The following is a 144,179-nucleotide window of genomic DNA, read 5'->3' on the forward strand; positions in this document are numbered from 1 at the left end:
TAGCCTATGCCATGGTAGTCACTGCTAGCTAGCTACCTACCTTCAGCAGACTAAACATGTTTGTTTGTTCTATCTTCGGCTGACGTTAGCTAACTAATGTTACCAAATAAGAGTATCTACATTTGGTAGCCATTTATTCCACCCTTGTCTGGAAAACTCAGTTACTAAAAATAGAATTGTCGATATAGCTAACTCACCCTCTCTTTGTGTGTTGGTAGCAATGATGAATGTATTTAAATCCTCTATGGCCGATTAGTTGGTTCTCAGCCAGTCTCAGCTGGCTAGCAATCTTGTTGCCAATTTAGTGATGCTAGTCAGCTAATAGCAAGCTGACAATATTGAAATGTCTGTTAGGTGCTTAGCTAGTCAGTCTAATAGCAATCAATACAATTAATGTGGTTAAATTGTGTATTTTGTAGGTGGTACAGAATCTGATTCCACCAACATGCACTTCCCATCCTGAGCTCTGCACAAGGTAAAGGGAAGTTGGCCAAAATATTTACAAGTTGATGGCTGAGATGGCTCAATGTACAGTAAGCATGGTATAAACATGAATTGGGTAGTGTTTGTATGGCTTGTGTTATGTGGTTACAGACCATGTAATCAATTTTGTCTACCACTCTTCACTTTAATTTTTGTAAAACTCAGGTTATCTGGAGTCATACCACAGTGCCCTGTTTAAAAATACCCCAAAAGCACGGGCATTTTGGGTGCACAGGCATTAGAGAGTGGACACACCTTGCCATTATGGAGCACACCAAGATTATGGGACAGAAACCACCAAGGGAGACTGAAAGGTATACATTCAAGACTACAACAGTAAAGACACAACCACCTCATTCTTCTCTGCAGATTCTCAAAACACAATACATGTCTACAATTTTTTTTATTGCTATTGAGAAGAATGATCTGTCAAAGTCAATGGGCCAGGGAGGTTTACAGACTATCACGACTCAGGATATGACCCAGATGCAGACACAGGTTTGGTTCTCATATTTGTTTTAACAAAGGAGCAGGTAAAAGGGCAGGTCGAGGGCAGGCAGAGGTTCGTAATCCAAGGTAGAGTCAAACAGGGACAGAACGGCAGGCAGGCCCAGGGCAGGCAGAAAGCTGGGAACCGTGAAGACTAGAAAACACGCTGGTAAGAAGTGACAAAACAAGATGAACTGGCAGCAAACAGACAGATAACACAGGTATGGGGAAAATAGGAGACACCTAATGGAGACAAGCACAAGACAGGTTAAACAGATCAGGGTGTGACAGTACATCCCCCCCAGGGGCGCCACCTGGATTCCTACCCGGGCCCTTACCTGGTTTATCGGGATGGTGGTGGCGGAACTCAGCAATGAAGGGTAATGCGAGACAGTCTCCTGCTTCCTTGGGGCAGGGGATTCCAGTTCCTGGTTGACTGGGAGGGATATGGCCAGGAGTAGAGATCCTGGGTCCCTGCTAGGAACATCCTGGACCCAGCATTGCTGGAGGCGCTGGAGGATTGTTGGACGTGGAGTACATGCTCTTGAGCCGAACGGGAAAGGCAAGGATGTCGTCGAGGTAGAAAAACAAACCGGTTTAACATGTCAAGGAGCGCATGATTGACCAGGAACTGGAACACCACGGGAGCGTTGGTCAGTCTGACCGGCATACCCATGTACTCGTAGTGTCCGCTAGCCATGTTGAAGGCTGTCTTCCACTTGTCTCCTTCCCATATCCAAACTAGGTGGTAGGCGTTCCGAAGGTCCAACTTTGAAAATATGATTTCCCCCTGGAGAGGCTCAAATGCAGAGGAGAGGAGTGGTTAAAGGTAATGATTTTTTACCGTGATGTCATTGAGGCCTCGATCGTCGATACACGGGCACAGGGTTTGTCCTTTTTTCCACAAAGAAGAACCCTGCGCCTCGGCAGAGGAGGCAGAAGGATGAATGCTCCCTGCAGCCAGAGAGTCCTCAATGTACTCCTCCATGGCATTGGTCTCTGGACCAGACAGGGAATAAAGCTGCCTCTGAGGCGGTGTGGTGCCCGGGAGGAGATCAATGGTGCAATCGTAAGGACGATACGGCAGAAGGGATGCGGCGGGAGACCTCCCGGAGCTCCTGGTACTCCGCGGGGACAGAGGAGAGATCCGAGGCTTTTCCCAAGCTCGCAGGAGGACGTCCCGGGACAGGCTGTGCTGCCTAAAGGCAATGTGCATGGCAGAATGAGGATAGAACCAGTGGCCCAGTTGATCAGGGGGTTGTGCCTCTGGAGCCATTAAAATCCCAAAACCACAGGAACTGTAAGGACTGTGTAAGGACTGTGATTGCCAGACACTTGCAGGTTAATGGGAACCGTACTGTGAGTGACCCTGCCAATGCTCTGGCATCCATGTGAATAGAAAGGGGTTGTTTGGAGATACCCAGCTCAGATACCAGGGTAGCGTCCATGGAGCTCTCGTAAGCCCCAGAGTCAATGAGCACCTGGAGAGATTTAGACCGATCACACCACAGCAGGATAGCATGGAGAGGAGTATGAGTAATGAGTTTGGAGACCCCCAGTATGGCCCACCAGCGTACCTACTGATGAGCCTGGTATTTTACTGGACAAGTGGATATATAATGTCCTGTAGTACCACAATATAGGCAACATTGGAGCTCAGCCTGCATAAACTTTTATTAGACAATATAGCCCTGCCCAGCTGCATGGGCACTGGGGGAGTCCCCGATGATTCCCAAGGGAGCTCGGGTGACTTTGGATTCTCTCGGGAATGCAGGCGTCGGGGATTTCCAGGATTCTTTGGAAACGAGGCAGAAACCGAGAATAGACCTCCTCTCCTTCCTGCATTCATGTAGGCGGTCATCAATCCTTATGGTAAAGGCTATGGGGCTGTCAAGGTCCATGGGTAACTCCTGAGCTGTGAGCTCTTTCATTTCCTCAGATAATCTATGAAGGAAGGTGTCGACCAGGGACTCTGGGTTCCAGGCACTCTCGGCGGCCAACGTTTGAAAGTCTCCGCGTGGTCTGCCACACTACGGAAGTCTTGATGTAGTTGAAGTAGCTTCAGAGCTGCCTCTCTCCCGGACACGGGAGAATCGAACACCTTCCTCACCGCCTCTATGAAATACTCCAGACGAAGGCAAACAGCGGATTGTTGCTCTCTCACCGCCATGGCCCGGCGAGTGCCCTTCCAGACATCGGTGTTATGAGATATGCTATCTTCTAACAATCTGAAGGAAACAAAGAGGGCTGCATCTCAAAGATGATGGAGCACTGGGAGAGAAACGCCCAGCAGGTCCTAGGAACCCCAACATAGCTCTCCGGAGGTGGCAAGTGGGGTTCTTGGGAAGCCGGGGGTAGGCTGGGGAAAAGCACCGTTGGTAGAGGGGTTATTGAGCGTCCGGGAGGTTTCCGTAGTGGATTGCTGCCCTATATATAGTCCGCAGAATTTCTCCAGTAATGAGTTGAAACCCTGGTCATGCCATTCAATCAATCAATCAATCAATCAAATGTATTTATAAAGCCCTTCTTACATCAGCTGATGTCACAAAGTGCTGTACAGAAACCCAGCCTAAAACCCCAAACAGCAAACAATGCAGATGTAGAATCATGGTGGCTAGGAAAAACTCCCTAGAAAGGCCAGAACCTAGGAAGAAACCTAAAGAGGAACCAGGCTATGAGGGGTGGCCAGTGGTTGTCGAGAGTGCAGTGGTTGTCGAGAGTGCAACAGGTCTGCACCTCAGGAGTAAATGTCAGTTGGCTGTCTCTACAGAGTTGAAAACAGCAGGTCTGGGACAGGTAGCATGTCCGGTGAACAGGTCAGGGTTCCATAGCAGCAGGCAGACAGTTGAAACTGGAGCAGCAGCATTGCCAGGTGGACTGGGGACAGCAAAGAGTCATCAGGCCAGGTAGTCCTGAGTCCTAGGTCCTCCAAGAAAGAAAGAAAGAAAGAAAGAAAGAAAGAAAGAAAGAAAGAAAGAAAGAAAGAAAGAAAGAAAGAAAGAAAGAAAGAAAGAAAGAAAGAAAGAAAGAAAGAAAGAAAGAAAGAAAGAAAGAAAGAAAGAAAGAAAGAAAGAAAGAAAGAAAGAAAGAAAAAGAAAGAGCATACTTAAATTCACACCGGACACTGGATAAGACAGGAGAAATACTCCAGATATAAAATCAAATCAAATCAAATTGTATTTGTCACATACACATGGTTAGCAGATGTTAATGCGAGTGTAGCGAAATGCTTGTGCTTCTAGTTCCGACAATGCAGTAATAACCAACGAGTAATCTAGCTAACAATTCCAAAACTACAACCTTATACACACAAGTGTAAAGGGATAAAGAATATGTACATAAAGATACATGAATGAGTGATGGTACTGAGCGGCATAGGCAAGATGCAGTAGATGGTTTCGAGTACAGTATATACATATGAGATGAGTATGTAAACAAAGTGGCATAGTTCAAAGTGGCTAGTGATACATGTATTACATAAAGATGCAGTAGATGATATAGAGTACAATATATACGTATACATATGAGATAAATAATGTAGGGTATGTAAACATTATATTTAAGTAGCATTGTTTAAAAGTGGCTAGTGATATATTTGACATCAATTCCCATCAATTCCCATTATTAAAGTGGCTGGAGTTGAGTCAGTGTGTTGGCAGCAGCCACTCAATGTTAGTGGTGGCTGTTTAACAGTCTGATGGCCTTGAGATAAAAGCTGTTTTTCAGTCTCTCGGTCCCAGCTTTGATGCACCTGTACTGACCTCGCCTTCTGGATGATAGCGGGGTGAACAGGCAGTGGCTCGGGTGGTTGTTGTCCTTGATGATCTTTATGGCCTTCCTGTGACATCGGGTGGTGTAGGTGTCCTGGAGGGCAGGTAGTTTGCCCCCGGTGATGCGTTGTGCAGACCTCACTACCCTCTGGAGAGCCTTACAGTTGTGGGCGGAGCAGTTGCCGTACCAGGCGGTGTTACAGCCCGACAGGATGCTCTCGATTGTGCATCTGTAGAAGTTTGTGAGTGCTTTTGGTGACAAGCCGAATTTCTTCAGCCTCCTGAGGTTGAAGAGGCGCTGCTGCGCCTTCTTCATGATGCTGTCTGTGTGGGTGGACCAATTCAGTTTGTCTGTGATGTGTATGCCGAGGAACTTAAAACTTACTACCCTCTCCACTACTGTTCCATCGATGTGGACAGGGGGGTGTTCCCTCTGCTGTTTCCTGAAGTCCACAATCATCTCCTTAGTTTTGTTGACGTTGAGTGTGAGGTTATTTTCCTGACACCACACTCCGAGGGCCCTCACCTCCTCCCTGTAGGCCGTCTTGTCGTTGTTGGTAATCAAGCCTACCACTGTTGTGTCGTCCGCAAACTTGATGATTGAGTTGGAGGCGTGCGTGGCCACGCAGTCGTGGGTGAACAGGGAGTACAGGAGAGGGCTCAGAACGCACCCTTGTGGGGCCCCAGTGTTGAGGATCAGCGGGGTGGAGATGTTGTTACCTACCCTCACCACCTGGGGGCGGCCCGTCAGGAAGTCCAGTACCCAGTTGCACAGGGCGGGGTCGAGACCCAGGGTCTCGAGCATGATGACGAGTTTGGAGGGTACTATGGTGTTAAATGCTGAGCTGTAGTCGATGAACAGCATTCTCACATAGGTATTCCTCTTGTCCAGATGGGTTAGCGCAGTGTGCAGTGTGGTTGAGATTGCATCGTCTGTGGACCTATTTGGGCGGTAAGCAAATTGGAGTGGGTCTAGGGTGTCAGGTAGGGTGGAGGTGATATGGTCCTTGACTAGTCTCTCAAAGCACTTTATGATGACAGAGGTGAGTGCTACGGGGTGGTAGTCGTTTAGCTCAGTTACCTTAGCTTTCTTGGGAACAGGAACAATGGTGCCCCTCTTGAAGCATGTGGGAACAGCAGACTGGGATAGGGATCGATTGAATATGTCCATAAACACACCAGACAGCTGGTCTGCGCATGCTCTGAGGGCGCGGCTGGGGATGCCGTCTGGGCCTGCAGCCTTGCGAGGGTTAACACGTTTAAATGTTTTACTCACCTCGGCTGCAGTGAAGGAGAGTACGCATGTTTTGGTTGCGGGCAGTGTCAGTGGCACTGTATTGTCCTCAAACGGGCAAAAAAGTTATTTAGTCTGCCTGGGAGCAAGGCATCCTGGTCCGTGACTGGGCTGGTTTTCTTTTTGTAATCCGTGATTGACTGTAGATCCTGCCACATACCTCGTGTCTGAGGCGTTGAATTGCGATTCCACTTTGTCTTTATACTGACGCTTAGCTTGTTTGATTGCCTTGTGGAGGGAATAGCTACACTGTTTGTATTCGGTCATGTTTCTGGTCACCTTGCCCTGATTAAAAGCAGTGGTTTGCGCTTTCAGTTTCACGCGAATGCTGCCATTAATCCATGGTTTCTGGTTTGGGAATGTTTGAATCGTTGCTCTGGGAACGACATCTTCAACGCACGTTCTAATGAACTCGCTCACCGAATCAGCGTATTTGTCAATGTTGTTGTCTGACACAATACGAAACATATCCCAGTCCACGTGATGGAAGCAGTCTTGGAGCGTGGAATCAGATTGGTCGGACCAGCGTTGAACAGACCTCAGCGTGGGAGCTTCTTGTTTTAGCTTCTGTCTGTAGGCAGGAAGAAACAAAATGGAGTCGTGGTCAGCTTTTCCGAAAGGAGGGCGGGGCAGGGCCTTATATGAATTGTGGAAGTTAGAATAGCAATGATCCAAGGTTTTACCAGCCCTGGTTGTGCAATCGATATGCTGATACAATTTAGGGAGTCTTGTTTTCAGATTAGCCTTGTTAAAATCCCCAGCTACAATGAATGCAGCCTCAGGATATATGGATTCCAGTTTGCAAAGAGTCAAATAAAGTTTGTTCAGAGCCATCGATGTGTCTGCTTGGGGGGTAATATATACGGCTGTGATTATAATCTAAGAGAATTCCCTTGGTAGATAATGCGGTCGACATTTGATTGTGAGGAATTCTAAATCAGGTGAACAGAAGGACTTGAGTTCCTGTATGTTGTTGTGACCACACCACGTCTCGTTAACCATAAAGCATACGCCCCCGCCCCTCTTCTTACCAGAAAATGTTTGTTTCTGTCGGCGCGATGAGTGGAGAAACCAGCTGGCTGCACCGACTCCGATAGCGTCTCTCGAGTGAGCCATGTTTCCGTGAAGCAAAGAACGTTACAGTCCCTGATGTCCCTCTGGAATGCTACCCTTGCTCGGATTTCATCAACCTTGTTGTCAAGAGACTGGACATTGGCGAGTAGTATTCTAGGGAGTGGCGCGCGATGTGCCCGTCTCCAGAGCCTGACCAGATGACCGCTTCCTTTGCCTCTTTTACGACGTCGTTGTTTTTGTTCGCAGGCTGGGATCCATTCCGTTGTCCTGGTTGAAAGGCAGAACACAGGATCCGCTCCGGGAAAGTCATATTCTTGGTCGTACTGATGGTGAGTTGACGCTGCTCTTATATTCAGTAGTTCTTCTCGACTGTATGTAATGAAACCTAAGATGACCTGGGGTACCAATGTAAGAAATAACACGTAAAAAAAACAAAAAACTGCATAGTTTCCTAGGAACAGACTGACCCTAGCCCCCCGACACAAACTACTGCAGCATAAATACTGGAGGCTGAAACAGGAGGGGTTGGGAGACACTGTGGCCCCGTCCGTGATACCCCCGGACAGGGCCATACAGGTAGGATATAAACTAGAGGTCGACCGATTAATCGAAATGGCCGATTTCAAGTTTTCATAACAATCGGAAATCGGTATTTTTGGGCGCCGATTTGCCGATTTTGTAATTATTTTTTTATTTTTACAACTTTATTTAATCTTTATTTAACTTGGCAAGTCAGTTAAGAACACATTCTTATTTTCAATGACGGCCTAGAAACGGTGGGTTAACTGCCTCGTTCAGGGGCAGAAAGACAGATTTTCACCTTGTCAGCTCGGGGGATCCAATCTTGCAACATTACAGTTAACTAGTACAACGCAATAATGACCTGCCTCTCTCTCGTTGCACTCCACAAGGAGACTGCCTGTTACGCAAATGCAGTAAGCCAAGGTAAGTTGCTAGCTAGCATTAAACTTATAAAAAACAATCATAATCACTAGTTAATTACACATGGTTGATGATATTACTAGATATTATCTAGCGTGTCCTGTGTTGCATATAATCTGACTGAGCATACAAGCATACAAGTATCTAAGTATCTGACTGAGCGGTGGTAGGCAGACGCGTAAACATGAATTCAAACAGCACCCTCGTGCATTTTGCCAGCAGCTCTTCGTTGTGCGTCAAGCATTGCGCTGTTTATGACTTCAAGTCTATCAACTCCCAAGCCTATCAACTCCCGAGATGAGGCTGGTGTAACCGAAGTGAAATGGCTGGCTAGTTAGCACGCGCTAATAGCGTTTCAAACTTCACTCGCTCTGAGCCTTGGGGTGGTTGTTTCCCTTGTTCTGCATGGGTAACGCTGCTTCGATGTGGTGGCTGTTGTCGTTGTGTTGCTGGTTCGAGCCCAGGGAGTAGCGAGGAGAGGGACGGAAGCTATACTGTTACACTGGCAATACTAAAGTGACTATAAGAACATAAAATAGTCAACAGTTAATTAAATACAAATGGTATCGAGGGAAATAATTCCATAATTCCCATAATAACTACAACCTAAATCTTCTTACCTGGGAATATTGAAGACTCATGTTAAAAGGAACCACCTGCTTTCATATGTTCTCATGTTCTGAGCAAGGAACTGAAACGTTAGCTTTCTTACATAGCACATATTGCACTTTTTCTTTCTTCTCTGACACTTTGTTTTTGCATTATTTAAACCAAATTGAACATGTTTCATTATTTACTTTGAGGCTAAATTTATTTTATTGATATTAAGTTAAAATAAGTGTTCATTCAGTATTGTTGTAATTGTCATTATTACAAATACATAAAAAAAATTAAAAAACGGACGATTAATCGGTAGCGGATATTTTGGTCCTCCAATAATCGGTATCGGTGTTGAAAAATCATAATCGGTCAACCTCTAATATAAACCCATCCACTTTGCCAAAGCACAGCCCCCACACCACTAGAGGGAAATCTTCATCCTTACCATCCTGAGACAAGGCCAAGTATAGCCCACAAAGATCTCCGCCATGGCATAACCCAAGGGGAGGCGTCAATCCGGAAGATCATGTTAGTGACTCAACCCACTAAAGTGACACACCCCTCCTAGGGACGGCATGGAAGAGCACCAGTAAGCCAGTGACTCAGCCCCTGTAATAGGGTTAGAGGCAGAGAATCCCAGTGGAGAGAGGGGAACCGGCCAGGCAGAGACAGCAAGGGCGATTCAATGCTCCAGTGCCTTTGCGTTCACCTTCACACTCCTGGGCCAGACTACACTCAATCATAGGACCTACTGAAGAGATGAGTCTTCAATAAAGACTTAAAGGTTGAGACCAAGTCCTCGTCTCTCACATGGATAGGCAGACCATTCCATAAAGGAAGCCTAATTCTGATCTTATTTTTCACTAATTGGTCTTTTGACCAATCAGATCAGTTCTGAAAAATATCTGGTGTGATTAAAACCAATAAGTGGAAAAAAGATCAGAATTGAGGTGTCTGTGTAAACGTAGCCAACCCCAGTTGTAACTAACCTGGTTCAGTTTATCACCCAGCTAATTATTAGAATCAGCTGTGTTAGATTAGGGTTGGAGTGAAAACATACAAGAACGGTAGCTCTCTAGGAACAGGGTTGGAGAGCGCTGATGTAGAACCACATTAAAATAAATATGGATATTTTCTATCAATCTTAAAATGTGTCAGCCCTTGGATTCACAGAATATATTTATATAAACTGTACAGGGCTTTGTACCATCAAACATATGCTAGACATTCAGATATCCAAAGAAAATGTAAAATACAGGAGAGTGTACACTATTAAATGGTAACAGGAGAACTGGGTTTCAACAACAATGGTATATGGTATACCAAAACAATTGTACGAACAGTGTGTACAGTTCAGTTGTGTGTCTCTCAGGTGTAGAGACACAAAACTGCAGAGAACTGTAGTTGCAGATTGTTACACCAGATTATGTGATATACCCAAATATTTTTGCCGACATCTTGTCTATTTCAAATCTTCTCTCATTGATTGAGACAGGTGGGTGTCCACCCCAAAGTGCCATGATGACAGAGACCATGTCATGATGACGGAGACTTGTCTTGATTAAAGAGTGAGAAGACTTGAAATAGACACAATGGTGGTGCACATATTGTTGGACTACTTTGTGGAGCAAAAAAGTACAACGGTGCATTTTCTAAATTCAAACGGACCCCCTGTAACTGGACATGGACATTTTATCAGACTCCTGTTTCCCCAAATCGAGGACAAAGATGGCATCGCTCAGATCAGTCAAAAATTCTCTGTTCTACACCAAACAGTACCTATCCTGTAACTCCCAGTAATGGATACCAAATTTCTTTGGTTAGATCATATTACTGGTGTAACAATATGTAGCTAAGAGAACTGGTGATCAGCAGTCATAAAGAGTCCTAAATCCATATAAATCCAGCATAATGTCTAATCCCTTGAGAGGGATACAGGACACGGGATACAGTTCTTACACACGCAGGCAAAGGAATTATGTTTCTGTATCTAGAATCTACTTCAGGAAGAAGCCCAGGCACCTGTAAGACAAAAAAACCCATTAAACTCTATTGTACAGATTGAACAACAGTTGAACCGTGCCAGCATAAGATCAACATTAGGGTAGACGAGTTGAACATGCATACATATGCACAGGCACAGAGATTAAATTTACCACAATATTCAGCCTAATAGCAGTGGGGTAAAGTACTTAAGTAAATATACTTGAACGTACTACTTAAGTAATTTTTTGGTGTATCTGTACTTTAATTTTCTATTTAGATTTTTGAGAACTTTTACTTCAGTACATTTCTAAATGTGGTACTTTTAACTCCATACATTTTCCCTGACATCCAAAAGTACTCGTTATATTTTGAATGCTTAGCAGGACAAGAAAAATGTCTAATTTACACACTTATCAAAAGAACATCCCTGGTCATCTCACCTGCCTTTGATCTGGTGCACTCATGAAACACATGCTTTTTTTGTAAATGATGTCTGAGTATTGGAGCGTGCCCCTGGCTAAAAACAAGAAAATGGTGCCGTCTAGTATGCTTAATATAAGGAATTATAAATTATTTCTACTTTTACTTTTGAAACTTTTTTACTTTTACTGAAGTCGGATTTTACTAGGTGACTTTCACTTTTACTTGAGTAATTTTCTATAAAGGTATCTTAACTTTCTTTCATGTATGACATTTGGGTACTTTTTCCACCATTGCCTAATAGAAAGAAATATGGCATAACCCTCAATCTTTGCAGTGATCAAATGAGCCTAACTAGGTATGTAGGCAGTATCTACCTACAGCTGTGTACAGTGGGGCAAAAAAGTATTTAGTCAGCCACCAATTGTGCAAGTTCTCCCATTTAAAAAGATGAGAGAGGCCTGTAATTTTCAACTATGACAGACAAAATGAGGAAAAACAATCCAGAAAATCACATTGTAGGATTTTTAATGAATTTATTTGCAAATTATAGTGGAAAATAAGTATTTGGTCAATAACAAAAGTGTATCTCAATACTTTGTTATATACCCTTTGTTGGCAATGACAGAGGTCAAACGTTTTCTATAAGTCTTCACAAGGTTTTCACACACTGTTGCTGGTATTTTGGCCCATTCCTCCATGCAGATCTCCTCTAGAGCAGTGATGTTTTGGGGCTGTTGCTGGGCAACACGGACTTTCAACTCCCTCCAAAGATGTTCTATGGGGTTGAGATCTGGAGACTCGCTAGGCCACTCCAGGACCTTGAAATGCTTCTTATGAAGCCACTCCTTCGTTGCCTGGGCGGTGTGTTTGGGATCATTGTCATGCTGAAAGACCCAGCCACGTTTCATCTTCAATGCCCTTGCTGATGGAAGGAGGTTTTCACTCAAAATCTCACGATACATGGCCCCATTCATTCTTTCCTGTACACGTATCAGTCATCCTGGTCCCTTTGCAGAAAAACAGCCCCAAAGCATGATGTTTCCACCCCCATGCTTCACAGTAGGTATGGTGTTCTTTGGATACAACTCAGCATTCTTTGTCCTCCAAACACGACGAGTTGAGTTTTTATCAAAAAGTTATATTTTGGTTTCATCTGACCATATGACATTCTCCCAATCTTCTTTTGGATCATCCAAATGCTCTCTAGCAAACTTCAGACGGGCCTGGACATGTACTGGCTTAAGCAGGGGGACACGTCTGGCACTGCAGGATTTGAGTCCCTGGTGGCGTAGTGTGTTACTGATGGTAGGCTTTGTTACTTTGGTCCCAGCTCTCTGCAGGTCATTCACTAGGTCCCCCCGTGTGGTTCTGGGATTTTTGCTCACCGTTCTTGTGATCATTCTGACCCCACGGGGTGAGATCTTGCGTGGAGCCCCAGATCGGGGGAGATTATCAGTGGTCTTGTATGTCTTCCATTTCCTAAGAATTGCTCCCTCAGTTGATTTCTTCAAACCAAGCTGCTTACCTATTGCAGATTCAGTCTTCCCAGCCTGGTGCAGGTCTACAATTTTGTTTCTGGTGTCCTTTGACAGCTCTTTGGTCTTGGCCATAGTGGAGTTTGGAGTGTGACTGTTTGAGGTTGTGGACAGGTGTCTTTTATACTGATAACAAGTTCAAACAGTTGCCATTAATACAGGTAACGAGTGGAGGACAGAGGAGCCTCTTAAAGAAGAAGTTACAGGGCTGTGAGAGCCAGAAATCTTGCTTGTTTGTAGGTGACCAAATACTTATTTTCCACCATAATTTGCAAATAAATTCATTAAAAATCCTACAATGTGATTTTCTGGAATTTTTTTCCTAATTTTGTCTGTCATAGTTGAAGTGTACCTATGATAAAAATTACAGGCCTCTCTCATCTTTTTAAGTGGGAGAACTTGCACAATTGGTGGCTGACTAAATACTTTTTAGTTTTTTAAATTTAACCTTTATTTAGCTAGGCAATTCAGTTATGAACTAATTCTTATTTACAATGACGGCCTACCAAAAGGAAAAAGGCCCCCATGCGGAGACGGGGGACTGGGATTAAAATAAATAAATAAATACAATATAAATAAAGGACAAAACACACATCACAACAAAAGAGACAACACAAGACTACATAAAGAGAGACCTAAGACAACAACATAGCAAGGCAGCAACACATAACAACACAGCATGGTAGCAACACAACATCACAACAACATGGTAGCAACACAACATGGTAGCAGCACAAAACATGGTACAAACGTTATTGGGCACAGAAAACAGCACAAAGGGCAAGAAGGTAGAGACAACAACACATCACACAAAGCAGACACAACTGTCAGTAAGTGTCAATGAATGTCAATGAGTGTCAATGAGTCTTTGAATAAAGAGATAGAGAGATAGAGATAAAACTGTCCAGTTTGAGTGTTTGTTGCAGCTCATTCCAGTCGCTAGCTGCAGCAACCTGAAAAGAGGAGCGACCCAGGGATGTGTGTGCTTTGGGGACCTTTAACAGAATGTGACTGACAGAACATGTGTTGTATGTGGAGGACGAGGGCTGCGGTAGATATCTCAGATAGGGTGGAGTGAGGCATAAGAGATGACCAATTTACAGAGGAGTATAGAGTGCACTATAAGTGACCTATAAGGAGCATTGGTGGCAAATCTGATGGCCGAATGGTAAAGAACATCTAGCCGCTCGAGAGCACCCTTACCTGCCGATCTATAAATTATGTCTCTCGTAATCTAGCATGTCATCTGAATCAGGGTTAGCTTGACAGCTGGGGTGAAAGAGGAGAGATTACAATAGAGGAAAGCAAGTCTAGATTTAACTTTAGCCTGCAGCTTTGATATGTGCTGAGAGAAGGACAGTGCACCGTCTAGCCATACTCCCAAGTACTTGTATGAGGTGACTACCTCAAGCTCGAAACCCTCAGAGGTAGTAATAACACCTGTGGGAAGAGGGGCATTCTTCTTACCAAACCACATGGTCTTTGTTTTGGAGGTGTTCAGAACAAGGTTAAGGGTAGAGAAAGCTTGTTGGACACAAAGAAAGCTTTGTTGTAGAGCATTTAACACAAGATCTGGTGAGGGGCCAGCTGAGTATAAGACTGTATCATCTGCATATAAATGGATGAGAGAGCATCCTACTGCCTGAGCAATGTTGTTGATGTAAATTGAGAAGAGCGTGGGACCTAGGATTGAGCATTGGGATACTCCCTTGGTGACAGGCAGTGGCTAAGACAGCAGATTTTCTGACTTTACACACTGCACTCTTTGAGAGAGGTAGTTAGCAAACCAGGCCAAAGACCCCTCCGAGACACCAATACTCCTTAGCCAACCCACAAGAATGGAATGGTCTACCGTATCAAAAGCTTTGTCCAAGTCAATAAAAATAGCAGCACAATATTGCTTAGAATCAAGGGCAATGGTGACATCATTGAGGATATTTAAGGTTGCAGTGACAAATGCATAACCAGATTGCATACCCAAGAGAATATTATAGACATCAAGAAAGACAGTCAGGTTTTTCCAACACCTTTGATAAAATGGCAAAATAGAAATAGGCCTATAACAGTTATGATCAGCTTGATCTCCCCCTTTAAATAAAGGATGAACCGTGGCTGCCTTCCAAGCAATGGGAAACTCCCCAGAAAGGAAAGACATGTTAAAAATGGTGGAGAGGCTTGGCAATTATAGGGGCAGCAACCTTAAAGAAGAAAGGGTCTAAACCATCTGACCCAGATGTTTTTGGGGGTCAAGTTTAAAGAGCTCCTTTAGCACCTCGGACTCAGTGACTGCCTGCAGGGAGAAACTTTGTAGCGGGGAAGGGGAAAAAGAGGGAGAAGCATCCGTGCTAGTCACATTAGAAGGGGTGGGAGATGAGGAAATGTTGGATGGACAAGGAGGCATGGCTGAGTCAAATAGGAATCCTGACTTATTGAAGTGGTGATTAAAGGTCATCAACATTAACATGGGCAGCTGTGAGGAGGAGGGTTTATTCTCCAGGTCTTTCATCGTTTTCCAGAACTTCTTGGGGTTAGGCCCACAGAGAGAGAACTGCTCCTTAAAGTAACTAACTTTGGCCTTCTGGATTGCTTGAGTACACTTATTTCTCATTTGCCTGAACGATAGCCAGTCAGCCTGAGTATGTGCGTGCCGAGCCTTTCGCCCAATGCAATTCTTGAAGTGGAGTAACTCTGCAAGATCACTGTCGAACCAGGGGCTGAACCTGTTATTTATTAATTCTAATTTTCTTTATGGGGGCGTGTTTGTTTAACAATACCACTGAAATATCAAAAACGAAGGTCCAAACATCTTCGACAGAGGTGATTCTATACCATTTTACAAATATGTCTATATTTAACTTTATTGTCAAATAATTATGGAATCATCATGGGATTGTCATGATCAGTCTTACCCCAGTTCATTACCTCCTGCGATCACTGGACTCTATTGATTTTTTTTACATGTACATTTTGTATTTGTGCTCTTTTTTTCTGACTTCTAGTCTATTTAATCTGATACATTTTTTTGTGTCATTTGGTAGAAATGAAAAGTCAGTGTGTCATTTTAGTTTTGATAAGAAAAGTTCTGTAGATGTGGATCATATGATGACGCAGGCTGGAAAGTGACTTCATAAAGGAAGGCTTGCTCATTAAAGTTTTTCAGCAAGCGTCTATGACAAATAAGGACAGGTCGTTTCACTGAACTGCCATTACAAACACAGGCTGTAGTGATCACTAAGGTGAGGTCATTACAGAAGTTCATTACAGAAAACACCAGACTGATACCTATCAGGATTATTTGGGAGGATAACATTGAGGAGGGTAGGCTTTTCTGGGCGTTTGGAGTCATACCTTGTGGAAATGGTAATAATCTGAAAAAGATTTAGGGAGTCCCATTTATTTAGGACTTGGTCAGGTGGTTTAAGCATGTCCCAGTTTAGGTCACCTAGCAGGACAAATTCAGACTTAGTGTAAGGTGCAGGAGAGAGCTTAGGGCAGGTAGGCTACAGGCCGGTGCTGATGGAGGACGATAGCACCCAGCAACAGTCAACAAAGAGCTATTTGAAAGTTTAATGCTTAAAACCAGCAAATCAAATTGTTTGGGGACAGACTTGGTGGAGACAATCGAGCACTGAAGGTGATCCTTGGTAAAGATTGCCACTCCCCCACATTCGGAAGATCTGTCTTGCCGAAAAAGATTATAACCAGAAAGGTTAACATCAGTATTCAAAACACTCTTCCTTAATTAACCTCGTCTCAGTAATGACCAACACATCTGGATTGGAGCTGTGAACCCACACTTTGAATTTATCAATTTTGGGTAATAAGCTTCTAGTGTTAACGTGCAATAAACCCAGGCTTTTACGAGAGCAGAAATCAGTGAAGCAGATATCAGCGCACAAGTCAGAATTGGGGCAAGCAACAGTAGATGGGCCAGGGTGTAGATGCACATTTCCAGATATCATCAACAGTAATGCAATCAAGGCACGGCAGAGGACAGGGAGAGCTCTGCAGTGCTGATTTATGACGTCTGGATATGCATCAGATGGCAACAAGATCATATTGTACAGCAATTTCATCAGGTAACATGAATACAAGGCCAGCGAGAGGTGGTTAGAATAGGATGGGAGGCCAATAGAGAGTCAGAGTCCCGAGTGTGGGGACAAACAGTCTGTCCAGCGGTTGGGTAAAGCAAGTTTGTAGTCAACAAAGTATGCAGGAGTCATGAGGCAAATAGCAAAATAGCAAAATGCACAATAATAAAAAAATATATATAACAACTTGGGGCTAGCCATTGTAAGTTCAGAGTCACTCACCCCAACAGTGCCTGTGTGCTGGAGGCAAGCGAAAGCTCAGGAGAGAGGGGTGAGTGTGGTGGAGGTACCTGTAGCAGACAGGGGGAGACAGACCAGGCCAGACGGTGAACAGATCGGCAGGTGGAATCCAAGCAGCAGTTCAGCAGGCAACTGGAGTAGGTGTCACAACCACTTGGGAGAAGCTCTTATTTCTGGAGGCAGATTTCTTGTAGAAAATGCCAGTGAAGAAGACTCCTGCCACTTGTTGGGCCCAAATGTACTGTATTTTTATTTTTTCTTTATAGTAAAATGTTGTATTATTGTTTCTCCTCACTGTTTGCTAGTAAACGTAGCAAGCTAGTTTGCTAGATATGTAAATACGTATTATTTACATCTATCTTGTGTCTTGCCTATAATTGTGTGAGATTGAAATGAATCCAAGGTCATAATCATAACCAATGTCAACGCTTGTCAATTATGTTACATAGCTAGTTCATAAAATGATTTACAGTTGCTGATGTTACACACCATTGCTCCCAAGTTACAAATACGAGGCATAGATGTGTTTACTGGTAGTTTTTAGCTAGCTACCTAGTTAGCTAGCTACCTAAGTAGCTAAGTTAGCAAACAGGAAATTAACATGATTTTCCCCCACTGTAACACAGTAGTATGTTTGCCATACACAATATGGGTTTCAGTAGATAAACTAAAGTTAGCTAACTAGCTAAGTAGCTTGCAGAAAAAATGACTTGCTTAGCTAGGCACCGTATTTTGTCATCTGCCCTCTTGGTGCCGGCATCGGCTGTAGCTGAGCTTCTAACTTTAGCTAAATCCAACTCTTTGTTTTGAATCCTGTTCGCTATATTCCCGGTTTAAACATGTATTGTTGAATGTCATCATGTAGCTAATAGATGCTCCATTGTCGAATTCTTGTTGATGAGACGAATCATTGGTCAGTTCTTTCAGTTTTGCCCAAAGGATTGTTGTGTCTGCATCCTTTAATAAAAAGCGGGGGGCCAGAGCACGACGCACCGCCCTACGCAAGATGTATTCTCTCAGAGACTGGAAAAAATGTGTCTGATTGTATATTTAGCAATGAATCCGCCGATAGGATCATCACTAAAAGACGTCCATGGCTCTATCGAACAAGGACAATCATATCTTCACCCACAGAAACATATGGTGCGGTCAGGATAACATAGAGCCTTCGCGAAAGGCCTCAAAGCAGGACCACATGTATTTTTAGGTCTTTCCCCCCCATCAATACACCGGAAGCCATCATAGAGTGTATCATTCGGACTGCAACAGAAGGCTTAAGGCCACCTGCTCTTTCCATGACATAGACTGACCAGGTGAATCCAGGTGAAAGCCTTGATCTTTTATTGATGTCACTTGTTAAATTCACCTTCAGTCAGCATATGAAGGGGAGGAGACAGCTTAAAGAAGGATTTTTTTAACGTCTTGAGACAATTGAGACATGGGTTGTGTAAGTGTGCCATTCAGAGTGTGAATGGACAAGACAAATATTTAAGTGCCTTTGAATGGGTTACCGTAGTAGGTGCCAGGCCCACCAGTTTGAGTGTTCCAAGATCTGCAATGCTGATGGATTTTTTCTCACGGCACGTGTATCAAGAATGGTCCACCATCCAAAGGACATCCAACTAGACACAACCGTGGGAAGCATTGGAGTCGACATGGGCCAGCATCCATGTGGAACGATTTCGACACCTTGTGGAGTCCATGCCCTGATGAGGCTGTTCTGAGGGCAAAACGGGGGGGGGCAACTCAATATTGTGAAGGTGTCCTTAAAGTTTTGTACTCTCGGTATGTGTTCTCCCTGTCAAATAGAATTTCTTGACAGGTGTGTATTATACTGTAATCCTACTTTATTTAAAGGTGCTGAGGGACAGAACTGACAGAAGTCATTATTACTTAGCTGAGATGATGGACTGTCACTTAGCTGATTCCTCACAGTCATCACAATTCATTACTGTCTCTTTCAACATGCTGCTACTACAGGACAGTTTGTTTCAAGGACAGAGTCTCTGATATAGGGTTTTGCAGATTGACCGACCAACCTATACACTAAGATGTAGTCAGGATAGATGTCAAGAACGTGGCGTGTAGAGAAAAATGAAATCACATTATATTCAAATCTAATTTTATTGGTTGCATACACATTTTTAGCAGATGTTATTGTGGGTGTAGCGAAATGTTTGTGCTTGGTAAAGTCTCTGGGATAAGTGGAATTGCCTTGGGGGGTACGAACAAAGGGTCAGATTCATGAAAGTCGTATTTCTGGTCGAAATGCTGGTGAGTTACCGTTGCTCTAATATCCCAAAGTTATTTCCGGCTGTATATTTAATTTTTAAATTTTAACCTTTATTTAACTAGGCAAGTCAGTTAAGAACAAATTCTTATTTTCAATGACGGCCTAGGAACAGTGGGTTAACTGCCTGTTCAGGGGCAGAACGACAGATTTGTACCTTGTCAGCTCGGGATTTGAACTTGCAACCTTTCGGTTACTAGTCCAACACTCTAACCACTAGGCTACCCTGCCACCCCCTATATAATAGGCAGAGGAGCTAATAATGTGAGAAATAACACAACAATAAAAAACAAAAACACTGCAAAGTTGCTTAAGAGCCATGAACAGGTTTTCTATCCTCTATTCTAAGAGTCAGCCTGGATTCAAAATAACAAAAAGAACAACAGCTCTCGAAGAGATTCTTTTAAGGGTATTGGATCAGAGTAGCCTGGCTCTCAGATTCATGTAACAACTATCCTATCCAATCTATTTTTCCCTTTTTTCCCACAAATATTTGTATAGACTCTGAGAGGCAGGCAATTGGTGCATCTACAAGGCGCTACCTACAACTTGAAGCACGAATTCCTTTAAAATATTGATTCCTTACTTCATATTAATCTTTTTTTTGTTCTGGTTCATAAGCCTACAACTCAGACCGCATGGAATATGCTATCAGAGACAAACCGACCATGCCACACAAGGTAAAGAAATCAACACCTTGTTGTTGCACCACACTGCACTCACTAACGTCCTGTCCAGAGAGTGTACTTGTGAGGAATCTTGATGTACGCTACAGAAACAAGAGATAGGCTGCTGGCCTATGGGCCTTTCTGGCATTGGCAAGGCTATTTCCTTACTATACTGCACTTGCCACTTGCTCTCCATCTCTTCAGCGTCAGTCTTAGGCTGACCATCCCACAAACACCTGAAATCAAGGGGTGCATTTGTTTTACCTCATCTGGTGCACCACAGTTTGCACTTTAGGACCATGAAATATGATTGAGGGTTAAGTAGGGCTCATTTATAATACATTGAGGTGAGGGAAGGTGATTCAGGAAGTTACACGCAGGTTAAATATGATGAACTGTAAGCATACCACACATATTCAAACCATATGGCCATATGCATTCAAGTCAGAACAGGCTTGCACAGCATGGATATCAACCCAAAGCAGAATGTAAAGAAGAGCTCTCTATTGTGAAAGTATTTATGCTGTATGAATACAAAGCAGACAAATGCTAAGAGACTCTTGAGTAATTTACACCCAAGGCAGGACCTTTGATATCCATGTGAGCAAAAGATAAGCAGCATTCTCTACGACACAACTTCAATTCACGGTTAACCCCAAATTATTCTCTACTACACAATTGCTATCACGGGCATTTGGGAATATTGAATGAAAAACCAGCTCCCATGTATTTACATATTCCATTATGTTGATTTTGCCGAAATTCGTACTTAATTCTTATCCTTATTTGAGTTTGGTTGTGTACCTTTGAGTCATAACAAGATGGCGTTGAGAAGTATCCATTCGGTATTCAGCTCAAATGAGACATGTCCTTCTGGTGCTTCATTATAGCTTTGAACATGTTAGTTTATCCTTGGGCTTTCTGTGCAGAAGCAAAAGGACACAGTATAATTTGTATTTGTATTTGCATTCATGTGACTGGAGAGAGTAATGGGTTTAGTGCCTGCCAAGCGGAGATAAAAAACAAAACAAATGCTCTATGACTCCTACACTCAATACGAAATTAATTCCGAACAAGAAAACACTTTGTCTTTCATCAAGCCAGTATTCAGGAACAATTTGTAAGGAAGTGTGTTTTTTCCTCCAATCATTTCAGAACGGAAAAGGTCTATAGAATCACATGATCTGTCTCCATGGACTGGACACACACACATAGGCATGCAACCACAGACAGACAGAGACACACACACACACACACAAACACACAAAGAGATAGACATAATCAGCTGGGTTCTGATAAGCTTTCATTTGTTTGGGGGAATAAAACGCTTTGACTGTTTAAATCAATGATCAAATAACAGACATTTGGGTGTTTGCATCCGAAGCCAAGATATTTTAAGATGAATTGGATTATGGCCTCTGTTGAAGTGCAATAATTTGAGTTTAGTCTATCCCATCTATCATTTAGGCAGGCTATCGAAATACACAATATCAAACCAAGAAGAATCTCCAACAAAAAAACTACTGCACTGTTGGGTTGGCTGCTTTGCTCCATAGGGGACTTTGAAGTAATCTTCGAATTCAAAGGCATAGGCAGGTTGTGTTGATAGTGGTGGATGCAACTTCCATGCACCAAAATGTTATCTTAGCTTGTCCTGTATCTTGCCCTAAGCCAAGGCAAAAAAGGTCAGCTTTTGGCACTGGTATTGTTTCTGGATTCTGAAAGCAATAGTGGCCAGTAGTTCAATGTGTTCATTAGCAGGCTTTCCATATGATCACTTAAAACTAAGGAAAATGGTCTTATATGTCTTTGCCAGATAAGCTTGAGGTGAAGAAGAAATCTGAGATACAGTGGCTTGCGAAATTATTCACCCCCCTTGGCATTGTTGCCTTACAACCTGTAATTAAAATTGATTTTTGGGAGGTTTGTGTCATTTTATTTACACATGTCTGCACTTTGAAGATGCAAAATATTTTTTATTTTGTGAAACAAACAAGAAATAAGACCAAAAAAACAGAACTTGAGCGTGCAGAACTATTCACCCCCCCAAAAGTCAATACTTTGTAGAGCCACCTTTTACAGCAATTACAGCTGCAAGTCTCTTGGGGTATGTCTCTATAAGCCTGGCACATCTAGCCACTGGGATTTTTGCCAATTCTTCAGGGAAAACTGCTCCAGCACCTTCAAGTTGGATGGTTTCCGCTGGTGTACAGCAATCTTTAAGTCATACCACAGATTCTCATTCGATTTAGGTCTGGGCTAGGCCATTCCAAGACATTTAAATGTTTCCCCTTAACCCCTTAAACCACTCGAGTGTTGCTTTAGCAGTATGCTTAGTGTCATTGTCCAGCTGGAAGGTGAACCTCTGTCCCAGTCTCATATCTCTAGAAGACTGAAACAGGTTTCCTTCAAGAATTTCCCTGTATTTAGCACCATCCATCATTCCTTCAATTCTGACCAGTTTCCCAGTCCCTGCCAATGAAAAACATTCACACAGCATGATGCTGCCACCACCATGCTTCACTGTGGGGATGGTGTTCTCGGGGTGATGAGAGGTGTTGGGTTTGTGCCAGACATCGCGTTTTCCTTGATGGGATGTTTAAAATTTCTGATATATTTTTTGAACCCAACCCTGATCTGTACTTCTCCACAACTTTGTCCCTGACCTGTTTTTTTCAACATGATGAGAATAATGTTAATAATAATTACATTAAGATAATGACCACAATTTTAGTCTTCCACTTTACCTCAAGCAGGTCCTTGTTTATGTTAAGTACATTGTTAAGTGATTGCTTAAACAGTGTTAAAACATAATTGTTCAAACCTTAAGGGACTAATTAGTTTGGGAAATACATCAAGCTAAACTACAGCCTCTACTAGTCTAGTGCTGCATGGGCAGTCCTTCTACATGTTTGCATTATTCAAATATTTTCACAGCTGTACAGTACCTTGCAAAAGTATTCATCCCCCTTGACGTGTTTCCTATTTTGTTGCATTTCAACCTGTAATTTAAATGGATTTTTATTTGGATTTCATGTAATGGACATACTGTACACAAAATAGTCCAAATTGGTGAAGTGAAATATAAAAAATACTTGTTTCAAAAAATTCAAAAAGATTGAAAACGCGAAAGTGGTGATTGCATATGTATTCACCCCCTTTGCTATGAAGCCCCTAAATAAGATCTGGTGCAACCAATTACCTTCAGAAGACACATAATTAGCTAAATAAAGTCCACCTGTGTGCAATCTAAGTGTCACATGATCTGTAATATGATCTCAGTATATACACCTGTTCTGAAAGGCCCCAGAGTCTGCAACACCACTAAGCAAGGGGCACCACCAAGCAAGTGGCACCATGAAGACCAAGGAGCTCTCCAAACAGGAAAAGACAGATGATCCTTGGGTTTTGATTAATAGAATGTTGATATTCAGTGGTGTGAACTGGGGATAGGCCTACGGGCAGTGTGTCTTTAATGTTGAAGCATTACTTGTTATTTATCGTCATGGGCCCTAAGTAAATTCTGGATTTATGATTTTTTAAAGTTATATTCAAGAGGAAACAGTTAAGCAACTTTTTGAAATGTGGTTACCGAAGGTAAAATCACATCATTGATTGTGTCTGATTGCGTCTAGCCTCATTTTGGGCAACTGTCCCCACGACTGCTTTATGCAAAAGTGTAATGAATGAAAGCCTCTAAACTTTGTATTAGGTCTCATAGCCTATACATTAATGCATGTCTCATTAATATTTAATGTATATGCACAACATTATGTATCTTACTATTATTTAATTACTGTATATGTCTGGAAAGAATGATTTGGGCAATTTCATTCATTGCATATTTTAAGTAATTGGTTCATGACAAATTAACATTTTATCTATATACATTCTCTCAAAAACAAATAGTCAGAAGGCCTACAGGAAAGCACCAGCAGATTGAGCACAGTTTACAGTTAGTGTAATTCAAGAATGTGGTATCCAGGTGGGGCTAAACATATCCCAGTGATTTAGCAAGTCGCTAACAGCCAGGTGTTCATTTCACTAACAATGGAGCTACGACGTCACTCAGAGCCGACGCCAGCTCGGTTCTCTAATCACGCATGATAAAGCAGCCCCAGCCATTGATTCACTGTGGATTCTGACTTGTTAATGCTCTTTTTATTTAAGGCATCCCTTTGTGCGCATAATCAAAGATGTCTTGTGTTTGAAGTGCAGGTGAATCAAATGGTGGAGAGGGAGAGGGAGAGGGGGCTAGTGGAAAGTAAATATGGGTGGACAGCCTTTTGGTTAATTCATATCTCCAAATTGATTGAGATGATTGAACGTCGGCATAGTACGGTGGCCCTAAGAGGCAAAGCAGAGTTTTAAATGACAGGAAGATATCCATCCCTCTTTTGATTATATCTTGTTGGAATGAATCAGTCAAAATATCAGAATGGAGTAAATGTTTCAACTTTCAACTTTCATTTCATGCTCAATCTTGTTCTTTGAAAGAGGAATCGTTTTATCTCCTGTCTTCGCTAAAACGGCTTCATTATTTTCCAATGCAGCCTTTTTTATCTCAATATCAATTCATTTCTGGGTAACAATTAAGTACCTTACTATTAAAAAAAAAGCTTCTTAGCAAAGAGCAATTCTCAAGCAATTATTTTGCTAGGACTGAGTGGTCTGAGAGGGGAGGGAAACCTGAAAACTAGCTGTTATCGGGGAAAGGGGAAAGGGGGGGGAAGGGTACAACTGAATGCATTCAACTGAAATGTGTCTCCCGATTTTAACCCAACCCCTCTGAATCAGAGAGGTGCGGGGGGCTGCCTTAATCGACATCCACGTCTTCGGCACCCGGGGAACTGTGGGTTAATATTGGTCTATTAAATAACTGGTGATGTCACAAGACAGGCCAATACTCCATCAAACCAAATCAGTATTTTCAAACAGCTCTTACACTAAAAGGATATTATCATCATTTTCATCATTTCACAGTATTTTTCCAATCTCAGTGTGGAAATATATACAAACCACGTTTTTGACTGCACTGGTCCTTTACAAGTAAAAAAATGGATTTCGGCACTTAGTCTTCATTTGCGTTTTTGCTCATTTTTACGAATTGTCCCTCACGTTTGCTTATACAGTACTTGTAGAGTATATTACATTGTGGCTTTGACTCATAATAAATTCATAATGCATCCTGGATATTCAAAAGGTGTCCCAGACCTAATTTATATACTTCATACCTGTCATAACCATGGACGCCCTCACACTCAGAACTGCTTAAGACGCCCTTGTGACTTATTAGTCAGTCCGTGGCAATGACAAGTTTGATCAAATTACGGCAATGTCAAGTTTGATCAAATTAACTTAAGACCTCACATGACTCACCTCTGAAAATGCAATCATTTGCATTCTTTCAAATCAGATTAACTTTGTGTGGATTTGAGAAGAGCTTCTGCGGGTGCTCTGTTGACTACTTAAGCATAATTTAGTGTTGCGCTGCAGACAGTACTTACTTGAACATGCTGCCATTTTGCCTGTGGGTTTCTTTTCTCACGCTGACACTATGAAGATGTCCAGGTCAGGGGAGATGTGACGAGGAAGAACATCAACGTGTCTGTTGTTTATTTTATGGAGTACTGGCAGTCTGGGAGAGTCAAGGAGATTCATGAAAACATTTTCAATTTGAAAGCTTTCCTAGTTGAAAGCCCACATGATTTCTTACTTACTGAAGCAAGATGTAAAAGAGACTTAAAACCTAATGTCACCATGACATGCAAATTCTCAATAGGCTAAAATGTCCATTTGCTTTCATATTTTACAAAAGTTTCGTCCCGACATCAGGTAATAGTTCATTCACTTTTAGCATTCTGCTGCGCAATGGGTAAAATGTCAATCAATTACTGCTGATCTCTTGCACTCAGATGTAATTCTAGTTCTCACTAGGCTTGACATTCCCTTCACATACAGTACCAGTGAAAAGTTTGGACACGCCCACTCATTCAAGGGTTTTTCTAAATTTTTTTACTATTTTCTACATTGTAGAATAATGGTGAAGACATTAAACTATGAAATAACACATGAAATGATGTAGTAACCAAAAAAATCTTTAACAAATCAACACATATTTTATATTTGAGATTCTTCAAATTAGCCACCCTTTGCCTTGATGACAGTTTTGCACACTCTTGGCATTCTCTCAACCAGCTTCATGAGGTAGTCACCCTGGAATGCATTTCAATTAACAGGTGTGCCTTGTTAAAAGTTCATTTGTGGAATTTATTTCCTTCTTAATGCGTTTGAGCCAATCAGTCAATCCAGAAAATTTCTAGGACTTTGAAAGTTTCTTCAAGTACAGTCGCAAAAACCATCAAGCACTATGATGAAACTGGCTCTCATGAGGACTGCCACAGGAAAGAATGACCCAGAGATACCTCTGCTGCAGAGGATAAGTTAATTAGAGTTAACTGCACTTCAGTAATTGCAGCCCAAATAAATGCTTCACAACCGAAAGGTTGCCAGATTGAATCCCTGAGCTAACAAGGTAAAAATCTGTCATTCTCCTCCGGAACAAGGCTGTTAACCCGCTGTTTGAAGGCTGTCATTGAAAATAAGAATTTGTTCTTAACTGACTTGCCTAGTTAAAGAAAGGAAAAAAAAAAAAAATCTGTGTGGATCAGGCCTTCATGGTCAAATTGCTGCAAAGAAACCACTACCGAAGGACATTAATAATAATAAGAGACTTGCGTAGGCCAAAAAACACTAGCAATCGGCATTAGACTGATGGAAATCTGTCTGATGAGTCCAAATTTTTTGATTTATGGTTCCAACCACCATGTCTCTGTGAGTTGCAGAGTAGTTGAATGGATGATCTCTGCATGTGTGGTTCCCACTGTGAAGCATGGAGGAGGAGGTGTGATGGTGTGGGGTAGAGGTCGACCGATTATGATTTTTCATCTCCGATACCGATTAATCGGCCAAATTTTGGGGGGTTGTAATAATGACAATTACAACAATACTGAATGAACACTTATTTTAACTTAATATAATACATCAATAAAATCAATTTAGCCTCAAATAAATAATGAAACATGTTCAATTTGGTTTAAATAATGCAAAAACAAAGTGTTGGAGAAGAAAGTAAAAGTGCAATATATGCCATGTAAGAAAGCTAATGTTTCAGTTCCTTGATCAGAACATGAGAACATACAAAGCTGGTGGTTCCTTTTAAAATGAGTCTTCAATATTCCCAGGTAAGAAGTTTTAGGTTGTAGTTATTATAGGAATTATAGGACTATTTCTCTCTATACCATTTGTATATCATTAACCTTTGACTATTGGATGTTCTTATAGTCACTTTAGTATTGCCAGTATAACAGTATAGATTCCGTCCCTCTCCTTGCTCCTCCCTGGGCTCGAACCAGGAACACAACAACAACAGCCACCCTCGAAGCAGCTTTACCCATGCAGAGCAAGGGAAACAACTACTCCAAGTCTCAGAGCGAGTGACGTTTGAAACGCTATTAGTGCGCACTCTGGCTAGCCATTTCACATCGGTTACACAAGCCTAATCTCGGGAGTTGATAGGCTTGAAGTCGTAAACAGCTGCTGTCATAAACAGCAACGCACGAAAGTGCTGTTTGAATGAATGCTTACGAGCCTGCTGCTGCCTACCACCACTCAGTCAGACTGCTCTATCAAATCATAGACTTAGTTATAACATGATAACACACAGAAATGCGAGCCTTAGGTCATTAATATGGCCGAATCTGGAAACTATGATCTAGAAAACCAGACGTTTATTCTTTCAGTGAAATACGGAACCGTTCCGTATTTTTTCTAACGGGTGGCATCCATAAATCTAAATATTCCTGTTACATTGCACAACCTTCAATGTTATGTCATAATTACGTAAAATTCGGGCAAATTAGGCGGCTTTGTTGCATATACACTGACTCTGCATGCAATGAACGCAAGAGAAGTGACACAATTTCATCTGGTTAATATTGCCTGCTAACCTGGATTTCTTTTAGCTAAATATGCAGGTTTAAAAATATATACTTCTGTGTATTGATTTTAAGAAAGGCATTGATGTTTATGGTTAGGTACACATTGGAGCAACAGTACGCACCGCATCGATTATACGCAACGCAGGACATGCTAGATAAACTAGTAATATCATCAACCATGTGTAGTTAACTGTGATTATGATTGATTGATTGATTGTTTTTTATAAGATAAGGTTAATGCTAGCTAGCAACTTACCTTGGCTTACTGCATTCACTTAACAGGCAGTCTCCTCGTGGAGTCGTGGAGTGCAATGTAATCAGGTGGTTAGAGCGTTGGACTAGTTAACTGTAAGGTTGCAAGATTGAATCCCCCGAGCTGACAAGGTAAAAATCTGTCGTTCTGCCCCTGAACGAGGCAGTTAACCCACCGTTCCTAGGCTGTCATTGAAAATAAGAATGTGTTCTTAACTGACTTATCTAGTTAAATAAAGATTAAATAAAGGAGTAAAAAAATAAAATACAAAAAAATCGTCCAAATCGGTGTCCAAAATACCGATTTCCGATTGTTATGAAAACTTGAAACCGGCCCTAATTAATCGGCCATTCCGATTAATCGGTCGACCTCTAGTGTGGAGGTGCTTTGCTAATGACCCTGTCAGTGATTTATTTAGAATTCAAAGCACACTTAACCATTAACCAAATCTATTTTGATTTGTTTAACACTTTTTTTTGGTTACTACATGATTCCATATGTGTTATTTCATAGTTTTGATGTCTTCACTATTATTCTACAATGTAGAAAATAGTCAAAATAAAGAAAAACCCTTAGAGTCCAGGCTCTGTCTTCGAGTCCAGGCTCTGTCGCAGCCGGCCGCGACCGGAAGACCCATTGTAAGGCGCACAATTGGCCCAGCGTCATCCGGGTTAGGGAAGGGTTTGGCCGGCAGGGATGTCCTTGTCCCATCATGCACTAGCGACTCCTGTGGCGGGCCGGGCGCAGTGTACGCTGACACGGTGGCCAGGTGCATGGTGTTTCCTTTGACACACTGGTGCGGCTTGCTTCCGGGTTAAGTGGCCATTGTGTCAAGGAAGCAGTGCGGCTTGGTTTGGTTGTGTTTCGGAAGACGCACAGCTCTCGACCTTTGCCTCTCCCGAGTCCGTACGGGAGTTGCAGCGATGGGACAAGAATGTAACTACCAATTGGATACCACGAAATTGGGGAGAAAATGGGGTAAAAAAATGATGTATATATAAAGAAAATAAAGAAAAACCCTTCAATGAGTTGGTGTGGACACCAAACCTTTGACCGGTACTGTATATTTCCAAAAGGTAGATTTCTATCAAACCTTTAAGCAGAGTATCATTGTTTAGTCATTATCACACTTTGGCTTAGATAGAGGTACAGTGTGTGGGTTGTATATGAACACACACACACACACACACAAACACTGGGTGGGGTGTGTACTCCAATCAATAACATCAAATTAGCAAACACGATAAAGAGATAACTGGTTTAAACCTTACTCGACCGTATTATCTTCTCTCACCCTGGCACCCATACAAAATCACAGCTCCTGCATTAAACAGGTACACTGCCCTCTTATGGCCCTAGAACCATATTGCACTGTCGCATCCAATAACTAACGTCAACTCAGACAGAACTAATGCACTCAAATATTATACACCTGAATGGAGGGGCAAAATATATTATTCTGTCTTCCGGGTTTTGGTCGATGATCCATCAATACTTTTTTTCTCCAAAAGGGATCTTTCAGAGCCATGGAGGTGCTTTTGAATATAGATCAATAATTGCATTTTGGGGGAGAGGGAAACAGCGATTGTCCCTACAGTCTCTGATCTGGGTCAGATGTTAGCAGTTTTGTGAGGTTTGGCTCATTTAAGGGACTTATCAACTAAATAAATAAATAGTTTTATTAAAGTAGGCCACTACAACAGTGATAAGACGAACTACAACAAAAGCTCTACTTACCCTGTTTAATTTTTTTGATTGTCCATAAATTGTATTTTATAAGGCTCCCCAACTACATATCAGGTTGAATAACTTGGTGTTTTATTACATATATATTTGTATTACACTAGAGGGAGACAAAGAGCCTTTGCAGATGTTATAATTGACATGACCTCATCTTGTTTTCTTAGTCATGTCCCATTCTGTAACAAAATTCAGAGTAAAGTGATAGTAAATTGAGAGTAAAAGTGATAGGAAGTATGATGACGTATTTGTTAAGTTCTTTTGTTGTTGTTATCAAATAAAATGTGGTATTTTGTATCTATTAGGATCCCCATACGCTGCTGCAAAAGCATCAACTACTCTTCCTGGGGTCCACATGAAACATGACATAATGCAAACTGTTTTGGTCACTTACACATATTTGGCTAACATTATTGTGGTTGTAGCGAAATACTTATGATTCTAGCTCCAACAGTACAGTAATACCTAACAATATAAAACAATACACGCAAATCCCAAAACATTCAAATAAAGGAATTAAGAAATGTAAAAATATTAGAACGATATATATAGAACGAGCAATGTCAGAGGCCGGAATATAAATATATGTTTATGATGGTGTGTATAGACATTATGGACAGTATATGAATAGAAAAGGTGTGTACACCAGTACTTATATAGGATGAGCCCCGACTGGAATACAGTATATACATATAAAGTGGGTAAAACAGTATGAAACATTATTAAAGTGACCAGTGTTCAATGACTATGTACAGTACATAGGGCAGCGGTCTCTAAAGTTCAGGGCAGGGTATTAGGCCGATTAGTGGTGACTATTTGACAATCTGATGGCCTGGAGATAGAAGCTGTTCAGTGTCTCGGTCCCTTTGATATACCTGTACTTTCTCCACCTTCAAATCCCCCCCCAAAACTTTGGGGCAGGTGCAGTGGTCTAAGGCAGCGGTCTAAGGCACTGCATCGCAGTGCTAGCTGTGCCACTAGAGATTCTGGTTTGAGTCTAGGCTCTGTCGCCGTGCGCTAGCAGAGAGAACAGTCTATGCCTAGGGTGGCTGGAGTCTTTGACAATTTTTAGGGCCTTCCTCTGACACCGCCTGGTATGGAGAACTTTTTGAGGATCTAACGGCCCATGACAAACCTTTTCCACCTCAAAAAAAGGCATTGTTCGTGCCCTCTTCACGACTGTGTTGGTGTGTTTGGACCATGATAGGTCCTTAGTGATGTGGACACCGAGGAACTTGAAGCTCTCGATCCGCTCGACTACAGGCCCGTCGATGTGAATGGGGCATGCTCGGCCATCCGTTTCCTGTCGTTCACAATCAGCTCCTTTTTTCACCTTTATTTGACCAGGTAGGCCAGTTGAGAACAAGTTCTCATTTACAACTGCGACCTGGCCAAGATAAAGCAAAGGAGTGCGACAAAAACACAACACAGAGTTACACATGGGATAAACAAACGTACAGTCAATAACACAATAGAAACATCTGTATACAGTGTGTGCAAATTAAGTAAGGAGGTATGGCAATAAATAGGCCATAGTGGCGAAGTAATTACAATTTAGTAATTAACACTGGAGTGATAGATGTGCAGATGAGGATGTGCCAGTAGAAATACTGGTGTGCAAAAGAGCAGAAAAAAAATATGGGGATGAGGCAGGTAGTTATTTGGATGGGCTATTTACAGTTGGGCTGTGTACAGCTGCAGCGATCGGTAAGCTGCTCTGACAGCTGATGTCTTGATCACATTGAGGGAGAGGTTGTTGTCCTGGCACCACACTTCCAGGTCTCTCATCTCCTTCCTATAGGCTGTCTCATCATTGTCGGTAATCAGGCCTACCACCGTCATGTTGTCAGCAAACTTAATAAAGGTGTTGGAGTTGTGCGAGATAGTGGGTGAACAGGAAGTACAGGAGGGGACTAAGCATGCACCCCTGGCACTATGGTGTTGAACACTGAGCTGTAGTCATTAAACAGCATTCTCACGTAAGTGTTCCTTTTGTCCAGGTGGGAAAGAGCGGTATGCAAATTATAGTGGGTCTTGGGTGCCGGGTAATGTGGAGATGTTATGATCCTTTAACTAGCCTCTCAAAATACTTTATGATGACAGAAGTGAGTGCCACGGGGCAATAGTCATTTTGTTCAGATATCTTCACTTTCTTGGGCAATAGGAACAATGGCGGACATCTTGAAGCAAGTGGGGACAACATACTGGGATAGGGAGAGATTGAATATGTTGTTGTTGTGTAAAATGTTAATGAATTGCTGTGAGGGATTGGCGATATTCCAGCTCCAATAGAACATCAAGCATTGTTGAATTAATTTCTGTGATAAATGAACTTATTTCAGAGCAGTAACAGCCTGGTTTAATTATAAAGTACTGAATGTGGGTCACAATAGTGGGTTGTACCCTTTGGGAGATAGGACAATGCACCGTACTCCGTAGATACGCTGGTAATACAGAAGAGCAGGAAAATGCATTACTGACTGAATCAGTAGCAGCACACAGATAATGAAATGTTTAACTTTCATGTCAATGTTGTAGGCCTATGCTTTAGGGTGCATTACTAGCTAGGGTTGTGGTAACCCTTATGCCCTGTACTGTGTAGTCATTATCTTCACATCTCGCTAGTGCATGACCCGCACAAATGTTGCATCATGGCATGGTTACGTCGAAGCCAACCAATCTGCTCCCTGCTCGGGGCTTGCATGGGTTGCTATAACGACAGATGCTATATCTGTCACCCGGCAGCCACAGAACAAGAACATGGAGGCGGTGAGATTGTTCTCCGAGGACTGCCCCCCATCCGAAGGTGATTTACACCAGCTGTGCACTGTGGAGGTGGATGGATGGATGGTACAGATGGATGGATGGTACAGATGGATGGATGGTACAGATGGATGGCTAAACCTACCTAGACTTGGCCTAATTCATTCACACTCTACCTCCTCAGTCTCAATCAGCTTGGTGCAACCACCCCCAGACTGCCACCACCCCCAGGCCCCAGTCAAGACATGTCATCAAAACCTTGTGGGTGGAGTAGTCACAATGCATTTATTGCAAATGGGATGATGCTCAATTTCCCTGTGGTATTCACTATTCAGGCAATAACAAAAACAGTTATCTGTTATCTTTTTTTTAGATATTTAAAAACCGCTGCAAATGCCTTCCTCTGTTATTTGTCAGACAATCAGTGAGGAGGCTGACAAACAGCTTTGCACAAATCTTATCGAGTGTTGATTTATTTTGAGCATTTCAATGAAAAGCGATCTGCTTGTCTCGTCTCTGCGTTAAACTGTGTAATTATATTGATTTTCAAGATCAATGTAGAAAGACTTTACAAATGAGATAAGTATAGAGAAGGGTTAGGATACATTTGGAATGCATTGTCCTTTAATAGCTCAAAACAGAGATACAGTGTATAAGATATACAGCGACATATATACTATGATAGTACACAATACAGTGTATACACTAATTGTAACTATAGAAGTAGGCACACATTTGAGTCTCAACAGCAGTGCTACTGTAGATGAAAAAAACAACCTCAACAACCACAGCATATGGTTTAGCGTGATCAAGTTTTTGGCTATTGGGGGCGTACAGTAGTTGCATTCTGCAGCATCATTGTTTTGAACGTCTTAAGATGCCATTGAGTAAACTTTATAGCTTTACAAAAAGCTGAGTAAATAAAATGTAATATTGATGGGGTGAGTAAAAGATGGAGGGAAACTCTGGGACCAAAGTCATACTGTGCATTAAATATTTTCTGTGAAGTAAACTTGAAAAGCTATGCACTCCAATTTCTGTAAAAAGATAACAACGAGACACCGGTCGTATAAGAGAAAAACCTTGACCCATAATCTCGTCATATTCTATCAGTAGAGTAAAAATGAAGTAAAAAGAATGTACCAGAAGTTTTTATGGGCACCCAATTATATGCAGTGCAGCATAATTATTAGCAATTGAACAGCATTTCACGCATTTAAAAGTGTGAGTAATTTACTTTGAAATAATTCCTTGGTCCTCCGCAACAGTAGGTTCTGTTTTCTTTCTCTGGGTGACATTCAAATAGCATAAACAACGTATTACTCATCAAATCACTGCTGTCTGGCACAGAGTGGTACAGAGTGAAATAAGAAAGGAGAGTGTACTTGAGCATTTGAGCTAGCTCACACCGCAAGACCAAGACAAAGTTGCTGAGAGGTGTTGTGACATCTTCACTGAATGTTCCCTTCGAGAACGTCAGTCTGTATCGTCAGGTGACCATGAACTGCTTGGTGCACAGTTGGTCAGTACCTGAAACAGAGGACAGACCAAGTTGCTTGATTGTGTTTTAAAAAATGCACACATTTCCAGCTATACCGATTAGGTGCAACAACAAAACCTATTCTAAAACGCAGATTCAGAAATGTAAAACAATGACTTGCGACAAACTTCCTTCCATTTAAAAAACAGAGAGTAGCACTCTAAAGACACGTACTGAGCCTCACACAGCCCCATAGCAATACTAAGAAAAAGTGTCTTTGTCCACTTTTCTGAGAACTCAGCAGGTGGTGTGTGTTCCTCATGTTCCTCAAGGCCTCATTTCTTTGGCTGTTGCGATCGGGCCACTCTCCCTTTGAAAACGACACTTAAATCAAGTGCCACAGAATCCCATGTGGCGTGTAGATTTCGTATATAAAACTATTGCTTTCACCTCGTTCATTTCACTAATATATTCACATGTATAATATTAGTAGTAGTACTATGAGTGAGAAAGAGCTGATGGCAAATTAAGACAAAGCAGAGAGAGATGAGTGGTTGATGAAGGGAACGTTATTACTATGAGGTGAGTGAGTCATGTCTTGCGGAAGAAAATGGCAGACGCAGGTGCAGCAGAAAGAGACGACTCGGGTTAGTTACATACAACGAGTTGAAGGGGAGAGTGATTTTCTGATCTGAGATCAGATTGAAAGGCACATTCAAAATACCGTACTGGTGTTGAGACAATCACTTTTATTCTGTAACTGGAACACCCAGGTTGTCTTTATTTCCGGAAGGAATGGCTAGGTAGTTTGTCCTGGAGATGGGTGGAAAGAGAGGCAAATCTGAGACCCTGTGGTGCATCCATGGAGCACCATACTGTGTACATTTCATTGGGCCTTTCTTATTGAACTCTGTCAATGCATGACAATTGGGATACATTAGCGCAGGGAATGTTCCAGTTTATTCATGACAATGTGCCAACAGCAATATCGAACGTAAGCCTGGATACTGACTTAGAAACTATGACGGCGATTTCTTTCAACTTTAGGATTCCCACAAGCCATGAGTTAGCCTACTTCTTAGCCATTATTCCATACGAAAAATGTATCCAAGTAAGAGGACCATGTCAAATGAAAGTGGGAAAACAGTAGGAAATCCTGTCTCCTAGCCAACAGTCCATGATTGATGTGATTTAGGTTCACTAATGTATACTACAGATCCTTTTGAATGGCTGCATTATCCTGTACTGATGAACAGCCAGTCACATATTATGGCCGGCTGCCATCAGCGTGCCTCTAATGTAGTTTAGCTGCTCAAACAGCTCAATACCAATGGCTGCGTCCCAAATGGCACCCTATCCCCTTCCCTATATAGTGCACTATTTTTTGACCAGAGCCCTATCAGCCCTAAGTCCTGTTGGCACTAGAACGGATGGAGGTCACACCTCGCAACACACCACTGGTGGTTAAACTTAATGTGATATTCCTGGGCATTGGGGTCATTAGGCGTTGCCTCTAGACTGAGTGCAAAGTGCAGAGTGTTGTCTATTTGTGAAACAACTGTCACGACCCATGTAATATAGCAGCGTACAGTATACTCTTCATCTGTTCAGAAGTACATTATTTTAACCCATTTCTCAATCGATTCCTTCGGGCATTCTCTCAATTTCCCAAGTTCTGTGTACATTTATCTTGCACTATTGGTACTTTTAGTGTAAGGTACAGGAGATAGTGTAATTGGATTCAAACATGCACTGTATATTACCCAATATCGTATTGTAAGGTCGAAATGTGATGGCCACAATCCACTGTATCGACTTCCATCTACCGCCCAGCACCGTCACCAATCATTGGGAGCTGACACCACAGGAATATATTTAAGCCTTGGCCACAGAACAAGTCAATTTCAGATCCGGCTGCAAATCCTCAGAGCACTAAATTGTCTGTTTGAAAAGGGCAGAACAGGAGTCAGCAGAGCGCTCCAAACTATCCAGGGACCTCAGCAGAAAGACGACTTACAGTATTGAAACAGCTGACCGACTACTATTGACCGACTACTGACCGCAGGAGCCCTCAGACCGTTACACCTCCATTACACTCTTTCACAGACTGCACAACCTATACATTGGATACTGCAAGGCCTTAAGAGTAAATGTAAACTACTCACTAACCCCAATTTATTCAAGGGCTCGTGAAATCAGCAGGGGTAATGTTACGCCACATTGTCAGTAATGCTTACAGTGGGTAAGGCCCAAACTCCACATATAGTACTTAGCATCGTATCCAAACTGTATGTGCTGATGCCAACTCTAGTCGTCTATCATTGCCCTTCACCAAACATCTAGATACATGGTTCAAAGCAACGATAGAAGACTAGAGTTGGCCTTAGTACATACAGTATGGACACGAGGCTACGATATACGAGGCTACGAGACACAAGGCTACAAGATACGGGGCTACGAGTTACAACGCTACGAGTTACAACGCTACGAGTTACAAGACCCGATTACAAGATACGAGGCGATGAGATCTAATGCTAAGAGATACAACGCTACAAGGTACAAGACAAGCCTACGCGATAAAAAGCTAGAAATACACATGGCTAAGAGCTACTCACGCGGTGTCTTGGGCCTGCTCGTCTGACTTGGAGATCTTCCTGTAGCAGTAAACCATCTCCACCAGGAGCCAGCAGGTGAGGAAGACCAGCAGGACGTACATCATGATCTCTGAGTACAGGGCAGTGGTGTCGTCACTGGCTGCCAGACAGACACACACAACCCATAGAGATGGATATAGGGCACACCTGCTACAAAGTCCGCATTAGCATTGGCAGCGCCATCAAAGGCTTTCACCGTTTTAAAGTGGTCAGCTGGGTGGGACTAACTATGGGTTAAGGAAGGATAACAGAATTCCATCCAAGTCAGCAGAAGGGATCAGCCAAATACTCCTGAGAAAAGATTCAAGCACCACAGGTGGCAGTTAAATCATAAACTTTAGCTTTATGCCCGTTGAGACTATACACACTCTAACACAGTAGGTGGAAGTATATACCTTTTAAGTTTGATTACAAACCACCAATAAACTCATAGAAGTAGAAGAAGGAGACACTGACTACTTTGAAATTGATATAGCCCTCAATGGTTCTGCCCATGCTGTCACAGAAGTGATGATTCGCAAAGATAGGTATGCTCTCTTTCCATCTCTATGACACAACCCACACCGCATCTGATTGGATAGAACACTGCAAGACAACAAAAATAGACAATGTATTTCAACTGCATTGGTTTGATAGGGACTTACTGTCAATCTTGCACAGACTGTTCTACAAGTATGTAATTTGTGAATTAAGGCATAGAGTAGTAAAGATAACTATTTGTTAATAATATAACTTCGTAGGCCAATTTGTTTGAATGGAGCAGTGAACAGACCCAGCATATCAGCCATAATAAATAACTGCCTTGTCGCCACTAGCAATGAAATGACAATTCTAATTGAAATGACTCCAGTATGTAGCAATCTATTTCTGATTCATCCATTCACTCATAATCAAAACTACAAAACAGTCCTATATGTGGGCATTACAGCTTGCTCTGTTAGCCAGGTGAAGTCAATCTCATCCCGTATAGGAGGCAGTTAAGCATGCTTTGTCTGTACATGTGAGAGTTTTTTTTGGTACATATTGAGAATACAAATTTCATTAGATAATGGTCCAATGATAAAAAGGATACGATCCAATTATTTCTAGTATAATCAAATGTGTAAAGTATACAGCATAGTGTTTCACCTAACCTTATTGGGAATAACCAACAAGTCCTCTCATGATGCTTTAGTGTTTTCCTGCATGCAAGTACATTCTCCACCACTCTTGTCCGGGCAATTTATTGCCAGCTGACGAGATAGTTAGTGTAGCTCTATGCAAAACCCGTTAGACATTGTATGTAGCACATATTGATTGGTCAAGTTCCCCCACAGTTAAAAACACTGTCTTGCAACACTGCCAACCCACTACAAACCCAACGATCATGCTATCTCTTCCCCTTGTTTTCTTACATACACACGGTCTTGAATTAACTATGCATGCAATTGGCCCATTGTCATCCCAGTACTGCCACCAGCATTAAACTGGAGCGTTTAGGCTTCACATTTGTAACATCAAAGTGTAAACCGTCAAACCTTCTTGCTACAATACACAGAGGAATAAATCATCCAAAACATGAATGATAATCGCAGTTCTCAATGTTCTTTTTGTGTCTTTGTCAGTGTTAGATGTTGTTGCTGAAGAAAAAGAAAATGACTGTGCCAACAATATACGTATATACGTTTTTTTTTTAAACAGTTTATAAGCGGAAAGATGTTCCTTATATTTAAATAAGGCATTCTTCCTCTCTTACATGTGAGAGTTGGATCTGTTGAGAACCACTGTGTCAATGAATTGGTGCCAAACTCCAAGAAGCTTGAGGCACAGCACTTCCTGTGTGAAACTTCCAAATCACTGCAGAAAGATCTAGTTATCTTAATCCCTTCTTGTATTGGAATGATAAATTGCTCGCTGATCCACAGCTTTTTTTCAAATGGACACCACTATGGTATGAGATGCAAAAGAAAAGTTGTGTGTTTGATGTAATGTACACAAGGGAAAACTAAAATATAGTTGGTAATGACTATTACCAAATGTAGATGTATGCAGATATGAACCAGCCACTTAAGACGCAACTAAGTCTGTCTGTATGAACCCCAGCAGTTCACAATAAGTAGGCAGAGAGAGGTATTGTAAAGTGAATGTAGGAATAATTATATACAACTATATCTATTAAATAGTATATTTGAGTAAGGTGAACATCCAGGAAGCATCCGGTAAATAGAAACCAAATGATGTACACTACCCCTTATAATAGATAGTAAAATAGTTGGTTAGAAACAACCCTCGCTTACTATAAGAGGGCTTCAATTGAGCTTTGATAATAATAAAAACAGAACAAAAACACACAATTACTCAATACAATAAAATGATGAATGTTGTTTTATGCAAATTTTAAATACAATTAACATACCTAATAGCACCTAAGAAAAATAATACATTTTACTTTTAAGTTTTGTCAAAACACATGGCAACAACCAAGGAGAAGCACATGTAAATACGCAAAGCACACATCGCCAACCACAGATAGTTAAGCCTCCAGCAAGGAGCTTGAAAGCACAGGAAGTACAATTACAAAATAGGAAGAAACAGGAAGCACTCTTACCTTCCTCTCGGACCACCAGGTTGATTACCAGGGTTTTGGTAACCGAGTGCGAGTACGAGTCAAACTCAAACTGTCGGAACACCACACAATTGTAGGTGCCTGTGTCGTTCATTGTGACGTTGAGGATACTGATGGAGAGTTCCTGCAGGTCTTTACTTCCATTCCACACCAGGCGACCCTGCCAAGGTCCCTCCAGCTCCCTGGGGTGCCCATCAAACAGGTAGATCTGAGGGCAACATAGCAGGCATGCAGGCACACACACACACACACACACACACACACACACACACACACACACACACACACACACACACACACACACACACACACACACACACACACACACACACACACACACACACACAGTAATCGTTGATAGCTAACTTTGCCTCATAGTTCAAAGTACTTGTAGACCATACAGCCTGACCAGGAAAAACCTCCATGCCCTAGTTATGGGCAATCATTCCCAGTCAGGTCACATGGTCAGGAAAAATGTCTGGTCCTATCATCAGGTGAAATAATTGTAATGAAATTGAAGAAGTTGGTGTTTGTGCGAATGGATGTTAGATGGAGGAGACCTACAGGGATGGGTTCTTCGTCAGGTGAGATGTAGTACCAGTCCACGCGTGTCTCTGCACTGACCTCCTCTCTCTTCATACAGGAGATGCAGGTCAGTTTCATTGGGTTCCCAACGACTGCCTCTGTTTCCGAGGGCACATCCACACATACTGGCCTGCTCACCTGCACTGGAGATCGTAACACACAGAGCGGCATCACACGAGCACCACACGGTAGCATGTACAGTACACATCACCCAGAGATACATAATCGTGTGTGTGTGTGTTTTTGTGTGAGAGAGGCAGGTTAGTGTTTTGTGTCATGAATATTGTTCTGGGGGCATCTCTGCAGAGTGGTCACTAGTTGGCACAGCCACAAAGTCATACAATCCGATTTTTAAACCCAACCCTAACCTTAACACTGACCTTAACAACACTGCTAAACTTAACGCTTAACCCTAACCTTAAAGTAAGCAAAACATTTTTTATGATTTTTTACAACATAGCCCCTTTTGGCTTTGCAGCTGGCCTAAGGGGAAATCGTTCGGTTCTACCTCCAAGACAAGACTCAAATGTCAACCTACGTGTGAGCGCTGGCGGGAATAAAAGACAACAAAAGCACAAAAGGATTATTCAATTAAATCACACCCTCCACCCATCCCCCCATAGTCTGTTGTCTGAACGTGGTGTTCTATCTGATAACCCTGTGAACTCATTTTGTTCCAGCCTTGGATGATCTCCCTGTTGTGCCAGTCAGACTGGCATAATGCAGTACCATAAATACCACTGTTCTCAAATCTCAACTCACTCACCACATAATACACCCTCACACCCCGGACCAAAATAAATGTCACACTAGACTGACAACTGTGGACACGTGCAGTGAGCGTAACATCATCCACCCCACTACACAAGGGCTGAATCCCAAACAGCACCATATTTCATATATAGTGCACTACTTTTGACCAGGGCCCAGGTCAAAAGTAGTGCACTATATAGGGAATAGGGTGCCATTTGGGACACATGCAAACCCAGTCAAACCCAGCCAGGCTGCTATATTGATTGAGGGATGAAAATATGTGGTTTTCTGCATGGAGTCTTTGTGTGACTGACTGATGAAACACAGGGTTAGTATTATGTAACCCAGAGCCCCAGGCTTTCTGTCAACATCGATCACATCTCCAGCTCATTTTGAAGGGTCATACATGCAGGCACATGGAAACCGGGACAGTCACAGTTGTGAAAGTGACACAGAAACGTACTGGGAAAGAGGTCCAAGTAGAAACCTACTCTAAATGATACAAAATGTGTCTATAGCCTAATGTTATGTATGAATTCATTTATTTCTTATTTCTGAAGGGCAGCACAGACAGACATCATCTGAGGCTTTAACTCACTGAGAAGTGAGAAGAGGATCTACTGTATGATCTCTATTTATGTCCCTCTATTAGTTTGTTCATGTTTCTAAATGTTGGAATAATACACTACTGTATATATACAAAAGTGGAACACTTAGTGGATTTGGCTATTCAGCCATACACGTTGCTGACAGGTGTATAAAATCGAGCACACCGCCATGCAATCTCCATAGACAAACATTGACACTAGAATGGCCTTATTTACATAGAATGCCACCTTTCCAACAAGTCAGTTTGTCAAATTTCTGCCCTGCTAGAGTTGCCCCGGTCAACTGTAAGTGCCGTTAATGTGAAATGGAAACATCTAGGAGCAACAACGGCTCAGCCGCAAAGTGGTAGACAACACAAGCTCACAGAACGGGACCGCAGAGTGCTGAAGCACATAAAACTTGTCTTTCCTTGGTTGCAACACTCATTACCGAGTTTCAAACTGCCTCTGAAAGCAACGTCAGCACACGAACTGTTCATCGGAAGCTTTTCTGGGTTTAGCAGATGCCAGGAGAACGCTACCTGCCCCAATGCATAGTGCCAACTGTAAAGTTTGGTGGAGGAGGAATAATGGTCTGGGGCTGTTTTTCATGGTTTGGCATCTTAGTTCCACTGAAGGAAAATCTTAAACCTACAGCATACATTGACATTCTAGACGATTCTATGCTTCCAACTTTGTAGTAACAGTTTGAGGATGGCCCTTTCCTGTTTCAGCATGATAATGCTCCCGTCCACAAAGTGAAGTCCATACATCAATGTTTTGTTGAGATCAGTGTGGAAAAACTTGACTGGCCTACACAGAGCCTTGACCTCAACCTCCTCAAACACCTATGGAATTAATTGGAACGCCGACTGCGAGCCAGGCCTAATCGCCCAACATCAGTGCCCAACCTCACTAATGCTCTTGTGGCTGAATGGAGGCAAGTCCCCGCAGAAATGTTCCCACGTAGTGGAAAGTCTTCCCAGAAGAGTGGAGGCTGTTATTGCAGCAAAGGGGGGACCAACTCCATATTAATGCCCATAATTGTGGAATGAGATGTTCGACAAGCAGGTGTCCACATACTTTGGTCATGTAATGTATTTAGAATATTTTATATAAAAATGGTGCTAAATTGTTTGTTTTTTTAACTTCAGAGAGTGATTACCAAAATCATGTCTTGTCTGTAGGATTCTACATGTGACGATAATATGTTTACACCTTCATTTTACTATAGGCTTCGTATGTCACTTGACCCGGTCAAATCATGCCACACTAGCCTTTGTCAGACCTTTCTGACCCCCCCCCCAAAAAAAGTAACGTAAATGATGACAGAACATAAATGCTTAGCTAAGTGTTTGGTCGTGATGTGCCAATTTATGTTAATAACCGTTGCATCGCATCAAGTATAAGATAAGTGTGATTTTAGAAACAAATACATAATGTAAGTGCAAACACTTACCTACTAAAACCAAAAGTAATAGAGAATACAATATAACCCTGATTCGAGTTCTCATATTCGGTGTTCTCTGGGATAGCTGTCTTGGGCACTCTCTCCCTGTTCACATTCAAAGAAAGAAAACACACTTTAAACTTCGAATAATCTCATATTTCATCTACAGTATTTCTATGGCGTGGTGGCAGATTGCCCTAGTTTGATTAGGCTATTTGAGGAGCGTAATTTCAGGACAATGGACAGCGCACTGCTACCCAGGAGATCAGTCGTCGATAATTATAACATATTCTTTGTAGAGATTTCACATAGTGTGAGAAAAATATCGCTTTATATGCTGGTCTATCAATTATACGTAAAGTTGTAATGTCGAACAGGTTACACAAAAGGCAACGGTTGGTTATTTGCCAGTGTCTGAAGACAACATTAATTAAATAGTATAAGTAACTGGCATGTTGCCTAAGATTCATAATTTATCTTTTTGTAAACTACTCCCACATTATTCCAGTAGTAGTAACTTTGTGGTGAGAAAATAAAATAACTCACACACTCAGTCATTCACTCGATATTCCTCGCAGTTCCGGCATGAATAAAACCTCAGAAGAGACCTGTAGATTCCACACTCCGGTTAGGCCACTTTCTATTGTGGGATCTGGGTGAGCGTCTAGAAATCCTCAATCATACAATGACAATGGATTGTAAAAAGTTTAATATGAAAAGCGAATAATAAATTGGTTTGATGAAAAAAAAGCCTACTCCTTTGTCAGAATCTTCATAAAAGGAGGAGCAATCCGAAAATGACGTTTCTTCTTCCGCTGCCCACTGCCTTTGTTTTTCACAATAAGCGACCACTTAGCGCTCCGATAATATTTTCTTTGATGCGCATGCGTAAAAGTCACTCCCCATTTACAGTAGGCTCTTCTTGCACATTGACAACAAGTAGAATCGAAAAAAAAAATACAAAAGGACTAGTGCTCCAATTCCTTTTTACCGTAAATTAGTCCTTTTGGAAGTTTTTCATGGTATGCCATTCTCGTGATTTTATTTCATGGTTGTTGAGCACCCCTCCTTTCCTTTGCTTGCTGAAGTGCAAAGGCCTGCCTGAACTCCTATCATCCTACCATGCTTTCCTATTTTTAACCATTTGACCTTTCACTCTAAATAAATAACACATTTCAAAATGGCTATTTATGTGAAACATTAGTACCCTTAAACTGTGCATTCCAATCAAGTATACTTGCTGGCTATTACAATTATATTCAAATGTATATACAGTAACAGTCAAAAGTGTGGACACCTACTTATTGAAGGGTTTTTCTTTATTTTTTAGTATGTTCTACATTGTAGAATAAAACTATGAAATAACACATATGAAATCATTTAGTAAGCAAAAACGTGTTAAACAAACAAACAAAAAATATTCTTCAAAGTAGCCACCCTTTGCCTTGATGACAGCTTTGCACATTCTTGGCATTCTCTCAACCAGCTTCCAAAATTCTTGAAGGAGTTTCCACATATGCTGAGCACTTGTTGCCTGCTTTTTATTCACTATGTGGTTCAACTCATCCCAAACCATCTCAATTGGGTTGAGGTTGGGTGATTGTGGAGGCCAAGTCATCGAATGCAGAACTCCATCATTCTCCTTGGTCAAATAGCCCTTACACAGCCTGGAGGTATGTTTTGGGTGATTGTCTTTCTGATTAACAGATGATAGTCCCACTATGCACAAACCAGATGGGATGGTGTATAGCTGCAGAATGCTGTGGTAGCCATGATGGTTAAGTATGCCTTCAATTCTAAATAAATCACTGACAGTGTCACCAGCAAAGCACCCCCACACCATCACACCTCATGCTTTACGGTGGGAACCACACATGCGGAGATCATCTATTCATTCACCTACTCTGTGTCTCACAAAGACCAAACATCTCAAATTTGGACTCATAAGACAAAGGACAGATTTCCGCCATTCTAATGTCCATTGTTTCTTGGCCCAAGCAAGTCTCTTCTTTTTATTTTTATTAGTGTCCTTTAGTAGTGGTTCCTTTGCAGCAATTCAACCATGAAGGCTTGATTCACACAGTCTCTTCTGAACAGTTCATGTTGAAATGTGTCTGTTACTTGAACTCTATGAAGCATGTATTTGGGCTGCAATCTGAGGCTGGTAACTATAATGAACCTATCCTCTGCAGCAGAGGTAACTTCTTTCCTGTGGTGGTCCTCATGAGAGCCAGTTTCATCATAGCGCTTGATGGTTTTGTGACTGCACGTGAAGAAACTTTCAAAGTTCTTTCCGCATTGACTGAACTTAATGTCTTAAAGTAAAGATGGACTTTCGTTTCTCTTTGCTTATTTGAGCTGTTCTTGCCATAATATGGACTTGGTCTTTTACCAAATAGGGCTATTTTCTGTATACAACCCCTACCTTGTCACAACACAATTGATTGGCTCAAACATATTAAGAAGGAAAGAAATTCCACAAATTCACTTTTAACAAAGCACACCTGTTAATTGAAATGCATCCCAGGTGACTACCTCATGAAACTGGTTGAGAGAATACCACGAGTACACAAAGCTGTCATCAAGGCAAAGTGTGGCTACTTTGAAAAATCTAAAATATATTTTGATTTCTTTAACACTTTTTTGGTTACTACATGATTCCATATGTGTTATTTCTACAATGTAGTAAATAGTAAAAACAAAGAAAAACTCTGGAATGAGTAGCTGTGTCCGAACTTTTGACTGGTACTGTAATGTTTTTATATTTTAAAGTATTCCAACAAGTAATCCAATACCTTGTTAGCCTTAGTAATGGAATTTGAATGAATACAATACTAATATCACTGCTCTTTAGTTCACACAGAACTGGGCTACAAAAAAAGACAACCCATCTAACAAAGACGGAGGACTGTTTTTCATGTAATACAAAGACATTTTCAGTGCAGATTGTTCCTCAATCTTCTTACATTTCTTTAAAGTTTGTTTTAGTTATATTTATTCGCACAAAGGAAGACAAGTGAAAAGCAAAACAGTGCAGATAAAAACAATGTAAAAAAAGTGTGCAGATTAGTTTTTAAACCCAAGAGGGTTTATATGAAAACTACATTAAAAGAAAAATGATATACAGTATGTGTGTGTGTGTGTGTGTGTGTATGGATGGATGTACGTGTGTGTGTGTACAATACAGTTTGTTCAATCAATTATGCAAAGTATACTAATAACAACTGAACATGATAGATTCAGTGTGCAAAAAAACGTGTTTGTTTGTGTGTGTGTGTGTGTGTGTGTGTGTGTGTGTGTGTGTGCATGAAAGTGTGAGAGTTAGGCTACATGGAGGAGACTACTGTGCATCTCACAAAAAAGTGATTCATTTCCCATGAAAAAAAGGTTCACTATAGGTCTTACTTCCAACACTGAATTGAGATGGGAGAGCTGTAGAAGTCTTTTTCTTGCTCAACAGATGATTGATGATTGTTGACTTTATATTGTTTGAAGATTCTTGTGCTAGTCAAGTATACTTTTTGGGATATCCGAAGTAGATGGGTAAATGTGTTTTCATACTATACTGAACAAAAATAAAAAGTGGCTGGTCTTAGACAATCCCGCAGGTGAAGAAGCCGGATGTGGAGGTCCTGGGCTTGCATGGTTACACCTGGTCTGCGGTTGTGAGACCGGTTGGACGTACTGCCCAATTATCTAAAAAAGCTTTGGAGGCGGCTTATGGTAGAAACATTTACATTCAATTATCTGGCAACAGCTCTGGTGGACATTCCTGCAGTCAGCATGCCAATTGCACGCTCCCTCAAAACTTGAGACATCTGTGGCATTGTGTTGTGTATCAAAACTGCACATTTTAGAGTGGCCTTTTATTGTCCCCAGGACAAGGTGTACCTGTGTAATGATCATCCTGCTTAATAAGCTTCTTGACATGCCACACCTGTCAGATGTATGGATTATCTTAGCAAAGGAGATATGCTGTAATTGTAATTGTCAGATATGTAATTGTCAGAATTCAAGGGGGGAGTGGTTTTTGAGAGAAAAAATGTACTGAGGATTTTTAGAGACCAGCTGTTAACCATGGTTTCCGTAGCCATTTTCTGCTCTCTTTAAGAGGTCTTAACAAGGGAAAGCAGTGGTGAAATACAGAATTGAAAGATGTGAGAAAGGTCTGGTAAGCAGACTTCACATCGGCATGGTTATAAATATTTGTGCTCGGTATTACTGTTGTTAAATATTCTACATGTATTGCTACTTTCAATTCCCACCTGTTCTTTTCCAGCTGACAAAGAAAAGTGGAATATGTTCATAAATGCCAGTATAAAGTGTACCTGTTTTTGACCCATTATTCAATTGAATCAGTAAAAAATATGAATAATAAGGATGATTGATGAACTGGTCACTTTTGTGGGCTTGTCGATGTGGGGATATACAGTAGATAGCTTGAGTATAAAGTATTCAAAAGTCAGATGTCAGTAAGTGGTTCTCACTTTTAAATAAATTCATGTTGTAGTCACCCAATAGAAAATACATTTTAGCTGAATTATTAATCAAATCTACGGTTGATGCAATGACATCATCAAAACGACCAATGTCAGTATCGTGTGGCTTATAAACACATCCAATTATTTTTTTCAATTACCACCAGAAAAAAATACCATGATGGGAATTTCTATAAAGAGCGATTCAATGTCAATGATATGAGATGCAAGTGCATTACAAAGAATGTAAGACATTTGTGAACAAAAATGGACAGGGTCATTGACAACAGACGTCCAATGTACCACCACAACCACACACATGTTATGTAAGGCTGTTTAGCATCTGCAAGGAGAGCGCTTACTCATAGCCACTCATTTAATACAGATCAGTGAAGCCCATATTTGTTTCTTCAACCCCTCAGGGTTGGGTATTGTGTGTAGATAGATGAGGAAGGCTGTCATGTAGCAAAATGTGGAAAAAGTAATGGAGTCTGAATACTTTCCGAATGCACTGCATACTCTGCCCTCGTTGTGTACAGTATGTGTTGAGGGTACTGTGTGGGGCATTAAACTAGGGCATGTGCAGGGCATTGAAAAACACGTCATTCTGAGCACAACAAGAAAAGCCATAAGCCCACAGAGCTTCTAATGCAACCTTCAAATCCCCACGACTCTCTCTAATATTTGGTGCTTATAGCAGTTTGACGCAAATGATCTTTCATCTACATAACACATCATCTGCATCTGACACAAAGCCATAAAGTGCTCGATGCCATTTAATTCCATTGTGTTTCACGGCTTTCTCTCTGATATTACCTCCGAGAGCAGTCATTATCCACCCCATCAACCACTCACCAGTGTGAAAGAAGCCCTGGCTGCGTCACAAATGTCACCCTATAGAGGCACCTTTTCTGACGCAGACCTAAAGTACTGATCAAGGATTGGCGCGATATCAAATATACCCATTATGAGTCACATTGAGTATGAATTATGTGAGCTAGTACATGTATTCAGGAAAGACCAAGCTGTTTAATGAATTGTGAGGCATTGCCATGTGGAATATGATCAGATTTCTATAATGATGACTGATTACTGTAATGGATGGTACGGTGTGTGTTCCATACATTGCAGAAATACAGTACATATTAAACCAGCATCTAAAGTAAAAGATATTGTGACATTGAAACGCATTCCAAAATATTCTTACTTGTATTTCTCTGTGGTACTTCAACCTCAAAATCTCGAGAATGTTCTTCAATGTTCCTAATCTGGAAATAATCCAAAGTTTTATCCAGTGAAGGTGTCGTAAAGCTCCATTCAGCTTCATAAAGCAGATACAGTGTACATGTAGTGCTCCGATTTGGAGATTCAGTGTAATCTAACAAGGGAGATCACTGTGTTTAGTCTAGTGGCCAATGTACAGTATCTGTATGGAGGAATAAGAAAGGCTTACCTCAAAGTACACTGTAGGTTGAAGGATTTAGGCTTCGTACCATGGATTGCAAATTTAAATTAGGAGTATGTTGTCATTTCATATATATGGATGTTGTATGTGACACATTTTTCAATGTTTATATATCGGAGCACATGGCGGATTAACCCAAATCATTATATCCATGCCATCAAGCAAGTAGGCAGCAATCATAATTTGAGTGACTAATTCCACAGCATATTATTTCTCATGAAAACACATGAAATAACAATGAAAATGGCAGTGGAACAGAAGCAGTGTGATGTTGCCAGCAAGCTGGGTGAGTCTCAGACAGACTGAATATGGCAGGCCTGGTGGCTGCCACCGCCACATCCCACAGATAAGGGAACCATGGTAACAGTGATGCAGAAGTACCGGATGATGGGAACAACACAGGAGGATCTCAGCTCCGAGAAAGAGAAACCAAACGGGTTTGTTTATCATGCTCATCTCCAAGAACAAAACAAATAGATGTGTTCCTACCCACTGCGCACAAAACTGGTTGAATCAATGTTGAGTCCACGTCATTTCAATGAAATTACATTAAACTAACGTGGAATAGACAGTGAACTGACGCCTGTGCCCAGTGGGTACTGTGTAGGGTGAAAGTCAAGTAATCCATTTCCTAATAAAGGTACACACAGCGCTAATCTTTGAGGGTGGTGGTAATGCACTCCAAGCAAATCACTGGTGGCCTATTTACAGTAAAGTAGACTGATTAGATATAGACACCCAACCGGTAAATGGATGCACCGGTAAGCTGACACTTAGGCTCAGCACAAAGATGAGATTGTGAACCTGAATTGGGATGACCGAAAATGGAAAACTAGCGAGTGGTGTTCGGTAAGGAGAAAATGTTTTTTGAAACAGAGTGAGACAGGAACAGTACTGTACTGTAGGAAATTGTCCAATAAGAAACACTGTCAAAAAAAAAAAATTCTGTTACAAATGTTTAAAAATACAAATGTTTTGCCTCAAATGTTAAATTAACAAAAAAAAAAAAGATTTAGTCAAACATTTAAAAAAAACATTAAAACGCTTTGTTCAAACGTTTTAAAAAATGTAACTATTGGCCTGTGTTTACTACTGCATGGCGTCCGGGACAACAGATTCCCAGGGATTTGGAGGGATTTCAAGATTACAACATGATTACAGCATGTGGACACTGATGGGAAATGTTGGAACTTAACCGTGAAATCTGTCCAGAAACTATAGAAACGTTTTAATTAATGAAACTCAGTGCTGAATTAATGAAAAGTAGACAATATATTTATCCCCAGTAGTGTAGTGCAGATGTTCAATACAAACATGCTTATGGGGGTTACACAATCCTATTTGAGGCTAGATTTTGAGGGGTCAGATCTATGTTATGGAGCATTTTTTTTTTTTGGTGGCATTACTGATATACACTCATCAATTTCAATATTGATGTACCACAATTAGAGATTTTAGAACTGCAACAAATCTAACCTTTTTAATTGTATGTAACACAGCATTATCCCCCGCCCCCCAAATAAATCAAATAGCAACACTCACATTGAGTCTGTATCCATGGGATCCTGAAAACAATCTTCCATATCAAACATGTTTCCTCCAAAAATGTGTGCTGCTCCAAACAAAACACTTAATGACCAAAAGTATTTTGTGTTTGCATCATGCACTATGTATTGCAGATATCCATGTGTTACCGACAGACAGTGATGGGACAGGAACAGTTGTGGGCTCCACTAGCAGCTGGCAAAAGGTGACATTACATGTATGTCAACCCGAGGACAAAAACATACACGGGGCTTTCCTTTCTATAAATAACATTGTAGTCGTTGTTTAAGCAACTGGAGCAGAAATACTATTGAAACATTGCAAGTCCTTACACGAGAAAGACGTATGCTGGTTTACACGATTAGAGGACAAGGTGCTACCTACAACCATATAAAGCCTTCTTCGGTTTACCCCTCCACAAAGAACCCTTTGGCACCCCTTTATCTACGAGCACAGTGCCATTGCCAGCTGAGAGAGGTATGACAAGTAGTCAGATAGTGGGTGGTGTGAGATGTGATATTCAGTGAGACATTGTTTCTAATCTCCGCGATAGGGGCTGTCAGGCAATGGAACTTTCTATGGGGAATCACCACACTTTAAACCCGGGACTTGGCACCAAGTCGTGGGAACTGATACTGACAGCCTTTGACGATTGGTCCAGCTGACCTCCTCAGTCTGCTCACAGTCTAAACCCAACCCCCTGTAGGAATACTCCCTTTCTATTAGCAGAGTGCCCTGTGGATGAACTATCATGCAGCACTTATATTCTCTAGATTACTCAGCTCGGAACGGGTCCAGGGGTTGGAGTGATGATGATACATTTACCGCTGCTCGGAGAGAGAGGGGGAAATTACCACAAATGGAAGAAAGAATATTGTGTCATAAAATATTCATAAATACTCCCGAAAGGTTCTGGGTCACTTCGTACAAAGATGTTGGGTTGAAACAAAGAGAAGCAGGCACCAGAGCCGACTGGTCATCCAATGAAACAGTGATGTTTTGATTTGACAATGGTGGCTGAAGCCTGAAAGACATGGAGCGTGATGACCTGGAAAGTGTTTCTACCTGGTGACATTGTGATAAAAGCGATGCACAAGCATAATTCATATCTTTAATAAATATCACTCCAACGAAAATGATCAGTTTGATTAAATCACATGTGATGAACCTATTATACATCTATTATTCACACCATACACTAGACTGTACACGTAATCTACAAAATCATGAGACAAATCACACCAAAACCACACACTTCAGTAGTATCCCATTTTCACAATGCTTCTAACTGGCTTATTCCCATACATCTAGTTCTCCGAAGCTTGTTTTACCCATGCTTGTCATCTGACTGCTTGGTCCCTGGCTTTCTACTTCCTGATTGTACGGGCTCTGGTTATTTTCTAGTTTATGGTTCTTTGGTACCCTGCTGTCTAGGTCCTCCTGGTCTGGAGAATGATCGTGTTCCTCCTGACCGTCTGATCTATAGTTGTCTGGCTCTGGGTGTGGGTGATCTCGGGTCTGCTCCTCTTCCTCTGGGCTGTGGCCGTCTAGCTGGCGCCGGCTCATCCCATTTAATATGATTTGCAGCTCGTCGAGCCTCTGGGATACATACCGTCTCTTCAGCTCTAACATCATTGTTCCATTACGACTCAGGGCCTTCTCGGTTGTTGCGCCCTGGAAGGGACGGAGGGAGAGATAGAGAGAGAGAGAGAGAGTCACCACAGCATTAGAATTTCAAATGTTCAATTAAATAAAGGCCTATGATGCAAACCAGAAACATTTGAAGGTTTGGTCAAAGCTCTGCTGTCTCTGCTTCAGCCACGTCTTCACCTGGGTTCTCTTCTGGAGTTGAACGCTGAGCTGCAGGAAAACCTCATTCAGATGGTCCATCTCCTTCTCCAAACAGTGAGCCTTCAACAGAGAGAAGGGTCAAACAACCATCAACTCAATAATCCTCCTGAGGGGATTGTGAAGTAAGTTAAGTAATATGTACAGTACAATGGCTCAATGTGGAAATTCACTGCAGGAAAAGATGGTGGAACTGTCAGCAAAACTTACTTGGACGGGTGTTCTTAAACACTGTTGTGAAGGTCCTGAAAAATAGATTGAGGACAATATACAATACGTACCTAAATATATTTTTGTAATACATATTTCAATACAGTTCAATACAGAACAACACATTCTTACTGTTTTCACAGTACATGCATATGATATAGACCTAATATTATCAAAACAGGTTACCCTTTTCAGTGTCCTCTGCTGGAAACTGTTTAAGATCCCGCATGATTTGCTCCACATTGAAATACTTATATCGTTGGAGTCTAAAATAAAATGGTAAAGGATTTGAAACATTTTGTAAATGTTTTTATGAAAGTCATTGTCAAAAGTGCAACACAAACCTGTCTGACAAGAGGTGCTCTGTGAACTGGCTATCAGTGGGGACACGGACATTGAGAAAGTCCTCTACTAACTTCCCAGGAGACTGGTCTGAGGTCAGTGAGGTGTCCCTCTTTGCCTGTAAAAGTAAGGCACAAGTCTGCTTGCTGCACTCAACAGTGCAGTATATTTACCTGTGAATCAATGGGTTCCAGAAACTTCAAGGCCTCTTACCTTGTTTGCATCATATCTGAAAGAGGCGTTGAACAACTGAAGGCTCAAAGCAGAGATGGCATGATGGAGGACTTGCATGAAGCTTTCAGGCTTGGAACCTAATACAGGGCATTGATCGGACATGATAAACCTACTGTGGGAGAACATCAACAACAAAATAGTACAACAAAAATCCGAAGTAACATAAAAAATTCATACCGCTTAAAATGTGACCATACTTCACAACATTATTATCTATTTACCTGAAGCAATATAGGCCATAGACTGTAGGAGAGTGGCAATAAACTGTCCCACACTCTCAAGCTTTGCCTCACAGAGATACAGAATCTGGTTGGTTGTGTCAAAATAAAAGTCCCCACTGCAGTGTGACACCAGGCCCTCGTAAGCTGAGACAGGAACCGTTTTGGACAGAAGCAGCATGACAGGGGGGAAGATTTGAGTGTTGCAAAGCAGTTTCACAACATGACAGCCGAACAGGAAGATGGCAAAGTGCTGTGGGGAGAGGTTGTCCAGGGCAACGGGAATCAGGTGCACTGTTGGGTCCTCTGTGGTTTTGTCAGTCCTGGCTGGAATACAAACTGTAACGTCAGAGGACATCATTAGTGTACTGCACTAGTCAGCTAAGCAGATATACAGTACCAGTTTGCATTGTGGTTGAAACCATAAATCACAATTTTGACAATTTTGACTCATCAGACCAAAGGATAGATTTCCACCTCTCTAATATCAATTGCTCGTGTTTTTTGGCCCAAGCAAGTCTCTTCTTATTATTGTTGTCCTTTAGTAGTGGCTTCTTTGCAGCAATTCAACGATTAAAGCCTGATTCACACAGTCTCCTCTGAACAGTTCATGTTGAGATGTGTCTGTTACTTGTACTCTGTGAAGCATTTATTTGGGCTGCAATTTCCGAGGCTGGTAACTCTAATGAACTTATCCTTATCCTGCAGCAGAGGTAACTCTGGGTCTTCCTTTCCTGTGGCGGACCTCATGAGAGTCAGTTTCATCATAGCGCTTGATGGCTTTTGCAACTGCACTTGAAGAAACTTTCAAAGTTCTTTAAGTTTTCCAGATTGACTGACCTTCATGTCTTAAAGTGATGGACTGTCGTTTCTCTTTGCTTATTTGAGCTGTTCATGCCATAATATGGTCTTGGTCTTTTACCAAATAAGGCTATGTTCTGTATACCAACCCTACCTTGTCACAACACAACTGATTGGACCAAAGACATTCACAAATTAACTTTTAACAAAGCATACCTGTTAATTGAAATGCATTCCAGGTGACTACCTCATGAAGCTGGTTGAGAGAGTGTGCAAAGCTGGCATCAAGGCAAAAGGTGGCTACTATGAAGAATCTTGATTTGTTTAACACTTTTTTGGTTACTACATGATTCCATACGTGTTACTTCATTGTTTTGATGTTTTCACTGATATTCTACAATATAGAAAATAGAAAAAAAATAAGAAAAACTCTTGAATGAGTAGGTGTGTCCAAACCTTTGACTTGTACTGTATACTGTGAATAAAAGCAACATGCGGCATTTATTGATCTACACTACAATTGACCATAGCCCATGATGGGCACTCTAGTCAATTTTGCCTTGGACTCTAATCCGTCTCGAGTCCCAGTTGTTATCTCCAACATTTCAATCAACAGTTACAGAGGATTATCTCTTCTCTCGGGAGAAGAGAAACATGGAGCATTAGAGAGGTTCAAGCTGTTCCTAACCTCTGTCTACACCAGATAGGTTCTGGAGGGACTCCTGTATCTCCTGCAGGGTCCTGGACAGAGGGGTCATGGCCACTAGTTTGGACAGGTCCTGCTCACTCAGACAGGGGGCTGTGCTCTGTAGGTGTACTAGTACAGAAGAGCAGAAGATAAGTTGGAAGTTAATACACAACACTGAAAAGTCCTGTATGTGTGGGAGTAGTCGCACGTCCCACTTCATCACTGCAAGTTGACCGAGTTTAAAAAAATACTGTGTTGAAAAGCATTAAAGTCATTCAGGTTGAATAAACAAAACCACTGTTCCTAGATGTGACCCGACTACGGTGCCCGTGTCTCCTCACTTCATAACTTAACACTATCTACTGAATTTACAGTGGACTGAGGTAACTTATTCTCGCAATATGCCTGGCTCTTCTAATCATTCATGTAAGAAGTTGTGTGGAAATATACTCACAGCTGGTGAATAAGACGACAGGTGTACATGAGGGGAACGATTTGAACCGTGTCTATATCCTACCTAGATCATGAGGTGGTGGTCCTGTCTCATGGCCTGATGCAGGTTTGGTCATGTTGGCTGAGGAAAACTAAAAACCAAAATAATATGATGAGTTATTAGTCGAAGAGTTAGAAATAATCTAGGTCTAGTATTCACAATATCCATATCCCATATTCCTTTAGATTGTCAAAGACAACCTTTGGATGTAAATACAGGTATGCTGGTGAATGGTGGTGGTCCTTTGTAGCTCAGTTGGTAAAGCATGGCGCCTGCGTTGACAGGATACGTGGGTTGATTCCCTGAACCCCCCATACGCTAAAAACACATCCACGCTTTGGATAAAAGTGTCTGCTAAATGGCATTTATCATTATTACATTACAATGGGGTGCTTGTCTGATACTAAGCCTTAGAAGCTACACTCAGTGGCCAGTTTATTAGGTACCCCCAATTAGTACTGGGTCGGACCCCTTTTGCCTCCATAACACCCTGAATTCTTTGGGCATGTAAACATTGCTCAACTGGTGTCAAGGGACCTTACGTGTGCCAGGAAAACATTCCCCACAACATTACACCACCGCCGTTGACACCAGGCAGGATGGGGCCATGGACTCATGCTACTTACGCCAAATCCTGACTCCGCCGTCAGCATGATGCAATGTTTTTCCACTCCTCAATTGTCCAGTGTTGGTGATCGTGTGCCCACTGGAGACGCTTCTTCTTGTTTTTAGCTGATAGGAGTGGAACCCGGTGTGGTCTTCTGCTGCAATAACCCATCCGTGACAAGGACCCACGAGTTATGCGTTCCGAGATGCCGTTCTTCACACCACTGTTGTACCGTTATTTGCCTGTTTGTTTCCCGCCTGTTAGCTTGCACGATTCCTGCCATTCTCATTCGACCTCTCATCAACAAACTGTTTTAGCCCACAGGACTGACGCTGACTGAATGTTTTTTGTTTGTCGCACCATTCTCTGTAAACCCTAGACACTCATGGGTGAAAAACCCAGGAGGCCGGCCGTTTCTGAGATACTGGGACCGGCGCACCTGGCACCGACGATCATACCACACTCAAAGTTGCTTAGGTCACTCGTTTTGACCATTCTAATGTTCAATCGAACAGTAACTGAATGTCTGAATGCCTGCCTACCTACTTTATATAGGAAGCCATGGCCACATGAACTGGGTGGTGTACCTAATAAACTGGCGACCGAGTGTGTGTGTGTATATATATATATATATATATATATATATATATATATATATATATATATATATATATATATAACCTTTGGATGTGATAGCCATTTACCTGTATGTAGCCTGTGTGCAGTTCACACTCCCTGCTGTCTGTGTGGCAGTGTGCTGCGGTCATGTCATGCTGCTGCCAGCTCTCTCCACTAAGTCTGTACAGGACTGCCTCCAAAGCTCTGACCACAGCTCCCATCAGCACCACTGACGGATCTGATGACAGGTCAAAGGTTGGGATTCAGATAAAGGCAGAAAAAAGACCTGTGCACTGCAGTTGCCTTGAGCCGACATCCACAAAGTTTACAGTAGAAAGTGATTTCTGCAAACGTCAAGGGAAATTTGCCTTTAAAGGCCTATCGCTGTGAGCTGATCTCAAATCTGTGTTGGATCAAATGCTGGTCATAGTATAGCAAAGCAATACGTTACATTATCTCTGAGACGTTATCTCTGTAGGCAGATGATTTTACAGTAGAGCAATTAATAAATGTGTTATTGGCCACTGATTGACACCATTAAGCCTTACCTTTTGCTGATTGGATATGTCCATCCCCGTCTGCATCCGTGTTGGTGTATGATTCATTCTGCAAGGCATCGCGTTCCAATAGCTCTTTCAACAGACTCAACTTTTTGGGTTCCATGTTCTCCAGAACATCCTAGTACAACATAAAACCACTAGTCAAGCCGTTCAAAGGACCGATAGGTCTAATGTATGTTTATGTTCCGTCACTTCACAGATTCTCGGGGGACTATTTCTAGACCTGGGTTGAAATACTACTTGAAATGATTTCAAACACTTCATCTGTGTTTAATTGACCATGGCTGTTGCAATGGACCCAATAGAGAAGTCCCAAAAGTGCTAACCTTGCCCAACCTGGCCCTTCAGGCAGGCTAGAGTATTTGAAAGATTTCAAATAGTGGTTGAACGCAGGTCTGCTACGTTCCCCTGTCCTATTGTGCCATATTTTTCCTACCCTCAGGGTATCTGTTTGTTGACAGATATTCCGGTAGAACTCCTGGGTGTCCTTGCGGTGCCTGGCCAGCTGGGACGCCAAATGCAGGTTCTGATCCTCCAGCTTGTCGTAGAGAGTTTTCACGTTGAATTGCTCCAGATCAAACTTCCCAGTCATGTATCCTTGGGTAGCATTTGTGGAGAATAATAATAACTTGAAATTCCAACGCGAGACTACTGAACATTTCATTGATCTAGAGGGAAATAGCCTCACTAGTACATTATCGTGGTTTAGCACTGTTGTCCTCCTTGAGTTGGATTTTGGGTATAAAATGGGTAATCGATCCAAAATGGAAATGGCAGAGCAAAATACTCCTGAAACCATTCAGAAAAGGGGGATACCTAGTCAGTCGTACAACTCAAAAGTGTCTTTCTGCATTTAACCCAACACCTCTGAATCAGAGAGGTGCGGGGGGGCTGCCTTAATCGACATCCACGCCTTTGGCACCCGGGGAACAGCGGGTTAATTGCCTTGCTCAGGGGCAGAACGACAGATTTCTACCTTGTCAGCTCAGGGATTTGATCCAGCAACCCAATGCTCTAACCACTAGGTTCTCTCCCACCCCTTTACCCAATGGTATTTCAGTGACTATGAGTACAATCAAAAACTTCAACTATTCATCTAGTGGGGGTAAATAACCTTGTACGTGACCGTATATGTACCATGGGTGGTTTTGAAATTGCGGCGCAGATGGGCATTAACCCATCATGACTATGAACCTATCATCATTAATGCAGTGAGTAATCTGAGTTAGTCACCTCCTCCACGGCAGACTGCAGGCTCCTCAGCTTCAGCCCCCTCTCCGACTCCCCTGCAGCCCAGCACCCCCTGGCCATTCAGGCTGAGACACAAACAAAAGAGAGAAGTCAATCATTATAGTTGTTTTTTCGGAAGGAGGTTTTCAGAGCAGAGTTTCACTTGCACAGCAAGGTGTCCCCGGTCGGATGGATGGAGTTGACCTGATTTGTAAAAACAACAGTCCTGTTGCATGACGCACCTAAAGACTTCTCAGCCATGCTCACCATCAGAATTGAATGGGTCATGCCACAGGACTGCTGATTTGTAAGGGGCATGCTGCAGTGCAAATCAAATACACCTCTGAAAATATAATTCAGAGAACCTATTATCTGCCATGATTGAATTCTGACCAGAGAGCTGTTAGTAGAGCCATTCCCTGCTATCTACCAACTCTCAATCATAACTGTGGTAAGATCAGATATCAGATAAATGGCTGGCCCACTCCCTGAACGCTATTAGCCAAGCTAATAAAAGCTAATAGAATAAACCAGTATTGATCGTTTGGTTGCGTCTGGCTGACCTTTCTCCACTGTAGACGTATTCCACTGGGGGGATGGGCTCTCCCAGGCTCCGCCACTTAGGCCTCAGTTTGCCCTGGCACACCAGCTTGGCCCGACTGGACTTCAGAACCAGAGCTGTGGTGGTGAGCACCAGGATCAGCACAAGCAGGAGACTCAGGACACCTACAGTGAGGAGATTCATGAGTCATTCATTCCACGTCAATTCAGCAAGCCATGACACCCACTATATCAGGTTGTTCTAAAGGTTTCTGTAGTTTAAAAAAAAAGACAATATAAACATTCCTGCAACACTTTTTTTGTTGAAATATAATTTGATCTCAGAAATTAAGCTACTTGATTGCACCCAAATTGGAACAATCTGAGATGGTCGGCAACGGAATTCTCTTTCTTGTGCATGTTTGAGGTAAAAAGACCCTAAATTCATATTCAATTCAATTAACTGTATTTTCCTGTGGAGGAACTGACATACACATGGCTACAATGTGTAGTGTAAAGTGTGTCATGCCATATGACAGAGAATGGTAACCAGTTGTGCTCTATAGCAGTGTTTCCCAAACTCGGTCCCCCCCTCATGGGTGCACGTTTTGTTTTGTGACCCACCACTACACATACACAGCTGATTCAGATAATTAACGATTGCTGATGAGTTGGTTATTTGAATCAGCTGTGTAGTTCTGGGGGGCAAAAACCAAAACGTGCACCCAAGAGGGGCCCCCGGGACCGAGTTTGGGAAACCCTGCTCTATAGTACTTTTTTTGTTACTGTCGTTCAGGTTTACTGGTTTGAAGAGACAAGGCTCCAATTAACTTGTTCTTTAAGTTTATTCAGACCCTTTCAACCATTGACCATCTTTTTGATACCGTTGGTATTTTTCCACAGAATCAAAGCAGCCTGTACTCCCTCTCTTTTTTTCTGCTCAGCAGTACCTACACTAGCTCTCTCTTGCTGCATGACAAACTGCGTATGAACTGGTTATCAATGGCATGGAGAAGCGGAACACAGAATTTAAACACAGTGGGGAAAATAAATTGTTAACCAATCAATTCAAAGAAAAACAGGAGGGTGATAATGCACGTTAAAAATCGATTCCCACCAAGGAATCAGTCTATGATTCTCTACTATGGGGCTGTGCCTTGATTTCTCTTCTCTCTTTATGTGTTGCTATTGATTACATATCACTTCAGATGTGAACGGTCAGTGGCTGAATCCCAAATGGCACCCTATACCCTATTGAGCGCACTACTTTTGACCAGAGCCCTGTGGGCCCTGGTCAAAAGCAGTGCACTAATGGTGTTTTTCCATAGATGTCACTCCAGCCTTTTGGGTTTTAAGCACTAGTGATATTTTGAGAATTGTGTTTTTTATCAAGTAGGGTGACTATTGGGACTTGAAAAGAGACGTGTCTACAACCTCTGAATAATCAAAACAGTTGCTTTGTGAGAAGATGTTTAACATGGAGGAAATGCACCATAAATAGGGAATAGAGTGCCATTTGAAATGCACACAGAGTGTACCTCACCTACGATGGCGCCCCAGTCAGGCAGCAGGTTGAGCCGGTGTTGTTTGATGACCCCGTGCTTGACCAGTTGGGCGGGGGTCATGGGCTGGAAAACAGCTGCAGTGGGGTCACACTCTGTCCCTCTCTCACTGACCACCACCACTAGACTCCACTCTGGAATGGCGTTGTCCAGGAACACATACTTCCCCGTCTCCGAGAACACGTGTGCAAATCTAATGGGAAAAGAGGAGACAAATCTGAAAAGCACGCCATTGAAGAACCCATTTTGGTTCCAGGTAGAACCCTCTGTGGAAAGGGTTCTACATTGAACCCAAAATTGTTCTACCTGGAACCAAAATGGGTTCTTCCAATGGCTCTCCTATGAGGACAGCCGAAGAACATTTCAAGGTTCTAGATAGCACTTTTTTTTCTAAGATTGTATATAGTGCACTACTTTTGTATATAGTGCACTACCTGTCTCAGAGAACATGTGGGCATACATATGGTAAAATAAGAGTCATTAAGAAAATCTGATTCCCTATGTATTCCCTATACAGTGCACTACTTTGGGCTATATAGGGAATAGGGTGCCATTTCGGGTACAGCCACAATCAGAGAACAAATGCTTTACATTGCTAATGTGAATCTAATATGACCTAACTGAAGACTGAAGGCCATAAGGTACCTTCATACCTGGTAGAGTTGAACTGAGTCTGCTTCATGAGTCGCTCTAGCCGCCGGAAGGCCCCAAAGTCCCAGCTAGGGTTGCTATTGAAGAGATGGTCTTTCTGATACACTGGGAAGTGGCTGATGTGACGGTCTGATTTGAAAATGAATTGTAATAAAATAGGAATGTCGCAAAACAGAATAGTTAAAGGGATAGTTAATTTTATGAAGTTTACCTCAAGATGATACAATCCGTATCCACTAGCATTCTTACATGCTACAAAAATGCTAGCCAGGACTTCGCTAAACACCCAGCAAACAAACTCAAAAACAGATTAGACTACTAAAGAAATAAGCAAGAACTTCAAACAAGTGAACTACCCCTTTAAGTTAGAGCCCAAGGGAATGTTTGAAATACAGGTTGAAAGAATGACATACCATTGTAGTTGATGGTGAGCTGGAAGATGAGCATGTCATTGGAGGAGAGGCATGCTATGGGGTTGGGGATACGAGGGAGGACATAGGAGTGTAGAAGTTCTGCCTTGGATTCTAGATCCCTCCTCTTCCTTGATCGCATGTCAATAAATTCGATTGGCTCTGCTGCAGGCAAATAATGAACTATTGAAAATATACAGCTTTCCTTTAAGAAATGGCTTAGATACATATAACAGAAACTGACGTCATTCAACCAAACCCAATTACCTGTCAGGGTCATTTCAATAACATTTCGGTCCATCAGAATCCAACCAAATACACCTTCAGAATCAAATTGAACAAAGTGGATGTTTCCAATGTTCTTCACATGGACGTCTGGTCCCAAAACATCCATCATTTTCTACAGGAAAGAAAGGATACATGTCATTAAGGATCTAATGATAATTGGAATAAATGGATAATAATAAATGATTGTATTTGTCTGCTATATTACCGTGTAAATAATACATATAAATCCATACCAGCATTGTGGTCAATTCCATGTCAATGTAGTACTAGAACTGAAAATTCAATTTCCCATTCCAATTTTTCCCAAATGCTCTCCTATGAGGAAACATTAGGAATTGGAATTTCAGTCTACTTCCTGAAGTGACTGAATTGAAAAGGAATTGACCCCAACTCTGATCCATACTATGTTTCTTCACCACAAGGCTATCCCATGGATACAACAGCTTTAAGAGTCAAGTCGTCAAACACAGGGTTGGGTAGGTTACTTTCTAAATGTAATCCGTTACTAGTTACCTGACCAAAATTGTAATCAGTAATGTAACTTTTTGGGATTACCCAAACTCAGTAACGTAATCTGATTACATTCAGTTACTTTAAGATGATTTACCCCTTAAGAGGCATTATAAGATTACAAAAATGTATGTTACCAATTGAACAATACCTATTGCAGGATAAATCAATGTTAAAGTTTGCATTGCTGGCCATATATGGATGTTACATTTTACTTTATGGGTTGGTTATGTAGGCTTCTTCTAACCCATTGTTTTCTACTACATATAATAATACGATTAAATTACATCTTTACATTAAAAAAAATGTATTCTATCAGAATTCCAGTCATTCCAATAAATGTTATACCAAACAGTCAATCTGAAAAATGTAAAAAACTTTGAAGTGCAGTCGCAAAAACCACCAAGCGCTATGATGAAACTAACTCTCATGAGGACCGCCACAGGAAAGGAAGACCCAGAGTTACCTCTGCTGCAGAGGATACGTTTATTAGAGTTACCAGCCTCAGAAATTGCAGCCCAAATAAATGCTTCAAAGTTAAAGTAACAGACACATCTCAACATTAACTGTTCAGAAGACACTGTGTGAATCAGGTCTTCATGGTTGAATTGCTGTAAAGAAACCACTACTAAAGGACAGCAATAAGAAGAAGAGACTTCCTTGGGCCAAGAAACACGAGCAATGGACATCAGACCGGTGGAATCTGTCCTTTGGTCTGATGAGTCCAAATTTGAGATTGTTGGTTCTAGTAACCAGAAGGTTGCAAGTTCAAATCCCCAAGCTGACAAGGTACAGATCTGTCGTTCTGCCCCTGAACAGGCAGTTAACCCACTGTTCCTAGGCAGTCGTTGAAAATAAGAATTTGTTCTTAACTGACTTGCCTAGTTAAATAAAGGTAAAAAATATATATATATATACACACACGTGTGTGTGTATATATATATATAATTCAGTCCAACAATGGATGTAGCAACTACAGCTTGCCCCTTTAAGTCTAAAGCGTGTGAGTTTGAGCATGTATCCATTAGGCCTATGGATTTTTATTTTTATTGGCATGAATTAGATTGAGCAATTAAAGCCCCACTTTTATTCCATAGGCCGGGATCCACACTACACAGCTGTTGTGAGAGCCCATTTTTCAGTGGCTGTCGATTGGTTTCAAAAACAACGATTGATAGGCAGCTTAAACTTCTTGAACTCAACCAATATTGGGTTCAAATACACATTTGGATATGTGAACAGCCGTCCACAACAACCACAGTCCGTAAGGAACAAACAGATAAATGAGAGAGCAGCAGTGTGATTCACATCAATGCGCTATGTAGATATCAATAGTAAGTGATTTCCGTATCGCCGTAGACTACACCACTGCTGTCATCCTTACCACCAAGCGTTTATTCAAGTTGGATAATCTTTGGATGCCGACAGCAGTCGCACCATTGGAAGACATAGCTTGGACTGTAGCCTACAAAAGCCTATTCCTGCTCCTTTCCTGTGATCCATCAAGCACATTTGGTGTGTCATCATTGTGGTCTCTGACAAACTTAAACTCGCGCCTTTTTTCAGTGCTGATTTGAATGTCATTGAGAAAACAGAGAAGTGTCAAAAGTAATCCTCAAAGTAATCATGTCGTTTTTCTAAAGTATCTGTAATCTGATTCCAATATGTTTGTTGATGTAAAGGATTACAGTTACCGTTTTTTTGTCATCCCTTACATGTAACAGATTACATGTAATCCGTTACTCCCCAACCCTGATCACACTGCAGCTATCTCTGTGTCCATACTGTATGTGCTGAAGCTAACTCTAGTTTTCAAACATTACCATGTGTCATACATGTCATGCCATCACAACGACACCAGAGTTGGCTATAGCACATACAGCATGGTTTTGAGGCTACTGAAGTAATCTTGGGCACAGTCATGTGATGGAGGTCAGGTCCCGAGAGTGTGTGACCTCTCAGAAAGTTCCAAATGGATAGGGCCATAAGGCTGGACAGTAAGCATGGTGGTGGCTGGTGGTGGTGCTCACTCTGCTCCACACTCGGCTTTCATCTGGCTCTTTGATCCCCAGCAGCAGCTGTCCATCTGGGGAGAGCCTGGCAGAGACGTGGGGCAGTCTGGACAGACACGATGTGTTGCACAGCTCCTCTGCTGATACGTAGCGCTCACAGTGGCAGCTGATGAGGAGAGAGAGACTTTAAGCTACTGAGTTGGAAGTAGGAGGGATTTACAGTATATGGGCTACCATACATCATGGAATATATTAATATAAAATAGATCTGCTTATAAACAAATACGACTGAACAGACACTTTTATCTAAAGCGACTTACAGTACCGTTCTAAAGTTTGGGGTCACTTAGGTAATGTCCTTGTTTTTGAAAGAAAAGCACATTTTTGGTCCATTAAAATAACTTCAAATTGATCAGAAAGTGTAGACATTGTTAAGGATGTAAATGACTATTGTAGCTGGCAACGGCTGATTTTTAATGGAATATGTACATAGGCCCATTACCAGCAACCATCACTCCTGTGTTCCAATGGCACGTTGTGTTAGCTAAACCAAGTTAATCATTTTAAAAGGCTAATTAGTCATTAGAAAACCCTTTTGCAATTATGTTAGCATAGCTGAAAACTGTTGTCCTGATTAAAGAAGCAATAAAACTGTCCGTCTTCAGACTAGTTGAGTATTTGGAGCATCAGCATTTGTGGGTTTGATTACAGGCTCAAAATGGCCAGAAACAAAGAACTTTCTTCTGAAACTCATCAGTCTATTCTTGTTCTGAGAAATGAAGGTTTCTCCATGCGAAAAATTGCCAAGAAACGGAAGATCTTCACAGAACAGCGCAAACTGGCTCTAACCAGACTAGAAAGGGGAGAAGGAAGCCCCGGTGCACAACTGAGCAAGAGGACAAGTACATTAGAGTGTCTAGTTTGAGAAACAGATGCCTCACAAGTCCTCAACTGGCAGCTTCATTAAATAGTACCTTCAAAACACCCGTCTCAACGTCAACAGTGAAGAGGCGACTCCAGGATGCTGGCGTTTTAGGCAGAGTTCCTCTGTCCAGTGTCTGTGTTCTTTTGCCCATCTTAATATTTTATTTTTATTGGCCAGTCTGAGATATAGCTTTTTCTTTGCAACTCTGCCTAGAAGGCCAGCATCCCAGAAGTCGCCTCTTCACCGTTGACGTTGAGACTGGTGTTTTGCAGTTGCCTCTGTACGCCTATGTACAGTCGTGGCCAAAAGTTTTGAGAATGACACAGATTAATTTTCACAACGTCTGGTGCCTCAGTTTGTATGATGGCAATTTGCATAAACTCCAGAATGTTATGAGGAGTGATCAGATGAATTTCAATTAATTGCAAAGTCCCTCTTTGCCATGCAAATAAACTGAATCCCCCAAAAACATTTCCACTGCATTTCAGCCCTGTCACAAAAAGACCAGCTGACATCATGTCAGTGATTCTCTCGTTAACACAGGTGTGAGTGTTGACGAGGACAAGGCTGGAGATCACTCTGTCATGCTGATTGAGTTCGAACAACAGACTGGAAGCTTCAAAAGGAGGGTGGTGCTTGGAATCATTGTTCTTCCTCTGTCAACCATGGTTACCTGCAAGGAAACACGTGCCGTCATCATTGCTTCGTACAAAAAGGGCTTCACAGGCAAGGATATTGCTGCCAGTAAGATTGCACCTAAATCAACCATTTATCGGATCATCAAGACCTTCAAGGAGAGCGGTTCAATTGTTGTGAAGAAGGCTTCAGGGCGCCCAAGAAAGTCTAGCAAGCGACAGGACCGTCTCCTAAAGTTGATTCAGCTGCGGGATCGGGGCACCACCAGTACAGAGCTTGCTTAGGAATGGCAGCAGGCAAGTGTGAGCGCATCTGCACACACAGTGAGGCAAAGACTTTTGGAGGATGGCCTGGTTTCAAGAAAGGCAGCAAAGAAGCCACTTCTCTCCAGGAAAAACATCAGAGACCGACTGTTATTCTGCAAAAGGTAAAGGGATTGGACTGCTGAGGACTGGGGTAAAGTCATTTTCTCTGATGAATCCCCTTTCCGATCGATTGGGGCATCCGAAAAAAAGCTTGTCCGGAGCAGACAAGGTGGGCGCTACCATCAGTCCTGTGTCATGCCAACAGTAAAGCATCCTGAGACCACTCATGTGTGGGGTAGCTTCTCAGTCAAGGGAGTGGGCTCTCTCACAATTTTGCCTAAGAACACAGCCATGAATAAAGAATGGTACCAACACATCCTCTGAGAGCAACTTCTCCCAACCATCCAGGAACAGTTTGGTGACGAACAATGACTTTTCCAGCATGATGGAGCACCTTGCCATAAGGCAAAACTGATAACTAAGTGGCTTGGTGAACAAAACATTGATATGTGTGAATCTAAGTGTGCGTTCTCTAATTCTCTCATTCTCTCTCTCGGAGGACCTGAGCCCTAGGACCATGCCCCAGGATTATCTGACATGATGACTCCTTGCTGTCCCCAGTCCACCTGGCCGTGCTGCTGCTCCAGTTTCAACTGTTCTGCCTTCTTATTATTCGAACATGCTGATCATTTATGAACATTTGAACATCTTGGCCTTGTTCTGTTATAATCTCCACCCGGCACAGCCAGAAGAGGACTGGCCACCCCACATATGCTCTCTCTAATTCTCTCTTTTTTTCTCTCTCTCGGAGGACCTGAGCCCTAGGACCATGCCCCAGGACTACCTGACATGATGACTCCTTGCTGTCCCCAGTCCATCTGACCGTGCTGCTGCTCCAGTTTCAACTGTTCTGCCTTATTATTATTCGACCATGCTGGTCATTTATGAACATTTGAACATCTTGGCCATGTTCTGTTATAATCTCCACCTGGCACAGCCAGAAGAGGACTGGCCACCCCACATAGCCTGGTTCCTCTCTAGGTTTCTTCCTAGGTTTTGGCCTTTCTAGGGAGTTTTTCCTAGCCACCGTGCTTCTACACCTGCATTGCTTGCTGTTTGGGGTTTTAGGCTGGGTTTCTGTACAGCACTTTGAGATATCAGCTGATGTACGAAGGGCTATATAAATACATTTGATTTGATTTGATTTGATTTGATATTTTGGGTCTATGGCCAGGAAACTCCCCAGACCTTAATCCCATTGAGAACTTGTGGTCAAGCCTCAATAGGCGGATGGACAAACAAAACCCCATAAATTCTGACAAATTCCAAGCATTGATTTTGCAAGAATGGGCTGCCATCAGTCAGGATGTGGCCCAGAAGTTAATTGACAGCATGCCAGGGTGGATTGCAGAGGTCTTGAAAAAGAAGGGTCGACTTTTTGCATCAACTTCATGTAATTGTCAATAAAAGCTTTTGACACTTATGAAATGCTTGTAATTATACTCAGTATTCCTTATTCCACAGTAACATCTAACAAAAATATCTAAAGACACAGAAGCAGCAAACTTTGTGGAAATTCATATTTGTGTCATTATCAAAACTTTTGGCCACGACTGTAGATATTCCATTAAAAAATTAGCCGTTTCCAGCTTCAATAGTCTTTTACAACATTAACAATGTCTACACTGTATTTCTGATCAATTCAATGTTATTTTAATGGACAAAAAATGTGATTTTCTTTCAAAAACAAGGACATTTCTAAGTGACCCCAAACTTCTGAACAGTAGTGTACATAGTATTTGTGATCCTTGCGGGGACTGAACCAACCACCTTGTGTTGTGAGCGCCACACTCGTACAAACTGAGCCACACAGGACAGTTGATAAAAGGACACTGGACAACTGTAACATTAAACAATATTACAGTTAATTCAATAGACCAGAGATAGTTTTGAATAAGCAAACAGTAAAATACAAATATTGGACATGATACAAATTGGACATGTGGTCTTCTGGACCACCCATGTATTCATGCATGACTGTAAGTTACTTTGGATAAAAGTGTCTACTCAACAGCACATATTACATTGACTGTTGTGTTGACAGAGTACTCACATGCCCATCTCCACATCCAGACTCCCTCCCTGAGGTCCACAGGTGATGTTACAGGAGTGGTGAGAGGGTGAGACACACTCTCTGGATGCAGCCAGGCGCACCTGTCCTGCACTGCAGCGCTTGTTCACCTACAGCACAGAGAGGGTTCCTGCTCTTATTGCCTCCATTAGCACAGCAGGATACAAACATGGACTCATAAGGAACCGTTTTAAAACATGACAAGTGTCATGTGTGGTTACATCTGTATCCGAGCAGCCAAACAGAGATAAATCCGAATACGCTGATTGCTGAATCTGACCTCAGGCTGGCAGTCCAGTTCACTGTCAGAGCTGGAGATCTTGAAATCCAGATTGTTGTAGAAAATAAAGCCGGTTCGACACAGACAGGAGCCGTCTGAGTGCTGGAAAGCACGGTTCTTCCCAAGGCAGGTGCAGGAAGAGGCCCCTGTGGTATATTTAAGTCAAGATGTGATACTTAGGCTGCATTTATACAGGCACCCAAAGTCTGTTGTTTTGCCCAATTATTGGTAATTGTTTGGTGAAAAGGCCAGTTAGTGGTTAGAAAGATCAAAATTGGTCTGTCTGGTTAAATGCAGCCTTATTGAAGCACACTTTCAAACTGATATGAGGCAACATCAAATGTAAGTCATATATTATATTTATGGCCCTGTGTTTTGGACAATCATGTCACATGACCTTTACATAATTCTTTATTTAAAGCTTCATCAAACTGTCCCCTTTTCTTTTCATGTCAGATGGTCCAGCAATATCCCCAGACAATTGCTTACATTTTTTGTTGTTGTAATTTTGTATTCCTGGAAAAGGCTCAAAAAAAGGTTACGACATATCTCCTTAGGTGAAAATGTTGATTTGGTGTGGGAGCAAACAGAACTTTTTAAAAGAGACGGGATTCACCTTTAACGCAGGGGTTCCAGGATTAATTCCAGCAACATTGCAAACTGTTTTAGAGACTGATGGCCTGGGTCTAGTTGTGTTCCAGTCCTCCCTTTCATAATTAGTAACAGAGGACATGAAAGCATAATTACACTATACAGTACATACAAAAGTATGTGGTCACGCCTTCAAATGAGTGGATTCAGCTATTTCAGCCACACCAGTTGATGACAGGTATATAAAATCAAATACACACAGCCATGCAATCTCCATGGACAAACACTGATAGTAGAATGGCCTTATAGGATGCCACCTTTCCAACAAGTCAGTTCATCAAATTTCTGCCCTGCTACAGCTGCCATGGTCAACTGTAAGTGCTGTTGTTGTGAAGTGGAAACGTCTAGGAGCAACCACGGCTCAGCCTCGAAGTCTTAGGCCACACAAGTTCACAGAACGGGAACGCCGTGTGCTGAAGCGCGTAGCCTGTAAAAGCCGTCTTTCTTCGGTTGCAACACTCACTACAGAGTTACAAACTGCCTCTGGAAGCAACGTCAGCACAAGAACTGTTTGTCGGGAGCCAAATGAAATGGGTTTCTATGGCCGAGCAGCCGCACACAAGCCTAAGATCACCATGCGCAATGCCAAGCGTCAGCTAGAGTGGTGTAAAGCTCACCGCCATTGGACTCTGGAGCAGTGGAAAGGCATTCTCTGGAGTGATGAATCACACTACACCATCTGGCAGTCCGACAGACAAATCTAGGTTTGGTGGATGCCTGGAGAACGCTACCTGCCCGAATGCATAGTGCCAACTGTAAAGTTTGGTGGAGGAGGATTAATGGTCTGGGGGCTGTTTTTCGTGTTTCGGGCTAGGCCCCTTAGTTCCAGTGAAGGAAAATCTTAACGCTACAGCATTCAATGACATTCTAGAAGATTCTGTGCTTCCAACTTTGTGGCAACAGTTTGGGGAAGGCCCTTTCCTGTTTCAGCATGACAATGCCCCTATGAACAAAGCAAGGTCAATACAGAAATGGTTTGTCGAGATTGGTGTGAAAGAAGTTGACTGGCCAGCACAGAGCCCTGACCTCAACTCCATCGAACACATTTGGAATGAATTGGAACACCAACTCCGAGCCAGGCCTAATCGCCCAACATCAGTGCCCGACCTCACTAATGCGCTTGTGGCTGCACAAGTCCCTGCAATGAACTCAATGGACGAAGAGGGGCACACTCCTCATATACAGTGCATTCGGAAAGTATTCAGACCCCTTGACTTTTTCCACATTTTGTTACATTACAGCCTTATTCTAAAATGGATTAAATAGCTTTTTTCCAACATCAATCTACACACAATACCCCATAATAACAAAATGAAAACAGATTTTAATTTTTTTTGCTAATTTATTCAAATTAAAAAAACAAAAATACCTTATTTACATAAGTATTCAGACCCTTTGCCTTAAGACTCAAAATTGACCTCAGGTGCATCCTTTTTCCACTTCAGAAGTTTCTACAACTTGACTGGAGTCCACCTGTTGTCAATTCAATTGATTGGACGATGATGATGATAAGGAAAGGAAGGCCCCTGTCTATATAAGGACGCACAGTTGAAAGTGCATGTCAGAGCAAAGACCAAGCCATGAGGTCGAGGGTTAATTGTCTGTAGAGCTCCGAGACAGTGCAAGAAAGGTATTAGGTGAACAATAGGTAAGTAAACAAATAAAACAACAGCAAAAAGACAGGCTATATACAGTAGCGAGGCTATAAAAGTAGCGAGGCTACATACAGACACCGGTAATTCAGGCTGATTGAGGTAGTAAGTACATGTAGATATTGTTAAAGTGACTATGCATATATGCTGAACAGAGAGTAGCAGTAGCGTAAAAGAGGAGTTGGCGGGTGGTGGGTGGCGGGACACAATGCAGATAGCCCGGTTAGCCAATATGGGGGAGCACTGGTTGGTCGGCCCAATTGAGGTAGTATGTACATGAATGTATAGTTAAGTGACTATGCATATATGATAAACAGAGAGCAGCAGCAGCGTAAAAAGAGGGGTTGGGGAGGAGGGTTGGGAGGGGCACACAATGCAAATAGTACGGGTAGCCATTTGACTACCTGTTCAGGAGTCTTATCGCTTGGGGGTAAAAACTGTTGAGAAGCCTTTTTGTCCTAGACTTGGCACTCCGGTACCACTTGCCATGCGGCAGTAGAGAGAACAGTCTATGACTGGGGTGGCTGGGGTCTTTGACCATTTTTAGGGCCTTCCTCTGACACCGCCTGGTGTAGAGGTCCTGGATGGCAGGCAGCTTAGCCCCAGTGATGTACTGGGCCGTACGCACTACCCTCTGTAGTGCCTTGCGGTCAGATGCTGAGAAATTGCCATACCAGGCAGCGATGCAACCAGTCATGCTCTCGATGTTGCAGCTGTAGAACCTTTTGAGGATCTCAGGACCCATGCCAAATCTTTTTAGTTTCCTGAGGGGGAATAGGCATTGTCGTGCCCCCTTCACGACTGTCTTGGTGTGTAAATGGAAGGAGTTTGGAACCACCAAGACTCTTCTTAGAGCTGGCTACCTGGTCAAACTGAGCAATTGGGGTAGAAGGGCCTGAGTCAGGGGAGGTGACCAAGAACCCGATGGTTACTCTGACAGACCTCCTGAGTTCCTCTGTGGAGATGAGAGAACCATCCAAAAGGTCAACCATCTATGCAGCACTCCACCAATCAGGCCTTTGTGATAGAGTGGTGAGACAGAAGCTACTCCTCAGTAAAGGACACATGACAGCCCACTTGGAGTTTGCCAAAAGGCACCTAAAGGACTCTCAGACAAGGAAAAACAATATTCTCTGATCTGATGATACTGAGATTGAACTCTTTGGCCTGAATGCCAAGCGCCAAGTCTGGAGGAAACCTGGCACCATCCCTATGGTGAAGTATGGTGGTGGCAGCATCATGTTATGGGGATTTTTTTCAGCGGAAGGGACTGAGAGACTAGTCAGGACCAAGGGAAAGGTGAACGGAGCAAAGATCATCGTTGAAAACCTGCTCCGGAGCGCTCAGGACCTCAGACTGGGGCGAAGGTTCACCTTCCAACAGGACAACAACCCTAAACAAACGCCCAAGCCAATGCAGGAGTGGCTTCGGGACAAGTCTCTGAATGTCCTTGAGTGGCCCAGCTAGAACCCGGACTTGAACCCAATCAAACATCTCTGGAGAGAACCTGAAAATAGCTGTGCGGCGACATTCCCCATCCAACCTGACAGAGCTTGAGAGGATCTGCAGAGAAGAATGGGAGAAAGTCCCTAAATACAGGTGGGCCAAGCTTGTAGTGTCATACCCAAGAAGATGTAATGCTGTAATCGCTGCCAAAGGTGCTTCACCAAAGTACTGAGTAAAGGGTCTGAATACTTATGTAAATGTGATATTTCCAATTTCTTTTTTTTAAATATATATATAAATTTGAAAAACATTTTTTTGGTTACTAAATGATTCAATATGTGTTATTTCATATTATTCTACATTGTAGAAAATAGTACAAATTTTTAAAAAACCTTGAATGAGTAGGTGTGTCCAAACTTTTGACTGGCACTGTATATACAGTAAGAAACCATTTATTATGTCATCAAACTACACAAATCCTCAGTTTCAGGCAAATGTTATATGCTTTTGCCCAAGGGTATGGGGAGGTGTGTCCCTTTGCAATTCACAATATAATATTTTACAGCCCACATTCATATATATGGAAGTACATATATATATATATATATATATATGGAACTTTAGTTGTTTACATCATTCTGTATTTAAAAATATGCTCACACTTCAGAATAGGAAAAACTTTTTGAGGTACTTTGCCCTTATTAGTCCCACATTGAGACAGCTTACTAAGAATCAGTTTCCTGTTTAACTCGCTCTTTATTAAGTATAAATATACCTTTATTACAGCTCAAAATTTGGGTATTACGGATTGGCCAGTATTACATGACTTATAATGTTTGAGTAACAAATCACTTAATCAAGGCATAATATATTGGTAATAAGACCTAATAAGGCCTTATAAGCTACTTATATACATACCTATGAACTACAAATTAGTGGTTCACATGCATACCTTAAAATAAAGTGGTACCATTATTATTATTATTATAATTATAATGAGAACCTGTTCTCAACTAGCTTACCTGGTTAAATAATAAAGGTTAAACAAAAAAAATATTATTATAAAACATCAAGGTAATGTGACACGATAGTCCAAAACACATGGCCCTCATTATGTTACCTGAAAATGCGCTCGTACACACAAACACAAACACACAAATGGTCAGGAGTTGTTTCTGGTCGGGTCATGTGATCAGGAAAAACACCCGGGCCTTATGGTGTAGTACACCTGTTTGATCGGACCTTGGGGTGCAGTAGAGGAACTTCCGCAGGGGAAACAGGCTCTCTGGGCAGCCAGATGGTTGAAGGTATCAGTTGGACATGGGTAGCAGTCCTCCACATGTTCAGCGTTGGAGAGATTACCAAAAGAACCAGGGGGGCAAGGGACAGGACTGGATGAGCCCAGCGGACACACATAGCCCAGGGGACAGGGGTTGCTGTGGTAGTGCTCTGTCCCTGATGGACAGAAAATAAAATCAGCTTTACGGTTAAGGAAACATTTGAAATCAAGAAAGATGAAAAGTGTGTTGGATGGAATGACGGATAAATGGATGAAGAAAGAAGAATAGATAGATGACTAAATGTTGGAAAAAGGAAGGCTTGAAGAATGGATAGGTGTGTGGATGGGAAGGAAGACGACGGTATGATGGATGGAGGATGGTTCGTTGGATTAATTTAAGTAGGCAAGAAGGTATTAGTCTCGTACGAACCACCCTCGTCTCACAAGCAAGCTTACATTCTGTTTCCCTACATGGTAGCTGGGGATGGTTCGTACGAGGCTTAGAAGGTATAGGTAGATAGATACAACTTTGAAAGATGGGTGAATCAGTGGAAACTGGAAGGATGAACGAATGGATAAAAGACGGTTGGAAAGACGGATAGATTGTGGAAAGGATAGCAAAATCTTGCTGAAGCAATCACACCAAACCAAAAGTAGCACAAACAGGTCACCTGGAGGGCAGTGGTACCCTGGTGGGCAGGTGAGGCACTGAGGTTGGGGGGACAGCCGAGGTCGGTAGGTCCCTGCCTCACACAGCCCACAGCTGCTGTCCTGGGAGGCTCTGGGGCCACTGGTGTTGAGGGGCACGGAGCCCCCCTCACAGGACAGCATGGCAGAGCTGTTGGCAGGACAGTAGTAGGGAAACGCGCAACTGTGGAAGGACCAATGATCAGATGTTCAATGTTATCTTCAAAGTAAATCATGGCATAAATGTTAAGGACCATAATGAATGTGCCTAGGAACTGGAGTAAGCATTACATCAGGTTTTGAGTTAGGCCTACTCACACTTGGTTTGGTGTGTTGTAGGTGTGAGATCCCTCTGGACAGAGGTAGCCTTCAGGACAGATTTCAGGCTCTGCAGTCTGGGGCCCACAGTAAGAGCCAGCCTTGCACAGCCTCTCTGAGACCGCACCTAACCAACATACATGCATGCACACACACGCGCACACACACAACTACTAGATCAGGAAAAACTCTGAGCCCTCATACTTACTAGGGCCTGGGGTTTCCCTTTGTACGGTTGTTTGGTCAGCAAAAACAAATACTTAACTAGGGCCTGGAGTTTTCCCAAGTCAAGTCGCACATGGTCAGAAAAAACTCCTGGCCCTAAGACATAAATCATCACCTACCAGGGGGACACTGGAACGAGGCTCTACAGGAGATTCCAGCAATGTTGGGCTGCCCTGTGGACATGGGGTCTGGGCAGTAGGTGCCCCCCGCACACGGCTCACACTGACTGGCAGCTGCCGCCCCTGGAAGGGGCCTCATGGTACCCGCAGGGCATAGTATAGGTAGACCAGTGCCACTGCACCAGTAGCCCGGGGGACAGGGGTAGCCAGAGTAATCTGTAAAACCTGAAAAAAAGTCTGCTGGTGATTTGAGCCTAATGATTACACTACAGCTGTATTCAAATGTAAATCAATGGGGTTGGAAGATAATTGTAGTTCTAATGGTATGCGGTTTGTCAAGGAAAGTAAATTAACTTTAGTTATGTGTAAATCCACAGGGTACTCATTTGTGTCGCCCCAGGAAAATGTGTTTTAAATTCCCCTTATTATGGCTCATTACCCACCACTGCTCTCCTATTTCAAGACTTAAAGGAATGTTGTCTTTCCCGGGGGAACTTTAGAATCAATGAAAAAAAAGAGTGTATTATTGTGTCTAACAGAAACTTGCCTTCTGCTTTACTCCAACCCCTCCAAAAGACACATACACATGCAGAAGTCGGAGAGGTTGGAGCAGGGCAGGCACGCTATGGAGCCCGTTGAGCAGCTTAGGGTTTCAGTGGCTTGCTCAAGGGCAAAATGGTAGGAGATGGCATGTAGGACCAGATTTTATCACCTGTCAGACATTTTCCCTGGCACATTTTTTCCCCTGACAGAAATGTTTTCCCTGTCAGACATTGTTTCCCTGTCCACCCGGCAACCCTCGGTTGCTAGCCCGCTTTTCTAACCTCTAGGCTTCCTGTCGCCCCAATGCTACAGTAATGGTATTGTAAGATTTTGCAGTCTAAGGTGTTTCAGTCTGACCTGTAGAGTTACAGTAGAATCCAGGGGGACAGGGGTGGCAGTCCCCCTTGCTGGCTGCCCCGGGTGTGGATCTGTAGGTAAATAACGGACATTCCCTGGGTTCAGTCCCTCCCTCGTAGTCACTACCAACCACCCCATCACAGTAGTGACCAGCAGGACACAGGTGCAGGACAGGGTCACCTGTAGAAGAGTTCAATGGAATTCTAAAAATGTCTGGTTCGTGGATAAAACACTAAGGGTGCCTCGCAGACGTGGGTTCAAATGCTATTTGAAGTCATTTAAAATTATTTAACTGTGCTAGATTGAGCTGTCTGTTGGAATGGAACCAATATAAATGTCCCAAAAGTAGTTGATAGATCTGGTCTGGTGTCTCATAGTACAACATGTCTTTGAACTCCAATGTTTTGATTAAAATGGGAAGAAAGAGTAAGCATCATAAGGCATCATTATTATTAGGCGTTATAATGACCTTTTTTGCACCAGTGCTGTGGTGGACAAGACAGACAATCATGGATATTGGCTGCTCCAGGTAAAACTCTGATAGTGTTATCAGGGCAGACTTCAGGCTTCTCTGAACCTTCTGGGCAGTAGAATCCTGAGACAACAAAGACTCCCAATCATTACACATGAAAATCGATACTCAGACCTGTATGACCAAGTACTGTAATAACAAAACATCAAACACATGAACTCCAAAATCGAAAGCCAAAATCTCTCATATCCAATAGACGGCCAATAAATGACCCCCTTGTAATCTTGGACTTTGAAATAAACATTGTATATGGTCCTGTTTTTGAACAACTCATAAGTGACCCACCTGCTGGACAGGGGCCGGCACACTGCATCCCCCATTCACACTGGCTCCAGTTGGAGTGAGGCCCCTGTGGCGTGAACTCAGAGCTGCCAGACATACACAGATACCCTGCTGCACAATGGCCCTTGATCTTACCAGCCCTACAGTTAGAATAGTTACAGTACATTATTAATGACCAGGGCCCGTATCCACAAAACATCTCAGAGTAGGAATTCTGATCTAGGATCTGTCCATATAATCGTATTCATTCATGATCTAAAATGCAAAACTGATCCTAGATCAGCACTCCTACTCTGAGACGCTTTGTGGATACAGGCACAGAGGATCTTACCACAACCTTACCTATGACTTTGAAAGAAGTGCATTTAAAAAAAAAAGTTTTAACTAGGCAGTCAGTGAAGAATCAATTCTTATTTACAATGACGGTCTACACCAGCCAAACCCGGACAACGCTGAGCCAATTGTGCGCCGCCCTATGGGACTCCCAATGAGAGCCGGTTGTGATACAGCCTGGATTTGAACCAGGGTGTCTGTAGTGACGCCTCTAGCACTGAGACACAGTGCCTTAGACCGCTGCGCCACTCGGGAGCCCAATTGCATCCCCCCGGGTAAAATTTGCTTCGCGTCTGCCGTCAAACATGCAGTTCATTACTTGTAAATGAAGGTCCCCTTTCACAGACACAGTCAAATAACTTAAAATTCAGCTCTATGTGAAAATATTATATATATATATTATATTTCCAAGAGCAACCGCGCTGTCCATGCATTCAGCACGTAAGCATTCGTGGCAACATTGCTCAGGCTACTAAGCAAAGACTAGTAACATAATACAACTTAAAATATGCTATTCAGTTCTTTTTAAATACATTTTCTTATTTCCATAATGTTTCTTGAGACCTTCCAAAACAAAATGATAATGGATTTCTTTGTGATTGATTTAACTCTTGAACTGTGGTGATCGTTTTGTGGTTTTTTTACATATAGCCTACATAACCTAGTGAAAATGCTGTTTTTTATATAATAGTAAAAGACCTTTATAAACACCACAAAAGGAGTATTCTACTGATAGCCAGTGGTGTAAAGTAATAAATAAAACATACATTTTGTAGTGTTTTGCAGTATCTGTACTTTACTTTTTTATATTCATGACAACTTTTACTCCAATACATACCTCAAGAAAATCTGTACGTTTTACTCCCATACATTTTCCCTGACACCCAAAATACTCATTATGTTCAGGCAGGACAGCAATATGGTCCAAGTCACGCACCTATCAATATAACGTGTTATCATACCTACTGCCTCTGATATGGCGGAATTACAAAACAAAAATACTGCATTTGTAAATGATGTCTGAATGTGCCCCTGGCTGTCTAGCACAGTTAATTGCAATGGCTACATTCACACAGTACCCAATATAAGCAATTTCAAAGATGTTAATAATTGGCCCTCTCTTAAACCATAATCACCGAACTGCACATGCTTGAGGTCCTTTCTTATTTGGTACGTAGCTGAGAGTTTAGTGAGTAACTGTAGAGTGTTAATGAGAAGAAAGTGTTCTGTTATCGTACCTGCAGAACCTCCCTGGGAGGCAGGGCAGACACTCCCGCTCTTCCTGTAACCCCCCCTGGTCAGAAGGGGTGAACGTACCGTTGGGGCACGGCTGGGGAACCATGGTGGCTGGTAAAGACAAAGGTCAAAACAGTATGACAGTATGATAAGGTTGCATTTTTTGCAGTTGATGTTGAGGTTCTGTGTAGGCCTACACACCTAGATCAATTCCTAGTAACGCTTGTTGCATGGTAATCACGTTTTTGTATTTGGATTCTCGTAGATATGGGCCAGGTGAGTCTATATTAACTTAATATCGGTGTGTATAACTAATGCTTCGATTCTCTCCTGATCCTGTGACCTGACCAGGAAAAACTGAACCATTGTAATAATGAACCCTTGACAAAGTCAATTAAGAGTCCTTGGGTTCATATCTAGGTCCCAGAGTGTTTCCTGGTACGGTCATATAGTCAGGAAAAACACCTGGCCCAACATTTAACCAATGTATGTGTACCTGCAGGGCAGAAGGAGTGAGGGGGGCAAGGCCAGGGCTCTCCAACAATGGCCTCCTCACAGTAGAAGCCTGGGCGGCATGGGATGCAGGAGTCAGAGCCTGGGTTGGGCTGGTACTCTCCTGTAGGACAGGGCAGGGCCAGGGGAGAGCCCTCTGGACAGTAGTGACCCTGGGTAGGGAGACATTTCAGTAGTCTCAGAGCTAGTCTCTTGGCCCTAACCCTTTAGTGTTTGCAGATCTGAAGTGTCTGGAAAGGTATGGTCTCACGTAGTCATAACTTCAAATCACGTTGTTGTCATGCTGCTCCTCTTGCGAATTATTGAAATTGAAAGTCACCACAAAAAACGGCATACATCAACATATACTGAGTGTATAAAACATTAGGGACACTGGCTCTTTCCATGACATAGACTGACCAGGTGAATCCAGGTGAAAGCTATGATTCCTTATTGATGTCACTTGTTAAATCCAGTGAAATTAGCGTAGATGAAGGGGAGGAGGACAGGTTAAAGAAGGATTTTTAAACCTTGTGATAATTGAGACATGGATTGTGAATGTGTGCCATTCAGAGGGTGAATGGGCAAGGCACAAGATTTAAGTTCCGTTGAATGGGGTATGGTAGTAGGTGCCAGGCACACCGGTATGAGTGTGTCAAGAACTGCAATGCTGCTGGGTTTTTCCGCGTTCATCGGTTTCTTGTGTGTGTCAAGAATGGTCCACCACCCAAAGGACATCCAGCCAACTTGACACAACTGTGGGAAGCATTGGAGTCAACATTGGCCAGCATCCCTGTGCAGTGCTTTCGAAAAACTTGTAGAGTCCATGCCCTGACAAATTGAGGCTGTTCTAAGGGCAAAAGGGGGAAGTTCCCAATGTTTTGCACACTCGGTTTATTTTGATTGGGTTTTAATCAGCGAATCATCATATTGTTCCTTACAGATTCATAAACATTGAACGGTTAGGCCAAATGGAGAATTAGGGAGCAATTTGGGACTCTCTCTGCTGTTTTTTTTTATACATGGATAAGCTGAGTTTGTCGAAGTGATTTGGTGCAGAGGATGTGGTTTGATCCCTGCGTACATCACTTTTACTGTCTCCTCCTCATCTATCTACCCCTGTTTCTAGAACTGTCAAAAAAGTTACAAATTATAATAATAATAATAATAATAATAGTGATTTGATCCCTTTGAAAAGTAATAAAGAAGTACTCAATTACCATTATTATTCATTACTACAGGACCTCAGAGATACGAACACGTCGGGAATGGTGGTCATTCAGAACACTGCAATGTCAAAAATCACATCAAACCACAATAGAAAACATTTAATACATGTCCCGGGTTTGATATTGACCATTCCTTTGACCAGTCAGTCCGCACATTGTGAGGTTCAAATCTTTGAGGTTCTACTGTAGTCCAGATGGACAGGAGTGAGGCAAGCAGGACAAGGCTCACCTTAGGGCAGAGGAAAGCATAGGGCGTGGTGGAGGAGAAGTCAAACGGGCAGTAGAAGCCAGCAGCACACAGGCCACTGGGGGAGGCCAGGCCCTCAATGGAACAGTAGTGTCCATGGGGGCAAGGGGAGCAGCTGTCTAAGGATAACCCACCTGTTGGATAACAGTAACAAAGGACATTCAGACTCTTACATTCGGTTTAGCATTATTCAGATCACATCTTTGAATCAAGGCAATGTGCCGCCATGAGCCAGTAAGTATTCAGATCACTGTTGACTCCTGATAAATGCATGCCATTTAGCAGTAAAGCGCAACATGCCAATATCAGCAACAAAAAAAAGTGTATCTGGTTTTAAACGGCACTTTGTAGTTTACACTGAACCAATATGCAGTTATCAGGAGTCGACTGTACAAAATACACACAAAAAACAGCACTAAGTAAGGCCAGGATTCAAATCAACGCAAATGAACAACCTGCTCACTGTGATAGACCTTTAAAGGCAATTCCCAGATGTTCTCTGAGATTTGGTCACCGTGGATGTCAGCTCAAGCATAGATCACCTTTAAAAGTCCATCGCAGTCGACAGGTCGTTAATCTGTGTTGGCTTGAATCCTAGCAAGAATCCTTATCACGCTGATGTATCTCTAAGTACCGGTGTGGTTTCGGATGCTGCCTGCAGGACACGGCAGTGGGGAGAGGGTCCCAGAAAGGCAATAGTGGCCCACAGGACAGGGCCCGTTCCTGGGAAAGATGGCTGAGCTCTGGGGAGCTGGACTATGTGCTCCACGCTGGCAGAAGTAGCCCTGCTGGCACTGGCCTGGTAACAACAACCAAACACAGAATCACACCAGCCTGTTTGCTTCTATACTCTATCCAATCTGCTTCTCCTGCTTGGTTCCTTGCATAACATCTAGTCAATGGTCATCAGTGCAAGAAATTCATATTTAATATAAAACAAGGCAACAGTAAACATGTCACACACCCCCCCTCGGCTGGAGTGATAAAGTTTGGTGGGGGAGGAATAATGGTCTGTGGCTGTTTTTCATGATTCGGGGTAGGCACCTTCGTTCCAGGGAAATCTTAACGCTACAGTATACATTGCCATTCTAGATGATTCTGAGCTTTCAACTTTGTGGCAAAAGTTTGGGGAAGGCCCTTTCCTGTTTCAGCATGACAATGCCTCCTTGCACAAAGTGAGGTCCATACAGAAATGGTTTGTTGAGATCGGTGTGGAAGAACTTGACTGGCCTGCACAGAGCTCTAACCTCAACCCCATCGAACACCTTTGGGATGAATTGGAATGCAGACTGCGAGCCAGACCTAATCACCCAAAATCAGTGCCTGAATTCACTAATGCTCTTGTTGCTGAATGGAAGCAAGTCTCCGAAGCAATGTCACAACATCTAGTGGAAAACCTTCCCAGAAGAGTGGAGGCTGTTATAGCAGCAAAGGGGGACAAACTCCATATTAAAGCTTGTGATATTGGATGTTCGACGAGCAGGTGTCCACATACTTTTGGTCATGTAGTGACCCCAATTATTCAACAACAAAAAAACATTACCAACATTATTAATTGTCAACTGTATCTGTATGGAATTACAGTGCCAAAAGGTTCACCAACTCTGCGCAGTATATACACGCTTACAAAAAAGGGTTCCAAAATGGTTCTTCAGCTGTCCCCATAGAGAACCCTTTTTGGTTCCAGTAGAATCCTTTTTGGTTACAGCCAGAACCCTTTCGGGTTCCATGTAGAACACTATGTGGAAAGGGTTCTATCTTCAACAAAAAATAGTTATTCAAAGGGTTCTCCTGTGGAGAAAGCCGAAGAACCCTTTTAGGTTCTAGATAGCATCTTTTTTTCTAAGAGTGTAGTACTGTTACTACAGATCTATTCTTTGCTTTTCTATTCTCTGACTAGACCTTGTGGTAGTGAGGAGCCGGGCAAGCTACAGTAGAGCCCAGAGGGGCAGGGCCTGCATGCAGAGGGCGAGGGGGCTCCTGTCTGTTCACTGAGGGTCCCAACAGGACAAGGCAGCGGTAACACACACCGGGCAGGACAGAAGTGACCTGGGTGGGAAAAGGAGAGAAGCGGAAAACGTCTGCTGTGAATAACTTACAGCATACTAGTGAATAACTGGCAATGAAGCGTGTTGTATATGATGTGAATTCTATTCAAATGTGTTGAAATGCATTACTTCACATTAAGATGCAATTTCTACATTTAATTTGAGAAGTAATAGTGATATTACATTCTATAATATTATGATTTTATTTGTTATAATCACCAGCAGGGCAGAGAGAGGGCTCTTGGGTGGCAGAGGAGGGACACATGGTGCCATTAGGGCAGGTGAGGCAGTGGGCGGCACCAGGGGCAGGACTGTAGGTGCCAGGCTCACAGGGTACCGCTGAAGCTGTGCCAACAGGACAGCGATGCCCTGTGGGGCACAGGTAACCATGGTGACCATCAGAGGGGTGGGCACTGGAGCTACCCCCTAGACACACATACCTAGATAAGGAGAGAAAGAGTCAACCACAAACTGTAGAGTGTAGATATATACAATAGATGGCCAGGAAATGCTTATCTCAATCTGTATCTCTTGATTGGCTGATTTGAGTCTGTTTTATTCATTTCTCTAACAGCAATGAGCACAAGAAGAACATACATTCAGTGAGCATAACAACTGCATTTTCTGAGTCATTTCCTTTCCTCTGTTTCCAGGTCAGTTGAGATAGAGAGATAAACTGCCAGATTAACTACATAAATTGTATCAGTTTTAGTTGCATTATGCTCAGGCATTAGCTGAGGGCTCCTCATTAGGAGACGAGCAGCATGATTTTCTGTTACCCAGCGCTACACGGGGCGCCATCCGCGGTCAGCGCAGGCTTGTCACAGAAGTGCCCAGGGGGGCAAGGCTGGCACTCCTCTACGCCCCTCAGTCCCAGGGAGCTGGAGAGAGAGCCCGGTGGGCACGGAAGAGGGTAGCCAGTGCCAGCTGGACAGTAGTGGCCACGGGGGCACAGATTATTACTGGTAGAATTCTGCTGGAAAACAACACAACGAAGAAACATGAATTCCTTGTATACCGTTTGTTTGGATCAACTCCCCATCACAGTGTGGTAAAATGTCCCTTGTAGGGTACTTGGGTATGGCACGCACAGAAAGAGTCAACATATCAAAACAGGACCACTGTTGTTTGTGCCTCCTCATTCAATATTACTACAACGGTACCTCGTATTCAGTAGCATTGGGTGTGATGGCACCTGGGGGACAGTGGTATCCTGCCTGGCAAGGCCCCGTTGTCTGGGAAAGCCCAGGTAGGGCACAGAACATCCCTGTGGACATACGAGAGTACGTCTCAAATGACACCCTATTCCCCCATACAGCGCACTACTTTGGCTCTGGTCAAAAAGGAGTGCACTGGATAGGGAAAAGGATAATGTCATTTGAAACGTGAAAGATATGTTTTACCCGGAATGTTGAAACCCTAGTCGGTGGTAATGTATAGATCTGTGTAAGGTTCACCTGCAGGGCATGGTAGACAGTGGTCCAGGCTGGAGGCTCCAGGCTTGCTCTGCACTGTGCCAGGGGGACAGGGGAACTTCACACCCACGGCCAACCCAGGAGGGCAGTAGTGACCAAGAGGACAGACCACTGGATAGACCACCCCTTCTCCTGACCCACACATGACATGAGAAACATTACACGGAATCCTGCTAACGTATGAAGTGGAAAGGGTTGGTGAATTCGACCACAGAGTTGGCGTCAATTTGAACCAAAATTCTATGTCCAACGCAAGATATAGGAATTCAACTGGAATTACATGACCTCAAACCTGGTGGAAATACCACAATTGATAGGAATTAGGGAATATATTTATTGTCAAAATAATTTCACGAACATGAAATAAATCATCAGATATAATTAAATGTTAAACTAATGACTGATCATAAGGTTTTAAAATGACACTGATAATCCTGTTTGAAGTTGAAACCCAACCATCTCACCCACCCTGACAGTAGTAGCCATCAGGACATGTTGTACAGTTGTTCTGGTGGCTGTTGCCTGTCACTGAGCTGTGTGTCCCTGCAGGACAGGCCAGGGGGGTCCTAGTTCCTCCTGGACAGAAGTAGCCTGCTGGACAGAGGGCCTCCTCAGGACTACTGGAGCCCCAGTCACAGAAGAACCCAGGGGCACAAGCACCTACAAGGGTTTCCCACCATTAACACGAGGTTGAACATTGTTTAAGCAATACAGACATGACTCGTTTTAATTTTTTTTATTTGGTAAAATTATAATTGCGCAATGATAACCTATGAGTTACTAGTTTGATTCGTTGGTATTCATTCAAACAAACAGACTTAATTTTAAATCGTAGAAAAATTAGAACCTCTGCTCGCCAACTAACACTACCTGCAGCGCCTTAACCACTGCGCCACCTCGGAGGCTGTGTAGACGTTGTAAATGACTATTGTTGCTGGAAACGGCAGATGTTTTATGGAATATCTACATAGGCGTACAGAGGCCCATTATCAGCAACCATCACTCATGTGTTCCAATGGCACGTTGTGTTAGCTAATCCAAGTTTATAAAAGGCTAATTGATCATTAGAAAACCCTTTTGCAATTATGTTTGCACAGCTGAAAACTGTTGTCCTGATTAAAGAAGCAATAAAACGGGCCTTCTTTAGACTAGTTGAGTATCTGGAGCATCAGCATTTGTGGGTTCGATTACAGGCTCATGGCAAGAAACAAACAACTTTCTTCTGAAACTCGTCAGTCTATTCTTGTTCTGAGAAATGAAGGCTATTCCATGCGAGAAATGCCAAGAAGCTGAAGATCTCGTACAACGCTATGTACTACTCTCTTCACAGAACAGCGCAAATTGGCTCTAACCAGAATAGAAAGAGAAGTGGGAGACCCTGGTGCACAACTGAGCAAGAGGACAAGTACATTGGAGTGTCTAGTTTGAGAAACAGATGCCTCACAAGTCCTCAACTGGCAGCTTCATTAAACAGTACCTGCAAAACACCAGTCTTAACGTCAACAGGGAAGAGGCGACTCTGGGATGCTGGCCTTCTAGGCAGAGTTGCAAAGAAAAAGCCATATCTCTGTCCAGTGTCTGTGTTCTTTTGCCCATCTTAATCGTTTATTTTTATTGGCCAGTCTGAGATATGGCTTTTTTTTTGCAACTGCCTAGAAGGCCAGCATCCTAGCATCCCGGAGTTGCCTCTTCACTGTTGACGTTGAGACTGGTGTTTTGCGGGTACTATTTAAAGAACATGCCAGTTGAGGCCTACGTAGATATTCCATTAAAATATCTGCCGTTTCCAGCTACAATAGTCATTTACAACATTAACAATGTCTACACTGTATTTGTGATCAATTTAATGTTATTTTAATGGACAAAAAATTGCTTTTCTTTCAAAAACAAGTACATTTCTATGTGACTCCAAACTTTTGAACGGTAGTGTACATATAAAAAATGTACACATAGCAGGTAACCATTTGTTCTTGTCATAATAACAACAACAAACATCTTAAGACAAATGCCCTATGGGTTCTACTCAGTTCTACTCAGTTCTACTCAGACTTGAGATAAGTTGACTTTACCATGGACTTAGGTCCAATTTTTGTTGACTTACTGTAAGTCCATGTTTTATTGACTGAAGTCCATTTGAGGTCTACTTACCTCAAGTCTGAGTATGGGCCCTCAGAGTGTAGAGACAATTCCTCTGTACTGTACCTGCTCTGAATCCTAGTTGGCAGTATGATCCGGGGGGGCAGGTTGACCCTGTCCTGTTGTCGGTGGGGTTGGGCACTGTGGCCCTGGTAACACAGAGGAATCCAGGAGCACAGGGTCCAGTGGGCTCAACCAGACCCTCTGATCCACAGAACTGGCCCGCCGGACAAACCAAGCACTCCCCTGTAACCGCAGTGGAACAAACGTGTGCATTAGCTCTGACACAACAAAATGCAATTTTATTTGTAAAAAAAAATAAAAATAAAATTCAAAACATCATTAATACAAAGGGTTATGGCTGATTACCATTTCAAATAAGGTAGATAAAACATGTACGGCCAGGAGTTTTGTCCTGGCTGCTGCATTACCTGACCAAGAAAACCTCTGGGCCCTTTGGGCGCTTGTTAGAGATAAAGCTAGGGCTAAGAGTCTTTCCTGGCCAGCTGTTGGCTGTGATTAAAAACTCCTGGCCATACATAAACCATCTACCTTGTTTGGTCTGGAAAAACTCCTGTCCCTAACTATAGTATATTATTTCTCACCAAGGGATGTGAGACCCAGAGTAGGGCTGTAGGTGCCTTTGGGGCAGGGGTAGGGTTGGCTGAAGGAGCTCTCTCTGGGGCAGACATAGCCAGCTGGGCAGGGCAGAGGGGTGATGGGGCCACTGGTGCTGCCAGTTGTGTTGGTGGTCAGGCAGTGAGAGCCAGGGGGACAGGGCTTACACTCCCTCTGGCCCTCCAAGTCCTGGAACCAACCTACAATGTCACAAACAACATCAAATACTGTATGCAGTTTGGTTTTTGAGAGATGAGAACAGATGAGATACAATGTATGGTCGTTTCACAGAGAAATCTTTACATCCGAATGTCATTATTTGCTGATCAAAAAGGACAAGTTCAGTATTTTACAACTGAATGTTAGATGGTTCCTTATCCTGAAAGTAGTCTATGAGCCAGGAGATACAGATTTCTTAAACAGCCAAGACAAACTAATCGTAGTAGTAGAGTGATGGGGCATCCGTACAATTTTAAAAATGTCATCAGCTCACATCTCTCTGAAGATCATTAAGTTACCATCAGGACATGGCTTGCAGTCATCACTCTTCTTCCCTCCGGTGTTATTGTGATGGGTGCCAGCAGGGCAGGATGCAGGCACACTGGTCCCACTCTCACAGTAGTGGCCTGGGTTGCAAACACCTCCAAATACACCTGACATCGGGGCAGCACTCTGGGACCCTTCCAAACAGTAGAAACCTACAAATATATAGTAACACTTCAATTGAAAACTTCATAACACATGCAGAAAACCATAGTCCCTGTGCCCAAGAGCACTAAGGAAACCTGCATAAATGACTACAGACCCGTCGCACTCACGTCCGTAGCCATGAAGTGCTTTGAAGGCTGGTAATAGCTCACATTAACACCCTTATCCCAGAAACCCTAGACCCACTAAAATTTGCATACCGCTCAAACAGATCCACAGATGATGCCATCTCTTATTGCACTCCACACTGCCCTTTCCTACCTGGACAAAAGCAACATCTACGTGAGAATGCTATTCATTGACTACAGCTCAGCGTTCAACACCATAGTGCCCTCAAAGCTCATCACTAAGCTAAGGATCCTGGGACTAAACACCTCCCTCTGCAACTGGATCCTGGACTTCCTGACGGGCCGCCTCCAGGTGGTAAGGATAGGTAGCAACACATATACCACGCTGATCCTCAACACTGGAGCCCCTCAGGGGTGCGTGCTCAGTTCCCTCCTGTACTCATTGTTCACCCACTACTGCACGGCCAGGCATGACTCCAACAAAATCATTACGTTTGCAGACGACAACAGTGGTAGGCCTGATCACCGACAACGACGAGACAGCCTATAGGGAGGAGGTCAGAGACCTGGCCGGGTGGTGCCAGAATAACAACTTATCCCTCAACGTAGCCAAGACTAAGGAGATGATTGTGGACTACAGGAAAAGGAAGACCAGGAACACCCCCATTCTCATAGAGGAGCAGGTTGAGAGCTTCAAGTTCCTTGGTGTCCACATCACCAACAAACTAGAATGGTCCAAACACACCAAGACAGTCGTGAAGAGGGCAGGACAAAACCTATTCCCCTCAGGAGACTGAAAATATTTGGAATGGGTCCTCAGATCCTCTAAAGGTTCTACAGCTGCAACATTGAGAGCATCCTGACTGGTTGCATCACTGCCTGGTACGGCAACTGCTCGGCCTCCAACCGCAAGGCACTACAGAGGGTAATGCATACGGCCCAGTACATCACTGGGGCTAAGCTGCCTGCCATCCAGGACCTCTACACCAGGCGGTGTCAGAGGAAGGCCATAAAAATTGTCAAAGATCCCAGCCTCACCAATTATAGACTGTTCTCTCTGCAACCGCATGGCATGCGGTACTGGAGCGCTGGGACCTGTGCCCCCACACATTGACTCTGGATCGGTACCATCTGTATATAGCCTCGCTACTGTTATTTTCACTGTCATTATTTCTTTCTTTACATATCTATTGTTTACCTAATACCTATTTTTTACTTAAAAATGGCACTGTTGGTTAGGGCTTGTAAGTAAGCATTTCACTGTAAGGTCTACTACACCTGTTGTATTTGGCATATGTGACAAATAAACTTTGATTTGATTCCACATGCATAATGCATTCATACATACATATTGCATTCATAAGCACTACATAAGCAGTTGACAGTGTTATGAGGTCCGGCCTTATGTAGGTGCCTTTCACACAGAACATGTCCTATCAAACTTTATCTGTCACAGGCGACGCATACAACAAATGTAGACCTTACCGTGAAATGCTTACTTACTTACAAGCCCTTAACCAACAGTGCAGTTCAAATAAACTAAAGTCGAAAAATTATAAAAAAGTAACACAAGTAACACAATAAGTAACACAATAAAATAACATAATAAAATAACGGTTGCAATATCAAGCATTGGATACAGTCAGCAACACTATGAAGTCCTTCAAGTGGAATAATAGATTGAAAATGGAAAAATAATAGTGTAGCGACTATAACCCATCACATAGCGGTCTCGTCAATGGGTTCGGACGTCTTGGTGTGATGGTTAAGGTGATGGCTTGACAGTTGCTGGACCCAGGTTCGTGTCCTGGCCGGTACAACCCTTCAAAAACGCTACTTTGGTGTCAGAAGTGGTAATGGTGAACATGAGGCCATCAGAGAGGCATGTACCTGTGAGGGACTTGGAAAAGAGAAGTGTGGGAACACGCTCTTCTGAATGAAGGGGGTAATGTAGCGACCTTAACCCAACACCTAGTGAACTCGTCAATAGGTTTGGACCTCTTAGCGTAACGGTTACATGGTTTGAGTCCCAGGCGGGGCTTCCCCCCCAATTCAATACAATACTAATACTTAAATGCTAAATAAGTGTTAATCTCTCACCTGGCAGACAGGCTCCAGTGACTGCTTTAAGGCCTGGCTCTGCACAGTAGAACCCTGGAACACATCTACGACACTGGGAGGGCTCCGTTAGTCCACTTTGCTCACTGCAAGAAAATATACGCCCTGAACATTAACAAGGCTACAGACCTGTCAAGTTTTACCATCATGGCACTAACTACATTGGCAGGTGGGTACACATTGTTACGGAATACTTATAACTGTTATACACTATATGTATATTATAAAACATGTTTTAGTGACAATAATATTGGAAAGGATATGAAAATATGAAATCTATCAAAATGTCCCACACACACTGTACTGCATGGACAGCTGTGCCACCAGAGACTCTGGGTTCGCACCCAGGCTCTGTCGCAACCGGCCGCGACCGGGAGGTCCGTGGGGCGACGTACAATTGGCCTAGCGTCGTCCGGGTTAGGGAGGGCTTGGCCGGTAGGGATATCCTTGACTCCTGTGGCAGGCCGGGCGCAGTGCACGCTAACCAAGGTTGCCAGGTGCACGGTGTTTCCTCCGACACATTGGTGTGGCTGGCTTCCGGGTTGGATGCGCGCTGTGTTAAGAAGCAGTGCGGCTTGGTTGGGTTGTGTATCGGAGGACGCATGACTTTCAACCTTCGTCTCTCCCGCGTTGTAGCGATGAGACAAGATAGTAGCTACTAAACAATTGGATACCACGAAATTGGGGAGAAAAAATTAAAATTAAAATTTAAAAAATTTAAAATGTCCCACACAAAATGTAAATATGAAACATACTCTGACAATATCTTAACAGCTGCCTTTATTTTGTATAGATATCACACGCAGTGGGTACCTGAATGTGCCTTTAGGGCAGGGCATTGGTACGGAGCTTCCAACAGGACAGTGGAATCCAGGAGGACATGGAGCGCCTGTGATGTTGTCTGAGGGGGAGGGTTGAGAGGCGGCCCCAAAACACACAAACCCTGCACTGCATGGACCACTGGGGTAATTTCTCCCTTCAAAAAAAGATATTCAGAAAAACAATGTAAAATAACATGATTATGAACTCAAATGAACTGTTAGTGTTATACTGTATATACTGTATCTAGCATCATCCCTGCATGTGCTCTAGCCTAACTCCTATGATATTGTATGGCATGACAACGGACGATAGAAGAGTTGGCTAGAGCACATACAGTTTGGGTACCAAATGATAGCCTGCTATACCCTGCACTAATGGAACCCTATTCCCTATGGGCCCTGGTCAAACGTAGTGCACTACATTGGGTATAGGGTGCCATTTGGGATGCAGACTAGGGACGCAGTATGGGATGAGGCTAATATATACCTGTTCCTTTACAGTACATCCCCGGTTCACACAAAGAGCATTCCGATTCGTCAGCCAATCCTGATAAGTTTCCATAGGTCCCGGATGGACAAGGATGCTGATTGGCTGTTCCACGTGGACAATAGAATCCTCTTCCGCATGGAACCAAGTGTGTCCTTCCTGGATTCAGGGTGGATGAAATCAATCAATGAATCAAATAAATTTTATAAAGCTCTTTTTTCAAAGAGCAAGTTGAACATTTATTCAACGTTTATTCACCACGTACAGAGTACATGTTCTTCTTAGAAAGTAGATTGTCAGATCTAGTTTTCCATTTACTTTGAAACTTTGAACTCCCCCCAGAGCACCCCTGAGGCTGTTCTGCCCTCAGAACAACCTCAACATGTCAGGACATGGACTCTAAACAGTGTAAACATGCAAACAGTGTAAACAGTCTAAACATGTTGACTCCAATGCCTCCCACAGTTATGTCAAGTTGGTTGGATGTCCTTTGGGTGGTGGACCATTCTTGATACACACCAGAACTGTTAAGTGTAAACCCAGCAGCAGTTTTTGAACCAGTGCACCTGGCACCTGCTAATCTAAAGGTGAAAGAAACGCACACCTATTTAAGCGAGGTGCTGGCTAGCGGAGTAGAACACTGTAGGAGCTCAGAGCTCAGATGCAAAAATGTAATGTTCAACGTTTTGACAGACAAGCTGTCTTCATCAGGGTATAATCACCTGGCACCTACTACCACACTCCATTAAAAAGGCACTTAAATATTTTGTCTTGCCTATTCACTGTTTAAAGTGGCACACATACAGTGGCTTGCGAAAGTATTGGCATTGTCCCCTTGGCATTGTTCTTATTTTGTTGCCTTACAACCTGGAATTAAAATAGAATTTTTGTATCATTTGATTTAAACAACATGCCTACCACTTTTAAGATGCAAAATAAAACATTTAAATGTTTCCCTTAAACCACTCGATTGTTGCTTTAGCAGTATGCGTAGGGTCAATGTCCTGCTGGAAGGTGAACCTCCGTCCAAGTCTCAAATCTCTGGAAGACTGAAACAGGTTTCCCTCAAGAATTTCCCTGAATTTAGTGCCATCCATCCTTCCTTCAATTCTGATCAGTTTCCCTGCCAATGAAAAACATCCCCACAGCATGATGCTGCCACCACCATGTTTCAATGTGGGGATGGTAATCTCGGGGTGATGGGGTGTTGGGTTTGCGCCAGCCATAGGGTTTTCCTTGATAGTCAAAAATCCCCATTTTAGTTTCATCTGACCAGAGAACCTTCTTCCATATCTTTTGGGAGTCTCCCACATGCCTTTTGGCAAACACCAAACATGGTTGCTTATTTTTTTATTTAAAACAATTGCTTTTGTCTGGTCACTCTTCTCTAAAGCCCAGCTCTGTGGAGTGTACGGTTTAAAGTGGTCCTATGGACAGATACTCCAATCTCCGCTGTGGAGCTTCGCAGCTCCTTCAGGTTTATCTTTGGTCTCTTTATTGCCGCTCTGATGAATGCCCTTCTTGACTGGTCCGTGAGTTTTGCTGGGCAGCCCTTTCTTGGCAGGTTTGTTGTGGTGCCATATTCTTTCCATGTTTAATAATGGATTTAATGGTGCTCCGTTGGATGTTCAAAGTTTCTGATATTTTTTTTATCACCCAACCCTGATCTGTACTTCTCCACAACTTTGTCCCTGGCCTGTTTGGAGACCACCTTGGTCTTCATGGTGCCGCTTGCTTGGTGGTGCTCCTTGCTTGGGAGTTTGCAGACTCTGGGGCCTTTCAGAACATGTATATATATACACTGAGATCATGTTACAGATCACGTGACACTTAGATTGCACACAGGTGGACTTTATTTAACTAATTATGTGACTTCTGAAGGTAATTGGTTGCATCAGATCTTATTTAGGGGCTTCATAGCAAAGGGGGTGAATACATATGCACGCACCACTTTTCCGTAAACTTTTTTTTTTTTAACAAGTCATTTTTTTATATTTCCACTCTTCATACCCCTGATACCTCCTTTGTCCCACCTCCCACACATGCGGTGACCTCACCCATTACAACCAGCATGTCCAGTGATACAACCTCTCTCATCATCACCCAGTGCCTGGGCTTACCTCCGCTGTACCCGCACCCCACCATACCCCTGTCTGCGCATTATGCCCTGAATATATTCTACCATGCCCAGAAATCTGCTCCTTTTATTCTCTGTCCCCAACACTCTCGGCGACCAGTTTTGATAGCCTTTAGCCGCACCCTCATTCTACTCCTCCTCTGTTCCGCGGGTGATGTGGAGGTAAACCCAGGCCCTGCATGTCCCCAGGCACCCTCATTTGTTGACTTCTGTGATCGAAAAAGCCTTGGTTTCATGCATGTCAACATCAGAAGCCTCCTCCCTAAGTTTGTTTTACTCACTGCTTTAGCACACTCTGCTAACCCTGATGTCCTTGCCGTGTCTGAATCCTGGCTCAGGAAGGCCACCAAAAATTCTGAGATTTCCATACCCAACTATAACATTTTCCGTCAAGATAGAACTGCCAAAGGGGGAGGAGTTGCAGTTTACTGCAGAGATAGCCTGCAAAGTAATGTCATACTTTCCAGGTCCATACCCAAACAGTTCGAACTACTAATTTTGAAAATTACTCTCTCCAGAAATAAGTCTCTCACTGTTGCCGCCTGCTACCGACCCCCTCAGCTCCCAGCTGTGCCCTGGACACATTTGTGAATTGATCGCCCCCCATCTAGCTTCAGAGTTTGTTCTGTTAGGTGACCTAAACTGGGATATGCTTAACACACCGGCAGTCCTACAATCTAAGCTAGATGCCCTCAATCTCACACAAATCATCAAGGAACCCACCAGGTACAACCCTAAATCTGTAAACAAGGGCACCCTCATAGACGTCATCCTGACCAACTGGCCCTCCAAATACACCTCCGCTGTCTTCAACCAGGATCTCAGCGATCACTGCCTCATTGCCTGTATCTGCTACGGAGCCGCAGTCAAACGACCACCCCTCATCACTGTCAAACGCTCCCTAAAACACTTCTGTGAGCAGGCCTTTCTAATCGACCTGGCCTGGGTATCCTGGAAGGACATTGACCTCATCCCGTCAGTTGAGGATGCCTGGTCATTCTTTAAAAGTAACTTCCTCACCATTTTAGATAAGCATGCTCCGTTCAAAAAATGCAGAACTAAGAACAGATACAGCCCTTGGTTCACTCCAGACCTGACTGCCCTCGACCAGCACAAAAATATCCTGTGGCGGACTGCAATAGCATCGAATAGTCCCCGCGATATGCAACTGTTCAGGGAAGTCAGGAACCAATACACGCAGTCAGTCAGGAAAGTTTGCATCCTGTAGCTCCAACTCCAAAAAGTTCTGGGACACTGTGAAGTCCATGGAGAACAAGAGCACCTCCTCCCAGCTGCCCACTGCACTGAGGCTAGGTAACACGGTCACCACCGATAAATCCATGATTATCGAAACTTCAACAAGCATTTCTCAACAGCTGGCCATGCCTTCCGCCTGGCTACTCCAACCTCAGCCAACAGCTCCGCCCCCCCGCAGCTACTCGCCCAAGCCTCTCCAGGTTCTCCTTTACCCAAATCCAGATAGCAGATGTTCTGAAAGAGCTGCAAAACCTGGACCCGTACAAATCAGCTGGGCTTGACAATCTGGACCCTCTATTTCTGAAACTATCCGCCGCCATTGTCGCAACCCCTATTACCAGCCTGTTCAACCTCTCATATCGTCTGAGATCCCCAAGGATTGAAAGCTGCCGCAGTCATCCCCCTCTTCAAAGGGGGAGACACCCTGGACCCAAACTGTTACAGACCTATATCCATCCTGCCCTGCCTATCTAAGGCCTTCGAAAGCCAAGTCAACAAACAGGTCACTGACCATCTCGAATCCCACCGTACCTTCTCCGCTGTGCAATCTGGTTTCCGAGCCGGTCACGGGTGCACCTCAGCCACGCTCAAGGTACTAAACGATATCATAACCGCCATCGATAAAAGACAGTACTGTGCAGCCGTCTTCATCGACCTTGCCAAGGCTTTCGACTCTGTCAATCACCATATTCTTATCGGCAGACTCAGTAGCCTCGGTTTTTCGGATGACTGCCTTGCCTGGTTCACCAACTACTTTGCAGACAGAGTTCAGTGTGTCAAATCGGTCCTCTGGCAGTCTCTATGGGGGTGCCACAGGGTTCAATCCTCGGGCCGACTCTTTTCTCTGTATATATCAATGATGTTGCTCTTGCTGCGGGCGATTCCCTGATCCACCTCTACGCAGACGACACCATTCTATATACTTCCGGCCCGTCCTTGGACACTGTGCTATCTAACCTCCAAACGAGCTTCAATGCCATACAACACTCCTTCCGTGGCCTCCAACTGCTCTTAAACGCTAGTAAAACCAAATGCATGCTTTTCAACCGTTCGCTGCCTGCACCCGCACGCCTGACCAGCATCACCAGCCTGGATGGTTCCGACCTTGAATATGTGGACTATAAGTACCTAGGTGTCTGGCTAGACTGTAAACTCTCCTTCCAGACTCATATCAAACATCTCCAATCGAAAATCAAATCAAGAGTCGGCTTTCTATTCCGCAACAAAGCCTCCTTCACTCACGCCGCCAAACTTACCCTAGTAAAACTGACTATCCTACCGATCCTCGACTTCGGCGATGCCATCTACAAAATTGCTTCCAACACTCTACTCAGCAAACTGGATGCAGTTTATCACAGTGCCATCCGTTTTGTCACTAAAGCACCTTATACCACCCACCACTGCGACTTGTATGCTCTAGTCGGCTGGCCCTCGCTACATATTCATCGCCAGACCCACTGGCTCCAGGTCATCTACAAGTCCATGCTAGGTAAAGCGCCGCCTTATTTCAGTTCACTGGTCACGATGGCAACACCCATCCGTAGCACGCGCTCCAGCAGGTGTATCTCACTGATCATCCCTAAAGCCAACACCTCATTTGGCCGCCTTTCGTTCCAGTTCTCTGCTGCCTGTGCCTGGAACGAATTCCAAAAATCGCTGAAGTTGGAGACTTTTATCTCCCTCACCAACTTTAAACATCTGCTATCTGAGCAGCTAACCGATCGCTGCAGCTGTACATAGTCTATCGGTAAATAGCCCACCCATTTTTACCTACCTCATCCCCATACTGTTTTTATTTATTTACTTTTCTGCTCTTTTGCACACCAATATCTCTACATGACCATCTGACCATGTATCACTCCAGTGTTAATCTGCAAAATTGTAATTATTCGCCTACCTCCTCATGCCTTTTGCACACAATGTATATAGACTCCCCTTTTTTTCTACTGTGTTATTGACTTGTTAATTGTTTACTCCATGTGTAACTCTGTGTTGTTGTCTGTTCACACTGCTATGCTTTATCTTGGCCAGGTCGCAGTTGTAAATGAGAACTTGTTCTCAACTAGCCTACCTGGTTAAATAAAGGTGAAATAAATAAATAAATAAAAAATATTTCACTTCACCAATTTGGACTATTTTGTGTATGTCCATTGCATGAAATCCAAATAAAAATCCATTTAAATTACAGGTTGTAATGTAAAGAAAAATAGGAAAAATGGAAAGGGGGATGAATACTTTTGCAAGGCACTGTACACAATCCATCTATCATTTGTCTCAAGGCTAAAAAATATTTCATCTACACGGATTGAAGTTGATCTAGAGTTGATTTAGCAAGTGACATCAATACAGGATCATAGCTTTCACCTGGTTGTACTTCCGGCGCCGACAGAGATGGCCGCCTCGCTCATCGTTCCTAGGAAACCTAGGAAACCTAGGAAACCTAGGAAACTTCCTAGGAAACTATGCAGTTTTTTGTTTTTTACGTGTTATTACAGCCGACAAGAACTACTGAATATAAGATCAGCGTCAACTCACCATCAGTACGACCAAGAATATGTTTTTTGCGATGCGGATCCTGAGTTCTGCCTTACAACCAGTGTAACCGAGTGGATCACATGCAGCGACCAAAAAAAAAAAAAACGACTCAGAAAAAGAGGGAAACGAAGCGGTCTTCTGGTCAGACTCCGGAGACGGGCACATCGTGCACCACTCCCCAGCATTCTTCTTGCCAATGTCCAGTCTCTTGACAACAAGGTTGATGAAATCCGAGCAAGGGTAGCATTCCAGAGGGACATCAGAGACTGTAACGTTCTCTGCTTCACGGAAACATGGCTCACTGGAGAGACGCAATCCGAAGCGGTGCAGCCAGCGGGTTTCTCCACGCATCGCGCCGACAGAAACAAACATCTCTCTGGTAAGAAGACGGGCGGGGGCGTATGCCTTATGGCCAACGTGACATGGTGTGATGAAGGAAACATACAGGAACTCAAATCCTTCTGTTCACCTGATTTAGAATTCCTCACAATCAAATGTAGACCGCATTATCTACCAAGAGAATTCTCTTCGATTATAATCACAGCTGTATATATCCCCCCCCAAGCAGACACATCGATGGCTCTGAACGAACTTTATTTAACTCTCTGCAAACTGGAAACGATTTATCCGGAGGCTGCATTCATTGTAGCTGGGGATTTTAACAAGGCTAATCTGAAAACAAGACTCCCTAAATTTTATCAGCATATTGATTGCGCAACCAGGGGTGGAAAGACCCTGGATCATTGTTACTCTAACTTCCGCGACGCATATAAGGCCCTGCCCCGCCCCCTTTCGGAAAAGCTGACCACGACTCCATTTTGTTGATCCCTGCCTACAGACAGAAACTAAAACAAGAAGCTCCCACGCTGAGGTCTGTCCAACGCTGGTCCGACCAAGCTGACTCCACACTCCAAGACTGCTTCCATCACGTGACTGGGAGATGTTTCGATTGCGCCAGACAACAACATTGACGAATACGCTGATACGGTGTGCGAGTTCATTAGAACGTGCGTTGAAGATGTCGTTCCCATAGCAACGATTAAAACATTCCCTAACCAGAAACCATGGATTGATGGCAGCATTCGTGTGAAACTGAAGGCACGAACCACTGCTTTTAATCAGGGCAAGGTGTCTGGTAACATGACTGAATACAAACAGTGCAGCTATTCCCTCCGCAAGGCTATCAAACAAGCTAAGCGCCAGTACAGAGACAAAGTAGAATCTCAATTCAACGGCTCAGACACAAGAGGTATGTGGCAGGGTCTACAGTCAATCACGGACTACAGGAAGAAACCCAGCCCAGTCACGGACCAGGATGTCTTGCTCCCAGGCAGACTAAATAACTTTTTGCCCGCTTTGAGGACAATACAGTGCCACTGACACGGCCTGCAACGGAATCATGCGGTCTCTCCTTCACTGCAGCCGAAGTGAGTAAGACATTTAAACGTGTTAACCCTCGCAAGGCTGCAGGCCCAGACGGCATCCCCAGCCGCGCCCTCAGAGCATGCGCAGACCAGCTGGCCGGTGTGTTTACGGACATATTCAACCAATCCCTATACCAGTCTGCTGTTCCCACATGCTTCAAGAGGGCCACCATTGTTCCTGTTCCCAAGAAAGCTAAGGTAACTGAGCTAAACGACTACCGCCCGTAGCACTCACATCCGTCATCATGAAGTGCTTTGAGAGACTAGTCAAGGACCATATCACCTCCACCCTACCTGACACCCTTGACCCACTCCAATTTGCTTACCGCCCAAATAGGTCCACAGACGATGCAATCTCAACCACACTGCACACTGCCCTAACCCATCTGGACAAGAGGAATACCTATGTGAGAATGCTGTTCATCGACTACAGCTCGGCATTCAACACCATAGTACCCTCCAAGCTCGTCATCAAGCTCGAGACCCTGGGTCTCGACCCCGCCCTGTGCAACTGGGTACTGGACTTCCTGACGGGCCGCCCCCAGGTGGTGAGGGTAGGCAACAACATCTCCTCCCCGCTGATCCTCAACACTGGGGCCCCACAAGGGTGCGTTCTGAGCCCCCTCCTGTACTCCCTGTTCACCCACGACTGCGTGGCCATGCACGCCTCCAACTCAATCATCAAGTTTGCGGACGACACAACAGTGGTAGGCTTGATCACCAACAACGACGAGACGGCCTACAGGGAGGAGGTGAGGGCCCTCGGAGTGTGGTGTCAGGAAAATAACCTCACACTCAACGTCAACAAAACTAAGGAGATGATTGTGGACTTCAGGAAACAGCAGAGGGAACACCCCCATCCACATCGATGGAACAGTAGTGGAGAGGGTAGCAAGTTTTAAGTTCCTCGGCATACACATCACAGACAAACTGAATTGGTCCACTCACACAGACAGCATCGTGAGGAAGGCGCAGCAGCGCCTCTTCAACCTCAGGAGGCTGAAGAAATTCGGCTTGTCACCAAAAGCACTCACAAACTTCTACAGATGCACAATCGAGAGCATCCTGGCGGGCTGTATCACCGCCTGGTATGGCAACTGCACCGCCCTCAACCGTAAGGCTCTCCAGAGGGTAGTGAGGTCTGCACAACGCATCACCGGGGCAAACTACCTGCCCTCCAGGACACCTACACCACCCGATGCTACAGGAAGGCCATAAAGATCATCAAGGACATCAACCACCCGAGCCACTGCCTGTTCACCCCGCTGTCATCCAGAAGGCGAGGTCAGTACAGGTGCATCAAAGCTGGGACCGAGAGACTGGAAAACAGCTTCTATCTCAAGGCCATCAGACTGTTAAACAGCCACCACTAACATTGAGTGGCTACTGCCATCACACTGTCAATGACACTGACTCTACTCCAGCCACTTTAATCATGGGAATTGATGGGAAATTATGTAAATATATCACTAGCCACTTTAAACAATGCTACCTTATATAATGTTACTTACCCTACATTGTTCATCTCATATGCATACGTTGATACTGTACTCTATATCATCGACTGTATCCTTATGTAATACATGTATCACTAGCCACTTTAACTATGCCACTTGGTTTACATACTTATCTCATATGTATATACTGTACTGATATCATCTACTGTATCTTGCCTATGCTGCTCTGTACCATCACTCATTCATATATCCTTATGTACATATTCTTTATCCCCTTACACTGTGTATAAGACAGTAGTTTTTTTTTTGGAATTGTTAGTTAGATTACTTGCTCGTTATTACTGCATTGTCGGAACTAGAAGCACAAGCATTTCGCTACACTCGCATTAACATCTGCTAACCATGTGTATGTGACAAATAAAATTTGATTTGATTTGATTTTGATTTGATTTGGATTCACCTGATCAGTCCATGTCATATAAAGAGCAGGTGTGCATAAATGTTTGTACACTCAGTGTATATTACCAATATAAAAAAATGATTCATGACTTATTTTACATTTAGGTCAGTTAGCACTCTCTTATGCCGAGAGACTTACAGTTAGTGCATTCACTTTACGGTAGCTAGAGACAACCACATATCACAGTCATATTAAGTCAACATTTTTCCTCAATAAAGCAACTATCATCAAAGTCAACGCTAGTGAGAACAGACAAGTGCAATAAAAAAGGTTCTCAGATGTTTCAGGAAAATGGGCAGAGACTCAGCTGTCCTGACATGGTCTTGAAATATATGTGAGTTTCAACTAGGTGCCAGATTGCAGGCTGATGTGGGAGAACATGGGAAAGTGAAACACGAGGCAGGCTGAGGCATTCTGGAAGAGTTTCAGGGGTTTGATGGCACAAGCAGTGAGCCAGCAGAGAGTTGCAGCAGTCCAAACGGGAGATGACAAGTGCATGGAATAAAACCGGAGGAAAATGTTTCTCAATCGTCGATAAAATGACTAAAACCAAATCGAAACTGTGTAGAAATGATGATGGACCTACATTTATAGTCTTGATGGATTATGTTAAAATGTAACATGTTTCAAGTTAAACTGTAGTTTGTTTGTATCCTGTGTAGTGAATGATTACTGTTTAGTATTCATAGAGTTTAGGTCATGAAATTGTGTGTATGCTAATTTAGAAACCATGACCTAATCAGAGAAGAAGAAATTGCCAGTATCAGACAGCAGGGACAGGCCCAGAACGGAAGATGGATGAGGTGGGATTCTGGCTAAACAAAGAGGATAATGGACATTCCACAGGGGAGCCAGAGGGAAATTCATTGGGATCATAAAATGTATAGCTGGGGAGGTGACGCCTACAGTGGTGACCAAATGTTTTGAGAATGACACAAATATTAATTTTCACAAAGTCTGCTGCCTCAGTTTGTATGATGGCAATTTGCATATACTCCAGAATGTTATGAAGAGTGATCAGATGAATTGCAATTAATTGCAAAGTCCCTCTTTGCCATGCAAATGAACTGAATCCCCCCAAAAAATTTCCACTGCATTTCAGCCCTGCCACAAAAGGACCAGCTGACATCATATCAGTGATTCTCTCGTTAACACAGGTGTGAGTGTTGACAAGGACAAGGCTGGAGATCACTCTGTCATGCTGATTGAGTTTGAATAACAAACTGAAAGCTTCAAAAGGAGGGTGGTGCTTAGAATCATTGTTCTTCCTCTGTCAACCATGGTTAACACGTGCCGTCATCATTGCTTTGCACAAAAAGGGCTTCACAGGCAAGGATATTGCTGCCAGTAAGATTGCACCTAAATCAACCATTTATTGGATCATCAAGAACTTCAAGGAGAGCGGATCAATTGTTGTGAAGAAGGCTTCAGGGGGCCCAAAAAAGTCCAGCAAGCGCCAGGACCATCTCCTAAAGTTAATTCAGCTGCGGGATCTTGGCACCACCAGTACAGAGCTTGCTCAGGAATAGCAGCAGGCAGGTGTGAGTGCATCTGCACGCACAGTGAGGCAAAGATTTTTGGAGGATGGCCTCGTGTCAAGAAGGACAGCAAAGAAGCCACTTCTCTCCAGGAAAAACATCAGGGACAGACTGATATTCTGCAAAAGGTAAAGGGATTGGACTGCTGACGACTGGGGTAAAGTCATTTTCTCTGATGAATCCCCTTTCCGATTGTTTGGGGCGTCCGGAAAAAAGCTTGTCCGGAGAAGACAAGTTGAGTGCTACCATCAGTCCTGTGTCATGCCAACAGTAAGGCACCCTGAGACCATTCATGTGTGGGGTTGCTTCTCAGCCAAGGGAGTGGGCTCACTCACAATTTTGCCTAAGAACACAGCCATGAATAAAGAATGGTACCAACACATCCTCTGAGAGCAACTTCTCCCAACCATCCAGGAACAGTTTGGTGACGAACAATGCCTTTTCCAGCATGATGGAGCACCTTGCCATAAGGCAAAAGTGAAAACTAACTGGATCGGGGAACAAAACATTGATATTTTGGTTCCATGGCCAGGAAACTCCCCAGGCCTTAATCCCATTGAGAACTTGTGGTCAAACCTCAAGAGGTTTACCACTCTGCATACAACTTCCTGTCACTCAGCACATAAAAATAACTGATGAAGCTTGAAAACGGATGTATTGTCTGTAACACACTGATCTGTTTCACCTGTCTTTGTGCTTGTCTCCACCCCCCTCCAGGTGTCGCCCATATTCCTCATTATCCCCAGTATCCCACCTGTGTTTTCGTCTACCTCGATGACGTCCTCTTTTTCTCCCACTCAGCCAAAGAACACGTGCTCCACTTCCGACAGGTCCTCCAGCGCGTCCTGGAGAACCAGCTTTTTGTGAAAGCGGAGAAATGTGAATTCCATCGCTCCACTATCTCCTTCCTTGGTTATATCATCGCTGCTGGGAATGTACAGATGGATCCCGGGAAAGTGAGAGCCGTGGTGGATTGGCCCCACACCTACGCCCAGAATGCAGCTGCAATGTTTCTTGGGATTTGCCAACTTCTATCGCCGCTTTATCTAGGGTTACAGCACCCTGGCTTCCCCCCTGTCTGCACTCACCTCTCCCAAGGTTCCATTCACATGGTCTCCAGCTGCTGATCGGGCATCCCGGGACCTCAAGCACTGCTTCACCACTGCTCCCCTATTGGTTCATCCTGACCCGTCCCGTCAGTTTGTGGTGGGGGCCAATGCTTCGGATGTCAGATTGGGGGATGTCCTGTCCCAGCGTTCTGCCCTGGACCTCAAGTTACATCCCTGCCCCTTCATCTCCCATTGCTTCAATGCCACGGAGAAGAACTGGGGAATCGTGAGCTTCTCGCAGTGAAGATGGCATTGGAGGAGTGGAGACACTGGTTGGAGGGGGCGGAACATCCCTTCATTTTGTGGACGGACCACAAGAACCTGGAATATCTCCGCTCCGCCAAGCGTCTCAATTCCAAGCATGCTAGGTGGGCCCTGATTTTCACCCAGTTTAACTTCTCCCTCTCCTTCCGACCAGAATCCAGGAACATCAAGCCAGAAGAGCTGTCACACTGCTATAGCCCTGCGGCTACACACTCGCACCCCGAGACCAGCCCTCCCACCTCGTGTCTGGCAACGGCACTCAGCAAGTCCATGAGGCGCAACGTTCCCAGTTGAACCCCAGGGATGGGCCCAGATAACTGAATGTTTGTGCCGGACTCTGTCCGCTTGTCTGTCCTGGAGTGGGCCCACTCCTCCAGGCTTGCCTGTCACTCAGGCTCCTGTCGGACCCTGGCCTTTGTGCGACAACGCTTTTGGTAGCCTACAATGGTCCCAGACGTCTCCGCGTTTGTTGCCACCTGCACGGTCTTCTTCAACCACTGCCTGTCCCTCACCGTCCCTGGTCTCACATATCCCTGGACTTCGTCACGGGTCTTCCCCCGTCTGATGGCAACACCACCATCCTGACAGTAGTGGACCGGTTTTCCAAAGCCACCCATTCCTCTTCCCAAGTTACCCTCTGCTAAAGAGACGGCCCAGCTCATGGTGCATCTTCCAGATCCATGGACTCCCAGTGGACATGGTCTCAGACTGGGGCCCTCAGCTCTCGTCCCAGTTCTGGAAGGCATTCTGCACGCTCAGTGGGTCGTCGGCCAGCCTGTCCTCCGGGTTCCACCCTCAGTCCAACAGCCAGTCGGAGCGAGCCAATCAAGACCTGGAGATGACTCTTCGCTGCCTTCTCTCTTCCAACCCTACCACCTGGAGCCAGCAACTCAATGTGGGTTGAATATACCCGCAACACCGTCCCTTGCTCTGCCACTGGGCTCTCGCCTTTCGAGTGTTCCCTGGGATATCAGCCCCCGCTCTTCCCAGAGCAAGAGGAAGAGGTCGGCCTACCCTCGGCCCAGATGCTTGTCCGCCGCTGTCGCCGTACCTGGAAGAGAGCCCAGTCGGCTCTTCTCAAGACCACCTCCAGGTATCAGCGACAAGCGGACTGCCACCGGACCTCGGCTCCCCTGGATCGTCTGCCCCCTCCGGGTGAGGTCCCGCAAACTTACCCCCCACTTTATTGATCTCCAAGATCATTAGCCCCTCTGCCTACCTGGAAGAGACCCCGAGCCTACCTGCTGTTCTGTACCTTATTGACTCTGCCCTGGATTACGGACCTCTGTCTGCCTTTGACCTGTCTTTGGCCTGCCCCCTGTTTGGGTCAATAAACATCTGTGACTCTAGCTGTCTGAATCTGGGTCTTATCCTAAGTTCTGATATTGTCATCTCTTTGTTTATTGTGAGGAGTCTCTTCTGATTAACTCTAAAGCAAGATAACAAGGTCTACACCAATCATCTTCAACCCTATTCCTGGAGAGCTACCGTCCTGTAGGTTTTAGCTCTAACCCTAATCTAGCACACCTGAATCTAATAATTAGCTGATTGATTTGCTAAATCAGGTTGGTTCCAACTGGGGTTGGAGCGAAAAACCTACAGGAGGGTAGTTCTCCAGGAACAGGGTTGGAGAGCCCTGGTCTACACACATTAATATATGGCTTGTGCTAGCGGTCCCCCAGCCCCTGCTCCAGCCCATTCTAGACCTGGATGTGTTTCTGTTAGTGTTTGGAAGATGATTGTGGTCCTGGTGATTGGTTTGAGGCAGGGATGGGCAACTTTGATGGGAGTGGGTGCCACAGAAAAATCGGAAGTCATCATGTTTTAGCCGTATGGGTTTAACAGTAAATTGCTCATTCATTTCATTTGATCATTAATCATAAATGTTTACTTGTCACTTATTGTGTGTGTGTGTGATTATCTATGATGTGATGGGTCTGTCTTGTTATTTTATCAAGGCATCAATAAAAAACGTATTGAAAGAAAAATGAATAAGATATACTTGCTTACCTTCTTCAAGACAGTAGAAGCCAGAAGGACACACCTCACATCGGTGCTGACCCTCACTAGGCTGGTAGCTGCCTGGGGCACAGGCTCTCTCTCTCACGCTACCCTGAAAGACCAGCAACATATAATATAATACATAGTATGATATTATATTAGCAATGAATTGGACATGCATTCTAGGTGGTATGCTAGGACAGTATGGATATAGTAAATTAGCCATACTGTATACTGCACAAGCCCCGAGGACATTTGCACATTTGCACTAACCTCCTTGCAGAAATGACCAACTCCACACACATGTTGTGACGGTCTATCAGTGCTCTGTCCCCCAGGACAGTAGTAGCCAGCAGCACACTGACCGCTGGGCCCGGCCAAGCCTATCTGATCGCAGTAATGACCAGGGGGGCAAGGCTGGCAATCGTCCACTGTGGACCCGCCTGATCGACCTAACAACACACAGCGGCACAGATCTGTGAGTCAGCATCAGAAAATCACATCAGACTGACATAACATTTTCTGAGCGTTATAGAACATTGATTATATAGGACTTTAATTGCCCCATTCCAAAACACAGATTAAATTGTGACCAACCTCTCATAGTAGCCATGGGGAGAATGGTTTTAAATTAACTACGTTTTCATATTCCACAGCACCAGTAAATAGCTAGCATGGTGACAGCCCTAGGTCGGGGTCACGTTCAGTAGGCACGAAAGGAAAGAAAATGGTTCCGAAATGGGGAAGTTCAATCTGAATTTGTACAATAAGAAACGCTCGATAGCAGGGTATGTGAGGACATTAGCATCGACAGCAACAACAAGGTGATGTGACTCTTCAACAATACTTCCTGATAGCGTTTGCAACTTGTTTTTTTTTAAACGGTGGCCTATCCTCTAATCTTTCACAGTATCCTGACCTATAGGATCCTTGCAGGATATTCAAAAATCTCAAAATATCCTGCAATGATCGTCATAGTCAACATTTTAACCAGGGATTCATTAACAGTGAAGCAACAGTGTTGTTGTAGCCTAGTCCCAGATCTGCTGTTTCCAACTCCTAAGGTCGTTGTTGGCTATACAGCACAAACAGATCTCGGACCAGGCTAGTGTTTTTGTTTCTTACCCTTCAGGGTTCCAGGAGGGCAAGGTAGAGGGAGAGGTGTGCCCTGGGGGCAGTAGTGTCCAGGGGGGCAGAGTGAGGCGTGAGGGGTCGTGGAACCCCTGGAGCAGAAATAGCCTGGGGTACAGAGGCCACTGGGGGCTTCCAGGCCAGTCTGACCACAGTAGAAGCCAGTGTCACAGGGCTGAGGGTAAGCCGATCCTACAGGACAGTAGAAACCTATAGGAAAGTCATACACATATTGTGGTTGATGCTATACATTGGTAGTGGATGAGGTGAGTTTAAACCCATTCAATGTAAAGCACTTTGAAAACCAGGAAAAAGAATAGATGAATCCAGTCCATTATTAGTATGATCTACAAGAAAACACACTTTAATACAACACGGTTAAAAAAGAAAAAGCCTGACTATCTACTAAATACGTTTTTAAGTGTATTGGCATAAATAGAAGCAACCGTTCGAGTACAAGAGTTCAGATAGCGGGCAATGCGTACCTTTGGGACATATATCGCCTTTGAAGTTAGCACATTTATAAAGTGGACTCCTGAGATGAGGTGTAGAGTCGGCCAAGGCCTGACCTGACCATGGCCTAGCTACGACATCCATCCAGCTCCCATCTCCATCTAAAAACAGACATGAGGCAATAAACATATGTTTAGGCTATAACCTCCAACTGTAACTCATTTGCATTCACCTCCAAGCTCTACAGTCCATCATCAATCTTGTGTGCGTGCTGGCCAGCTATTCGACAGTCTGTTAGTAGAGACTATAGAGTCCATGACCTGTCGGAAGTGGATAGTCGACCAGCAAAAGAAAAACTTAATTTAGGCATAGCGGTCAAAATTAATTAATGGTGAAGGTTAGGTTTGTGAATGAGGGTTAGGTTAAATAGTTTGTAACTCAAACCGTATGATCTTTCCAGATGTTTTTGTGAGAGAAACAGCTCAGAAGATCCTCACTCATCTCACAAAAAAAGACCGCTCCCGAGTCTCTAGCTTAAACACACAGACTTTTATTGATAAAAAGTATCACAGTAAGGTACTTAATTGTTACCCAGAAACGATTTGATATTGACATAAAAACGCCTGCACTGGGCCTTTAATATTGGGTTAGCGCAGTGGCCGTCTGCCACCATTTATTTTCTGATGGTCAAATATACATTGCCTTACCTGTATCTATACTGTTAGGTGAGCAGGAAGTGTTGTGTAACCAGGAACAAAGATCTTGGTTAGTAGGATGGACCTTTATCATGCCACAAAGGCAGCTGAGCTGGGAGGAGTTAGCCTGGGGTATAGCACTGTCTGCACCGCCACTACAGTAGAAACCAGGGGAGCAAGGACCTACAGTATAGAGGAGTGTGGCATTGACGTGAACATGAAACAAGGTACAAACGTTATATAAAACATGAAATTACAAATGCGCAAAATGAGCCTAATTGTATGATATGTAGCCACAGATTTCTCTTCCTGGTCACATGACGAAATGCCGGAGGCCCTGGTTTGACGAAAACCATTTACCATTTAAGAACGAAACGGAAGCAAACAGAGCAAACGGAACAGGGAGGGACATAGATCAATTTGTCCAATAGAAACTTTTGTTTGCTCATTCAGTTTGGAGTAAACGGTTTCTGTTGTAAAACATTTTGCAACAGAATCTGCGTCATGATTACACCCCCTGGTGACCTGACCAGGAAAAACTCCAGGCACTAGTTTCATTTAGTCATTAGTTGATATGAGAGAGGCAATGTTGAGAGTTTTTCCACACCTGTGAATTGTGAGGAGCCTGGGTTGAGGCAGTATCTTCCTGGGGGACAAGGGTAGCAGCGGGAGGGGGATGGAGCACCCCTCTCTGGAAGGTAGCTACCCACAGAACAGGGTGTGGGCGACCCACTACCCTCTGGGCAGTAGTGTCCTAGAGGGCAGACATCCCCAAAGGTCTGGGAGACTGGATCAGGAACAGTAGCTCCACGGGAACAGAAGTGGCCTTTCAGACATACAGGAGGAAAGACAATGAACAGCTTGTCAATAAAAACAGACACCAAGATTGCCATCACCTAAGGCAGTGGTATTCAAAGTCAGGGTCACAAGGGTCACAATCAATTCTGCCGGAAGAAATGGGAGTCCCCCAAGCACATGGGCAATGCCTGAAACAATATCTTATTAAAATGTTAGTCATACGTTATTACTGTATAGTGTGTCTAACCTGGAGAGCATGGGCAGTCTGAAATTGTATGATATTAAAAGGTTATTAAAACATTATCCTGTGTTGACCTGGAGAGCAGGGTCCTGAGGGAGAGGTGAGAGCACTGCTGTTGCAGTAGAGCCCAGGAGGGCATGGAGAACACTCCCTCTGAGATGCTCTCCCCTCAGCCTGACTCACACTGCCAGCTGGGCATGGTGTTGGGACAGAGGTTCCCTCCACACAATAAAAACCTGGAACATAAAAATAAAGAGTGAGGCTGTCTGGAAAATAATGTTCTTTATTATCAATAAGTTTTTTTTTTTTACCAAAGACATATAAACTATACTAAATGGTGGACAAATTTCATGTAGTGTGGAGTCCTAGCCTGGTCCAGATGAGTGACCCTAAGACATCACAAACAGATCTGAGACCAAGCTATCTGAACGGGCTAGCTGGGCTAGCTGAAAAGGGTGGATTTCCTGGTCAGGATTTAGGCCGAATAGCATTGAAAATATGCTAGAAAAGTGTCCTTGAATCATACAGGCATTCATGGTAGTCACCTGGTGGGCAGGTCTTGCATGTAGACTGACCAGTCAAAGACTGATAGGTGCCAGGGGCACAGATGACAGGCTTGGCACTTCCATACGGGCACGAATGACCAGACGGGCACTGACATTCTAAACGCAGTGCAACAAAACAGGAAACAGAAGCAAATGTTATAAATATTCAATTAGGTGTCATGGCAACGCTATTGGATTATTTAGCCCCTGCTGGGAGACCCTGTGGACTGCCAGGGAGAAGTGGGTGTAATGACTGTGGCAGCACGGAGGAGTTGCATCCTACTATTTATGGAGGCTATTTATGAACCTTGCTGATGAGGAAATGAATCCATTGAAATCGAGAGTGTTTATGCACATTCAACTTGACACAGAAAATAGACAAATGAAGAAGAAAGTCGCACACATCTGTTCTTGAGCGTGCAACTTTCTTTTTCATTTGTATAGTTTATTTTCCGTTCATCAGCACCTCACCAAAGGAGGGGAAAAAAACAACACTTTTGGCTAGCACAGCACCATTCTGTATTCTGTATGTGTAGCAGCCAACTTTTCTTTTGTTAATTGTCATGCCATACAAACAATGAGTGGACATTATCCCCATTTATCTACAGTAATTCACCCCTCCCTGGCTTTCTCCTTCTCTCCCTGGCTGATGAGTACTCTGAGAAGAATGAGACCGCACATAATAACCAGCAGTATGGAGCAGACAATCAAGTTTGTTTTATAAAGCCCTTTTTACATGAGCAGATGACACAAAGTGCTTTACAATTACCCTGCTCAGACCCCAAAGAGCAGGCAAAGCAAAAGCACAGTGGCCAGTATAAACCAAAAAAAAGGAAGGAACCTAAGGAGGAACCAGGCCATTCTCTTCCCGTCTGTACCCGGTTTACCTGGTTGATGCCCTGATACAGCGCCTACTGGACAGAACCAACCCTGGGGACAGTGGAGGTCTGTGGTGGTCTGCCCCCACACAGGGCAGTAGAATCCAGACGGACAAGCCTCACAGTCTGCCTCTGATTGACCACCATATCCACCCAGAAAGGTGCCTGGAATAGAGGAAATAGAAGGGTAATCTCGGTTAACTTGGAAGTCAAATATTGCGTAATCTGTCCACGAGAGTTTAGGGGGGGGGGAATGCTCTAGTATATCTAGTAATTGTATCTAGTTTGATTATCGTTCCACAGAAAGACCATCCTTTTACCAACGAGGGACATTATGTAGCCTGCCAAGAGACTGTCTTGTATCTGACAACTTGGAGCACTAAATTAACAGTTTATTCAATCTAGAGACAGTCGTAGAGACTTCACATAAATCATGCTGCCAAACAAAGGGAAGATCTATTTTTGGTCTAGCATGGTCTAATCTTGTTAAAGGACCACATCACGTGTTATCGAAGGTGGCACAAACCACGCACACACACACACACACTAAATAGAAATAGCATAACATTGCCACATCGATCACGAGTGACAGTGCCAGATTACATGTTCTAATGAGCTGCCTTAATGACAGCTTTATTGTTACACCTATTAGGTTCTATTGCCCTTGGAACTTGTCTGATTATAATATAGTGTACCTGGGGGGCAGGGTATTGGCTGAGCTGTCCCAATCGGACAGTAGTGGCCTCCTGGACACAGGTCTCCATTGATCTGTTCCAAGACCTCTCCATCACGAGGAGGATATACAGAAGTTGCATTTCCTGTAACAGGGACAACATATGTTATGTCATTATCATTAGTGGGGCCTGGAGTTTTACCTGACCCCATGACCTGTCAAAGAAATAGCCAGGGTGCTAGATCTAGTCTATTACTTTAGACCAGAGTTTTTCCTGGTTAGGTCCCACATAGTCAGGAAAAACTCCTGTCTCTACTCATTTTGGATGAATCTGCTGTTTTCAAACCTCTCCTCGGGGACCCACAGACATTTCACAATTTTGTTGGAGCCCTGAACTAGAACACCTGATTAAAGTACTTGTTGCAATTATTACTTGGTTCATTATTACTTGTTGCATTATGATTTGGCATGGGGGTTCTGGATCCTATTGGGCAGTAGAACCCAGCGCTGCAGGGACCAGATGGGGAGGCAAGGCCAAAGTCTGCACAGTACTGCCCAGGCACACAGGGCTGGCACGCAGCCACAGATACTGCCCCTGCACAGCAAACACACCAGAAAACATGGAGTTCATTTCCATAGAATTATTATACATTACATTTATTAATGGTCATCATTTTCATATAATTCATATAATTCAGGGCTTCCATTCAGTCATATGTAATCAATATGAATGTGTTCATTTTATATGAAAGATAATGACAAACTATAATTTATAAGGGCCATACACAGCAACCACGCTTACATAAATGTGACACATACAGTAGAGGATATATATATATTTTTTAAGATCTTCATATTGAAATGTCCCCAGTTTAAATGTCACCTTCTAAAGAGCTGAAAGTACCAGGCGGGCATAGAAGCATGTGACTGGTACCCAGTGGGCAGTAGGACCCAGCGATGCATTTTCCACCTGTAGGATCTCCAGCTGGCTGAGAAGTAACAGAGCCTCGGATACAAAGGTACCTAGAGGAGGGAAGGAGGGAGAGAGGTAGAGGGAAAGAGAGAGAGCAAATATAAAGAGAGAAAGAACGAGATAGAAAAAACAAGAAAGAAAGGTGGAGAGAGTGAATATAGAGGAAGAAACGGGAACACAATTATAGAGACAGCGCAACATAAATCTCAAGGACCATACATGCTGAACCAAAGACACGATTCAAGATGGTGCTTTTTTTATAACGCTGCCACCCACCCAGGAGAGCATTGCCCAGTAGGCGCTGCCAACCCTGCAGAGCTGCAGTACTTCCCTGGAGGGCAGGGCACACACCCACTCTTATTAGATGTGCTGGTCTGCCCACTAAACGTGCCAGCTGGGCATGGGTACTCCACACCAGACCGTGTGCCTAGAGAACAAAAAGAATCACACACAGATGCCATATAGTCTAGTGTCATTCTCAGCAATGTCTTCGACCACTATGGTATGCGTGGCACATATTACAATACAGACATATAGTACAGTGCCCTATATGCACTACCTGGGGGGCAGTAGTGTCCCTTCAGACAAGGGGTTGGCATGTGTGTTCCCACCCCCTGTTCTGTGTTAGGATGTACTGAGCCTGCACAGTAAAACCCTGCTGGACAGGTAAAACACTCTGCCTGTGAAAGGGATGATATAGAATATATTAGTTAACACGCAGCATTCAGTGAATGTAGAGTCTTTTTTTCCTGGTTAGATTACATGGTCAAGAAAAACTCCCGGCCCTACAAACTGTTCAGCTTTACTAGACCGGTGGTCAAGATGATACTGCTAGGAATGTCCTCCACCCTACCTGCCCAGATTGATCCTGGTAAGTCCCTGGCACACAGGGAACCTGGATGGCACTGCCAAGTGGGCACATATGCCCAGCTGAGCAGGTGATAGAGCCAGGGAGGCTGGAGTTGTGTCTGTAAGGGCAGTAGGAGCCAGCCTGGCAGAGATGAGAAGGGATGGAGAGCCCTCTGCTGGCACAAATGAACCCTGCATTTGAGAGAGAAGTCTTCACTGTTGCGCAAATAAAAAAGGAGCCCAACAAAAGTCATTTTTATGCCAGTCAAATATAAATCGCTATTCAAATTAAATTTTTATAACTTGTCCTCCCTGAAGAAACTGCATGTGCAGTATATCAGTCAAACATCCATCAGAAAATGTTTCTTCATGAGATAAAGAATAGTGATTTGTACTTAAACTAAAATGTGTTTGATCGGCACCAACCTGCAGGGCAGGGCAGGCAGTCAGAGAGTTGTGTGTTCCTGGTGGTGTTGCTATAATATCCTAGAGGACAGGGACGTGGCGCTGCAGCCAAGCCCTCTGGACAGTAATGACCTTGGGGACACCGCTCACCGGTCACACCGTCTTCTGGTTTCGGGGATACTGCTCCAGAGTGGCAAAGATAGCCAGCGATGCATTGGCCCGATACGGCACTCAGTCCAGGAAAGGCACAGAAAAACCCTGAGAAAAGGAGGTAGGACCAATCAGACCAGGGCCTGTTTTCATCTGATCTTGGATCAGGTTCTCCCATTCCATGTAAGCTTATTCATTATATCTAGGCAAACTGATCCTAGACCAGCACTCAATCAGACCAGGATCACTAGATAGATCACCTTTTAAAATAGCTATAAAATGGGGCAATGGGTGAATGTGGCATCCACTTGCACCTCAAAAATGTTAAATGTTAAAAAATGTTTAAATAAAAGGCCTGTGTAGTTCTATCAGTTACTATATGTATACCTGTACAGATGAAGTACCGTTGGGTTAATTTATACAGTCCAGCAAAAATAACCTACGTTTCAAAATGGAGGTCACTGCACTGCCAGGGGCCTATTTAAGAAAGTATTTCATTATAATGGTTATTGTACAATGTTGTTAGATGATGGATAATGAACTTGAGGCTTGGCTTCATCCTGGGTGATAGGGTGATATTAATGATGTGCATTACCGCAGCACAGGCATCTTGAAAAGTAACTTTTTGACATCTAGAACTGTTTGATCTATTAAAAGAATTAGAAATAAGATGAAATAGACAATAACAACCAGATAGATATGTGTACAACCTGGGGGGCATGGCAGGCAGTCCTGTGGACTGCCCATCCTAGTGTGTGGGTTGCTGGTCCCAGCAGGGCATGGGTACTGGTACTGAGAGGAGGTGCCATTTGGGCAGTAATGACCCACAGGGCACTCATTGGTTTCATGGAGGGAGCTGTTGCCAGGACAGTAATAACTGGAGAAAAGGGAATAAATACTGTGTGTAAGAAGCTGGGATTTGATTGATCATAATACGCACCAAAGGGAGAACTCGCACAAACGCATGCACACACACACACCACACACACACACACACACACACACACACACACACACACACACACACACACACACACACACACACACACACACACACACACACACACTCTCTCTCTCTCTCTCTCCGGGAATCAAAAATGTGGGCAATACAATTTGTCAGATTTCATTATGTACCCCATAAAAGCAGATCTTAGAAAGAGGAACAGGCTCGGAGCTGTAGATGTTACATATCACATAATAGATCTCTAACCTTTATTTAACTAGGCAAGTCAAACAAATTCTTATTTACAATGACGGCTACTTGTAAATCCCCCCCCAGGCAAACCCTCCCCTAACTTGGACGACACTGGGCCAAATGAGCACCGCCCTATGGGACTCCGTATCACAGCCGCTTGGGATACAGCCCGGGATCGAAACTGGGTCTGTCGTGACACCTCTAGCACTGCCTTAGACCGCTGCGCCACTCGGGAGTCAAAGATAAAACAACATGATTCAATAATATTATCTTCACAGCTTTAATCCCATGGAGCCTATGGGCATGTGTGTGCACACTGAGTGTATGCCTTTGTTAGAGCAGTATTAGAGAGAAGTTGCTCTGAGGGAGCAGTGTGTGTGTGTGTGTTTAACCGTACCCCTGGGGACAGGGGCTACAGCTGGATCGACCCTCTTCTAAACTGACGGCTCCCTGGGGACACTCTCGCGGAGCTGACGAACCCTTAGAGCAAAAATAACCTGTGTGTGAGAAATAGGAAACAATGAGTGGAGAGAGAAAAACCGAGAGAGAGGTAGAGAAAGACACAGAGATAAAGACAGAGACAATAGGGGCGACAGAGACAGCACTTTGGGGAGAAAGAAGATGGAGGAAAACGGAGAGAGAGAGAGAGAGAGAAAGAGAGAAAAGAGATAGAGACAGTATTCTGGGGAGTCCTTTATATTTGCGAACCCAGGGGAGGAGGTGTGGATTGGTGAGTTACCTCGTGGACACGGCCCTCCTCGGCTGTCTCTGATAGGGCTGTTGGGGAAAACTGCTCCACGGCGACAATAAAAACCTTCCCAGCATTCCCCTGTAGGCGCTGTTAGCCCAGACGCGTCACAGTAATAACCTGGGGAGCAGTGCCGGCAGCCGTTCTATGGGAGAAGGTAGAGCATAACAACAACGGCTCAGGCTGCAGTCACTGTGCTGTGGTATTGGGAGGAAATGTCAGGAATATTGAGCGTATTGAGCCTTGAGAAACGAATATACCTGGGAGACTAGTTTGGTCAGGTTGCTGAATGTGCCAATGGGGCAAGGTTGAGGATCGATGGTGCCTCTAGGGCAGTAGTGACCTGCAGGGCATGGTCCTCCACCTGAAGCAAAGACAGTACAGTGTCTCATCAAACAGATCCAATGTGCATGTGAGTTGTAATAGAAGGAGCCACAGTCCCACTTTAAACGAGCTGTAACTTTAAAACCATTCATAAGCTAAATGTCATTATACTGGATGACAAAAGGGTTATGCCACATTTGGCATATCAGCAAATGTGAAGACCTTTGCTCATAAAATATGTACGAAGCATATATATAGTTCTCATGAAGACATTATGAACATTCTATGAATTCTTTATAAATTGTAGTTCATTTAAAGTGCGACCAGAACCATTATTAGATAGAGACTGTCCAACATGAATGGTGCATGTGCATCACCTGCAGAGTGAGAGGAAGGCTGTGGAGAGGTGTTTCCGTAGGAGCAGTAATACCCCTCCAGGCACTGTCCTGTGACTGAGGTGCCATTCCTAAGTGGACAGTAATGGCCACCGTCACACTGCCTGCACTGGCTGATGGATGTCAAGCCCAGCTCAGTGCTGTATGTGCCCTCCGGACAAGCTCTCAAGTCATATCCCGTTCCCTCGGGACAGTAAAAACCTACAGGGCAAAGAAAAAAAAAGATTGGACTTTTCTTGGTGCAAGAGTACGAACCAAACGTGCCACTCAATCAAAAGTTCCACCTTTTTCGAAATGTGGGGTGCTGTGGTTACACAGTGCAGATAGTTGCGGATTTTCATATCCTTATCAATGTAGTCTCGTAATGAGCAGTGGTGGAAAAAGTACCCAATTGTCATACTTGAGTAAAAGTAAAGATGCCTTAAATGACTTAAGTGAAAGATATCAAGTAAAATACTACTAGAGTTCAAGTCTAAAAGTATTTGGTGTTAAATATACTTAAGTATCAAAAGTAAACGTAAAAGTATAAATCATTTCAAATTCCTTATAATAAAAGCTGCAATATGTAACTTTTTTGGCCAAGCTGACCAAATTCACATAGAAATGTGTGTTATAGATCTGTCGTTCCCATCAAAAGCAAGTCCAAGAAGAGGTAGGGCTGTTCTATGTCTGCTATTTCTATGCTTCCCGTTCTTAAGTTACATTTTTGCTTCTTTTACATTCGGATTTGTACACCAGCTTCAAAAAGGTGAAAATACAATAGTTTTGGTTATGGAAAACATATTTCACAGTGGTTTAGATGGCACAATGATTCTCTACATTATATTTGCTTGTTTTGTAACATAAACTAAAATTAGGCAAACTATTTTAGCAACCAGGAAATGGCAGAGCAATTTCTGCACAGTGAATCTTTAAGCAAACCAGATTACACAATGTTCTTGTTTTTGCAAATTACAGATAGCCAGGGGCACACTCCAACACTCAGCCTCTGATCTTGAGTCCGCAAGATCAGAGGCTGTAGGGATGACCAGGGATGTTCTCTTGATAAGTGCGTGAAATGGACAGTTTTCATGTCCTGCTAAGCAGTTCAAAATGAGTACTTTTGGGTGTCAGGGAAAGTGTATGGAATAAAAAAGTTAATGAAAGTACAGATACCCTAAAAAGGTTACTTAAGTAATGAAGGACACCCTATTGTTGTTTGAGAGACCTAGAATAGCTGGTGTCGAGGGTATTTCTCAATGATATCTTACATTAGTTTTCAACTTATGTTTGAAAATATAATAATTGCTTTACTTACCTGCAGGACACAGTTGCAGGGTGCCTGTCACACAGTACCAGCCAGGGGAACAGGGCTCACATTGAGTTGCATGTGTTACAATCATATACGTCCCTGGATCACAGGACAATGGCTGAGTGGTTCCTATGGGACAATAGTGACCCTCTAGACAGGGTCCGCCTGTAGGGCCATCAGCGGGAGTGGGTGTCACTGCTCTCTCAAGACAATAATATCTGCACAGAAAAGGAAGAACACATGTTAACTGAACTACTGAATAAAACAAACAAATTCTGTATCTTTTGTCAGATTATCTACTCTTTTTCCCTGAGTGTGCCCGTGTTTACTCCCCATGGAACGACGGCGTAAGAAATACGACTCCCCTTCGTACATCAATCAAACGCTTGGTGTAGTTATATAGTATAAAGTAGAACTATGTTTTAGGTGAACTCTCCTTTTGAATCCACGAGGGGGAGTAAGAAAACTCCCACTTCAGGGGAAAGGGGTAGGGAGTTGGAACTCAGCCTGTGTATGAGTGAGACAGTGTTTGGTGTATACCCTCCAGTGCAAGACCCAGTAGGAGTGGTGAGGCTGATAGAGTCACAGTAGAGTCCTCCAGGGCAGGGTCGGCACTCTTCCTGGTTCGCCAGGCCAGTACTGTTAGACCAGGTACCCAAAGGACAGGGCACCGGGGCAGGGGTACCTGCAGAGCAGATCCAGAGAAATCTCAATGCCTACAATGTCGTAGCAATTGGTGTGTTGTAAAATCCCATCATAAACTGTATACACAAATCTATTGATGGATCCAGCAGTATACACTACGCAGCGAGATTACTGGTCCGAAACCTCCAGTCAGTTTATAACAGTACTGTAATGATCAAACTGGTCAGATGCAGTATTAATACTGAGTGATATTTTACATCATCTCTAGGCTAGTCAAAGTAAAAAAAACAAGTATTTGAGAGCTACGCAGTAGGAGTAGGAACAGAGAGCTACCTGAGGGGCAGTATTGTCCAGCAGGACACGGAAAGCCTGAGAGGCCGTCCACAGGACTGGGAGAGAACGCCCCCTCCCTGCACCAGAAGCCAGCGTTGCAGTAACCTACATACAAATCATCAATGTTTGCTTCTTCCTGCTGTTCAGTACCTGTCACACTGCATTGCATTAACAAGCATAGGAGCCAAGCTCTGGTTATGTCACGATGAGTTAACTCAACTTCCAATATATATATATATATATATATATATATATATATTTATATATAGCTCCCATAAAATAATATATATTCTGTATTTATAGCTCCCATAAAATAATATATATACGTATATGTTTTATTATATTTTTAGCATACAATATAGCTCAGTATTTTTATTAGTTATTTTATATAGTATTTTTTGCTAATCATTATCGAGGGTGACAATAATTATGGACCTGACTGTATAGTTTACGTGAAACTGGGTGAGGAAAAAGAGAAGTGTCACAAAAACAGGTCATTCATCAATAACCTATATCCCAATTATCTCTCCTCCCTCCCAAAATGTGCACATGTCCACTTCCCTTTACTGATTATACCAGGAAATGACTGGTAAAAGAAATGTAGTGAAACCTCCCACTAGCCCATGGCTCCACCAATCCAATGCTTTTAGATTTGTGGGAAGTAGTGAACGAGTGCACGCTTCAGGAGAAAGCAGATCTATCTCACCAGCAGGTTCAGCGAGTCCCATGGCAGGACAGAACCGTCCTGGAGGACAGAGCATGCAGCCTGTCAAGCGGTCTATTCGCTCTCTGGGGTTGAATGAGCCTGGGGGGCATGGGTTCTGGGTGGCCAAGGCGGTGCCTGGGGGACAGTAATGTCCTTTAGGGCAGGGCCGAAGCACCGAAGCATTCACCAGGCCCAACCTTAGGTCACAGTAATAACCTAGAAGGAAAAATACAGTTTGTTGTTTATGTATTTTAGTACACAACTTTGATCAATAATTAGCTTGCCAATATCTGTCCTGCGTCATTTCTGACCATGTGACCTGACTGTGGGTCCTTGTAATTGGCTACAACTAGGGCCCAGAGTTGTATAGGTTATAACTATGGTCCAGAGTTTTTCCTGGTCAGGTCACATAGTAAGGAAAAACTCTGGGCCCTAAGTATGTGGAATGATCCAGAACACAGAACAGTGTACTGTTAACAGAGAGAGAGAGCTCATACAATTACAGTACCTACCCGCTTCACAGATATGGCAGGTGGCCTGTTTCTCTCTGTCCTGTAAGGTTCCAGAGGGGCAGGGCTCAGGAACTGCACTTCCCTGGGGACAGTAGTGGGCTGCAGGGCAAGCCAGAGCTGTGGCCACCCTCTGACCTGGAGGGCACCAGTAACCTGGAACACCGTGATAGAGACAGAGCTACAATACCGACAGTCTCTCGTTCCTCTGGTTACAGTGATCGCCTTTGCATTGTGACACTACCTCTTGGCTAGAGATACTGTAACCATCTCAATGAACTCACATGGATAAATAAGTAAGCAACAAGGCATGAGAATAAGCTGGTATAAAAGATCAATGAAATATAACGTAACAAGAGGAAGTAGAGTGAAAGCATTTCTAACATTGATGGGAGACCTGAAGGCACGTCTAGCTAGGAGGACAGAGTTAACCCACAAGTACAGCTTATGGCCCAATTCCAAATGTACCCCTAGACCACATGCACTTGTGGCGATCCGAGAGGATTTGATTTGTAAGCAATATGACGAAACTTCCACCTGGCCTATCAGTGAGCAATTGGAGCGATTTACGATTAAGCCAAAATGAACTCACCCTCGCTACATAGCCCAGTAGCATCCCTCAGGCCTGCAGCAGCGCAGTAAAACCCTGCAGTGCAAGCCTGACACTGAGACACATTGGAGAGGCCTGAGGCTGGGGAGAAAGTACCAGCGGGACACAGCTCTGGTTCCCCAGAACCTTCACCTGAGAGGAAAAGACAACTTTACTCCACTGCTAGCAAAGACGTATAATAGCTATCAGCGCGATTCACAGTTGTCATCAAGACGGAGACAGTGGGAGTGGACTGAGGCAATGAAAAAAGGATAATAGATTTGATTTGTAAAAGGACTTTTCCAGGTGTTCGAAGCCCTTTGCAGTGGTAGGGAGAGAGACAAATTCCTTCCATTGCCATCAGGTAGCAGATATTTTGTGCCAGAAAGCTCACCGCACATCAAGCTCACCACACTTCAGTAGTTGGAAAATGTGAAATGTGGGGTTACTACCTTAAAGTGTCCAGTAAGAACACAGATTTGTTTTTGACTAATTAAGAAGCAGGATGAGTGCTGCTGTATCAAGTACCACAGAAAGTTCCAGGAGGGCAGATGTTGCCAGTCTCTCCGTCAGTGGGTTTGGCCTGAGTGGCTCCCTCTGTGCAGTAGAAGCCAGGGGAGCAGGGTCCCATGGGCAGGGCCAGACCTATTGGACAACATGTTGAGAAATGAGGATATAATTAACTGTATGAGTGTGTATGCAATTGAAAGCTCTGCTTCCTCAGATTAAAATCATCAATATTTACTGAAGAATCGAATACTGAGTTATTGTTTCAGCTCCAAATTGACTCCCCAGGGTTTTTAGTCTGCTACAGTACGGTATTTTAAATTCTACGCCAGCGGTGTCAAACTATTTGTTATATTTCCTGCTGTCAAAATTAGCAAAAATGCTTGCTTGCTGACTCTCCAGCATTCGTTTTGATGACTGTTACCAAGCTGTACAGAGTGAAGGGACTATAAATGTAGGACCATTATCATTTCTACACAGTTTCAATTTGGTTTTAGTCATGTCAATGTCGACTGAGATCTTTTCTCTCAGAATAAAATGTACTCAAACCACCCGCAGGGGGTGTCAAACATACGGCCCGTGGGTGGTGTTCCACGCTAATGAGTAACAAGCTGAAAAAGGAGTCTTGATTGGGGTGACACAATAGGGTGTGACACACAGTACCAGATAGGTTGCAGAAGGCCCCGGGAGGGCAGGGCAGAGGCTCAGGGCTTCCTTGGGGGCAGTAGAAGCCCTCTTGACAGCGCCCCCCGGTGGAGGTGGCAGGACACAGACAGTTGGCGTTAGTGTAGTTGTCCAGGTCAAAGGGCTGGGAGTTCCAGGCAGCAGACACACAGAACCAACCTGGGAGAGATGGAGAAAGGGGCAGGAGAGAGAGCGAGAGAGATAGAGAGGGGTGCAGGAGAGAGAGAGAAAGAAAGGGGCAGGAGAGTGAGAGAGAGAGAGAGAGCGAGAGAGAGAGATAGAGCGCGAGACAATGCTCCTTATGACCATACAACACACAGTATCCTGAATCGCTCATATGAAGGGAATAAGGCCAGCAGGTTTAGCCCTAGTTATATTTACAAACACAGCTCTGAGTTATTCCTGGTCAGATCACATGGTATGGGAGAACTCATGGCCCTAGAGAGAGTATTTCAGATAATAGAGGCCTATCAACTGACCGGCTTTGCATTTCCCTGAGACAGCGGTCAGTCTCTCCTTCTCACAGTAGTGTCCAGGGGGACAGGGCAGACAGCTGTCCAGGCTCTGGGTCATGGGTTCGGGGTTGTAGTAGCCACGGGGACAGGGGAACTGGGTGGCATGCCGCGTGCCTGGAAAACACACAACATACTGTAACACACAACACCACTGATAATGACCATCCTGTGTGGAATAGACAGATTTTGCAGTTATTTCATGAAATCCCCCAAATAAGCACCACAACCTTAATCCTGACATAATGCACACTACCGTTCAAAAGTTTGGGGCCACTTAGAAATGTCCTTGTTTTCCATGAAAACATACATGAAATGAGTTCCAAAATGAATAGGAAATATAGTCAAGACATTGAAAAGGTTATAATTAATGATTTTTAATTGAAATAAGAATTGTGCCCTTCAGACTTCGCTTTCGTCAAAGAATCCTCCATTTGCAGCAATTATAGCCTTGCAGACCTTTGGCATTCTAGTTTTCAATTTGTTGAGGTAATCTGAAGAGATTTCATCCCCATGCTTCCGGAAGCACCTCCCACAAGTTGGATTGGCTTGATGGGCACTTCTTACGTATTATATGGTCAAGCTGCTCCCACAACAGCTCAATAGGGTTGAGATGTTACTGTGCTGGCCACTCCATTATAGACAGAATACCAGAATACTGCTTCTTCCCCAAATATATCTTGCATAGTTTGGAGCTGTGCTTTGGGTCATTGTCCTGTTGTAGGATTTAGGGGGCGCTATTTAAATTTTGGAATGAAAAACGTTCCCGTTTTAAACAAGATATTTTGTCACGAAAATATGCTCGACTATGCATATAATTGACAGCTTTGGAAAGAAGACACTCTGACGTTTCCAAAACTGCAAAGATATTGTCTGTGAGTGCCACAGAACTGATGTTACAGGCGAAACCCAGATAAAAATCCAACCAGTAAGTGCCGCATTTTTTGAAAACGCCTCATGCCAATGACTCCTTATATGGCTGTGAATGAGCTACGAATGAGCTTACATTTTCCACGTTTTCCCCACGGTGTCTACAGCATTGTGACGTCTTTTTAGGCATTTCCCTTAAAGAATGGCTGTAAGGGACCATATATGGCATGTGGTCACATGGTGTCTCCCGCAGAAAACCTTGCATAAAATACTGAGGTAGCCATTTTTCCAATCGCTTCTTATGAGAAACCAACTGCCTCGACGGATATATTATCGAATATATTTGTTAAAAACACCTTGAGGATGGATCCTAAACAACATTTGCCGTGTTTCTGTCGATATTATGTAGCTAATTTTGAAAAAAGTTTGGCGTTATAGTTGTAGCATTTTTCGGTCGATTTCTCAGCCAAGTATGGTGAAGAAACGGGAGCTTTTTCGACCTACAAAAATAATATTTTTGGAAAAAAGGAACATTTGCTATCTAACTGGGAGTCTCCTGAGTGAAAGCATCCGAAGTTCTTCAAAGGTAAATGATTTAATTTGGTTGCTTTTCTTATTTTTGTGAAAATGTTGCCTGCTGCCAGCAGAGCCTAGCATAGCATTATGCCATGATAAACTTACACAAATGCTTGTCTAGCGTTGGCTGTAATGCATATTTTGAAAATCTGAGATGACAGTGTTGTTAACAAAAGGCTATGCTTGTGTTTGAATATATTTATTTCATTTCATTTGCAATTTTCATGAATAGGAAAAGTTTCTAGGGGTATTTATGTCCGTTGCGTTATGCTAATGCGTTTGAGGCTATGATTACGCTCAAGGGATATTGGTTTGCTCGTCGCAACTGGTTAAGCACCGTCCACAGGCATTGCAAAATGGAGTGATAGCCTTCCTTCTTCAAGATCCCTTTTACCCTGTACAAATCTCCCACTTTACCACCACCAAAGCACCCCCAGACCATCACATTGCCACCACCATCCTTGACAGATGGCGTCAAGTACTCCTGCAGCATCTTTTAATTGTTTCTGCGTCTCACGAATGTTCTTCTTTGTGATCCGAACACCTCAAACTTAGATTTGTCTGTCCATAAAACTTTTTCCCAATCTTCCTCTGTCCAGCGTCTGTGTTCCTTTGCCCATCTTAAATCTTTTATTTTTATTGGCCAGTCTGAGATATGGCCTAGAAGGCCAGCATCCCAGAGTCGCCTCTTCACTGTTGACGTTAAGACTGGTGTTTTGCGGGAGCTTCAGTTTCTTGGCAATTTCTCGCATGGAATAGCCTTCATTTCTAAGAACAAAAATAGACTGACGAGTTTCAGTTCTTTGTTTCTGCCCAATTTTATCAGCCACACCCATTGCTGAGAGTTGTATAAAATCAAGCACACAGCCATGCAATCTCCATAGACAATCATTGGCAGTAGAATGGCCTTAAGAGCTCAGTGACTTTCAACATGGCACTGTCATTGGACTCTGGAGCAGTGAAACATATTCTCTGGAGTGATGAATCACGCTTCACCATCTATCAGTCCAACGGGCGAATCTGGGTTTGGCGGATGCCAGGAGAACGCTACCTGCCCCAATGCATAGTACCAACTGTAACGTTTAGTGGAGGAGGAATAATGGTCTGGGGTTGTTTTTAATGGTTCGGACTAGGCCCCTTAGTTCCAGTGAAGGGAAATCTTAATGCTACAGCATACAATGACATTCTAAACAATTCTGTGCTTCCAACTTGTGGCAACAGTTTGGGGAAGGCCCTTTCCTGTTTCAGCATGACAATGCTCTCATGTACAAAGTGAGGCCCACACAGAAATGGTTTGTCGAGATTGGTGTGGAAGAATACCTCAACCCCATCGAACACCTTTGGGATGAATTGGAACGCCGACTGCCAGCCAGGCCTAATCGCCCAAAATCAATCCCCGACCTCACTAATGCTCTTGTGGCTGAATGGAAGCAAATCCCCGTAGCAATGTTCCAACATCTAGTGGAAAGCCTTCCCAGAAGAGTGGAGGCCGTTATAGTAGTAAAGGGGGGGCCAATTCCATATTAACGCCCATTTTGGAATGAGATGTTCGACGAGCAGGTGTCCACATACTTTTGGTCATGTAGTATAGCTTGTCAGTCCCTCATACAAAAAGAAAGTACTGTACTGTTACTGGGTCGGTAATCACTTCAAACAACATGGACTCACCCACTGGTCAGATTGCTTAGGACCCAAACCTTTTCAACCAACCATGTGCTGGAAAACCTTAATAAGACAGGAGGATGGTTTCCTACCATCAGGACAGTAGAAGCCAGGGGGACAGGGGAACTGCGTGTAGTTACTGGTCCTCTCAGGGCAGTAGTAACCAGCGTGGCAGCGGGGGCACTGTGTCTGGCCTGTCAGGCTGGCATACGTGCCAGCTGGGCAGGGCACTGGGATGGCACTGCCAGGGGAGCAGTAATGGGCTGGGGGGCAGAGCCCTCCCCATCTTCCTCCTCCCTCCCTTCCTCCTCTTCCCTCAAACCCTGCACAGGCGATATCGATTAGAAACAGTGATTAGAGCTTCTAATACTGATCAAATGAATGTGTAATTGCGATATATTCATTGGCTATCATCTAAAACCCTAACTGGTCTGACTAGGTCATTGACTGTAGTCTCGCTTTGCCAAACTCTCGGGTCTAGCTACAGAGTCTGCGGGAAGAGACTAGAGTGAATTCTTAACACTATGATAATGAACGTGATAATGAGGGTAAGTAAGTAAGCCTTGGACAAGTCAGCCTTGTCTGAACCAGAAAGACTCCTGCCCCGTGGGCCAATCTCTTGATTCTGTAGCGTGAGGCAGCTTGATGCCTACGTACACCTCCTGGACAGGACGCTAGTGTATCGCATGGCCTGTGATAATGAATGTGCTCTGATTATAACGTACCCGTGGCCAAGCGGTCCCCCCCTGGACAGTAGAATCCCTCCTGGCAGGCTCCAGATGGACGGGTTAGCCCCTCAGAGCCACAGAACTGTCCAGGAGGACACGGGCTGCAGCCTGAGACCTCTGTCACATGGAGACTAAACACAGACACATGGACTACTTACCGAGGAATTCTAAATCTCCTCTATTGAGCAACGCTTATCAACTGTAGTCAGCTGGAATTACTGTGTACGCTCCAAACGGACTCCATGTTACAGGGCTGGGGTCAAGTCCATTTAGTTTCAGTCAATTACACACACACACACACAGACACACACACAGACACACACAGACACACACACAGACACAGACACACACGCACACACACACACACACGCAGACACACACACGCACACGCAGACACGTACGCACACACACACACACGAGCTGGATTAAACCCTAGGCACATACATCTATCTATTCATTAATATTCATTATACAAATGGTTTACGTAATGTTCAAACCCAACTAGGCATGTTGGAAATTAGCATAAACAATGAACATTACGGTACAACACATCTGGCAATTGTTTACTCAATATGCCAATATGTCCCGATCCAAATATCATAAATAAACCGTTCACTTTACCTGTTAGAATAGGTGCCCAGAGGGCAGGGTAGAGGTAGACTGGTGCCCTCTGGACAGTAACGACCCTTTGGACAGGCTCCACCCACTCCTGTACTGATGTTCCCATCTGGGTTCCTGAAGTTTAGACCTGGGGACAAGTTATTTTATGAGTACTGAGTGAAACGTAGTACACCGTTAAATGTATTATTGAAACGAATTAAAACAATACACGGTATGCTGTCCTTAAATACACTGTAGCAGTGCTAGTGGTAGGGTACGTTACCTGCTAAACAGAAGTAACCAGCCTGACAAGGCCCAGTTGGTTCAGCCAACCCCCAATCCTCACAGTACATTCCTGTAGTGGAGAGAAACAAACAAAAAGGGAGAAGTGGCATATGACACGAGATTGGCCTTATGGTTGTGGAAGAAGTTAGTGGGATAGTGACAGCTGAAGGAGTAACTGCAGTAGAAATAGTGACAGTAGCTGAGGAAGGGTTTTCATTGAATTCAATAGACAATGCTCTCACCTGCTGGGCAAAGCAGGCACTGCTCCACTTGGCTCTGTCCTGGTTGTTGGCTGTATGTGCCTGGTGGACAGGGCACTACGTCTTCCACCGTGCCCCCCAGACAGTAGTAACCCTTGGGGCAGAGCTGAACACCTTTCCCCCCTAGGCAGTATCTCCCAGGAGGGCACTCAATACATTCTGTAGCACCTTCAAAAGGGAAAAAAATCCTAAAATACACAGGTCTTCTGTATTGATATCACAAGGGGGAGGTTTGGTAGGGTGACAGATATTGTTCAGATTAAACCAGAAACAGAAAAAAGGGGTCAAGAGCATGTATACAGTATGGAAGGGATGCCATGAAATGTGAAAAATACTATACCTGTAGTGTTTGAGTAGGAACCATCAGGGCAGTGTAAGGGGGATGTTGAGCCCTTAGGACAGTAAAATCCAATAGGACACGTGTCCCCTGTCGCTCCATCTATCGGCTTTGGGGATTTTGCTGCACCTGAACAGTAAAACCCTGTAAATCACAGAGTGTTATAGTTCATGGAACACTGAGAGCTAAACACATTCTGTATTCTATAAATGTACTAAATACAGTGCATTTAAGACATTGGTTAAATGGACATTTCATCTATAAATAAACATCTGTCCGATATTTCAGACCTCTAAAGTACTCTGATGACGCGATAAAATCATGTCCCACGGCATTGCTCGAAATGTCCATCATAAAAATATATACCTGCAGCACAAATCCCAGAGGGCTGAGTGAGGGCTGTCATGTTACAGTAGAGACCTGGAGGACAGGGCCAGCAGGAGGACAGGTCCCGGGCCCCCACTGCATTACTCCAGGTCCCAGCAGGACATGGGTGTTCATGGTGAAACCTGGTGCCTAGTGGGCAGACATAGCCCGCTGGACACACATCACCAGAGTCTACACCCACCTGGAGAGATCAGATAATACACATTCACGTTTACATTTACATAACACGTTTACCTAACACAGTTTGTTCAAAGAACAACTGTTCATTATGTCAGACTACAATTTAAAATTATGTGTGTGTGTGTGTGTGTGTGACCTGTCAAACTTTTTCAATTTTACTCTTAATACCTATTTAATCAAACTATGTATTTAACAAGTTTACCAAGTTTTCACTCCGGACGCTTTACCTAGACATACAGTTGAAGTTGGAAGTTTACATACACCTTAGCCAAATACATTTAAACTCGGTATGTCACAATTCCTGACATTTAATCCTAGTAAAAATTTAATGTCTTAGGTCAATTAGGATCACCACTTTAATGTAAGATTGTGAAATGTCAGAATAATAGTAGAGAGAATTATTTATTTCTTTCATCACATTCCCAGTGGGTCAGAAGTTTACATACACTCAATAGGTATTTGATAACATTGCCTTTACATTGTTTAACTTGGGTCAAATATATATATCAAACATAGCCTTCCACAAGTTCCCCACTATAAGTTGGGTGAATTTTGGCCCATTCCTCCTGACAGAGCAGGTGTAACTGAGTCAGGTTTATAGGCCTCCTTGCTCGCACATGCTTTTTCAGTTCTGCCCACAAATGTTCTATAGGATTGAGGTCAGGGCTTTGTGATTGCCACTCCAATACCTTGACTTTGTTGTCCTTAAGCCATTTTGCCACAACTTTGGAAGTATGCTTGGGGTCATTGTCCATTTGGAAGACCCATTTGCGACCAAGCTTTAACTTCTGACTGATGTCTTGAGTTGTTGCTTCAATATATCCACGCAATTTTCCTTCCTCGTGATGCAATCTATTTTGTGAAGTGCACCAGTCCCTCCTGCAGCAAAGCACCCCCACAACATGATGCTGCCACCCCCGTGCATCACGGCTGGGATGGTGATCTTCGGCTTGCAAGCCTCCCCCTTTATCCTCCAAACATAACGATGGTCATTATGGCTATTTTTGATTAATCAGACCAGAGGACATTTCTCCAAAAAGTACGATCTTTGTCCCCATGTGCAGTTGCAAACTGTAGTCTGGCTTTTTTATGGCGGTTTTGGAGCAGTGGCTTCTTCCTTGCTGAGGGGCCTTTCAGGTTATGTCGATATAGGACTCGTTTTACTGTGGATATAGATACTTTTGTACCTGTTTCCTCCAGCATCTTCACAAGGTCCTTTGCTGTTGTTCTGGGATTGATTTGCACTTTTCGCACCACTTTACATCTCTAGGAGACAGAACGCATCTCCTTCCTGAGTGGTATGATGGCTGTGTGGTCCCATGGTGTTTATACTTGCGTGCTATTTTTTGTACAGATGAGCATGGTACCTTCAGGCATTTGGAAATTGCTCCCAAGGATCAACCAGACTTGTGGAGGGCTACAATTGTTTTTCTGAGGTCTTGGCTGATTTCTTTTAATTTTCCATGTCAAGCAAAAGAGGCACAGAGTTTGTAGGTAGGCCTTGAAATACATCCACAGGTACACCTCCAATTGACTCAAATGATGTCAATCAGAAGCTTCTAAAGCCAATCTATCTACCTACCTCATCCCCATACTGTATTTATTTATTTATCTTGCTCCTTTGCACCCCAATATCTCTACTGCACATTCATCTTCTGTACATCTACCATTCCAGTGTTTAATTTCTATACTGTAATTACTTCGCCACCATGGCCTATTTATTGCCTTAACTCCCTTAACTTACCTTATTTGCACTCACTGTATATAGACTTTTTGTTTTCTTTTGTTCTACTGTATTATTGACTATGTTTTGTTTATTCCATGTGTAACTCTGTGTTGTTGTATGTGTCAAATTGCTATGCTTTATCTTGGCCATGTCGCAGTTGCAACTAGCCTACCTGGTTAAATAAAGGTGAAAAAAATCAAATTAAAATTAAAATCTGGAATTTTCCAAGCTGTTTAAAAGCACAGTCAATTTAGTGTATGTAAACTTCTGACCCACTGGAATTGTGATACAGTGAAATAATCTGTCTGTAAACAATTGTTGGAAAAATGTGTGTCATGCACAAAGTAGAGGTCCTAACCGACTTGCCAAAACTATAGTTTGTTATCAAGAAATTTGTGGAGTGGTTGAAAAAACTACTTTTAATGACTCCAACCTAAGTGTATGTTAACTTCTGACTTCAACTATAGATCTGCATGACCTCCTCTGGCCTAAAACGATAAGCTACGTCACATCATGCCTTCTCATTGTAGTCGCTGTACTCTTAATATACAGGAGAACTATCGCTTTATGGTGAGGATAGCCGAGTTGCAAGCTTGGCTTCAGACGAAATCGTTAGGCAAGGGCAATTTTAGTGTAGGAAAGGATGAGACAGCATCTGTGCTACCAGTAAGTACAGATAATAGTATACACCCCCCTTGCACAATCCCCGTATCCAGACAATTTTCTCATGGCTTCTGGAAAGAAATGCTTTTGCCATGCTCAGCTGATGTCACTCACTGGTGTCACTATATCACTCGCTGAAATAAAATTTCAACCAGTTTACCCTACTAAGCAACGAGTTGGAGTCAGAGCCCGAGCCTTCTCAGGTCTCTCCTCCACCCGTTACGGGGTCCGAGCCACCGAAGCCTCCCACCATTAGCTCTGACAGATTGAAAACCCTAGTCATTGGCGACTCATTTACTCACAATATTAGACTTAAAAAGAATCATGCAGCGATCATACATTGTTTAACAGGGGGCAAGGCTACCGACGTTAAGGCTAATTTGAAGATGGTGCTGGTTGAGGCTAAAACCGGTGAGTGTAGATGGTATAGGGATATTGTTATCCACGTCAGCACCAACGATGTTAGGATGAAACTGTCAGAGGTCACCAAGCGCAACATAACTTAAGCGTGTAATAAAGCTAGAAAGATGTGTTGGTGTCTAGTAATTGTTTTTGGCCCCCTCACAGTTAGGGGGAGTGATGAGCTCTACAGCAGACTCACACAACTCAATCACCGGTTGAAAACTGTTTTCTGCACCTACCAAAAAATGGAATTTGTAGATACAGTAACTGGCCCTCTTTCTGGAACTCACCCTCCTAGCTGGAGGGGTGCCCTCATCTTATCTATCAACATAGACAGGGCTCGACCTCCTCCAGCTCCACAATGAGATAGGGTGTAGGCCGGGCAGCAGGCTGTTAGTCAGCCTGCCAGCTTAGTGGAGTCTGCCAATAGCACGGTCAGTGTAGTCAGCTCAGTTTTCCCCATTGAACTTCTTCGATGAAACGATCATGATCATTAGAAAGCAAATTTACGGACTCCTTTTTGAATCTGGCTATTTCGCCAAAACTCAGTCTGAACAGAACTACCAGGACCTAGGATCAATGAAGACACTAAAGTAGTTTAGTCCTGTATCTCTCGACACATTCACGAAAATAGTCATGGCGTCGAAACCTTCCAGCTCCCTACTGGACCAAAAGCTCCTACTACTCCCTACTCCAACTAAACTACTGAAAGAGCTACTTCCTGTGCTTGGCCCTCCTATGTTAAACATAATAAACGGCTCCCTATCCTCTGGGTGTGTACCAAACTCACCAAAAATGGCAGTAATAAAGCCTCCTGAAAAAGCCAAACATTGAAAATTTTAAAAAAACTATCAGCCTATTTCGAATCTCCCACTCTTCTCAAAAAATGTAGAAAATCTGTTGCACAGCAACACACTGCCTTCCTGAAGACAAATTATGTATACGAAACTCTCCAATTTGGTTTTAGACTGCACCTGTGAAGATGGTAAATTACCTTTTAATGGTGTCAGACCAACGCTCTGCATCTGTCTTCATGCTCCAAGACCTTAGCGCCGCTTTTGACACCATCGATAACCACATTCTTTTGGAGAGATTGGAAACCCCAATTGTTCTACACGGATAAGTTCCTGCCTGGTTTAGGTGTTATCTGTCAGAAAAATATAAGTTTCTCTCTGTAGATGGTTTGTCCTCTGACAAATCAATTGTACGTTTAAGTGTTCCTCAAGGTTCCGTTTTAGGACCCCTATTGTTTTCACCATATTTTCTACCTCTTGGTGATGTCATTCGGAAACACAATGTCAACTTTCACTGCTATACATTTCGATGAAACATGGTGAAGCCCCAAAATTGACTACCCTGAAAGCCTGTGTTTCAGAAACAAGGAAGTGGATGGCGGTATATGTTTTACTTTTAAACTCAGATAAAAAGAGATGCTTATTCTAGGTCCCAAGAAACAAATACAGTGGGGCAAAAAAGTATTTAGTCAGCCACCAATTGTGCAAGTTCTCCCGCTTAAAAAGATGAGAGAGGCCTGTAATTTTCATCGTAGGTACACTTCAACTATGACAGACAAAATTAGAATTTATTTTCCCCAGAAAATCACATTGTAGGATTTTTAATTTATTTATTTGCAAATTATGGTGGAAAATAAGTATTTGGTCAATAACAAGTTTATTTCAATACTTTGTTACAGTGCCTTGCGAAAGTATTCGGCCCCATTGAACTTTGCGACCTTTTGCCACATTTCAGGCTTCAAACATAAAGATATAAAACTGTATTTTTTTGTGAAGAATCAACAACAAGTGGGACACAATCATGAAGTGGAATGACATTTATTGGATATTTCAAACTTTTTTAACAAATCAAAAACTGAAAAATTGGGCGTGCAAAATTATTCAGCCCCTTTACTTTCAGTGCAGCAAAATCTCTCCAGAAGTTCAGTGAGGATCTCTGAATGATCTAATGTTGACCTAAATGACTAATGATGATAAATACAATCCACCTGTGTGTAATCAAGTCTCCGTATAAATGCACCTGCACTGTGATAGTCTCAGAGGTCCGTTAAAAGCACAGAGAGCATCATGAAGAACAAGGAACACACCAGGCAGGTCCGAGATACTGTTGTGAAGAAGTTTAAAGCGCCGGATTTGGATACAAAAAGATTTCCCAAGCTTTAAACATCCCAAGGAGCACTGTGCAAGCGATAATATTGAAATGGAAGGAGTATCAGACCACTGCAAATCTACCAAGACCTGGCCGTCCCTCTAAACTTTCAGCTCATACAAGGAGAAGACTGATCAGAGATGCAGCCAAGAGGCCCATGATCACTCTGGATGAACTGCAGAGATCTACAGCTGAGGTGGGAGACTCTGTCCGTAGGACAACAATCAGTCGTATATTGCACAAATCTGGCCTTTATGGAAGAGTGGCAAGAAGAAAGCCATTTCTTAAAGATATCCATAAAAAGTGTCGTTTAAAGTTTGCCACAAGCCACCTGGGAGACACACCAAACATGTGGAAGAAGGTGCTCTGGTCAGATGAAACCAAAATTGAACTTTTTGGCAACAATGCAAAACGTTATGTTTGGCGTAAAAGCAACACAGCTCATCACCCTGAACACACCATCCCCACTGTCAAACATGGTGGTGGCAGCATCATGGTTTGGGCCTGATTTTCTTCAGCAGGGACAGGGAAGATGGTTAAAATTGATGGGAAGATGGATGTAGCCAAATACAGGACCATTCTGGAAGAAAACCTGATGGAGTCTGCAAAAGACCTGAGACTGGGATGGAGATTTGTCTTCCAACAAGACAATGATCCAAAACATAAAGCAAAATCTACAATGGAATGGTCCAAAATAAACATATCCAGGTGTTAGAATGGCCAAGTCAAAGTCCAGACCTGAATCCAATCGAGAATCTGTGGAAAGAACTGAAAACTGCTGTTCACAAATGCTCATCTTCAATGCCCTTGCTGATGGAAGGAGGTTTTCACTCAAAATCTCACGATACATGGCCCCATTCATTCTTTCCTTTACACGGATCAGTCATCCTGGTCCCTTTGCAGAAAAACAGCCCCAAAGCATGATGTTTCCACCCCCATGCTTCACAGTAGGTATGGTGTTCTTTGGATGCAACTCAGCATTCTTTGTCCTCCAAACACGACGAGTTGAGTTTTTACCAAAAAGTTATATTTTGGTTTCATCTGACCATATGACATTCTCCCAATCTTCTTCTGGATCATCCAAATGCTCTCTAGCAAACTTCAGACGGGCCTGGACATGTACTGGCTTAAGCAGGGGGACACGTCTGGCACTGCAGGATTTGAGTCCCTGGCGGCGTAGTGTGTTACTGATGGTAGGCTTTGTTACTTTGGTCCCAGCCTTCTGCAGGTCATTCACTAGGTCCCCCCGTGTGGTTCTGGGATCATTTTGACCCCACGGGGTGAGATCTTGCGTGGAGCCCCAGATCGAGGGAGATTATCAGTGGTCTTGTATGTCTTCCATTTCCAAATAATTGCTCCCACAGTTGATTTCTTCAAACCAAGCTGCTTACCTATTGCAGATTCAGTCATCCCAGCCTGGTGCAGGTCTACAATTTTGTTTCTGGTGTCCTTTGACAGCTCTTTGGTCTTGGCCATAGTGGAGTTTGGAGTGTGACTGTTTGAGGTTGTGGACAGGTGTCTTTTATACTGATAACAAGTTCAAACAGGTGCCATTAATACAGGTAACGAGTGGAGGACAGGGGAGCCTCTTAAAGAAGAAGTTATAGGTCTGTGAGAGCCAGAAATCTTGCTTGTTTGTAGGTGACCAAATACTTATTTTCCACCATAATTTGCAAATAAATTCATAAAAAATCCTACAATGTGATTATCTGGATTTTTTTTCTTATTTTGTCTGTCATAGTTGAAGTCTACCTATGATGAAAATTACAGGCCTCTCATCTTTTTAAGTGAGAGAACTTGCACAATTGGTGGCTGACTAAATACTTTTTTGCCCCACTGTATATCTGTTGTTTTATCTGACAATTAATATTGATGATTTTACAGTCGTTTAAAATAAAACTGTGAAGGACCTCAGCCTTACTCTGGACCCTAATCTCTCTTTTGCTAAACATATCACGAATATTTAATGGGAAGCTTTTTCCATCTTCATAACATTGCAAAAATCTGAAACTTTTGGTCCAAAAATTAAGCAGAAAATCTCATCCATGCTTTGTTACTTCTAGATTAAACTACTGCCATGCTCTACACTCTGGCTACCCGGATAAAGCGCTAAATATACTTCAGTTAGTGCTAAATACGGCTGCTACATTCTTGACTAGAACCAAATTCGATCATATTACTCCAGTGCTAACCTCTCTACACTGGCTTCCTGTTAAGTCTAGGGCTGATTTCAAGGTTTTACAGCTAACCTACAAAGCATTACATGGACTTGCTCCTACCCAACTTTCCAATTTGGTCCTACCATACATACCTACACATACGATACGGTCACAAGACGCAGGCCTCCTTGTTGTCCCTAGGAATTGTAAGCAAACAGCTGGAGGCAGGACTTTCTCTTACAGAGCTCAATTTTTATGGAATGGTCTGCCTATCAATGTGAGAGACGCAGACCCGGTCTCGACTTGTGAGTCTTGAAGGTCCTATGATTGAGTGGAGTCTGACCCGGGGGTGCGAAGGTGAACGGAAAGGCACTGGAGTGACGAACCGCCCTCGGTGTCTCTGCATGGCCAGCTCCCCTCACTCCACTGGGATTCTCGAGCCTCTGAACCTATTACGGGGTCTGAGTCACTGGCTTACTAGTGCTCTTCCATGCCGTTCCTAGGAGGGGTGCGTCACGCCATGCCGTTCCTAAAGGGGTGCCCCCCTTATCTCCCTCTCTCTGTACCACATTTGCTGTCTCAACCCCTGAATGCTTGGCTATGAAAAGCCAACTGAACTGTTGACGACATTCAAACGACATCCAACTGGGTGACGTGTATTAGATATGTATACTAGTTACCGGGGTGGCAGTGGTGGCCCCTGAGGTACAGTAGAAACCAGGATCACAGAGACCCTGAGGGGCAGAGAGACCAGTCCTCCTGCAGAACCAGCCTGCATCACAGGGGCTGCAGTGCTGCACCTCCTCTCTTCCTGGTTGATCTGCATAGGAGCCCTACACACACACGCACACCACACATACACGATTGTATACACACACACACACGCGCAAATACACACACACACCGAAATAAAATCTATTAAAACGGATTAACATTTTATTTTTGTATTTTATTCCAACTTTATTTAATTAGGCAAGTCAGTTGAGAACAAATTCTTATTTACAATGACGGCCTATCAAAAGGCCTCCTGTGGGGACGGGGGCAAATATTAATATATATATATATACAAATATAGGACAAAACACACATCACGACAAGAGAGACAACAAAACACTACATAAAGAAATACCTTAAGACAACAACATAGCAAGGCAGCAACACATGACAACACAGAATGGTTGCAACACAACATGATAACAACATGGTAGCAGCACCAGAGGTCAAGTCCTAGGCTACTCACTGGAGGACAGGGGTGAGCCACAGCAGATCCAGGGGGACAGTAGTGTCCTGTGGGACAGAGTCCAGGCTGGGACATGCCAGTCTGGTTACACAGCCTGCCTCTGTGGCACTCCAAACATGATGAATAGCCTCTGCCCTGAAGGAGACATAAAATAGAAATACTGTACATACGAAATAGTACATTTCCTTCTTTGTCAGTAGACTGCGTGGCATCCTAAAGAGCACGCATTCCCTACATCGTGCAATAGATGGTTTTATATGTACTGTACCGGTTGGAAGGTGCCAAGGGGACAGGGCTCAGGTCTCACTGCCCCCTCCAGGGTATAGTGACCCTCCTCAACCTCATTCTGAGCAGGCGATGCAGAGCTACCCGTACAGTAGTAACCAGCAGAGCACAGGCCAGTTGGAGAGGTGTTATTTGAACCTAAACAATAGGACCTAACACGAAGAAACACATTAATGTTGATATAGACAGTGGGTGCTTTTCTACACATTTCATATGACAACATTAAAAAGTATAGCTGAATCAGATCTCGATAATAGATGGGGCTAGGAGTTTTTCTGGCCATGTGACCTGACTGGGAAAAACTCCAGGCCCTAACTATGAGTTCTTACCCAGGTGGGCAGTCAACACACTGCTGGGAGTTGCGGAGGCCTGTGCTGTTGCTAAAGGTGCCTGCGGGGCAGGGGGAGGCGTAGGGAGAGCCTGGGGGGCAGTAACTTCCTGCTGGACACAAGCCTCCAGTTGGCCCATCAGTTGGGGTCTGCGGAAGACAGAAAACACAGCAAGACACAGAAGATCATTTAACGTACATCTTCTAAATGCATAATTTCTGGTAAAGGATATTTTCAGAATCTTATTTTTTCAAGGATTTCTTCATCTTTAGATCCTTGTCTTTACAGTAGGACGAGTTACGTGTAAGGCCAGTGAAGCCACGTTAACGATAGAAAACATTTTCGTACGGCTGACGTGGCTCTCTCCCTGCAGTAGAAGCCCTCTCCACAGTCTCCTGAGGGCTCAGTCATTCCTACTCCACTGCAGTACCGACCCCCGCCACAGGGAGCGCACTCTGACACATCACTGAGGGCAGGACGGGAACTGTACGTGCCCTTTACACAAGGCTCTGGAACAGTGCTTCCCTCAGAACAATAGAAACCCTATAATAATATAAAATATCAAAATATATATTTTACATTTTGTCATATAAAATGTAGAAATAGAACATATTGTACAATTGCATTTAAACCTTTTTTTAAATCTTAATTTAATTAACTAGGCAAGTCAGTTAAGAACAAATTATTATTCACACTGACGGCTTACAATGAAGTATATGTGTCACTGTCAATGTTGCCAGTTCTGTCAATCTAAAAAGTGTTTGGATTAAATTATGAACGAATATAGTGAGTCACCTGTGGGCAGACAGTGGGTGTGGATGTTCCTTGACTGGCACAGTAGTACCTGGCTGGACATGGTACACACACGTCCCCATGGTGACCGTGAGAGTTGTTCCTGTAGAAGCCAGACTGGCAGGGGGACGTGTATGGATACCCAGTACCCAGAGGGCAGTAATGGCCGTTAGGGCAGCTCCCTGTCTGAAACACAACCATGTTGAATGAAAGGGTGGCAAAAAAAGACCAGGAAAAAAGAAAGTGAATAATTACTTATACTTTTTCCTTTTGGTGCCTTGGGGCACATACAGTACAAGTCTCAACAAGAGATGGGCATTGTGAGGAGGGAGGGCCAATAAGGGAAGAATTGTATGTGGACATAACAACAACTCACTGGCTCAATTATAGGCTGCTCCTGTGGCTGCTGGGTGTAGCAGAATTTTCCCACGGGACACCCTGTGCACTCTGTGAGGTCACGCAGCCCAGGCTCCCTGCTGAAGGTTCCGTTCGGACACGGAATGGGATTTGGGTCCTTCAATAACACAGAGGGCAAATGTCAAAATCTGTACAAACCGTTGAATGACCATGACCCTGTATTCTACCTGTAAAAACACTTTAATTGACTCAGCCACCTCAGCCACGCTCAAGATACTAAACGATATCATAACCGCCATCGATAAAAGACAGTACTGTGCAGCCGTCTTCATCAACCTGGCCAAGGCTTTCGACTCTGTCAATCACCATATTCTTATTGGTGCCATCCGTTTTGTTACTAAAGCACCTTATACCACCCACCACTGCGACCTGTATGCTCTAGTCGGCTGGCCCTCGCTACATGTTCGTCGCCAGACCCACTGGCTCCAGGTCATCTACAAGTCCATGCTAGGTAAAGTTCTGCCTTATCTCAGTTCAATGGTCACGATGGCAACACCCACCCGTAGCACGCGCTCCAGCAGGTGTATCTCACTGATCATCCCTAAAGCCAACACCTCATTTGGCCGCCTTTCGTTCCAGTTCTCTGCTGCCTGTGACTGGAACGAATTGCAAAAATCGCTGAAGTTGGAGACTTTTATCTCCCTCACCAACTTCAAACATCTGCTATCTGAGCAGCTAACCGATCGCTGCAGCTGTACATAGTCTATCGGTAATTAGCCCACCCAATTTTACCTACCTCATCCCCATACTGTTTATATTTATTTACTTTTCTGCTCTTTTGCACACCAGTATCTCTACCTGTACATGACCATCTGATCATTTATCACTCCAGTGTTAATCTGCTAAATTGTAATTATTCGCCTACATCCTCATGCCTTTTGCACACAATGTATATGGACTCTCTTTTTTTTCTACTGTGTTATTGACTTGTTAATTGTTTACTCCATGTGTAACTCTGTGTTGTCTGTTCACACTGCTATGCTTTATCTTGGCCAGGTCACAGTTGCAAATGAGAACTTTTTCTCAACTAGCCTACCTGGTTAAAACCTGTTAAAGATAGGGCTGATTACTGCCCCCTTTGGGGTGATTGCGTGCCCATAGTAAACAGAAAAAAAATCTGTCAAAAATTGCTAATATATGCATATAAAAATTATTATTGAATAGAAAACAGTCTAAAGCTTCTAAAACCGTTTAAATTATGTCTCTATGTAAAGCAGAACTCTCAGGGCACTCATTCTCCCAAACTCTCTCTTGTCATCATAAAAGTTGGCCCAACTTTGACGTCATCGCCCCCACCCTTCCCAAGCACCTACAGTCCTGGGAACAGTTTCTATCTCTTCAGCGCGATGTCTGCTTTCAATGGGGCTTCTCATTGTGAGAATCGCGTGCTCACGAGAGTTTTGGCGGGCTGAAACCTTTCGGTCACGCGAGAAAACAGGTTACTCTCATGCGCGTTCTGCGAGGGTGATGTCTTTGTTCCAAGATTGATTAAACGACTCGTGTGTTTCTGATCGTCCTGAGAATTGCTGTGAAGCTATATAACATGCTAACGCTGTGTTCTGAACATAGTTTGACAAGTTTAGTCGACATATAATATGTAATTTCGACGTTTTGGTGCGCACCCACTTGACTTTTTTGCTGCATTTCAACCGAAATATGTTGTCTTTGATCACCGAAAGACACAGACTTCCAAAGTAAAGCTGTTTTTGGTAAGTATAAACCCTTCCAGGTCTTCTGATGGAAGAACAGCAAAGGTAAGGGAATATTTATGTGTTTATTATGGGTTTCTGTGGACTCCGAAGTAGAGGAGCCAAAATGCTAATTCCTGAGCACCGACTCATATTATAGCCTAGTGAACGAAATCTGTAACGTTAAAAATAAATGTAACACAGCGATTGCATTTAGAAGAAGTGTATCTTTCTATATATATATGTAGAACATGCATATTTAGTCTAAGTTTATGTTGTGTATTCCATGTTAGCTGACGGCATATGGCGGAGCTATCGCATTTCTCCGGACATTCGAGTAGCATTTTTTTGAACATGGCGTCATTGTAAACAGAGATTTATGGATATATATAGCATATTATTGAAAAAAACAAATGTACTGTGTAACATGTTATATTACTGTCATCTGATGAAGATTTCAAAAGGTTAGTGAAATTATTTTTATTTTAATCCTGCGTTTGGTGATTGCATATTTTGTTGAATTTGGCTATGGAAATTAGCTTGGTCTTCGGTGTGTCTTCGGTGGTGGTTTGACATAAATATGTGCTATGTTTTCGCCGTAAAACATTTTAGAAATCTGACTTGCTGGCTAGATAAACAAGTTGTTTATCTTTCATTTGAGCTATTGGACTTGTTAATGTGTGGAGGTTAAATATTTTTAATAATATTTTTTGCGTTCCATGCGCCACATTCCAGCTGACGGTGGGAGGGCTGGTTCCCAATTGGGACTCAAGATCCTCAACAGGTTTTAAATAAAGGTGAAATAAAAATAAATTTTAAAAACACTTTTGACTTGCCTTAAGCCCTTTTGCACCTTTTTTAGTCTTATCTGTATTGATGTGTTATGTTTGCTGTTTCTAATTATGTTACATGTTTTTATTCTGTTGTAACCAAATTGCCCATTAATGTGACAATAAAGATCTTCTAAACCTGAATCTGACAGAGACCGACTCACGATGCCTCCCCCCGGGCAGTAGTAGCCTCGGGGGCAGAGGATGGCAGATCTCTGGGGCTCTCTGGCCAGGCCCTGGGAACAGAGGAAGCCTGGTGGGCAGACCATGACACTCAGCATGGCCTCCTCGCTGGTCGTCTCGTTGCTGCAGTAGTGGCCCTGCAGACAGGGGAAGCACTCCACCGAGCCCTCGTCCTGAATAAAAGAAAAGAAAGAAAAGAGAGCGAGAAAAGAAAAGGGGAAATGTATACGTTAAGCATATTCAGGGTTGAGTCTGGGTGGCAGCAGGTACAGTACTCTAGGGTTATACACATTTGTAACCTTGGATCATAGAATTCACACAGTAACCTTAATGAGTTAATGAAAGTGAAAGATCAGATATCGCTTGCCCTTAAGAATTAACCAAAACATAAAAATATATTGTTTTACTGATACTTTTTTAAAAGATACTTGGTGCCCAAGCGATTAGAAAAGGAACATGTCAACCTTTGTATTGAAATAGGGCAATCAGAGTGGTTTATTTCTGTTTGTCTTGCAGTCAGTCCACCACTCAAAGTGGACGTCATGTTGTGAACTGGGCCTTACAGAGTAACTGCCAGCTCCACACACTCTGGGGCTGACGGTGGCTGCGAGGGGACAAAAATAGCCTGCTGGGCACACAGAGCAATCCTCCAGGCTCTGCCCTCCTTTCAGACTGCGAAATGTAGAGCTAGAAGAAACCGGAAACAGCAGTAAATGACTTGTAGCATCATCCCCATTATCTTCCTTCTTGTCCTTCAAATCATTAATCTTCACCATCATCATCATTATCAACATCATCTCTTACGGTGGGCAGGGTGTAGGCTTGGAGGTGCCCTCCGGACAGTACGACCCTCCAGGACAGAAGCGGCAGTCCTCTCTTTGTCCGTTGCCCATTTTAGTGCTGTAGGTGCCAGGGGGGCAGGGAAACTGTGTGCCATACGTCGTTCCTGGGGACAAGAGTACAGATGCAAGACATGGCTTCCAACACTAGCTGCTCTAACCCATGGGGAGGGGATCACACTCGGATAAACAAATTATCGTGGCCCTGGTGGCACAAAATAATCAAAAGTTCTGACTGCACAGAGATGCTTGGGAAAATTGTCACAAAGGGGGACCAGCGTGTGTGTGTTTCAGGGGAAAGGGGTGTATCTGAGCTCCATCAGCTGCTAAATGTTGCATGCCTTCTCAAACAGCTACAACTGTATATGCATTCATAACTCTCTTGAGTTGGGCTTAAGGATGCAACAACTGTTGAACATCCGAGCTTGTGGTTGTTTGTGGGGGAAGGGTGGGGAGTGTGTATGTGTGTGTGTGTGTGTGTATCACACATCTGTTGCTATGGGGTAATGATGTCCGGGACAATCTAGGATGAATCACAATAATTGTTTGCCAAAATAAGAATTGCTTGCCAAAAATGTAATTTTTGTAATGGCAATCCTGGTTATAGGTAACAATCCTGGTTATAGGTAACAATCCTGGTTATAGGTAACAATCCTGGTTATAGGTAACAATCCTGTTTATAGGTAACAATCCTGGTTATAGGTATCAATCCTTCATATGAAGTGCCTACATTATTCGCATATTATTTGTTAATTGTGAAAATAAATAAAGATATGCAAGATTTTTTAATATATAGATCGTTTTTTAATAAATGTATACAACATAATTGAGGTGATGGCATTGCAAATGCTTTTGGCAGTTAATTTGCTTCAGTTCTGTGGGTGGCATTGTGTGCTCTTCTTCAAGGATGGGTCCCAATCTCTCAAAGGCCCTAGGATCCAGGTGGACAGGGGTGGCATGCCAGTCACTTGGACGACAACCCAACTTGGGATGGGGGGAGGTTTTAGCGGGTGGAATAATGGAGAACAATTGGAGGCTTACTTAGTAAGTGCAAATATCATGGTACAGCTATATGAACACTCATTCATTATGGTTCTTTTTAATGGTAAGTTTACAAAACATACAGTATATTATGATAAATATAATTTAATCTTGTATGTCATTATGGTAAAGAGTGAAATAAGTATAGCCATTTACAGTGGCTTGCGAAAGTATTCAACCCCCTTGACATTGTTCCTATTTTCTTGCCTTATAACTTGGAATTAAAATAGATTTTGGGGGGGTTTGTCTCATTTGATTTACACATGCCTACCACCTTGAAGAAGCAAAATATTTTTTAATGTGAAACAAACAAGAAATAAGACAAAAGAACAGAACACTTCACCCCCCAAAGTCAATGTAGAGCCACCTTTGGCAGCAATTACAGCTGCAAGTCACTTGGTGTATGTCTCTATAAGCTTGGCACATCTAGCCACTAGAATTTTTGCCCGTTCTTCAAGGCAAAACTGCTCCAGCTCCTTCAAGATGGATGGGATCCGCTGGTGTACAGCAATCTTGAAGTCATTCCACAGATTCTCATATGATTGAGGTCTGGGCATTGATAAGGCCATTCCAAGACATTTAAATGTTTCCCCTTAAACCACTCGAGTGTTGCTTTAGCAGTATGCTTAGGGTCATTGTCCTGCTGGAAGGTGAACCTCCGTCCCAAATCTCTCAACTCTCTGGAAGACTGAAACAGGTTTCCCTCAAGAATTTCCTGTATTTAGTGCCATCCATCATTCCTTCAATTCTGATCAGTTTCCCAGTCCCTGCCGATGAAAAACATCCTCACAGCATGATGCTGCAACCACCATGCTTCACTGTGGGGATGGTATTCTCGGGGTGATGTGAAGTGTTGGGTTTGCTTGCACCAGGCGTTTTCCTTGATGGCCAGAAAGCTCAATTTTAGTCTCATCTGACCAGAGTAGCTTCTTCCATATGTTTTGGGAGTCTCCCACGTGCTTTTTGGCAAACAACAAACGTGTTTGCAAATTTTTTATTTAAGCAATGGCCTTTTTTCTGGCCACTCTTCCATAAAGCCCAGCTCTGTGGAGTGTACGGCTAAAAGTGGTCCTATGGACAGATACTCCAATCTCCACCGTGGAGCTTTGCAGCTCCTTCAGGGTTATCTTGGGTCTCTTTGTTGCCTCTCTGATTAATGCCTTCCTTGCCTGGTCCGTGAGTTTTGGTGGGTAGCCCTCTCTTTCCATTTTTTAATAGTGGATTTAATGGTGCTCCGTGGGATGTTAAAAGTTTCGGATATTTTTTTATAACCCAACCCTTATCTGTACTTCTCAACAACTTTGTCCCTGACCTGCTTGGAGAGCTCCTTGGTCTTCATGGTGCCCGCGGCTTGGTGGTGCCCCTTGCTTAGGGGTGTTGCAGACTCTGGGGTCTTTCAGACCATGTGTATATATACTGAGATCATATGATAGATCATGTGACACTTAGATTTTATTTAACTAATTATGTGACTTCTGAAGGTAATTGGTTGCACCAGATCTTATTTAAGGGCTTCATAGAAAAGGGGGTGAATACATATGCACGTACCACTTTTTCATTTTTTTTAATTTTTTGAAACAAGTCATTTTTTTCATTTCACTTCACCAATTTTGACTATTTTGTGTATGTCCATTACATGAAATCCAAATAAGATCTATTTAAATCACAGGTTGTAATGCAACAAAATAGGAAAAACGCCAAGGGGGATGAATACTCTTGCAAGGCATTGTATAATTGTAATGGCTTACCAGATAATAAGAAAAGACTATCGATATTTACCTGGCTAAAAGAGAAGGAATATAATATCTATTGTTAACAGGAAACTCATTGTACAATTTAAGATGAAATTGTGTGGGAAAAGGAACTTAAAAGGGGTAATGATATTAATGAACAGATCCACAAGGTAGCTGGATTCATTTAAAAATGTTACTGGACCATAAACAGATTTGGATCATTAATCTATACAGTCCAAATAATGATGAACCACGCTTCTTTGAAAATATATATCATAATTAATCAAGACTACAAGCAATACAAGACTATATTATTATGGTGGGAGATTATAATACGGTTTTAAATAATTCAATGACCTGTAAAGGAAATCACACTACAAACTATCACCCTCATGGATATATTGGAACTAGTGGATATATGGAGAGTAAAAAATCCTGACCCAGTGAGATATAAATGGAGGAGGCTCAATCAAGCTAATCCTCTTCACTACTTTCTTATGTAATTCTCGCTGGCACCAAAAGCTTAAAAAGTGTTGATAGGTAACAGAATGGACCATCAAATAATTTACATATACACTACCGGTCAAATGTTTTAGAACACCTAGTCATTCAAGGATTTTTCTTTATTTGAACTATTTCCTACATTGTAGTGAAGACATCAAACTATGAAATAATACATATGGAATCATGTAGTAACCAAAAAAGTGTTAAATAAATGAATATATATTTTATATTTAAAATTCTTCAAATAGCCACCCTTTGCCTTGATGACAGCTTTGCACACTCTTGGCATTCTCTCAACCAGCGTCATGAGGTAATCACCTGGAATGAATTTCAATTAACAGGTGTGCCTTCTTAAAAGTTAATTTGTGAAATATATGTCCTTCTTAATGGGTTTGAGCCAATCAGTTGTGTTATGACAAGGTAGGGGTGGTATACAGAAT

The 144,179-nt window shown here is 43.3% G+C and overlaps 2 protein-coding genes across 12 annotated transcripts; both read right to left on the reverse strand.

Annotated features, from left to right (window-relative positions):
• Positions 1-33,227: 33,227 nt before the first annotated feature.
• Positions 33,228-50,519, reverse strand: scn3b (sodium channel, voltage-gated, type III, beta). 9 transcript variants are annotated; one of them, XM_024442076.2, is made up of 7 exons: positions 43,306-43,600; positions 42,765-42,860; positions 39,945-40,108; positions 39,363-39,588; positions 36,737-36,875; positions 34,851-34,934; positions 33,228-34,171 (listed from the first exon to the last, which is right to left on the reverse strand). In XM_024442076.2, the coding sequence occupies exons 2-6, from the start codon at positions 42,817-42,819 to the stop codon at positions 34,871-34,873; spliced, it is 648 nt and encodes a 215-aa protein (XP_024297844.1). In that variant the 5' UTR covers positions 42,820-42,860; positions 43,306-43,600; the 3' UTR covers positions 33,228-34,171; positions 34,851-34,870. The 9 variants fall into 9 exon arrangements, with proteins under 9 accessions (XP_024297844.1, XP_024297845.1, XP_024297843.1 ...); XM_024442077.2 differs by having other exon boundaries at positions 36,737-36,845; positions 43,302-43,600; XM_024442075.2 differs by having other exon boundaries at positions 34,869-34,934; positions 43,302-43,600.
• Positions 50,520-51,340: 821 nt separating this feature from the next.
• LOC112265064 (zonadhesin) lies at positions 51,341-116,628 on the reverse strand. 3 transcript variants are annotated; one of them, XM_024442083.1, is made up of 66 exons: positions 116,382-116,628; positions 115,067-115,285; positions 114,626-114,729; positions 114,357-114,510; positions 114,015-114,114; positions 113,133-113,299; positions 112,294-112,530; positions 111,872-112,059; positions 111,578-111,698; positions 111,295-111,445; positions 110,929-111,068; positions 110,479-110,640; positions 110,068-110,190; positions 109,382-109,537; positions 108,495-108,611; positions 108,024-108,185; positions 107,518-107,736; positions 106,923-107,093; positions 106,248-106,376; positions 105,757-105,972; positions 104,905-105,083; positions 104,641-104,743; positions 90,450-90,608; positions 89,955-90,117; positions 89,124-89,227; positions 86,766-86,945; positions 86,235-86,447; positions 85,696-85,875; positions 83,962-84,153; positions 83,476-83,625; positions 83,182-83,285; positions 82,798-82,991; positions 82,238-82,458; positions 81,873-82,019; positions 80,605-80,769; positions 79,953-80,104; positions 78,499-78,667; positions 78,005-78,113; positions 76,437-76,573; positions 76,089-76,214; positions 75,620-75,799; positions 74,720-74,944; positions 74,376-74,502; positions 74,042-74,241; positions 73,334-73,546; positions 68,343-68,488; positions 68,045-68,172; positions 64,084-64,231; positions 61,523-61,655; positions 61,259-61,420; positions 60,848-60,974; positions 60,176-60,387; positions 58,656-58,818; positions 58,096-58,178; positions 57,299-57,459; positions 56,851-56,980; positions 56,389-56,540; positions 55,102-55,168; positions 54,585-54,713; positions 53,099-53,434; positions 52,857-52,954; positions 52,646-52,761; positions 52,488-52,567; positions 52,302-52,336; positions 52,074-52,154; positions 51,341-51,917 (listed from the first exon to the last, which is right to left on the reverse strand). In XM_024442083.1, the coding sequence occupies exons 1-66, from the start codon at positions 116,464-116,466 to the stop codon at positions 51,537-51,539; spliced, it is 10,281 nt and encodes a 3,426-aa protein (XP_024297851.1). In that variant the 5' UTR covers positions 116,467-116,628; the 3' UTR covers positions 51,341-51,536. The 3 variants fall into 3 exon arrangements, with proteins under 3 accessions (XP_024297851.1, XP_024297852.1, XP_024297849.1); XM_024442084.1 differs by having other exon boundaries at positions 53,099-53,422; positions 82,798-82,994; XM_024442081.1 differs by having other exon boundaries at positions 82,798-82,994.
• Positions 116,629-144,179: the final 27,551 nt, after the last annotated feature.

The sequence above is a fragment of the Oncorhynchus tshawytscha genome, linkage group LG13 (assembly GCF_018296145.1).
Source record: "Oncorhynchus tshawytscha isolate Ot180627B linkage group LG13, Otsh_v2.0, whole genome shotgun sequence".
In the NCBI taxonomy this organism is placed as follows: Eukaryota; Metazoa; Chordata; class Actinopteri; order Salmoniformes; family Salmonidae; genus Oncorhynchus; species Oncorhynchus tshawytscha.

Coding starts and splice junctions, on each gene's coding strand:
- LOC112265064 (XM_024442081.1), bottom strand. CDS start 116,466: ATGATTGTAACACATGCAACTCAATGTGAGCCCTGTTCCCCTGGCTGG. Junction 58,819..60,175: donor TGACTGGGGCGCCATCGTAG/GTGAGGTACACT, acceptor TCCTCACTGTAG/GTGTCCTGAGTCTCCTGCTT. Junction 52,568..52,645: donor GAGCACCTCTTGTCAGACAG/GTTTGTGTTGCA, acceptor ATTTTATTTTAG/ACTCCAACGATATAAGTATT.
- scn3b (XM_024442076.2), bottom strand. CDS start 42,819: ATGAGAACTCGAATCAGGGTTATATTGTATTCTCTATTACTTTTGGTT. Junction 40,109..42,764: donor ATTACTTTTGGTTTTAGTAG/GTAAGTGTTTGC, acceptor TACGATCTCCAG/TGCAGGTGAGCAGGCCAGTA. Junction 34,935..36,736: donor GAGCAGGCCCAAGACACCGC/GTGAGTAGCTCT, acceptor ACCCATCTCCAG/GACAAACTACCTAGCCATTC.